This window comes from Bufo bufo, chromosome 3 (genome assembly GCF_905171765.1).
Source record: "Bufo bufo chromosome 3, aBufBuf1.1, whole genome shotgun sequence".
NCBI classification, from domain to species: Eukaryota; Metazoa; Chordata; class Amphibia; order Anura; family Bufonidae; genus Bufo; species Bufo bufo.
Window position 1 is genome coordinate 62846947 of NC_053391.1, and position 144179 is coordinate 62991125.

General features: G+C 45.3%; 2 protein-coding genes across 3 annotated transcripts; both read left to right on the plus strand.

Annotated features, from left to right (window-relative positions):
• The first annotated feature begins 1578 nt into the window (after window positions 1–1578).
• C3H21orf91 (chromosome 3 C21orf91 homolog) lies at window positions 1579–45043 on the plus strand. Of its 2 annotated transcripts, none has more exons than XM_040423220.1 (5): window positions 1579–1683; window positions 12279–12412; window positions 38189–38713; window positions 42146–42208; window positions 44229–45043. In XM_040423220.1, the coding sequence occupies exons 2-5, from the start codon at window positions 12286–12288 to the stop codon at window positions 44393–44395; spliced, it is 882 nt and encodes a 293-aa protein (XP_040279154.1). In that variant the 5' UTR covers window positions 1579–1683; window positions 12279–12285; the 3' UTR covers window positions 44396–45043. The 2 variants fall into 2 exon arrangements, with proteins under 2 accessions (XP_040279154.1, XP_040279153.1); XM_040423219.1 differs by lacking the exon at window positions 1579–1683 and adding an exon at window positions 1858–2160.
• Window positions 45044–93419: 48376 nt separating this feature from the next.
• BTG3 (BTG anti-proliferation factor 3) lies at window positions 93420–123135 on the plus strand. The gene is made up of 5 exons (XM_040421774.1): window positions 93420–93549; window positions 103771–104022; window positions 105654–105791; window positions 120463–120664; window positions 122482–123135. The coding sequence occupies exons 2-5, from the start codon at window positions 103850–103852 to the stop codon at window positions 122701–122703; spliced, it is 735 nt and encodes a 244-aa protein (XP_040277708.1). The 5' UTR covers window positions 93420–93549; window positions 103771–103849; the 3' UTR covers window positions 122704–123135.
• The last annotated feature ends 21044 nt before the right edge of the window (window positions 123136–144179 follow it).

Consider the following 144179-nt stretch of genomic DNA (forward strand, 5'->3'; position numbering starts at 1 on the left):
TGTTGTGTCGCAGCCGCAGCATGTCACAGTGCGACACCAGTGTTTCCCGAAGTGAATAAAATCCGTCTTCTGGTCCTGTTAAAGGGAACCTGTCACTGGGATTTTGTGTATAGAGCTGAGGACATGAGTTGCTAGATGGCCGCCAGCACATCCGCAATACCCAGCCCCATAGCTCTGTGTGCTTTTATTGTGTAAAAAAAACCGATTTGATACATATTGATATAGCCGTTTGCTCCTTTGTCTTGTTCTCACAACCGAAAACGACCGCCAGAAGTACAATCGGTAAATCCTTGGTGTAGTGTGCGTCGATGTGTGCGCAATTCCTCCAAATTAACGTCACAGAGACGTTCTCAAGTAGGATCCAATAATGTGCCTGCTTCCAACGGCTAGGCGAGGTTTATTTATACCAGAAGATGGAAGGCGGTCTTACAATCCTGACCAATTGGGAGACAGGTTATGGTATGAAGTGATTGGCTGGCGAAGATGTGAATGATCGCGCGAACACTTATTCGCACCCTTTTCGTTGCCGCACTTATCCTCGCGGATGAAGAAACCTTTGTTCAATGGTCCCCATTCCTCCCGCCTCAGCCGGCGCCATGACACTGGTATCCTGCAGTAATACCAGGCCGGGCACAAATCAGCTACAGGTCGGGACGACCAGACCATCGTGCAAAGGTTTCTGTGCAGATGCGAACGCGAACGAATCTGCGCATCTCCATAGGATAGATGGCGACCGTACGGCGAACAATTATTTTTCCACAACAATATGCAAATTAACCTGAGATGAGTCCTGTCTATGACCTATCTCAGGGACAGGACTCGTCTCAGGTTAATTTGAATATGTATCGAATCGGTTTTTTGACACAATAAAAGCACACAGACCGCCCGCTACGTCCATTTCAATGGCAATATGGGCAATGACAATACATTAGTAAGTGGCTTGTATTAACTTTGATACATGCCACTTGCTGAAGTGAGACAACCGCCTTTAATGGATGAAGCAGGTTGGCGTGTTTGGCCACACGCGCCTCTACCTGCCGCCATTTAACGGATGGAGGCGCCGTCCTAATTTGCACAGAAGGCTGGCCAAGGAGGTTCGTGGCTTGCTTCAACAATCTACCAAACAGGCGAAAGCGCCGCGTGATACATATTAGGACTCACACACATACACCTAAAATAAAGTGGCCAAGCCCTTTAAAATGAGTCCCTAAAACGAAATAAAAGAATCTAATTGGTTGCTATGGGTAACTGATGAACTTTCTTTGAAAATAGTTTTGATAAACCTTCCCCATAATGCCTATTTTTATGTTTTACTTCAGTTTTTTTTTGCTGATGTATTCTTGTATATTACTACTGTTCTGCTACCGTACATGAAATTCAAAGGACAAGTCAGGGCGGACGGGCGGCTCTGAAAAAAAAAAAAGAAAAAGCAGAAGGGCGGGCGTAGGACTCAGCATAAATGCGTTTGGAAAGGGGAGGGGCCGTGACGCAATTCTACTACGACCGCAGCTACCAATCAGCTTCTGGAGGCGTGGCCACGTGGGATCCCTGTTTTCATTGTCTCTTTCCGTTCTGCTTCACGACGTCTCATTCTATGACGTAAAGAACAGCGTGTACTTTCCTCGGGAATATACACAGGTGGACCGTACCACACACCGTGGACGATACGGAAAGCCAACCGAGGTAAACCACTCTCCCTGTTAAAGAACTACAGATTTATAGAAACGAGATATATTTACTTCCTGTTGGACGACCTTGTATTTCTTGAAATAACGGGAAATATCGCTCCCGACTCCCCTCTTTATAATGGTTTCGTCTTTCTAAGGGCATGAGAGTTATGTGATGCTGTTGCTTTGAGCAGAACCATAATTGTTACAGAGTAGGGGGGGAAGCTCGCGCGTGTTCTTACTTTTTTTTACTACAATTTCCATGCAGTTTTTGTTACTATTTATTAGTAATAGAAAGCCAGGAAATAACCGCTCGCGGCTCTATTGCGACTTTGTTGCGGTTAGTTTAGAACACCGTTTCCCCTCCTGATGTTGGTATGATCCAGTAGAGTGAGTGAGTGGGTGACTTGGTTGGGGATGTCCATGCTGCTTTAGTTCAGGGTAAGAAGGGGAGCTGGCATCTTCCTTGTTTCCTTCAAGAGTACAGCTTCAGGTAAGTACATGGCTTGTCAGTAAGTGCCCTTCCTGATGGCTGTCCAGTTCTCAATGGGTTTTCTTCTGTTATTGTGTCTTCTATGCAGAGCTTTTGTTATTGGCTAGCTGTGCTGAGACCTCCATGCACACTCTGGTGGGATTTCTAGGAGGACCTTATACTTGTGGTTATTATGTGATGTTGTTGTGTTTCTTATAGGATTGTTACATATATTGTGACCCGCCAAGTTTCCTCTTCGCTACATTGTTTCTTTATCTGCTTTGTTGTGATGTGACTGTACTGACACCATGGGGGGGGGTTAGAAAAAGCATTGCCCCGGGGGCTCTAAATCCCTCTCCTGTAATTACAATGCCTCATGGCTTGTCCTTCTGGCGTCCTGTTGGGTCCTATCTTAACGGGGTTGGTAAATGTTGCTTGAAATTTTCCTCCTTTTTATAGTTCACTCTTTTTATGGCGTGAGTTTACCAGACAAGAGTAAGCCTGTGTCTTTAAGACGTCTTAGAAGATGACCCGAAATTGTTCTTAGATTCACAAAGGACTTGATGAAAGCCCTGGCGAGGTTCTAGGACTTCCTGATTTTGTTTCAGCCGCACAATAGGTTGTGCTTGATGGTATCGTCAAGTACGAGGGGCTTTTTTTTTCTCAAGGAAATTACATGTAGTAAATAATAATATCGACTTCTTAGTAAAAAATAATAACAACCTGTAGGCACCAAGATCGTCCTTTGTAAGGTCAATAGATGTGCCATGGTTTCTGTGTAGGCCAGTCCTCTGGGTCATAAATGTAGCTATAGAGTATTGTAGAGAGGTACAGGAGCCAGATTATCGGACAGCCAGGGAGTATTTCAAAAGTATGGACTGCAACGGTGATACAATGTGATAAGCCTACACACAATGCTTCTTGTAGTCTGAGTTGTCTCCACTCGGTCTTCTGCTTCTGGTTAGGGATGAGCAAACTTGTGCTTTCAAGTTCGGGTTCTCTAAGAATCCCGTTATGGATTCTGCTACCACGGACCATAACTTCTGGTCCGTGGTAGAGGATTCCGTAATGGAATTCATAGATAACCCGAACCTTGTGCGCCGAACTTGAAAACACAAGTTCGCTCATCCCTACTAATGGTCTTGTCGCTAACCTAAAGTGGTAGATTACCGGCTGCTGGTTTAAAGGAATTTCACATTAGTCACAGAAGTCTGGAACCTGACAAATATCTGTAAAAACAAACATTGGAATGCATTGTGTAGTCGACTACGTAACCGTAATTACAAGAGCGTTTTTTTTGTCATGCATCTAAAGCGGTTTTAAAAAAAAGTGCACCTGAAACCCAAGCCTTAGGCCTCTTTCAGTATTTGTAAGGCTACTTTGAGATCTGGCAGAGGATCTCAAAACCGGGCCAAAACGGTTCAGTTTTGGGCCAATGCTGTCTGAATGGAGTATGCTCCGTTCAGGATGCCATTTTGAGACCGGACACAAAACCGCTGCAAGCTTCGGTTTTGTGTCCGGTCATCGACACGGAACAAACCAGATCCGTCACTAAAAACAATGCAAGTCAATGGTGACCCATTTTTTTAGGATCTTAAAAAAACGGATCCCATCACTAAATACACTGAAAGTCAATTGGTGATGATCTGTTTTGTACAGTTTCGATTTAACACAACCGCATCCTAAGGGAACGGCTGCATCCTGATGTGTAAATCAAAACGGAACCCTTCAGTTTTGAGATCCTCTGCCAGATCTCAAAACCAGGAGCGGGTCCAGGACCCAGAAGAGGCCTTATGGGTCATTGATGATCAGTGATCTAAAATGCACACGGGACGAGACGTGATCCCAGGAGTTCGGGTGGTGCAGAGGCTGGAATGGGACCTGGCAGAAGAGCCACGTAAGCACCACGGGACGTGAGGATTCCTTTTTCCCCAACTCGCCGCAGGTGAAATCCGAGAGCAAGCAAATGATTTTGTGCAGACTTCCCTGTGGATTCTTGTGGAATTTCTGTGGAAATTTTCTGCAGAATTTCGGCTGCATGCGCAGGTCGCCTGGACATGATGTAATCCGCTAATAGCACCGGATATTGGTGTTCTATGGTATAACCCCGGGAAGCACGGCTTCCTTAACTATTTCCCCATAGGCTGCACACGTTCAGCAGACCCCCATTCTCCAGGTAGACCCCATCTGTGGGACTCCAACCTATCCTGTGGATTTGCTGGACCGATCTGTAAGACTATGCAGCAGCCCCTAATCTATTCCATAACTAAACCTTGGAGGGCTCCAGGGCCCCCCATCTGTCGGCTATGTAAACTGCTGCATCCATAGAGTGCAAAATGGTGGAGGTGACGTCGCTTCCCGCGTGACCGCTTTCTGTGCTGTCCCCGGACCCATCCTCTTCTGCGCTTGTGCTGAACATGTTCATTTACTGTTCTGTGCAGAAGAGACTCGGTCCAGGGACAGCACAAAAAGCGTGAAATGCGTCACCGCCACCATCATGCGCCCAGTGGAAGCAGCTGAGGCTTGTAGCAGTTTACATGGTCCATAGATGGCGGCTTTAGCTGTTTGGCGCGGGTTACATATGATGCAGATGTATAGGACTCCAATCATGGGGTCTACTGCTAAATACTTTTACAAATTACCACCCCCTTTAAGATGCAGCCACACTTATAAGTGTTCTGTGTTTTATAAAGCCGCCATAGATGACATTATGTACAGAGTTATTGTGGTGACACATGTGACGGATCATCCAGTGTGACTTATGCCGCTGATTCCTGTTTAATTGGGCTCGTCAGGACTCTGCGCAGCTCGGGTCGTCTTGTTCCATCATGTCCTATCTGAGTCAAAGGCAAAGGCATGTGCCCTGAGTGTTCAGAACAATGTGTGATCGGCACGCATGGTATCGTTGTGGAACTACTACTCCCAGCAGGCATGAGATTTCCAGGTTGTATTGGGTGCTGTAGTTGCACAATCACCTGAGACTGGTCACGGGACTACTCCATGCCCCACGCTGACCTGTAAGACACTGGATTTGTCTGCCTTCACCCACTATAAAAGCTAGTGACCACCACCCCCACCATCCGCCGGGTCACGGTTCATTTCTGCAGACTTGTTGGAGGCGGTTTCAGCGCGGCTAGCGTGTTCCGCTTCATTATTTCTCCAATGAGCTGTTTGAACTTGCAAATTATACCCCACTGCTTTGATCGCAGGCCTGATCTTGACATGAGCCGTGGTGATCTGGGCCCGCAGCCAGGGATTCTCCCCTTATCATAAACGCTGTTTCACATCTACAGAGCAGATGGCCCCGCTTCAAGGTTTAACCAGTCCTTTCTGGGAAAGCTGAGTGATCAGTACGACAGACATTACATCTTCTCAGGACTTTTAGAAGACTCTCTGGGGGGTCATTTACTAATGCCGTGACATTCGACATGAAGGAGTGGCGGGAGGCCGGGACCTGGATTTTACGCCGACAAAAAGGCGTAAAAGTTTCTGTAAAGCATTCCAGAAGCGCAGGAACTACCAAAGATGCGTCTCATTTTTAATGAGGCGCAACCCCATCTTAAATTGGGCACATCTTCCAGCAGCAACGCTGATGTAAAAGATACTTAAAAAAAATAACGATCTTAATAAGTGATCCCCTCTTCATGCATTGCTAGATCTTAAAGGGGTTATCCAAAGTCTAAAACATGCCCCTCATATAGATTATACTTGCCCTGCTCCCGGCCCCCCGTGTCGCTCCTGATACCCGCACGCCACTGCTTCTCCTCTCTAGCGTCACCCACCATGCTGGGAGACTCGTCCCTGTCGCGGCTTGCTGTTGGCTGCTCCTACTGTCGCCGAATGTATTTATGCAGCAGCGGCCGTGCGGGGATCAGGAGCAACACTGGGAGAGGGACCCGGCTTCGCATGGGTATATCTAAAGGGGACCTGTCACCGGGATTTTGTGTATAGAGCTGAGGACATGGGTTGCTAGATGGCCGCTAGCACATCTGCAATACCCAGTCCCCATAGCTCTGTGTGCTTTTATTGTGTAAAAAAAACGATTTGATACATATGCAAATTAACCTGAGATGAGTCCTGTCCCGGAGTCCAGCGTGAAGGAGCCCAGCACTGCTCTGAATCTCCTCCTTGCTCCCCGACGTCGGAAAGCTAGAGCGCCGTAATCTCGCGATGCGCAGTTCGTTTCCTGAGGCTGATGCCAGCACAGGGAAGGAACACTATGACGACACTGTGCATGCGCTAGCTCATGCATCGCCAGATTACGGCGCTCTAGCTTTCTGATGTCGGGGAGCAAGGAGGAGATTCTGAGGATGGGGGGCGGTGCTGGGCTCCTTCACGCTGGACCCATCTCAGGTTAATTTGCATATATAAGCCCATCCCCTTAACTTTGACCTTCACAGCAGCCCGCCCCTTTAACAGTGAGTTTCACAGCACTGCACTCCCTTGACAGTGACCTCCACAGAAGTTGCCCTTTTTAGTAGTGGCCCCTGCCCCTTTAATGCTAGGGCTACACGATGACATGTGTTGCGCAACATTTTGTCTCAGCAATTTTTATAATGATAGTCTATGGTGTTGCACTCTGACATGCGACATGCTGCGACACGACAGTTGCAAAAAATCCATGTCGCAGTGCAACGCTATAGACTATCATTATAAAAATTGTCGCGCGACATTGGTATCAGTCGCGTGACACATGTAGTAGTGTAGTTGTGCCGTATGTGTTGTGCGACTTATTGTCATGTGACACATGTCGTCGTGTAGTTGTGCCGTATGTGTTGTGCGACTTATTGTCATGTGACACATGTCGTCGTGTAGCACTAGCCTAAAGCTGACCTACAGCAGTGAAGAAAAAATGGCTGGGTTGTTATGGAAACCTGGAGTAAAACGGTGTACAGAGGTCGCAATAATGCCTGTACAAGCGTCATGGACGCCTGTTCAGGCCATTTTACTCCTTGGAAAAAGTCTAAGGCGTACCGATACGCCTTAGACTTTTCCCTGCCATTCATCAGTGCAGTGAACGGCACAGGCAGCGCAGCGATGCTGCTGCCTGAAACAACCAATAACAAAGCTCCTTACAGTGAGGAGCTTTGTTATTGGTCAGTTTGAGCGGGCTGCCGGAGCTTATGGCACACCGCTCTGAAGGGAGGAAGGAGGTGCGCGATCCTCACTGGCGGGGTAAGTAGGGATCTGAGCGCCTTGTTTTTCCCCTATAGTGAAGAGTCTGAAGCGCTCAGCCGATCGCGGTCTCTCCTCCCTGCTGAGTGCGGTACTGAAGACGGCCTCAATAGAAGGTCTAGGGGACGCGCTCAGCAGTGAGGAAAAGTGTCCGCACGCTTCAGACTCCTGCTTATAGAAGTCAGCGAGGGTCTCAGCGCTGGATACGCCAACAGGAGACCTCCATAACGACAGACCCGTCACCTGTAGACCTCTACCTATGTCACCGGTCAGCTTTCTTATGAATCCATCAAGGATAATTCATTGCACCATGTTCCATCAGACGCTATAAGGATTTCTTGGCGGCACATGGTGCTACAAGGACTGCATGTGGCCATCTACAGCCTCCAGGACATACAGTCCCTCTGCCAAGCGCATGAAGTACTTCGCTGTAAAACGGTATAATCCAATAACCACAGCGGTGGTGGCAATTTTGTGGCATGAGATGGGGCAATGGGTCATGGAAGACGAACTCCCCTTTATAGTAAGATCAAGCAGAACACAAAATGACAGCCTCTAGATCAGGGATCAGAAACCTCCGGCACTCCAGCTGTCCTGAAACTACAACTCCCAGTATCCTCCTTTCACTTCTTTGGGAGTTACAAGAACAGCTGAGCAAGTGTGCATGCTGGGAGTTGTAGTTTCACAGCAGCGCTGGAGTGCCAAAGGTTGCTGCACCCTAGATCTACAGGAGAGCCTGGTGGTTATTGAGCGAACTTGTGTCTTAACCCGAACTTTAGACGCCGAACTTATCGAAGAATCGTGTTATGGTTTCTAAATTCCGTTATGGTCCGTGGTAGCGGAATCCATAACGCGATTCTTCGAGAACCCGAACTTTAGATGCTGAACTTAAAACACAAGTTCGCTCAACACTAGTGGTTATCACTGCGTGATGTCATCATCCAGATCCACAACATGTGACTGCGGCGGTGCGAGGTATGTGCCCGGGTCTTTCGCTTGTGCCCTTGGCACCAGCACGCACCACCATCCATTGTGCCTGTGTCCTGCTCCGCCAGTGCCTCAGGTCTCTTCAGAGTCTACCAACAGCCCCGGTGGCACCCACATACCCACCTGAGAGCTCCTCTACAAGGACGTAACTTTGGTGGACAGCAATGGCCACTTGATGAATGGCAAACCCCAGTGACCAGCGGCACAGAAACAGCAGCAAAAATTAAAGGGATTGTCCCAAGATCAACACTATTTACCTATCCATACTTGACCCAGAGAACACTAGAACATGGTAACCAAGGTGGGGCCCCCAGCGATCATGTACTCGAACGGGACATGTCTGTTTTAGTAACTACTTGCATTTACCATGCAATAACAATTCTGGGGAGTCAATTCTTGTGACTCTATATTGTACCATTCCTCTATTATTCCTACTAGAACTTATGAACAAATTGCTAGTAGTCTGCAATAAAGGTCCAGCTGGATGTTACCGGTTGACAGCACTGATAATAATATCAGGCTGTGCAGGGGCACCCACCATCTGGACCTTCACTGCAAACTACCAGCAAGTCATTCATAACTAATAACAGGAATAACAGAGGAATGGTGCAACATAAGGTTATAAGAATAGATGCTCCAGGATTGTTATTACATGGGGGGTACAAGTAGTTACCAAAACTGACAAATCAGGAGAGGTGAGGGGTCCTCTTTAACGATAGGTGATAAATATTGATCTTAGGACAAACCCTTTAAACCTCTTAAAATCACTGCAACAGTGGCCTCAGTGGTGCCGACCCCCCCCCCTCAGAGCCACAGTGGCCTCAGTGGTGCCGACCCCCCCCCTCAGAGCCACAGTGGCCTCAGTGGTGCCGACCCCCCCCCCCCTCAGAGCCACAGTGGCCTCAGCTAAATTTAAATTGTCTAAATTTGCTATTTATGTATGGAAGACAGTTCTAGAGTGCTAGTAATGGTTTCCCTGCATAAATAGTAACCCTTTAATGTTATGTAGGCCTTCGTATTAACATCGGCTAAAAATACTCCTCAAAAATGGTAAGAGGAGTATTTTTACTCTTTCAGAAAAAAATGTAGCGCGACCTCTGACTGTATGTGGGGACTAAGGACCTGCGAGCTTCTATTGGCTGATAAGGGACATGTGACCGTGTGTTTGGCAGTTGGGATATGAAGAGAGAGGCTTGTATTGGCTAATGTAGGTCTTTTTTTGTGTATATCTCAGGAACGGTACGTCCTAGAGAGCTGAGACCCCCACAAGATTTCTTTCCAGGTAGCAAGGGATGTGTACACCAAGTTTCGTTGAAATCGATGGTTTCGTTTTTGAGTGATCGCGAAACATCTATATATATATACACACATACATACACATACACTAATTGAGGTGTAGGCCAGGCGTGAGGCATGTGGTCTCTTGTGAGACCCCATATTTTGGAATTGTGCCTCCATAAAAAATTTTGGAGGTATCGCACTGGGATTTGTGGGACCCTGGTATTAAAGGAGTTGTCCATAATTAGAAAAACATGGTTGCTTTCTTCCGAAAATGGCACCACTCCTGTCCGCAGGTTCTGTACGGTATTACAACTCTGCCCCTTTGACTCCGTTGGAGTTGAGATGCAATACCAGACACAACCCACGGACAGAGGTGGTGCTGTTTTGGGATGAACACAGCCCTGATTTTCTAATCCAGGACAACCCCTTTAATTTTTGTGTTGTTGACGCCTTAGGACTCTGGGATATTTTTGCTTGCAGTGGTATATACATCGCCAAGGGGCACGCTGCAGTCTTAGAAACCCGATACACGGCAAGAGCTTTGTACTCATGGCCTGGATTGGGAGGTATTCGCGATTTAGGTTTCAGTTCTCAGGTTATGTGACCATGTGCCGTATTGAAAGAGGTTTTCACACCCAACGTGTCAAACAACTGTGGTCTGTGATGTGACGCCCCCCACAGAATTTGGATGCAGTTTCTGAAATCTCCTCCACTTTGCTGGCGCTGTGACTGCTGCGGTTTTTCCGCGCTCCGTTCTGCTGCAGAGCATCCACAGTATGTGTGGCCTGTCCCTTAGGCCTCTACAATTTGTGGCCGTCAAGTGGTATCACAGTGACACATTGGTGCACACAATTCCTAAATTTGGGCCCCGCGTCAGGACTGCCGCTGCGGGGGACGGATCGTTTATTTGCTTGCAGATTAGGATTCCTCCATGAAGGGTAATGTGAGCATCTGTGCAAATCAATGGCAGCGGGTGGTTTCCCAGCCTTGTGTCCGGTGCCGGCTAAACATATCCGCACACAGACCGTAGAGACCTCAGACTACCGGATACCATTGTAGCAAACTGCCTGCTGTGTATACCCTGCAGGGTATCTCCGAAAGGAGCAGAAGTCAGTTTACAGGGATTCAAAGGGTTATCCCATCTTGGAGTATTGGGGGCATATCATTAGGATATGCCCCCAGTGTCTGATAGGTGCGGGCACCACCACTGGGACCCGCACCTATTCTTAGAACAGAGCCCGCAGAGTGCTGGAGGGTGTACCGCGCGTGCGGCCGCTCTCTATTTCTATGGGACTGCCGGAAAATAGCCGAGCATTGGCCTGGCTATTTCCGTAAGCCCCATAGAAATGAATGGAGCGGTGGCCGCGCTTGCACGGTGCACTTTCCATTCATCTCAATTGGACTGCCGATAATAGCAGAGTGCGCCACTGGCTATTTTTGCCAGAGCTGTAGAAATGAATGGAGGGCGGCCATGGCTGCTAGCACTATGCCCCCAATGTGCCCCTTTAAAGAAGACTTGTAACCTCTCCTGACATGTCTGTTTTAGCACCTACTTGCAACCCCCTTGTAATACCAATTCTTGTGACTCTATGATGTACCATTTCTTTATTATTCCTGCTAGAAATTTATGATTGAATTACTAGCAGTTTGAAATAAAGATCCTGTCGGCGGTGTGTCCCTGCACAGTCTGACACTATCCAATCAGTGCTGCCAATGTCAGATTGTGCAGGGACACCCCCCCCCCCCCCCCTAACTTGTATCACCCAGCTGCACCTTCATTGTAAGTGCTCATGCACACGGCCATGCCCATATTGCGGTCTGCAGACAGTGGGGCATCCATATGCGGGCACCAGCCGTGTGCATACCATATCACGGATGTGAACCCATTCACTTAAATGGGTCCACAATCCGCAAGGAGCGGTGTGGAATGGAGGCACGGAAGCCCGCGGATGCACTACGGAGCACTTCTGTGAGGTTTCTCTCCATGCCTCCGCACCGCAGAAAAATAGAACATGTTCTATTTTTTTTTGAGGTACGGGCGGATCACGAACCCATTCAAGTTGAATGGGTCTTCATCCGTCTGCGGAAACCGCGCGGATGTTACCTGTGCACTGCGGACCACAAATTGCGGTTCTCAATGCACGGAACGGCCGTGTGCATGAGGCCTTATTCATTTATCACTTCTTGGAGGATTTGTTATATTGCATGGGGAATGCAAGTAGTTACTAAATCAGACATGTCAGGAGCGGTGACGGGTTCTCTTTAAGGCTAGGGCTACACGACGACATGTGTTGCGCAACGTTTTGTCGCGGGACAATTTTTTTTAATGATAGTCTATGATGTCGCACTGCGTCATGCGACATAACAGTAGCAAATAAATTCATCCAAGATGGATTTTTGAGCGACACCATAGACTATCATTATAAAAACTGTCACGCAACATTGGTGTGACCTCAAAGTTGCGCGACACATGTTGCAGTGTAGTTGTGCCCTATGTGTCGCGCTACTTATTGTCGTCGTGTAGCCCTAGCCTAAGGCGTATAAAAATAAGAAAAAAAAAGTTGATTTAATTTTAAAATGCAAATGCCGCTGAGCGTAAGATGTCCTTAAAATGTAAAACTTTATATATTATTCTGCATAACCTGGTAAAGGCCGCCATTGTTTTCTGTCTATTAATATCGTCTTTCTGGTCTCAGGGGCACCATGACTGAAGAGGAGCAGTTTGTGAACATTGACTTGAATGACGACAATATATGCAGCATCTGCAAGCTGGGCACTGACATTGAGACCCTGTCGTTCTGCCACATCTGCTTCGAGCTGAGCATCGAGGGTAAGGCTGACTTGTCTGATTTAGTTTGCATAATGTAACGTGATCTGGATGAGCTGCCGAGAGGTACGATGCGTTCCAGAGGGCATCGCCTTTTAGCGGGAGGGGGAACAGATGTTGATTGTTGCTGATTGTCGTTATTACGGTTGTTTATATATATATATATATATATATATATATATATAATTATAATTTTTATTCAGTTTGTTCGAAAGAGCACCAAATAAAAGGTTCTAAATGATCCAACGGTAAAACTATTCGTGCTTTATATAGAAAAAATTATCTCTCATATAATTTTTGTTCGTTACATGAATGAGACCGCCGAGGTTTCCTTTGATTTTTGGATGTATTAATAAGGACACCTTATTGCTATGCCATAAATCACAGCTTTCATTCTATTCTTTTTATGCCCTTCTAGATTTAAAAAGTATTTTTGTCATAGATACATAGATGATCTCTCCTTAGGATAGGCCTCCAGTGTACCAACTGTTCACCATCCAACCCTTGGGACACCGTCTGATCAGCTCATACCAAGCATAGCCACAGTGCCTGGGTGAGCGGTAATGAAGAGGCCGGGCGCTCCGGAAAGGATGTCGCCCCCTTTGTTCTGTTTTATCGTGGATGCTTACCAGTGACCATACACTATTGGGCTGGCCATACACATCCTACAGGGGTCAGCAAGCGTATGTACTCAATAGGATGAGAACAAAAGGCTTGCACATGTTGAAATCCCACTGCCTGATCCTTCTTTTCCACGACATCTGCCATGAGGTTAGATACGTACAAATTAGACGGTTGGCCGGTATCGTAGAAATCGGCAGGTCGACCCAAGGTTCATCTAATGTGTGTGATCGGCTATACTTTGTCAGCCGATATTGTGAATAGCAAAGAGGAGGTTTGTCATCAGTTTGCAAAAGTGTGCAAGCCGCTCATCAGACGGAGTCTGTCTTATGATACGTGACAATACCTTTCTAACAAAGCTAGAACCAACCCTGTACCTCACATGGATCCAGAGATCTCCACATGTATTCCTCTGTTAGGTTTATATCAAGGGGCGTGTCCTTACTGCTGCAACTCTCTCCCTATTGCAGCTCATGGGGTGTCCTTTCCGTTGCAGCTCTCTCCATATGAGAGCTCGGGGGGGTGTCCTTTCTGCTCCAGCTCACTCCCTGAAGCTGTCACAGTTTCTAACAGTAGATGTGATTGAGCATGTGCGACCACCTCAGTAGGTGGACGTGCACATTACTGTACAGATTAAACACTGAGGGCGCCATTAAATTGACTATGTATAGAATGTCTCTGAACTGGAGCATTTTTGTAACCGTAAATTACAAAAGTAACTACATTTTCACGCTGAATTATATAAAATTGACATTTAATGGTGGTACAACCCCTTTTTATTGTCCATCTATCTCTTTAATTGATTTCTAAAAGTCTTGAGCACAGATGTTTAATAACTTTTATACTTTGGGACTAAAACTTGCCTCTGTTTTCGTTGTGATCTCTGGGGACTCGCCTGTTACGTGCGAACATCCTGTCCTCCAAACATCATTCAGACCCAAACCTCCTGTCCGGATACGTCTGCCGCCTCCAGTTTTAGGTTCTTTGTTGATTTGCTTCAGTGCAGGATAATGTTTGATCTGTGACTTACTGTCACAGCAATAACTGCAGACTAAAGTCCCCCATACACATTATTGTGGGCCCAACCCCATGATATCGGCAGGACTGCTACCGATGGTGGCCATGACAGATGATGTCGGGGGAAATAAGGAATGTAGCGAGGTGAATTTGAGCGCCCAGATGTCTGGCAGTGGCCTTTTCCTCTCTTGCCATTAACACACACACTCATGCTCTGCCAAACCAAGAATGCAGGTGTATGGTGGAATCTGATGGAAGAGCTGTTGGTCTTTCCAAAAATCTGCAATTCTTCTGTCTCTGGAGTCGTCAACAAGCCTATCATTGGGAGAACCAAGAATCTGGTGATAAGCCCATATACATAAAATAAATGCCCGCAAAATTGCCAACTTTGACTGTTTTGACCAACAGTTGTTCAAAAATTCCAGTCATTTGCGATGGCCAGCTGTCGACTGTCGCACGAGCATCTCCTTTTAAGTCCTTTCTTTATGGTCCCTCCCTTTTACATGGATCGATGCACAGACAATTATCGGGAATGAACTGGAACATTCCCGATAATTGCCTGAATGTAAGTGGAGTTGAGAGCTGCATTTACATGCAGCAATCATTTCCTCTGTATGGGAAAGGGCAATCACTACTGCGCTCATTTGTCCCCATACAGATTCATTGTTTTTGGGCAGCGGATTGCGTTGGCTATTCATCGGGTGGTTAGTGGCACCTTTACACAGGGGAATTATCAGGAACTAGCGTAAATTAGTGGCACCATTTGTTCCCCTTATCCCCCTTCTCAATTAAAATATCACCTGCTTGTCCCCTTCTCAAGCCCCCTTTATTAGCCAGGTCAGACTGTTACCAAGAGTGCCCTTAGATCTGGAGGGCCGTTGCTACTATATGTTGTTACCATATCAGCAATGTCTCATTTCATATTAATTCATAGTAGGGCGGTAGTAATTACTAGCAGTACTATGTCTATATGTGAATGGCATTTTTAAAGGTGTATATTGCCCTACCTTATCTGTCTAAATTCAGAGAATGTTTCTCTCCTCTAGTTCTACACGTCTTGGGGCCACATTTACTTTCTGAGCTGTGAATTCCTTGGTAGAAAACCTGTTGTCAGGGCACTGAAGGGCACCGATAACCAGTTCAAATAAGGCAATCTAAGTAAATGTACGGGACTATGAGATTTCTGTCAATATTGGCCAGTGTGTGTGTAGCCTTTGAAAGCTTTCCCTAGACCATGGATAACCCAACTGAACTTTGTTGTTTATAAAGGCTATGGACATAGATTTGTTACCTAAGCTACCGGTAGTAGTTTCCTTGAGTGAAAAATAAAAAATGTGCAGTCTACAGTCGCCTTTATTTAATTCTCCCCCGATACTCAGTTTAAAACCTGCACCTGGTTTCAGACTTCTCATGTGGAAGTGTCCCTCCCAGTAATGAATGCTGGATGTGAGGTCTGTTCTCTTTCTCGTTCTTTCTCTTTCTCGTTCTTTCTCTTTCTCGTTCTTTCTCGTTCTTTCTCTTTCTCGTTCTTTCTCTTTCTCTTTCTCGTTCTTTCTCTTTCTCGTTCTTTCTCGTTCTTTCTCTTTCTCGTTCTTTCTCTTTCTCGTTCTTTCTCTTTCTCGTTCTTTCTCTTTCTCGTTCTTTCTCGTTCTTTCTCTTTCTCGTTCTTTCTCTTTCTCGTTCTTTCTCTTTCTCGTTCTTTCTCTTTCTCGTTCTTTCTCTTTCTCGTTCTTTCTCTTTCTCGTTCTTTCTCTTTCTCGTTCTTTCTCTTTCTCGTTCTTTCTCTTTCTCGTTCTTTCTCTTTCTCGTTCTTTCTCTTTTTCTCTTTTTTCAGATTGCTGTGTGTCCACTATTCATCTTCCTTTCACTCTCATACTGGCTGCCTGTGTGATTTTTCTCTCCCTGTAGACTTGGATGCTTTCCTCCCTCTCCACACTTTGATCTTCCATGTGCAACCTCACCCCCTTCCCCACTGATGTCTCCAAGGGTCTATTTAGATGGAGTGGTTATAATGTTCTTGCTGTGTGAGGAAAAACAACCAGTGGTTTTAAAGTTAAAGGGGTATCCGATCAGCCCTACCAGGCAGTATGTCTAGTTTAATAGGGTTGATCCTGGTGACAGAGCCGCTTTAAATATAGATAGTGACATGGAAAATGTTAAACATAAAAAACCTGATTTAAACAATAGGTTGTTTCTTGATTACCCCTTCCCTTTAAAGAGGACCTTTCACCGATTTTGACCCTATGAACTAACTATACAGACATGGAGAGCGGCGCCCGGGGATCTCACTGCACTTACTATTATCCCCGGGCGCCGCTCCGTTCTGCCGCTATGCCCTCTGGTATCTCCGCTCACTAAGTTATAGTAGGCGGAGATACCAGTCCCTAAGTTATGGTAGGCGGAGTCTGCCCTAGCGCTGGTCAATCGCAGCGCAGAGCTCACAGCCTGGGAGGTTATTTTCTCCCAGGCTGTGAGCTCTGCAATGCGATTGGCCAGCGTTAGGGCAGACTCCGCCTACCATAACTTAGGGAACGGAGATACCGGAGGACATAGCAGGAGAACGGAGCGGCGCCCGGGGATGATAGTAAGTGCAGTGAGATCCCCGGGTGCCGCTCCACATGTCTGTATAGTTAGTTCATAGGGTCAAAATCGGTGAAAGGTCCTCTTTAATTTTCGAGAACAAACAATTAAAAAATTCAATGAAGAGGTATCCATATGGCTTTTGAAGGGGCTTCCAGGAAAAAACATTGATGACCTAGATGTAAAATAAACCATTTGTGTATATTCGCACACCAGAAATTTGTTGCAGAAATTTTTATGGCTAAATAAATCATCTGCATGGGGTTGTATCTGCAGCATTGGATGGATTTCCACAAGCCCCATATGCACAGAACACCATGCCACCCAAAAATAGAAAATGTGAACGTAACCCAAGTTTATTCCTCTTTGACTGATCTGTTAATATTTTATAGTTGTGACATTTGTCATAGTCTCTTTGTACTGTAACAATGCAGCTTTGGATTTTATTCGGGCTCCGTTTTCAGCCTCCATAGCAGATCCGATTATATGTGATGGGAAGAATAGCTCTGCATACAGTGCTGTTTATCTCGCCAAGTCTACTTTGGCAGTACCCGATGGACCCAGTTATAGGTCTGTGAGGTCCGTCGGACGCTGTCGGATCGGGGAAGGTACCTTCAACAGAGCCCTAAGAATTTATTCGACTTAATTTTAGTGTGATACAGTTTTACAAACCATAGTATTCAACCAGTTGTTGCAAAACTCTATTTGCGAATGTTCCAGAGTGAACCACTTGTGATCATCACCAGGTCAGGACTGAGACATCTCCCAAGTACTGACCACATTTAGTAGTCTACGCAGAATAATCTTGTTATTTGGCCAGACGTAATTAGTCAAGTTGTTTACTATATAGCTTGTTAATGGAGGTGGTCCTCTGCAAAATGATAAACCCTGTAAAGTAAATAATGTAATGTGTCCGACCATCTTGAAGGGAGCCCGTCACGTTGAACATGGTGCTTGAGCTGCAGGCAGCTTGTTATAGAGCAGGAGGAGCTGAGCAGATTGATGTAGAGTTTTATGGGAAAAAGATTCAGTATAACTTGTATTACATTCACCTAAATTCCTGCTCATTCTTGGCTTTGAAGTCCAGGAGGCGGTCCTATCAGTGATTGACAGCTCTCTGTATACACAGTCATAGAGGGAAGGCCGTCAATCACTGATGGGACCACCTCCTGGATTTTAAAGCCCAGAATGAGCAGGAATTTAAATGAATGAAATACAGGTTTATTCTGAATACAAAATCAATCTGCTCAGCTCCTCCTGCTCTATAAAGTGCTGCCTGTAGCTTACATTGCATTTTCATGGTGCCAGGTTCCCTTTAAGCCTCATGCACACGTCTGTGGAACGCGGACCGTGAGATACCGGCCTGGATTCCTGCTGAGTGCAGGAGCGCACGGCGTCGTTGGTAGCTGACGCCGTGCGCTTCGTGCTGCTGCACAGTACAGCAGCGGTGGCACGAAGCGCATGACGTCATAGCAACCAGTGACTCTGTGCGCTCCTGCACTCAGCAGGAATCCAGGCCGGTATCTCACGGTCCGCGTTCCACGGACGTGTGCATGAGGCTTTAATCTGGACTGTAGGATGGAAGCCTCAGACACAGGACCTGCAGTAAAATGTCCTCCAGCGTCTAATGGTTTTTCCGCTGTTTATTAAAGGTCTCCTCCGGTGATAAGTTTCATTGTCTCCCACTGCTGGAACCCCCCAGTAATCGGCTAAAATCTGTAGAGGAATCTGACACCAAGTGATCAGTTTTCCTGCAGTGCCTCCACAGGAGAAATTGAAGTATTACACAGAGCCTATTGATGTCTATGGTCAGTCCATGTGTTAGAAATACTGAGTCCTCCAAAAAGCCATTGTAGCAATTTGCATTTTCTGTAGCAGGATTCTGATATTGCGCCCCCGGACCACTATAACCAGTGGGCAACATTGAAAGAAGCGTTGGTTGGTTCTGAAGAGTAAATGATTAAAAAAAATTGGGTAATTAAAAAAATATATTTTTTTTAAAATGAAGATTAATCCCGGAACAATTAAAAGTTCTACAACCTTCTAGAAATATCCTTTTTGTATTTCAATTTCTCATCGGTAGATAGACGTTCTTCTGCCATCTGTGAATGAGAACACTCTTGTTTCCATTCATCGGCTGTAATCCTGTCCATGGCTGGGAAGTACACAGAGTTGTATCCAGTCTAGACCATGCTCCGTGAGATAAACAGCCTGGTCTGCAGACTGATACATTGCAGCAAACTGCCAGATATGTGCAGCTGCTGATGATGTACTTCACTCACAGCAGAATTGCCTCAACAGGATTCAACTATTCCCACTTCCCATCTGAGAGCCGGACTAGCTGTATACAAGTGTTATAGTATTAAAGGGGGTTTCTGGAATTATTTAACTATCAGTCTCTGATCTGTGGGGGCCCAACACCGGGGACTCCCCTCAGCAGTTTAAGACGGCACCGGCACTATGAGTAGCTAACAGCTTTGCCTAGGCTGAGTGACAAGGTCATCGGTCACGTGGCCTAGGCGCAGCTCTGTCCCATTGAAGTGAATGGGGCTGATCTGCGATACCAAGAACAGCCACTGTACAATGTACGGCGCTGTGCTTGGTGGGGCTGAGAGAAGGCCGCAGCGCTACTGCGAGCGTCGAACAGCAGATTGGCGGAGTCCCGGCTGTCAGACCCCCGCCGATCAGATACTATATCTCTGAAAAAGATTTAAATAAACGACTCCCATTAGTAGCAAGAATGACACAAAATTCACCATTCACTTCCCAGGTAGTACTTTTTCGTATCCTTTCTTTAGTATAATTCAGTAAGTGGTTAGGCTACTTTCACACCTGCAGTAAAGCTATCCCAGGCTGTTCCTTTGGAGTTCACCGTATCCTAGTCGGATAGTCGTGCACTGATTATAATGGGATCCAGCTGGTTTCTGCCATGAGCGCACCAAGTTTCAGCCAGATGTAAACCAGTGCATTCACCAGTTTTTGTCTGGCCGACACCCAGCGCTCATGCTGGATCCCGGCAGTGCACGGTAGTATCAGACTAGGCTGTAGCTTTACTGCAGGTGTGAAATTAGCCTTGGTATATTCACAGTAAGGACTCATTCACATGACCATATGTATTTTGCGGTCCGCAAAACACGGATCCACAAAAAAAATACGGATGACGTCCGTGTGACCTCTGTATTGTACCCGTTTTTGCGGATCCATTTGTAACAAGGCCTATCCTTGTCCACAAAACGGACAAGAATAGGACCTGTTCTATCTTTTTTGCGGAACAGCCATGTGGACACACGGAAATGGAATGCACACAGAGTCCATTCCATTATTTTTTTATTTTTTATTTTTTTGCAGACGCATTGAAGTGAATGGTTCCACATACGGGCCGGAACGGACACAGAAGCAAAATACCTTTTGTGTGCGTCAGCCCTTACATGTATAGATGATGTAGGCCTTGCATATTGTTGTGGGTAGAGTGTGAGGACCATAGGTGCGGTATTCAGCGTTCATGCAGCTGCTTGATGGCATGCCATTTACCAGACCCTCGGCTTGGGAATATTAGGAACTGGGTTCACGCCCTATTACATTTAGGCCTCGTGACGTCTCCCGTTCTGTACCATGTGATAGGCAGAAAGGGACCTTGTAATGTGGAATGTCACCCTCCTGCCGCATGATCTCCGAATCTGTGTAATCAAGTTGTATAATGGGGAATTAGCAGAGAGAGGGAGGTTTCTCTGAGCAGACCTAATGAGCTGCGAGAAGTTCGCCCTGTGGAGATGAGAGCGCCTTTATCTGGTGACTGTACGGCAGCCTTGTCTTTCTGTTCCGGAGATAACATTTCACATAGCACATTAACCGCTCTAATGTTTCCACACTCGGGTCTTTTTGTTTCACTTGGCAGATGTTTGTTCTGCTTTTTTTTTCCCCATTTTGTGGGGGTATTTTTTCCGTGAGAGCCGTTTGCCTTCACCATTCGGTGTTCTTGTACTTTAATTCAAATCCTTTTAACAGGTAGCAGCCACTTTGTTCCTAGAAATAAAGGGATTTTCCAGGAACTTTGCATATTAAGGTGTTTTCCAGGATTATGCCCATTTTTATTAGCCCCAGTGGTTTCAGATTTTTAAACCATGCTTGCTTGCTCCGGCACCCCGACTCCATCCAGTGATCTTCTGGTCCCCGGCTTGTTTATGACGGGGTCATGTGCGGCACTGCAGACAATGACTGGCCTCAGTGGTAATGTGTCCACAACCAGCACGTGACCCAGCGGTGATATGCTGCTAGGAAACATGTCACTGCTGAGGCCGGTTATTGGCTGCAGCGGCGCATGTGACCCTATCCATAGGGGTATAAATACAGCCCTGCAGATTAGCATGGGGAACTTTGCGGCACATCTGGTGGCAGTATTGAGGACTACATATATTAATGATCCACCAACTTTCTCAGTCTCTTTGGTTGCAAATCTGAACAATTTGGGGAATGAGATGTTTTACAAGGCATTTATACATTTTAGGACTCTGCAAGCTCTGGCTGTATGTTACAGACACATTGTGCAACGCTCCAGTGCGTTCCTTGGTTTAGGACTCCATGGAGAGTGTTCATCGTTGGCTTTCCTATGTGTGATGAACATGTCAAATTATCGTCTGGGACTTTGAGACCTTGATTGTACTAATCAGTTATGTATCAGGATCAGAATTGACACCTTTCCCCCATAGTGTGCCCAAATTAATTTCATCTTCCTCGTCTGCCGGGGCAGGTTGACATGAGCACAAAGGGGTTCAGGCTTGAGGAGCTAAGCCTCTGCATCCTTCCTTGGGACTAGAGATGAGGGAAGTTTTATTTTATTGCATCGTAAGGGTTTTATGCTTTACTATTTGGCAGCTCCGCTCTGAACAGATGCCGGCTCCTCACCTGAGTGCTCATGCATCCCCGATGATGACAGCGCTCGGGCTGCTCATTTACAGCAAGTGACAAGAGACTCATCAAGACATGCACTAGATTTTAAGTGAAGCAACTGAAATCTTCATTGTGTATTCCATGTTCCTTTGTTGCCTATTCTGAAAATTCCAGGAATAGCAGCAAAACTGGACAAACACAGTGGACGATCCATCGATGGCATTTGCAACATTTCTTTCCTTTTATACAGATTATATTAATGTTTAATTTGGAACTAGTTAAAGGCTATGTACACCTTTTGGCGGCAAATTTGTTTTTATGATCGCATTTTACTCATTTGGGGCTAAATAATTGGTCTTTATTCAAAATATTGAGCCTTTCTGTTACAAAGGGTTAAAAGTTTTTCTAGCTGTGTGCATCCTCACTTTGGTTCATCTAATAACACTTATCTGTAAATTACTAAGAGGTCATAAACACTTATTTAAGCCACATTCTTATCAGTAAGATAAGGATTGAGCTTTGACGAAGTGGAGAGAAAATTCAGATCTTCCTAGTGGAGCGTCTCAGCTCTGTACGAAGAAAAGGACTATAAAGACCAATTGGAAAATTTATTTTTACCTAATAATGAGTACAATGCACAGTGTACATAGCCTTTACATTTCATTTAATAAGCCAAGGCAAGCAATTCACAGCTACGTAGATATTAGCTCACATTCACTAGTGTGCATTTTGAACAGTGGGCCCTGTAGTGAAGATAAATTGAGCCCTTTGGACAATACTCCAGGACCCCATGGTTAGGAGACCCCCATACCATTTTCATTACTCTGGTTCATCTTCCTTGTTTGCGATCATTGTAGCAACTATGGAGACCACATGACTGTGCAGGTTGTCACCACACATTAAATTGTGTTGGCAAGATCAACCTCTCCAGGGACCCTTAAGCAGCCACATGGTCTGCCTCTACATATGACGTTGCCTCCTTGTAGGACTTGAACTCTTGTATGCCTATTAGTCTCTCTTCACCTCACGTTTATACACTTGGCGAAAGCTTCCAGAGCATACACTGCAAATAACCATAGATCACCATTCACCTGAAGAATATCCTTTTGTCCTCCATATTGGTCAGCCATCGCAAAAAAATAAAAATAAGATACTACATGTTAGTTTTTAATACTGTGTCCAATCTGTTTTTATATCTGGAGGAAACCAGCCACTGCTCATCACCTGCACAATGCCATCCCTACAGTGAAGCATGGTGGTGGTAGCGTCATGCTGTAGAGGTGTTTTTCAGCGGCTTGGGCAAGGAGACTGGTCAGGGCTTAGGGAAAGCTGAATCGAGCAAAGTACAGAAATATTTTTTTATGAAAACCTGGCCAGAGTGCTCTGGACCTCATTCCCCATCCAACCTGACAGAGCCTGAGAGGATCTGCAGAGAAGAATGGCAGAAAATTCCCAAATCCATATTTGCAAACCTTGTGGCATCATCCCCAAGAAGACTGGAGGCTGTAATCCCTATCAAACGGGATTCAACTAAGTCCTGAATAAAGGGTCTGAATACCTATGTCAATTCAAGATTTTATTTAAAAAAATTTTCCTTTTCAGTAAATTTAAACAAAGATGTCATACATTCTGTTTTCCCTTATTATGGGGTATTGAGTGCAGAATGATGGGGGAAAAACTGATTTTTTTTTTATTATTTCATCACAAGGCCGCAACATGACAACACATTAAAGAAGTGAAAGGGTCTGAAGACTTTCCATACGAATTGTAGGACACTACGGGGCTTACCCAGTGGTACATGTTGTATTCCCAACTTGTACTTCTGATGTATAGCTCTGACATAATGTATTTAGAGACCCTGCAAAAATAAACTGAAAGAGGGGGGTTACCACAGGTAAGAAGTCACTCTCCTTCCTGAGAGGGCCAAGCAAGAGGATTGTGCAGGAACCTGGGCCTTGTCAATTAAGGAGAGGGAAGGGGCTGGCAGAGGAACCAGGAGAAGCCAGGTTGCACAGGGTGGCTTGGGTCTACCCCCAATAATAAAGCAAGGAATCGCATTCAGCTAGGTATATAGACATTTATCTGTATTCAGAAGTCTTTACCTCTTACATTCAGACCCATTGTGTCAGCCAACCAGTCAGATACACAGACGTATAATACAGAATAGCCCATCTTGGGGCTCTGGTGTTTTGTTTAGTTTATGGTCCCTTTCATGTCTTTTTAGGGAATGTTTAGCTGAATGCGGAGATCTCCGTTTGGGTCCCATTTTAGCCAAAGCAAACCGTTGTGTTGGAGTACCTGTTGGCACTGAAGGACCTAAAGTTCATCCCTGATTTGTCTTCAGGAGGAGGACGTGCAGTATAGGTCACTCATTATGAAATTTCTTTTTGATTGTGTTTTTTCCACCTTTTTTACCGGATACTCAGTTGACTCCTGATACTCTGTTCCTAAGTAGATTAAGGCCATGAGTGCTGGGTAGCTGTGGGTCCCTACGTGTGATTTTAAGGGTGCTGGCAGCTGCAGAGCCTCTGCTGAATAAATGTCACTTGACAGAGCGGAAAGACTAAACTCGCTGTTAACAGCTTACAATGTGAAATGCACAAACATAATAGAGGTTAAGCAAGCAGCCGACTGCTTGCTGATTCCTACTTGTTAAAGTGACATTTGTCGGTGTAAATGATGAAGAAGCCTTCACGCTCAAAAGCTCCCCCTCTGAGACCTCTGTTGATGGTGTGCGCGCCATGGAGTATGTGATGTTTTGTGCTGATTTCTGCACAAAAGGACCATTTGGGCAAACAAAAAGTGGAGTCTGCTTGTGTTTTACCCTAATTTCTTCTCTAATACTAGATTTCCAGGCAGTGAAAGAGATGGTCCTGCCAGGTCTTACTTCTAGGAGCCCCACAGTTGCATCATTTAAAAGCCACTATTTGGGTTCTACAGGATTAGAAAAACATGGCTGCGTTCTACCAAAATGTTTCACGCTTGTAGGCTATGTTTACATCAATAGAGCCTAGCTGCAATATCCTACACAACCTATGAACAGGTCTGCCACTGTTTCTCGAAGACAGGAGTCATGGCATCTATTCCTGGACAGCTCCTTTAAGAAAGCATTACCAGTACATGCTTCCCATTGAAAGCAGTGAAAACCATAGACTTAAAGGGGTTATCCAGGAATATATATTGATGACCTATCCTCAGGGTAGGTCATCAATATCTGATCGTTGAGAGTCCGAAACCTGCGACCCCTGCCAATCAGCTGTTAGAAGAGGCCGGCACTTCATGAGCACTGTGGCCTCTTCCTGGGCCATGTGGCATCACCGTACATCGGTCATTTTAAGGGTACTTTCACACTTGCGGCAGAGGAATCCGGGCAGGCAGTTCCGTTGCCGGAAATACCTGCTGGATCTGTCAAACCGCATACAAACGTATAGTTTTTCATCCACCGGATCCATTAGTCCGTTGCCGGAAATGCCTGACTGATCCGGCAAACCTTATGTAAACGGAGATAATTTTTTGCCGGATCCGTCTAACTGAATGACCCGGTATTGAAATTTTCAAAGATCAAAAAGAAACAATTTAGTATACAAACTTTACAGTGGCTATAAAAGGCAACCGAAGGTCACTTGCCCCTCAGATTCTCCCCCAGAAGCTAGCAAAGGTGATGCCGGACCACATTCGCTTTGGATTTCAGGCTCTAATCCTTGTTTCACACTGGCGAAGACGTCTTGGAGCCAGACGGCGCCGTCGCTATTGGGTGCATCCAATTACTTCTGAAAGAATAAGAAGGGGGAGCTTTTGAAGTTCTGTTTCCCGAATTGCGGAATTATCTGGACAAGTTTCAAAACTACTTACCGATGAGCGTAGAAAGTTTTGACGATCTGTTACGAAGGGTGTCAAGTCACATCGAAAGACAGGAGACCACTTTCCGTCGCAGTGTTTCCCCGACAGAATGCCGAATGCTAACCATAAGGTAATTTTTGTTATATATTTCATCTATAGCCATTTTATTTTGGTATAATTATTTAAAGTAGCTTTTCCTGGATCAAAGTTGAAACCAGACATGTTTCCCAACCCCAGGTTAGGAAAACTTAATTTTTTTAAACAGCACTCTAGTGAGCGCAGCTCTTGATTGCGCAGGACTATGTAGGCTCTGCATTAGTATTGTTTACTGTGACTTCAATGGCTTCAGTGGGCACGATATCTCGACCATTACCCTGGTTTCACACCTGAGCGTTCTGAAAGGAGCGCTCTGTATGCGTGATTGTACGGGCGTTTACAATTGCGCATACAGAGACAAGCGAACGCCCATTGTCGCGCTGTAAAACGCCCAGGTGAGAATCATTCCCATAGGGAAGCATTGGTTTCTCCTTGTTGAGCGTTTTACAGCGCGTAGGAACGCGCTGTAAAACGCTCAGGTGTGAACTTAGGGTTAGAGACGTTGACAGCACTGTGAGCAATTCTAGTCAGAAGCATACGCCTATCGTTCTCCATTGAGAGCCCGTTACATTACTGGATTCCCTAAAAATCTTTTGACCTGTAAAAATGACAACAGAAAAAATAAGAGCATTTAACGATGTTATGGCCTGTTTAAAGGGTTTCTGTCATCAGAAAAATCACTCACTGCGCCTAATATTAAAATGGACAGCGTGGGATTTGCGGGGCACGGAGGAGACGGAGGCTGTCAATCACATTTACAAGGGCGTGCCAGACGGTGAGAGGACGGAGCCTCTAGGTGCTGCAGCAACGCCCCACTAGCACCTAGAGGCTCATTTGCATATTATAAAAGTTATTATTTAGCGCGAACGGCAGCAGGCAGAAGATATGTCATACAGTTATGTTCTGCTGACTTTAGCACATCGCTAATGTCAGCCAGCTACATAACGATTTTTCTGATGACCGAAACCCTTTAAGGTCCCAAACAAGTCCGTCCAATTTAGCTTGTTTTGTTTGTGTTGGTATTGTTTTTTACATACTTGATTATTTTTATTTAACTTTTTTTTTTCTTCTGATAGATTTCTGGCAACAGGAGAAAGTTTTGCGTCCCGCCATTACCAGTTTTGCCATCCACAGTTTCCATTAATAAGGATAGGTGCCATGTTTTGTGGAAATTTATCCCACATCCAAGTAGGCAAAAGTGAAGCAAAATTGCTGAACAATTTTGGGAGGTGTGCCAGTTTCCAAACTGTATTGGGGCAGTAGACGGGAAACCTATCCATCCGTATTATCAAGCCCCAAGGCACTGGTTCAGATTTTTTATTTTTTTTGTACAAAAAATATTTTTCAATCATACTAATGGCCATCGCTGATGCCCAATACCGTTTTGTGGCCATAGATGTTGGGACTCACGGAAGAATAAATGATTCCATGGTATTTAAAAATTCGTAATTTCTCAACAACTACCAAGTACAGATGCTACTCATGCCGTTTGTGTTGGTAGCTGATGAGGTTTCAAATGTGTGGAAATTCTATTAAACCATATTCCAGCCGCGCATTAAATCAAACGAAATGCATATTTAACTACCGCCTGACCAGGGCTCGTCGAATGCTTGAATGTACTTTCGGCATTTTGGTTGCCAAATGGCGAATTTTCAGAAAACCAATTCAACTTAAAGTTGAAACAATTGATGAGGTAGTAAAGTCAGCTTGTGTGTTACACAACTACCTCCTCATTAAAGAACCCCAAAATGTCGAGCAGATCCCTGAAGACAGCGAGATGGCCAGTATTCAAAATTTTGGACCGCGGACAAGTGTGGCAGTTTCTAGGATGAGAGACTCCTTTGCTGAGTATTTCTGCTCCGATGCAGGAAGAGTGGAGTGTCAGGACCGAATGAGCGGATTTGTGTTTATATCTTTAGTAAAAATGTTATCATCTTTTTATTTAGGATTGATGCTGTTTAACTGTGTGGTTATGTGGGTGGATATTGTTTGTGGAATTTATCTAGAAATTTGTTTATTAAAGTTTTTATGAAAACATAAATTGAGTCTTGTGGCTTCTATTGATCTATCTACGCTGTAGGAGCGACAAGTACTTGTGTCACTCCACCACCCCTGGGAGATTGTGTCAGGCCTCTAAAAAACACACTACCCCTTGCCAACATGATCTCCCCACGACAAATACTTCTGTTGCTCCGCCAGTGTCGGGAAATTTTCAATGTTCCAAAAGAAGCCTTTTTGGATCCACTTGTTTAAAAAAAAAAACTTTGAAACTTTGAACTTGCCACAAGATGCAGTCCACCTGTCTTCTGGCCTCAAACAGCTGGTCGGGTGTGAATTGTTCCATCACAGGGAGCAACAATGTCAAATAGTGATGCACCGGACTCATTTGCGACATCAACGCCGCCCCCTCCTGCAGACGTTGCAAATTATCCTCCAAAGCAGCAACTCTATTTGTGAATCCCATCAAGGACTCGTAAACGAGCCTTGTGAGATCCTCGTAGTCCGCCTAACTGCTCCTACAGGACCTCTGGCGACTCATGAGGGCCTCAAAGTGGTGCTAATGTCGCCATTGTTGCATCGGCAGGGGGCACAGGTAGGCGAACATTGAGGTCCTGACCAGTTGTTTGAGCAGGATGAGAAGGAACCGCGGTGGCCGGCTCCTCAGGGACCGCTTCCGGAGGAACTTCAGGCACCCGAGTACTGCTTGCTGTGCTGTAAAGCAAAGAAAAGAAAAACACAATTGGCAATTATATTTCACTGGAGAACCTCTGGATAGAGGTGAGCAAAGCGACTTGGGATTCTACATAGGAAGTTGCATTACAAAAAAATTTCATAAAAATACTGTACATAGAACCCATACATTCTATTAGTGTATAGAGAAGTGTGTATGTACAGTATGACTTTTTAAAATGTTTATTTTTTTTAAAGCAACTTCAGATGCATAATCTGAAGCACGCTTAGCTCATCTCTACTACACAAAATACTATGTGGATATCCCAGACAGAGTGCCAAATGACAGTCTGCCAGGACCATACACATGCATTGTAGAATAGAATTCATAATCTGTATAAACCCCAAGGTGGCAGCGTACCGATATGGCCGCTTGCGGGTTCCTCCAGAACCACTCTGGCACCGAACTTCCTCATTGAAGTCCTTTTTGTAGCGGTCCCTGATTGACCGCCACCGAACAAGAATGGTCTCCCCTGGTACAAGAAAAGGCAAAAAAAGCATAAAAATTGATTAGTCTTTAAAATACAGAATTTGTTGACATCAAAAATGGTTTACTATTTAATTGAACCTGCCACAACAACCGTAAAATGGGTGGCAGTGACCCGCACCATATAGACGTTAAACCACTTTTGATCAATGAAACATGTGTATGCTATTTACAAATGAAATACTGTATACTTACGGCACTCGTCCCGTTCACTGTCTCTGAGGTCGTCCCAAATTGGCACAATGGCCTCACATATCTCGAGCCAGAGGAGCCGTGTTGCATGATGGTCTGCATGGTGGCGGTTGGTGTGGTCCCACAATGGTGGTCATTCCTCCACCATCTGGATGAGGAGATTGTTGTCAATGTAAAACCCGCTGACGTCCTCCTCCTCTGTCTAGAACCCTAAAAAAATTAAATTAACATAATGTTTTAAGTTTTAGCAATTAAAAAAAATAAACTTTTTTTTTTGAAAATACTCACACGACCGCCGTGCTCCACGATGTCCTCTGGCTGCGGTTTGACAACCTCTCTGAGAGGCAACAGGACGAGCTGGCTGTAAAAAATAAAAATAAAAATAATAATAATTTTAAGTACTTACTTACAATAACCTATCTCGGAGAGAAGAAGAAAAAAAAAGTTTGCTGTCCTCCACCTCCGACTTCCTCCTCTCTCGCACTTTCATGGCTGGGATGCATCTCCTCCACAGATGATGGCTGAGAGGAAAAAAACCTAAAAAACATTAGAATACTGACACAATATTTAAGTTGGGAATGCTACCCAAGTTTGCGCCGCCACCTCCTCCTATATCACGGCGCAGACTGAAAATCCAGATCCGTCAATGCGGCAATTTACGGAACACTTTGCAACGGATCCGGCATTAATACATGTCAATGGAAATTAATGCTGAATCCGTCATTCCGGCAAGTGTTACAGAATTTTGGACGGAGACAAAACTGCAGCATGTTGCGGTATTTTCTTCGTCCATAAACCGTACAGTGACTGAACTGAGGACATCTTGATGCATACTGAACAGGGTTTTCTCCATTCAGAATGCATTAGTATAAAACTGATCAGTTTTTTCCCCGGTATTGAGCCCCTAGGACGGAACTCTATGCCGAAAAGAATAACTCTAGTGTGAAAGTACCCTTAGTCAAAAGTAGCTGCAGTACCAAGCACTGCCACTATGGATTGTAATTTTATATATAGTTCTATTGGGAATAATTATTAATGGTGATTTCTGGGAGTATAATTCTGTTGAACCATCTTCAAGATAGACCATAGTTTTCTGTTTTGTGAGAGGTCCAACTCCCAGCGATCAGCTTTTTGAAGCTTTTGAAGCTTTTTTTGACTGTGGCCTCCCCACGGCATACCAACACAGAGCTGTGCACTGTATAGCGGCTCTGCTTGGTATTAGTTCAGCCTAATTTACTTGAAAGGGACTAAGCGGCTCTTAGGCCATGTGACCAATGAGCATGACATCACTGGCCTAGGAGGAGGCCGCGGCCTCTTAATACAGCTGACCTGCGGGGGTGCCGTCAGTCGAACCACCACCGATCAGATATTGATAATCTATTCTGAGGATAGGTCATCCGTAGTGTACTCCTGGAAAACCCCTTAATGATGGTGCAGACTGCAAAAGGTACAGGCATACTGGGTTCTAGGGCTGCAACGATTAATCGACTTTATCGATAATGTTCGATAACTGGATTCGTTGTCGACGAATGCAGTTATCGAATAATCGCCGATTTGTTGCTATGCGGACGGGCGGTTTGCTTTAAATCAGCACATCTTTATTTTACCTTACAATGAAGCTCTAGTAACAGGCAGAGCGGGCGGCAGCGTAACGTCACTTACTCACATGACGCGCCTGCTTCATTCATAAAGTGGACAGAGCAGGCGCGTCACGTGAGTAAGTGACGTTACGCCGCCGCCCGCTCTGCCTGTTACCGGAGCTTCATTGTAAGGTAATAAAGATGCGCTGAGTAAAAGTTACTGCCAGAATAGTCTGTTATGAGGAGGGGGATCTGTGGATGGCACTGTTGTGGGGCGGGGGATGTGTGCACTGTTGTGGGGCGGGGGATGTGTGCACTGTTGTGGGGAGGGGGGTGTGTGCACTGTTGTGGGGAGGGGGGTGTGTGCACTGTTGTGGGGAGGGGGGTGTGTGCACTGTTGTGGGGAGGGGGGTGTGTGCACTGTTGTGGGGGAGGGGGGTGTGTGCACTGTTGTGGGGGAGATCTGTGGGTGCCACATATAGCATAAGATGCTATATAGTGCCATCCACAGATCCCCCTCCCCCATAACAGTGCCATCCAAAGGATCCCCCTCCCCATAACAGTGCCATCCAAAGGATCCCCCCCCCATAACAGTGCCATCCAAAGGATCCCCCCCCGCCATAACAGTGCCATCCAAAGGATCCCCCCCCGCCATAACAGTGCCATCCAAAGGATCCCCCCCCCCCATAACAGTGCCATCCAAAGGATCCCCCCCCCCAATAACAGTGCCATCCACAATTTGTTTTAATATGGCCTTTGAACATAATTTTTCAAGTAAAATCATATAAACCCCTTTTTTTATCATTTTGGTGATTTTTCCTGATTAATCGATGAAATTATCGACAACTAATCGATTATTCAAATAATCGTTAGCTGCAGCCCTACTAGGTTCACCCTCATTTAAAGGGTTTTTCCAATCTTATAAAGTGGAGGTATATTGAGTGACTATGCCATCACCTTATGATCAGTGGGGGTCTGACCTCTGTTACCCCCACAGTCTGTTTTTTGGCCGACCCAAAGAAATGAATGGGCAGATCGGATACAAAATACGGCCGTGTGCATGAAGCCATAAACCTACTTATACCCCAGACAGGTTTTTACCATAATAAAAAAAAAAAATCTTGAAATGTGATGTATTTGTATTGTGATTTTTACGTGAAAAATTATTATAATATTTATTTATTTTTGTCCTGTACATGAGATACTTGTCACTGCCATGATTATTTCTCCCTGTAAACCAGGTGATGAACAGGACTCATTTTGCTGGGCTGACTGATGCAAAGAGGTATCTCCCAGGGAAAGAGAACCACCTCGCTAGCGCCACCTTGTGAATGTGGCTCCTTATGAGTCAAAAAAGGACTTTTTAGCAAGCCTTGGGGCATGACCAGGGAAAATAGCCACGCCAGATATCCACCCGTAGACTGTTGTTTGGAGGTGCTCGCCCTTAACAGTACGGGGTGGGATTCTACCTGGCTGATCAGTCACCAAGCAGCGTCTGTACTATGGAGACACTGGATCCATCCGTCCATGATGATTCATTAGGCCAATCGTGAATGACGACATTTCACATAGCTGTAGGTTATACAGAAATGGTGCGGTGCTGATGCATTCACTTCATTATGTCCTGGCCGACAGATTATATAACGCTGCTATTTGCTTTCCTGTAATAGGAGGCACCATAACCATGTAATGTGGTTGCCTAAAGGCTACGTATATATCCATTTCACAGTTCCTATATAGAATTAAATAGTGTATTAACTGTTCAGGTAGTACATTAGATTACTTAGCTGGTACTAATCCTGATTTACAGCCTGTATTGTAGCCCAGAGCTGTATTTACAAACTTTTGGGCTATAGAGGTGAAATCCTCCAACGTTGGTGTTTTCCAGGAGTAAAATATCGATGGCCTGTCTTCAGGATATGTCATCAGTACCTGATCTGTTGGGGGTCTGTCTTCTGGCACTGCTGTCTATCAGCTGTTTGAAGAGGCCGCAGCATACCAAGCACTGTGCTGTACAGTGGCTCTTCTAGGTGTTGCAGTCCAGGCCCATTCACTTCAATGGGACTGAGCGTCACTTAGGCCATGGGACCGATGAACGTAACTTCCCTGACCTAGAAAGAGGCTGCAGCACTCCCCGGAGCACCAACACCTGATCGGCGTGGCTGCTGGGAGTCGGACCCCCAACAGTGATATTGATGACCTATCTTGAAGATAGGCCACCAATATCAGAACTCCATGAAAACTCCTTTAATATGATTAAAGAGTAGTCTTCATACCAGGCAACACATAGTAATCTGTTATCGGAGAAACCTTGTGTCTATTTTTATTATTGGAACTCGGCTAAGATGTTAGAGGTGTGTCTGACGACAGGCTTGTCGACAGTTTCCAGTAACTACCAGCTGAACACTGAATTCAGCTCTGAACTGTACAGAATGTAGGTCAAGATGAGGATGATAGCAGTGGATTTGTGAATATTCCGTGGAATTTGACATTAATGTCTCCTTGTTATTGCCTGGCCTATCGAGAGAATGGGGGTCCACTAAGAAATATTTGGCAGGCTGGGGCAGGCAGTGGAGGCTGTGTGTAGACGGGGACAGGTAACTCGACACAAAACAAAATCCTCGTGGCCCGGGGGAAGCAGGAAAGCATTCTTTAAATTTGTTTTTTCTTATTAGAGTACTCAATCGTTGGCTTAATCGGTAGAATACTTGATTACAAAAATAATCGATAGGGATGCAGCTATGTGTCACCTATGCTATTTTAATGGAAGGTGTCCCATCCCACAGTCTGCACTGTCCAGGGGGTGAGCACTGTGCGCTTGATGTTTTCTATAGAGAAGGCGACTTTGCTTGAGTTTTACGTTCTAAAGAATCTGTGAAGGGGGTGGAGGCCGGAGCCCAGCTGGCGGCTGCTCGGCAGCATTTGTCCGCTATCCACATAAGGATAAACTGAGCCTCCAGATTTATACTTTAGCAATATGCTCTGAGCTGGAGATGCACATTCCAAGCCCAGGGCTTACATCTACACTCAGGCGAAAACTCTCCTTCAATGTACAATTACAGCATTTCTCCCTGAAATGTCTGGACATATAAATATCAGTTGTTTGATGTTTATTGGTTCCTTCAGAAGCTAAACATCCAAATGTGGCAGCCGTTAATGAGTCCATTGAGGTTGTTTCCCGGTCTTTTCTACATTCTGTGTAAGCAGCACAGTACTTAACATAGTTTTGATATTCTTGCATGAGGTCCATGAACCAGGATGGACAGTGCTATAGATGTGCCTCCTACATAGTGGGAGTTCTGGCCCTCACTGTGGACAGAACTAAACTTTCAGATGTGTTGGCAGTGTCTCTCCAGAAGGCAAAAACACTAGAGAGGTTCTCCACAAAAATATAAATGTGCCCCTTCTCTCATAACTCTGTTCCGTTTTCCATTAAACTAATAACCTGAGTTTTCTGGTGGACAGACCCGTTGCTAGAGGTCTGTTTCCTGACAAAAAAGCTTGTTGGTCGGCAGTTTGTCCATAGCAGCAGGTTTCAAATGATTGACTAAAAGTTTCCACCATGCTGATTCTTAAAGAAATATTAAGTAGAGAACCCTCCTTAAAGGGGGAACCAGTCACCTGGCTTGGGGCCATGGCATTCTGGTGGTGTAGTTTTCCCAAACCAGGTGACAGGTTCCTTTTTAAAATATTTGCTTTTTAAAGGGGTTCTCTCATCAGAGGAAGCCTGTTCCATTTTGTTGCCCTCACCCACAGCTTACTTGCTCCTTTGGCAAACAATAGATTGTCAAAGGGATCCGGGGTCATTCAGACCTGCATAGGCTGGCTATTCTGCCTCATAGAGGGGGTCCCCCGTTTGTACTCTCCTCTACAATGTCATTGTTTGGCGTCTGTCTCAGCGCCAGAAGAATTCACTTTCCTTCACTTTAAAGGGGTTGTTCATCCTCCAGAGTCTTTCAGGCGTGATGCCGGGCATGGCCGGATCTGCGAAAGGAATCCTACTTGCCTGATCCCTGCCGCTGGGTTTTGCCTCCTTTGCTCCCCTCGTGCCGCTGCTGCTGCTCTCCATTGTCCCCTCGTCAACGTCATTGGCTGCATCGACCACATGTCCCACATCAAACAGGATGTTGACATTGGGACACCAAAGAGCAGCGGGGATTGAACGAGCTGGAACCCAGTGGTGGGAATCGGGTAAGAATGATTCCCTGTGCAGGTCCAGCAATGCTGGGAGTGGCTTTCCAAAAGGCCCCCAGAGGTGAACAGCCCCCTTTTGAAGAAGGGACGCAGAGAATCCTGTTAGAGCGATGAGTTTAGTACACAGCTGAGCTCATTCGTAGTGACCTAATTTTCACTCTGTCTTCCTTTCCGTCAGACGTTTCATGTCCATAGTCCCTCTCAAGAATTTCTGCTCCTTTGCAGAATCCGCTAATAGGCATGAAATTAAAACCTCCTCTATCCTATCTCGGCTCTGCAGTCCTACCTGCTTTCAGAATAAGCCAGTTGTTCAGGGAAAAGTCTTTTCAAGATTTTCAAATATTCTCACTTGAAGTCCCAAAACTGGAGCTTTTCATTTGCGAGCGGGCGATGGGCGGCCGGAGCTCTCCGATGTTGTTTGTATAAGAGCCATTAATCTTCCTCTCAGAATGAGGTTTGATGTTAAACTTCAAAAGTTTAGCCATTTTATATAAATGTATAACGTCGAATGGCTGGTGTCCTCGGCGGTCACTTCAGTGGTTTGTTTGTGCACATAGCAGGAACACACAAGGAGGAACGTCACATCTCCTAGCTAAGACTCGGGCGTGGACAGGAAGATTTTCCTCTGGCTGATGAAAGGAGAACAAAGTAATCCTAATAGAACGTTAATTCATCATCTTGGTAGAAAAGCGGTCACAAATTTCAAATAATGGCAGCTAGTGTGCAGCTTCCTAAATCATCGATCACTACAGTGATCCCTGTTATGTGCTCATGGCCGAATGTGCCTGTCTGTTATTGGGGAGAGCGGAGAACGCCGATGCTGGACACTTCTGGCGGCAGTCTATTTCCCTGGAGAACAATATTGATTTCACGCAATACTGACGTCCGAACCCGCCGTTCTCCACAGTACACTAATATGTATGGGGGCCTTTAGTCTGTACTTGGGAAGAAAAAAGCCCCCCTTACCTCGCGCATACATACCTGCTCCTCCCCACCACTCGATTCCGGCTCCTTCAGTCCTCCTCTGACGCGCTCCAGTCCATCCAGTTTGACACCGATCACATGGGCTTCTGCAGCCAATCACTGTTCTTAACAGTGATGTGTTCCTCCATGCCTCATGTGTCGGACAGTAATTGACTGCAGCAGGACATGTGGCCATTTGGTCAAACCGGATGTTGACCCACGGGACCAGAGTGCGTCAGTAGCAGCAGGGGAGCTGGAACTCAGTAAGTATGCTTCCCTCTGAAGGTCTGGGGGGGGGGGGGGGGAGAGTCCAATCCCAATCCCCTCAAACGTGGACAACCCCTTTTACACTGCGTGCAGAATTATTAGGCAAATGAGTATTTTGACCACATCATCCTCTTTATGCATGTTGTCTTACTCCAAGCTGTATAGGCTCGAAAGCCTACTACCAATTAAGCATATTAAGTGATGTGCATCTCTGTAATGAGAAGGGGTGTGGTCTATTGACATCAACACCCTATATCAGGTGTGCATAATTATTAGGCAACTTCCTTTCCTTTGGCAAAATGGGTCAAAAGAAGGACTTGACAGGCTCAGAAAAGTCAAAAATGGTGAGATATCTTGCAGAGGGATGCAGCACTCTTAAAATTGCAAAGCTTCTGAAGCGTGATCATCGAACAATCAAGCGTTTCATTCAAAATAGTCAACAGGGTCGCAAGAAGCGTGTGGAAAAACCAAGGCGCAAAACAACTGCCCATGAACTGAGAAAAGTCAAGCGTGCAGCTGCCAAGATGCCACTTGCCACCAGTTTGGCCATATTTCAGAGCTGCAACATCACTTGAGTGCCCAAAAGCACAAGGTGTGCAATACTCAGAGACATGGCCAAGGTAAGAAAGGCTGAAAGACGACCACCACTGAACAAGACACACAAGCTGAAACGTCAAGACTGGGCCAAGAAATATCTCAAGACTGATTTTTCTAAGGTTTCATGGACTGATGAAATGAGAGTGAGTCTTGATGGGCCAGATGGATGGGCCCGTGGCTGGATTGGTAAAAGGGCAGAGAGCTCCAATCCGACTCAGACGCCAGCAAGGTGGAGGTGGAGTACTGGTTTGGGCTGGTATCATCAAAGATGAGCTTGTGGGGCCTTTTCGGGTTGAGGATGGAGTCAAGCTCAACTCCCAGTCCTACTGACAGTTTCTGGAAGACACCTTCTTCAAGCAGTGGTACAGGAAGAAGTCTGCATCCTTCAAGAAAAACATGATTTTCATGCAGGACAATGCTCCATCACACGCGTCCAAGTACTCCACAGCGTGGCTGGCAAGAAAGGGTATAAAAGAAGAAAATCTAATGACATGGCCTCCTTGTTCACCTGATCTTAACCCCATTGAGAACCTGTGGTCCATCATCAAATGTGAGATTTACAAGGAGGGAAAACAGTACACCTCTCTGAACAGTGTCTGGGAGGCTGTGGTTGCTGCTGCACGCAATGTTGATGAACAGATCAAAACACTGACAGAATCCATGGATGGCAGGCTTTTGAGTGTCCTTGCAAAGAAAGGTGGCTATATTGGTCACTGATTTGTTTTTGTTTTTGAATGTCAGAAATGTATATTTGTGAATGTTGAGATGTTATATTGGTTTCACTGGTAAAAATAAATAATTGAAATGGGTATATATTTGTTTTTTGTTAAGTTGCCTAATAATTATGCACAGTAATAGTCACCTGCACACACAGATATCCCCCTAAAATAGCTAAAACTAAAAACTACTTCCAAAAATATTCAGCTTTGATATTAATGAGTTTTTTGGGTTCATTGAGAACATGGTTGTTGTTCAATAATAAAATTAATCCTCAAAAATACAACTTGCCTAATAATTCTGCACTCCCTGTAATGAAGTGTACATGTGAAGTGATAATTGAGCTAAAACATTATCGCCCTAATTAATGTCTCCTTCATGACTGGTGAACATATTGGGAGATGTACAAACAACAGTTTGGTAATATTATGTGAATCTTTCCTATTAGCAGCTTGAGGGTTATTATACTGTTCATGGCAGCCTGTAGTCTGTTATTTCCATGATAGTAGGTTACAGGCTCTTGTGCAATTAAGGCTACGTTCACATGGCCGTTATTGAACTCCGGTAGTCTGTTCCAGCAGAGGAACAGACTACTGTTTTACCCTATCCAGTATAGCCTGACACGGCCACGCACGTCTTAATCCACATTGACTGTAATGGGACCCGACGGGAATCTGGTGGGTTGCCGGCATAAATGCATACATGACTTTTTGACCAGCCAGAAGCCAGCATTTATGCCGAATCATTGTCTGATCCTATTATAGTCAATGGGGATCCGGCGGTGCGTGGCTGTATTTGACTTTGCCAGATCCGGTAACTCCAGTAGTCTGTTCTGGCAGAGGAACAGACTACTGGAATTCAAAAACGGTGATGTAAACTTAGAATTCAACTCTACCCACTTCCTGTATGTTCTGTTAGATTTGCAGGAAACCTTAATCTGATTTATATGCAACTGAACAATTTTATTGTGTTTTTTTTATTTTATTTTATTTTATTTTTTAAATTTTTTAGGAGTAGCAAAGTCGGATCTTCTGCACACCAGATCGTTACGAGGTCACAAGGACTGTTTTGAGAAATATCACCAAATTGCAAACCAAGACTGTTCCCGGTCCAAGCTTACCAAGAGCCCCTACGAAGAAGTAAAAACTATTCTTGGCAAAAAAATAAACTGGATCGTCCAATATGCACAAAATAAGGATTTATATTCCGATTCGGAGTGTTCCAAACCTGCTCAACATAAGCTTTACAAATTCAGACATCTGAATGACAGGAGCCTGATTCCCCAGCACGACTCGCAGGTTCCCAAGTATTCTGAAAAGTGGTTGGACGCTGGAGCTGGAGCTATAGCCTCGTGTGGAAAAGAGGTTTTAGAGCGGGACGGCAGGGGTTTGAACGTGAGCGAGCTACAGAATTCCAACTCCACTTTCTGCCGTAATCAGCTGTGGCTGAATCCCTGCAAGGAACAAAAGCTTGATAACTCTAACCAGCCTGGACCCAACGTTCGGAGAAGACACCAGCATTACAACAAAGAAGAACGTATGTATTTACGACTATACGTCCTATATTTATTGCAGCGGATCTGGGGCAGACAGTTTTGTACATGGTCTGTACAGTACAAGAGACCCTGTATGTGCGACCCTAGGTTTAATGGAGGGTCAGGTGGAGATGTATACAATCATTATATTTATCCCCTATTTGTACCTATGACACTGGCTGACCTGTTACATGGGCACTTGGCAGCTGAAGGCATCTGTGTTGGTCCCATGTTCATATCTGCCCGCACAGGTGAAAAAAATGATGTTCTAATATATGCAAATGTACCTCTAGGAGCAACGGGGGCATTGCCGTTACACCTAGAGGCTTGGCTCTCTGCTACTGCCACGTTTTTTAATTTTAATTTTTTTTACCACTACATAGTCCCACAAGAGGACTATAACAGACAATATTCTTTGTATTTTAAAATACAATGCACTTTCCCTATAGTGCATTGCATTTTAATGTCAGTGCTATACTGACATTGACCAGCAGGCTGCGCCAGAGAGGCACAGCCTGCTGGAAAATGCTGAAGACAGGCTTGGGGCCTATACCAGGCCCCAGTCAACCTTTACACACATTGCGGGGTGCCGATGGGAGACAGAGGGAATCTGCTCCCTCTGTCAATGCTTACATGTGGCAGGTGCCCTTTCCGCGGCATGTGAGGGGTCCAGGCTGTTAGAGCAGGAGCGCGGCTCTCATGTCAGTCCCCGCTGCACGGGGGAACTGTGACTTAGACCGGGCCGCCCCAGCCTAAGGCCCTTTAGGGACCGCTGTAAAAAGGCGTATTGTTGGTCACTAAGGGGTTAAAAGTTCAGATGCAACACGACATCCAGTTTCATAGGTACAAATCTGCTAACAGATGCCCTCTAATGAAGTGGTGGTCTTACATGTACACCCATTAGAGCAACGCCACACAAAACACACAAACAAGTGTGATATTTGACAAAGAAAGCAGCCATGTTTTCTAAGGCCAGATTTGGGGGGGGTGTACTATTTCTACTTGTGGAGAGCACCAAGTGGATGTAAGAAATCTTATAGGGCAGGCAGTGCTTCCTGGGAAAAAAGTATGCAAATTAGCCCTCTTCCAGAAAGAAAAGAAAGCTGAGTCTCTAATGCCACCAGGTGGAAGGTTTCTGTCAAGTTTCAACCTTGAGACATAATTTAGGATTATAGCTAAGCCAGTACCTCATCTGCAGACAGCTATTTTGGAGTGTTCGCCCCTCATCAGTGCAGAGCAGAGTGAACTTACTTAATTTATTTCTAAGGCCAGATTCACACATTTGTGTTCTTGAATTCTTATACTTCCAGATTACTCGTGTCATGGCCCGACCACGGGTTTAACTGACTCGATCTGTGATTCTGTGAGGTTGGAGTTAGTTAAACCTGTGGTTTGACAGTGAGAAAATGTAGTGACAACCACTTTGTGCACAAAACAATTGATACAGAGGTTTTTTTTTTTACCTCTAGGAGGTCTCCTGGGTCCTATCTACTCTATAGTTTCTAGACCTGTTCTTGGTGTTGGTTGCATTGTGGTCTACAAGATACTTTATTCCACAGGGTTACAAAGTGAGGTTACTGTCGAGTCGGGGGCATTGTCATTCCTGCTCTGTGTCTGCCCTCTGCAAAGAACAACCCAAGGTCACGTCTTCTGTAAAGCCTTGCCTCCATAATAGCCGCCTAGGGATGTTTGCTATAGAAAATGTGATTGACAGGAAGACAAATAGAGAGTGACTTGTAGAACTGAGCAAATGGAGATAATTCTCCAGCACACATTTGTGGATTAATGCTTGAAGATTGGTTTCTTTTTTTAAATACAGATTATTTTTATGCACATTTTAATGTTTTGGATTCTCCTGAATGGCATCTGAGTGGGTGTGAGTCTAGTTGTAGCCATGGATTACCTAACGGAGAACGTGGTGGTGGTGGCGGCGGCGTGTACTGATTTTGACACCAACAGACAACCATATAATATATATCTGGTGTCCCAACTCTTCCCCTAGTGACAGATGTTGGAGGGAAGCAGGATCAGGCATGTTGGATTTCAGTATACCCAATCTTTTGTTTTCTCAGGAGATAAGCCACTGCTAGGAGTCTCTGTCAGTGGCTTGTTCCCTTGTCTCCATTGAGGAGACCTGCTTTACAAAGCATGCATTTGTACAGGGGAAGGGGGGGTCCGGAGGCAGCCAGACGAGCATTTGGCTGACCGCTGGGTAAGGGTACAATCACAGGGAGCAGTCTGCGATTGCAGCGTGGCCAACCTGCGTTTGAGTATAGTGTGGCCATACAGACCACAGCTGGCTCTTGTTAAACTAATGATCGCCCTATTGGTTATCATTAGTTAAGAGCCAGCTGCGGCCTGTATAACCGCACAGTACTTGACTGCAGCGGGGCAGCGTTGCAGACATGAGATTATCGGGGACCGGACCCTGCACAAGGTGATTTAAAAACCACTACAGCTGCTCCCTTGTTACTACTACTTCCATCATCCCTTGACAGCAGCAGATTTGGGCTAAAAGAGTTGTACTCTTTCTGAAATCCTTTTTGTTTGTTTTTTGTTTATATAATATATAAGTTCCTAAATGATGAGCTGATCACAGGTTGTTAAGCCATTGGGACCCCCAGCCATCGACTGTAATTTAATGGGGGAACCTGACAGTAAGTGTTCAATTTCCCTGCAGCGGCACGGAGGAGAAATAAAGTATTACTCAATCGGTAATCCATGGGTTTTCTGGGATTTTCACATCGACGGCCTCTCCTTAGATAGGTCAGCAATATGAGATTGGCGGGGGTCCGATTCCTGGCACCCCCCCAATTCATCTATTGGAGGAAGTTGTGGTGCCTACGAGAGCTCTGGTAATCAACGCAGCCTCTTCGCAGCTTACCAGGCATAGCACCGTCCATTGGTATCGCAGCTCAGCTCCATTAACTTGAATGGGACTGAGCTGCGCTTGGTCATGTGACCGATTTAAACGTGACATCGCAAGGCCAAATCTATCAGTGGGGGTTGAACCCCTGCCGATGTCATATTGATGACCTGTCCCGAGGATAGGCCATCACTATGAAAATCTCGGAAAACCCCTTTAAGGCCATGCCTGGTCTCCAGTGTGCCGTACACTTTCAGCTGCTCTTGGCCCCCTAATGGGTTATCTGAAAATGGGTTTTCTAAACCAGACAACCCCTTTAATGGGTCCACAACATTAGTAAAAACATTAGTAGTTGTACTATTAGCTGCCACAGTAAATGAATCCTTCCAGTCCTTCTAGCGAATCCGTTTTTCTTTCCTGCCACACTATGTCCTGGCTGTAGCTGTACACTACTGTGAGCGGATCCTAACCAGAGGCTTTATTATTAACTTTATGTTGGTTGTTTTCAATTACTTGGATTACTGTGGTGACGCTAATTGATTTTTGTATGTTTCTCTTCTGCTTCCAGTGAGCTCGATGAGCAGAGAAGAACTGGGACGCTTAAATGATCATCTCCGCCGGCAACTCCAGGGTAAGCCTCAATATCAAATGACTTGGGCGTCCTCTGGAGACCTGGAGGCTTTGCGCTGTGTAACATTGCCTCTACCCATGTGTCTCCACGTTCCAGAGAACATGAATCTAGTAGAAATACGTGAGTTTATTGTAATAGCACTGTCTCCCCTTACTATTGCTTTAGAACAATGCTTGGCATAAAATCAATATGTCAACCAGTGCGGCCCTACACGTCCGTGGCAGCTGCAGATGTGCTGTAATCTAAGCTGCCAGCTAAGTATAGGTTACAGTAAAGCTCATCAGCGCTTGATGGTATTAGAGCCCTATTTTTAGACGCCATTTTACAAGCTAGAATAGATTTACAACGGCATTAAGTGGCATAGTTTACTCAGCCTACCCATTTCGCCCAAAAAAGAGACATTGATTCACAAAAATGCTTTTCATCACTGAGCTCATGAAATAGCCTCGTCTTTTGGTCCAGATCCAATGAGGGAGATTTATTAAAGAGTTTGCACTACAATTGTGATGTAAAAAAGTTGCAAATTATGGCACACACCATATGTACGCCATCATTTGCAAATTTTAATGCTTATTTTCTGAAGTGGTAAAAAAGGAGGTATTGCTTAGTGGGAGGGATGGAGCTTCACAAGGCCCGCCTGATTTAGGGCTCATGCACACGACTGTATGTATTTTGCCGTCCGCAAAAAATACGGACGAGGTTCGTGTGCATTTCGTATTTTGTGGAACGGAGCAACTGGCCCCTAATAGAATAGCCCTATCCTTGTCCATAATGTGGACAATAATAGGACATGTTCTATCTGTTTTTGTTTTGTGTGTAACGGCCATACAAAAACGGAATGCACATGGAGTAAAATGACTGGTTCTGTATACGGTCTGCAAAAAAAAATGGAACAGACGCGGAAAGAAAATACGTTTGTGTGCATGAGCCCTTACAATAACTTTTGCAAGAAACTGACAAAAGTTATAGCTGAAATATGTGCAAGCTGCTGGCTGCGTAGACTCCAGTCTCAGTCTAATTTATTAAAAGCCATCTGCCTCTTAAAGGGGTTGTCTGGGCTTTTTCTATTTATGACATATCCTCAGGGTAGGTCATCAATATCAATATGGTAAAGAACAAGAGGAATCCTTATATGAATGTGGCAGAAAATAAGTGTAGCTTCAAAACAAGAAGCACATTGCATGCATATGTAAGATGTCTTCTACAGTTATTCCCTAAATGGTCCCTGCACACTATATTATAGTAAAGCATGTTTTATGCCATGTCTCCCATAACAGCATTCATGTGCCACCTAATGTCCAGAGTCTTGGAGCCATAACCTATGCATACTATGTCTTTATAGAGTTTCACAGTTCCCAAATAGACATATGATGCTCAACCGTGCCTAGAGGCCTTGTTGTGCCCACAGTCATCCAGTGCCTGCCTTGTGACTTGCAAAACATCTTTCCATCTGTGTCTGTACTGAGCAGGAGTACACTAGAGAAGAAGCTGCTGAGTCCAAATGCTGGATCTCCATAGCAAGTGCAGGTTTTTGGTTGTTTTCAAATAGGCCTCATTGTGATGCAGGTTTGTTACCCATGTAGGTCCATGCAGAGTCCTGAAGATATCTCATGAAGATGGTCTCTGTGTTACATCAGCCTAAGGTTGGCTATGCATATAGCTGATTTTGGTGGGACCTGCCAACTGTGTAATGTGTATGGGGACCTCCTGAATCTCTCAACATATGTTAGAGGGGAAGTAAGCATTGTGTAGTTGGATTTCAGGATCCCTTTACAGGCAGCCAAGGCAAGTTGACATGTGTATGAGGGTCAGGAGAGATGGGTGTCAGTCAAACTCATCTATCTACTGTGCATTATTTTTGCATTGGGCTTCTAATTACTTTGGTACAAACAAGCCTAGTTGTTTAGAAAGTTTAGGGCATTTGACTGATTTGAGCCTTCAGACATTTAATGATCTTTGCACCATTTGCGTAACAAATTCACAATAAATGCAGAACTTTGCTTATTCTTTTTTTTTCTAGATGTATTTGAAGACCTCAGTTGCGTTCTACAGGAAAAAGATGCACTCTCCTCAGAACTCCATGTTCGTCACGTCTCCATTGAACAGCTGCTAAAAAACTGCTCAAAACTGCCATGTCTCCAGATGGGACGGGCAGGAATGAAAGTTAACATGACAATCAATAACTAGGTGATGGGACACAAACCTGCACAAGGAACACCCAGCTGGCCTCAAGTAGATCTCATGCAACTATCTTTTTACATTACTTCTGTCCAGTGATAAACTCAGACTCTCTTTGGTTGGTGTTTCCACTCTTCCTTTGGTATTTAAAAAAGAAAAAAAGCCATTCCTATGGGTTTAAATGAAATTTGGTTTGTCTTTTGGCCTGCGATAACTTGAAATGATGGCTCCATATGTGGTATGAGGAAGACCAATAAGTAGCAACACCGAGGTATATTTACTTAAGAAGGGCTGTGCCCGTCTCTCCACCAGCTAGTGTTGTCAACAGAGGTTCTCTTTTGGGTACACCATCTAAATAGACCACTTGTCTTACCAAATCCTACAAATCGAGGCAATAACTCCAACTTTTGCTCCTTGAAGAATTAAAAACCTTCAGATGTTATTTTTTTTCTTCTTTAAACTGGTCAGTATTGTGACAAATCATGAAGCTATTGTGCCTGTTTGGACTAAGGCAGATGAGATGATGCGTTCTTTCTATCGGCATTTATACTTGTATATTGTTCTTCCAAGAAGCAGCTGCCGTCTGTGTACTTTTAAGACAAGAGTCTTGTAACTTGCAGAAGATGAATTGTTTCCTTCTAAGAAAAAAGAAAAAAAGAAAAAGAAACCAAAAGGCACCATTGTTTGAAATGCTTAAATTGTATTGCTAGAAACTTTTTCAAATGTTTACAAGAAAACTTTTTATGACCTACTGTTTTTTACAAAGAAATATTTTGGGTACTTTTTAATAGTTCTAGAAGTTTGCTTCATGTATGTATACCGCTTTGCACATGTGATATTACGATGTCTGACAGTGAGGGAGACATTGTTACATTGTTCTTTTTGGGGGGTTTAGGCATTGTTAAATGGGGGCGTCTTTTATACTTTGAGAATTGAAAGGATCTCAAATTAAAATAGTTTTCTGGGGTGATGACATTGATAGCTTATGGTAAAGCTAGGCCATTAAAGGAGTTTCCCACATATGCTCGTGGGATGCGCTTACTACCTTTTGGTGGGCGGGCTGTCAGGCAATTGCCCAACAGTTCCTATGTGCAAAGCTCCATGCATCAGCCAGGTTACAACAGTGCCCATTTGACCCTCCACACTGCAAGCATGCGCATGCAAAAGCGACCGATGCGACCCGGAAGTGTGGTCCTAGCTTCCCAGAATGGAGAGCAGGCATGGCTGACATAGCGAATCGGCAGTTGGACAACTGTTTGTGTGACCACCAAACTTGATTGCTATTGCTGGATGTTGCCAGCGGCACACATGGAGGAGTAGCAAAGTATAACATTCACACAGTCCAATTTTGAAAATAGGACTTTATTACAGGATGTTTATCTTTTGATCCTACCTTTTGTAACTTGCCTTTTAAAGGTAACGAACCCCTTTGGAGCAATTTTTGATTCTTGCATTTTACACATTTTGGGCTAAAAATAATTTCTTTCTTAAAAATGTTTAGCAGTTTGTCATAAAGGGTTAACCCTTTGCCTAGCTGTGAGCATGTTACTTTTACCTTACTTTGAGCTGTTATCCTCCGGCTATGTATAGCTCATATCTTAGATCTACTAACACCCTCATAAACACTTGTTTAAGCCGTATTCTTATCAGTAAGATTGAAGTATAATCCGTGTTTATGAGGTCAGGAGATCAGAGATAAGGAGCCGTCAGCTGAGCTGCCTGACAAGAAATTGTATAAACACAGAGCCTGGTGCTAGAGAATCTCAATGCTGTACAGAATAAGAGGCTTCAAAGTTGTAATAAATTATGAGTATTTTATTTTATTTTTTTCTCAAAATGAGTACAATGCAATAATTTAAAAAGAAAAATGCCCCCAAAGGTTTCCATAGCCTTTAAATGTAGTAGCTCAAAGATTCCTTTTAAGTGGCCTCTTCTGATGATTGGGCAGATGGGAATGGAAAGATCTCTCTTCGAATGTTTCCAATGAAACCTCTACCCATGGCTTGAGCTACACAGATGATTTCTAGTAGGTCAATCACTCTTAAAAAAATCACCAATGACTGGTTATTTTCTTGGGATCTGTAGAGTCCCAGAGTCCATTTCGAATGTTGGCACAATATATGCCATTACAAGCGTCCGTCATAGGAGGTATTTTAAATAAATGAGAATTAATCGTGGGTGATTTTGGTAGAATGATCACAGTACTAGGAATCCATACAAGGCAAATACAATAGGTGTCCAAAAGCGAATCCTCGCATCCAATTTTCCCAAATTAGGGAGTCAATATAACTGAATCTTGGCCTACAATTAAATAAAGGAATGCACAGAGATGCTTTACTAATGTCTTGGTGCTTCACATATGAATTGTGATGACATCATCATGATATATTCTATTTATGATAAAAAAACAGTTGCTATGCAATATCTGATTGATCACAATGTAGACTGTCTGATGCAGCGTTAACAGAGTATTACAATTTTTTTTTTGTTTTTGTTACCTTTTTGCTATTTAATAAGCAAGTTGATGGTGGTATGTTCTAGTACAAGCAGTATATATAAAATAATTCTCAGCCACAGGGTAGCAATATGATTTACACTGAAGATGTCTCGTCAGCATAGTAAAATTTTAATTAAACTATAATTTCATTTATTTCTCAATATTTTCATCACTGCCAAAGGAAAATAATTATTTTCAATGTAGTTGCGACTTTGTATTAATTTTTTTTTATTGTTTTTTATTCTTTTCTCGTGTGAATTTTATAGTAGTTTTTGTATGTTTGCTTGTTTTTTTGTCGTTTTCGTTTTTCTTTTTTAAGAATTTAACCATATTTATTTTGAGAACAATGTATATGTGGAGCTAATTAGAGAAACCACAATTTGATATGTTTTGCCAGCCAGGCTTTTTATATTTGTCTATTCAACATGTAGACCATGGTATGACCGGACAGTGTGGCCCTCGTTTATGAAAAGTCGAGGTGTTGACTTCTGTAACCAATCAAACAACAGCTTTCATGTTGCTGTAATTGTATTGGTTGCCTCAGACCCCGCCTTTTCTTTTACGCTTTTACTCTGCACTAGTAAGTGAGGCCATGTGTGTTTTCTTATGTATATATTGTCCTTGTCAGATCTTTACACTGGTTAAAAGCTGTGCTTTTTTATATACACTGCTCAAAAAAATAAAGGGAACACAAAAATAACACATCCTAGATCTGAATTAATTAAATCTTCTTCTGAAATATTGTGCTCAGTGTGAACCTGCTTTCATCTGTGAAGAGCACAGGGCGCCAGTGGCGAATTTGCCAATCTTGGTGTTCTCTGGCAAATGCCAAACGTCCTGCACGGTGTTGGGCTGTAAGCACAACCCCCACCTGTGGACGTCGGGCCCTCATATCACCCTCATGGAGTCTGTTTCTGACCGTTTGAGCAGACACATGCACATTTGTGGCCTGCTGGAGGTCATTTAGCAGGGCTCTGGCAGTGCTCCTCCTGTTCCTCCTTGCACAAAGGCGGAGGTAGCGGTCCTGCTGCTGGGTTGTTGCCCTCCTACGGCCTCCTCCACGTCTCCTGATGTACTGGCCTGTCTCCTGGTAGCGCCTCCATGCTCTGGACACTACGCTGACAGACATAACAAACCTTTTTGCCACAGCTCGCATTGATGTGCCATCCTGGATAAGCTGCACTACCTGAGCCACTTGTGTGGGTTGTAGACTCCGTCTCATGCTACCACTAGAGTGAAAGCACCGCCAGCATTCAAAAGTGACCAAAACATCAGCCAGGAAGCATAGGAACTGAGAAGTGGTCGGTTGTCACCACCTGCAGAACCACTCCTTTATTGGGGGTGTCTTGCTAATTGCCTATAATTTCCACCTGTTGTCTATCCCATTTGCACAACAGCATGTGAAATTGATTGTCACTCAGTGTTGCTTCCTAAGTGGACAGTTTGATTTCACAGAAGTGTGATTGACTTGGAGTTACATTGTGTTGTTTAAGTGTTCCCTTTATTTTTTTGAGCAGTGTGTATATGTATATAATATATATATATATATATACATACAGCAGTGCTGGCAAATATTAGGAGACTGATTTCACTTTAAGAAAGTGAAGCTTTATTAACTTGCTTTTTTTTTTCTGCTTTGGAATGTATTTAAGTTTATTTTGCTTTGTGTTGCAATGTATGCTTTTCAGTTTTTTTCAGTTTTGGAATAAAAAAAATTAAATATTGATGTACAAGTGTCTGAATTACTTTTTTTCAAATTAATATTCTCTTGTGGTTTTACCACCTGTAATTCTGATGGAGGAATGTGTCATCATAAAATGGCAGGCAGGCTCTCCATAACAACTAATGTGCAGCAGCCCTGTACCAATCCTGAGTACAGGAGCTGCCGGGGAGCCAGAGCACGGCCAGGAGCGTGCGCTCCTGGTCTTTAACTTCCCAGCTGCCGTTGTCCCATTTGACCATGGCATCTGAAGGGTTAAATGTGTGTAATCTACGTTATCGTCGATCATTTACATTAGTCCCAGTGTCACTCTCTCTAGTGTGTGAGGAAAACCCCACACCGAACATAGGAGGCAAAGGGAAAAGGAAATAAGGCCTGAAAACTAGGGAAGGAAGATGGACACCTCCTAGTGAAAGCCCTGACTGACTGACTACCAGTATGAACAGACCCCAGAGGTAGGTTAGTTCATACACAGGAATGCCTAAAGTCCTATCTAACCATAAAGGACCCTGGTACTAATGACAGGAATGAGACGGCATGTTCCTCCAAAAGGAAGGATGAACGGGAGTCTCCCTAAGGCCTAGTACAAAACAACAAAGAAATGCAACAGACAGAAAATCCAGAGGGAAAGGTAACACCTAACTTCCAAGAAGCTATGGCAGCACCAGGAACTCAGCCGAGATCCAAACACCAGCTATCCACAGGTCCAACTGAAGCTATAAACCGCACAGCATCGTGGGAGAAACAACTGTAAATAGGGAAAGTTAAATGATAACAATAGCAACACCTGGAGGTTAAGGGCGAGGCCAGTACCAGAAACAACACAGACGCCTATTGATCCACAAGGTAAACATGTCAAATCAAACAACGTGTTGCCAGTCTCAAAGATCTCCTTCCACTCCTTCGGACGTCCATATGTCTCTATACGTCCGTGACACCAAGGTGCCTGCTGTTTAAAATAGCAAGCACCCGGCGGCTCGCAAGCAGGCACCATTTTTAAATGCCTGTCCACTGGCGTAAATTTACGTGGGGTGGTTGGGAAGGGGTTAAAACAAAGTTTCATCACACCTATACGCAATATAGAATGGAGCCATTAAAAAACAAGCCCTCATAGTACTAATGTGAATGGAAAAATATAAAGCTATGGCTCAGGGTGAGTAAAAATGAAAACACAAAAACTGCCCTGAGGCATTATGGGACAGCAGTCGCATGACAAACCAGGAAGTAGGAGGGAGCGGTTACGTCCTGCATTGGAGCCTTATATATGTAGGACGCACAAGCTTCATGGGTAAGAACAAGGGGCGTGGCTAGTGTCACATGTCCTGCTGATGTCCGGACACATCTCTCCGCCCTAAGGCATGATTGCACAGCAAGCACATGAGCGAGAAAAGAAAACGGCAAATGAGGGAAAAAAATAATTCAAGGAGGAATGGTTGCTTAGAATAATTGATGGAAATTAACTTTAGAGAGAAAAGTAGTTTCCGACACAACCCCTTTAACTGGCAGATAAAAAAAAAAAGGACAGGTGATACATTTCCATTTAAAGGGGTATTTTGGCTAGAATACGTTATTCCCTACCCACTAGTCGATAACTGTTTGACTGCTGGGACCCCATCGATCACAAGAACTATATGGAACTGCCAGAGGTGCGCATGCTCAGCCATCAGTCCATTGAAACGGGGAGCACAGGCCTCATTCTCATGATCAGTGGCGGTCCCAGTGGATAGGGGTCAGGGTTAACCTATAATACGGTATTTCCTGGATTTTGAATACGGCCAAATGCATGGACCTTTTAAAGGAATTTTCTGCGGATGGAAATAAAATTCACACTTCCTAAAATGCTAAAAATAATACTATTGTGGCCTGCCTCAGGGACCTAGTGAAGTGCAACCTGGATGCAGTGCTGACCTCGTTTCACTGTTTCACAATGCCAGCTTTTTTTTTTTGGGGAGGGGGAGGGGTATTCTGTTTTGAAGGCAACCATTAGGGCTCATGTGCCGGCCATGCCTGTATTGCAGCCCACAATATACAGGCATTACTGTATTCACTGTGTGCGCACTGCATCATGGAATTCAACTTGAATGGGTCTGCAATCTGGAAAATACGGAGTGGAAGGCCACAGAACGTTTCCGTGGCATTTCGGCCCCTGCCTCTGCATCACAAAAAAAAATAGAACATGCTCTATTTTTTTGCGGTGCGGACCCATTCAAGTTGAATGGGTCTGCATCCATCAGCGCTGAGCAATTTGCGGTCCCCAATGCGCGGCTCACGTTCATGTGCATGAGCCCCTATTTATATGCCCCATTAAACCTTATGGACATCACTGGAACTTGAACTTGAGTCAGCTATGTGTTTCATAACAGGGGTACTGTTATGCTATGGGGCTTCCGAAAATAGCTATTTTCCGAAGTCCCATAGCAGTGAATAAAGCTGCGTATGCATCCCCCCCCCCCCCCCCCCCATTCCTTAATTGTTATGGGAATTCTAATAATGGCAAAGCCAGCACTTACCTATATTCATATTCCGTTATCAGTGACTGTAGGGTGGCCATGCATGCACAGCTTGCTCTCCATTTACTTCTGGGCCCCATTCTTCAGATAGTTGCCGATCCCACAGTTGGGACTTGCACCTATTGGACATTCATGGCATATATAGTATCAATATGCCATAAATCCAGAAGGGCATACCCCTTTAATGGCTGCCATGTAATGTATTACTACATATCCCCAATGTTGGCCAAAGCTGCACCTACACCCCATACAGACTGTAATAGCATGTTAATCTACTGACCCTGAAGTTACTGTAGCTTTGCAATAAAAGCAAGTACCTGTATTTTTTGCCCCATAAGGCTAACTTTTTCCCCCCAAAGTGTCCGTGTCTTATGGGGTGCATACTAATGAGCGCTTCCATTATGGAAGCACTCATTAGTACTGGAGGAACGGGAAGCGGTAAATGCTGTGCTCCCTCGGCTCTGTACTCTCCTCTTCCTGGTCCACTGCCGTCGGCTGTGCTATGACTGCGCACAGTGTGAGGACGCTCTGTACCCTCACGCTGTGCGCATCAGGTCACAGCACAGCCGATGGCTTGAAGAAGAAGAGAGCTGAAAGAGCTGAAGGTGAGGAGCGGCAATGTCCAGAGCAGGAGAGGTAAGTTGATATATATATTTTTTATATATATATATATATAAAATATATCAAACAAAAAAAAGTAGCAGCACACCACTATAGGCGCTGAGACTAAGTGAACAGGTAAATGTGTGAACAGGGTCAAATACATGACGCCATATAGTTACTGCAAAGCAGTGGAGAAGCTCTTAGCGCATATTATTGATCAAAAATATGTCGGGCCCACCTACCAGATGGCAAGGTCGCTTCTCATCAGGTGGGACCTACTCTAACACGGAATGTCCAGCTCCATTGTTTCTCTGATTAAAAGCACCAAGGGGTGGGGGATGGGCTAAGTTCCACAGAGGATGCCTAGTCCTCTATACTATATATATATATATCAAAAAACGGAACAGCACCTGTATCACCGTACTCAGGAGAAGTTGGGCAATGTGTTTTGGGGTGTCTTTTTTCATATACCCATGCTGGGTGAGAGAAATATCTTGGCAAAAGACAACTTTTCCCATTTTTTTTTATACAAAGTTGGCATTTGACCAAGATATTTATCTCACCCAGCATGGGTATATGTAAAATGACACGCCAAAACACATTGCCCAACTTCTCCTGAGTACGGAGATACCACATGTGTGACACTTTTTTGTAGCCTAGGTGGTCAAAGGGGCCCACATTCCAAAGAGCACCTTTCGGATTTCACTGGCCATTTTTTACAGATTTTGATTTTCAAACTACTTCTCACGCATTCGGGCCCTTAAAATGCCAGGGCAGTATAACTACCCCACAAGTGACCCCATTTTGGAAAGAAGACACCCCCAGGTATTTCGTGATGGACATAGTGAGTTCATGGAAGTTTTTATTTTTTGTCACAAGTTAGTGGAATATGAGACTTTGTAAGAAAAAAAGAAAAAAATCATCATTTTCCGCTAACTTGTGACAAAAAATAAAAAGTTCTATGAACTCACTATGCCCATCAGCGAATACCTTAGGGTGTCTACTTTCCGAAATGGGGGTCATTTGTGGGGTGTTTGTACTGTCTGGCCATTGTAGAACCTCAGGAAACATGACAGGTGCTCAGAAAGTCAGAGCTGCTTCAAAAAGCGGAAATTCACATTTTTGTACCATAGTTTGTAAACGCTATAACTTTTACCCAAACCATTTTTTTTTTACCCAAACATTTTTTTTTTATCAAAGACATGTAGAACAATAAATTTAGAGAAAAATTTATATATGGATGTCGTTTTTTTTGCAAAATTTTACACCTGAAAAATGTCATTGTTTTGCAAAAAAATCGTTAAATTTCGATTAATAACAAAAAAAGTAAAAATGTCAGCAGCAATGAAATACCACCAAATGAAAGCTCTATTAGTGAGAAGAAAAGGAGGTAAAATTCATTTGGGTGGTAAGTTGCATGACCGAGCAATAAACGGTGAAAGTAGTGTAGGTCAGAAGTGTAAAAAGTGGCCTGGTCATTAAGGGTGTTTTAAGCTAGGGGGGCTGAAGTGGTTAAAGGCGTTATGTCACAAAACATATTCTTCAGTTTTCAAACCAGCAGCTGGATCTGAATAGTTTTGTAATTGCATGTAATTAAACCTTTTTTAGAGCCTGTGAGCTATTCAATAAAATGTATCTGTATAGCGCCACCTGCTGTTTGTTTGTTTCCTTATTTATTTTTGTCCACCTCACTGAGCTGGTCGCGCGCGCTCAGTTTAAATCTTCCACTGCCACCAGCCATATGTTCTGTTAGAAGTTGTGGCGGTTACAGGGAGAGATCTGCAGCAGAAAGGACACAAGATGAAGATAATCTAGCAGAACAATTGGAGCAATGAATGAGGAGATCGCTGGATCCATGGGAGGTACAGGGCTGAGGTTGTCTTGTACTATATGATGTCTGATTTAAATTTTTTACATCAGTCATGGCAAAACCCCTTCAAGGAGATTCTGTGCCCCGCCTAAGCCAAGTAAAAGCAAGAAAAGTGTATATGGGTCTTGGAGTATATGGCAACGCATAAATCAAGATTTAAGCCCATCATATATCTGCTGACTTACATTAGTCACTTCTGAAGCTTTTCTCCATGCCAGCTCCAGATTTATGCCGCTCTACCCAAGGCCTTTTATCTATATGATAATTAGCTAATGCAGCCTGTGCTAATCTGTGATGGGTTTAACACGTAATTAGGGCTGCGCCGTCCTGTTCCTGCCAGTCCCTTTACTCCTTTCTTCCTGTCGTCTCATACCAAATAATTAGCAGTTTCCACATTTGAGCTGTTTTTCTCTGAATTTCAGCTTTATTATATTGATCAAGTTAAAAGAATTTTGGAGCCTGTTCTTAACATGACTCAGATTATAGCGTCTGTGGTCTGACGAGGCTCGGATTAGGCTTCTTTCTGAAGATCATCTTGCAGAAAAGAGTCAGGATTTCATGATGCGTGACAAAATATGCCTTCTGATGGTTACAGCGCAGAATGCTGGGTATGAGTAATGGAAGATTATACTAGATAAAGAACTCTTGTTGGAAATATATTTAAAGGGATTCTGTCACCTCGTTTTATCCTATAGAGCTGTGGACATGCACGGCTAGATCGCCGCTAGCATGTCCGCAATATACCTGTCCCATAGTGCTGTGTGCTTTTATTGTGTTTTAAAAAATGATTTTATAGATATGTAAATGAGCCTGGTAAGGAGCCCAAGGGGCTGTACTAACCTCCTTGGTGCCCAGCCTCGCCCCCCTGTGAAGGAGCCCAGCACCGCCTGCGTCCTCCGAATCGCCTCCTTGCTCACAAAATTAGAGTGCCGTAATCTCGCGATGCGCAGTTCCTTCCCTGAGGCTGGTGCCAGCAGAGGGAAGGAACACATGCGCGAGCTCGCGGCGATCTAACTGTGAGCAAGGAGGAGATTCGGAGGACGCAGGCGGTGCTGGGCTCCTTCACAGGGGGGCGAGGCTGGGCACCAAGGAGGTTAGTACAGCCCCTTGGGCTCCTTACCAGGCTCATTTACATATCTATAAAATTATTTTTTAAACACAATAAAAGCACACAGCACTATGGGACAGGTATATTGCGGACATGCTAGCGGCGATCTAGCTGTGCATGTCCACAGCTCTATAGGATAAAACGAGTTGACAGAATCCCTTAAAAGGGAGCCTGTCGCCGGATCGTCAAATACTGACAGGCTTCCTCATTACAAATAACTATGGGGGTCATTTATTAACCTGAAATACGCCTATGCTAGGTGTATTTCAGGAGCAGATTGAAGTTAGGGCCACAATCTATGACTTTTTCCCACTCACGGCAGCTCTAAAAAAAAAATGGGCTTGCCGTGGCTGGGGAAGTGGACGGGCCCGTCTCATTCATCATTTTCTACGCGTGTTTTAGGTGTAGAAAATGGTCTAATTGTAAGCCACCTGCCTGGGAACCTGTCTTACATTTAGACTGGCACTGGATGCGCCAAAGTTATGTAGAGGCGGGTGCCTCTACATAACTTTAATGGATTCATCACCAGATATAGGGGTTATTAACACGCCAGTCTTAATAAATGACCCCCTATATATTGAGGATGATATATGCACATTGAGAAAGATCTGTCAATCAAGCTCAGCCGGGAGGGGAGCTCTCCAGTAGACCCTTCTCCCCATCGTCAGTAAATTCCAAAAATATGTTTTCTCTGACCTGCCACAGTGCTGGTGGTCACACATGCTCAGTCACTCTACCCAGGGCGAGGTTGATCCTCAGTTCACTGCAGGGTAGCCAGTAGAGAGCCTCTGCGGTAGCATGGCAGTATGGCTGAGAAGATTCCTTCTGCAGGGAAAGTAAGAAAGGGCTATACGGTTTGCTGCCAGAAGAGGAAGGAGAGTAATCCTCTCCAGAGCACACTTTAGCAGCAGCACCAAGGGGAACAAATGGAAAGATTATTCAGCAATATTTTAAGCAATGCACCTGTAGCCGTAATTTCCCAGATCCTGATGGAATGACTCTCCAGTGCATGGATGACGGTTCAGCCTTGATTACGCTGTCTACATTACTTTCATTGACTCGTTAGTAAGTAATAGTTTACTTGCCCGTTTAGATTGGGATTGACTTGGAGCTTTCCCTGTGCTCATCTCCTTTCCTCACAAGTCACTATGTGATTCATAAACAGTGACAGGAATCATAGTAATTTGATGGAAGGTCAGAGTCCTCAAATCCCTGCCAGACATTTCGAGATCGATTACCTGTGAAGAATTCTTCTCCCTGGGTCGTGCAGCAGCGACCGACAATCATCTGTGAATCCAGATCAACACAGATGGAAGTATGAAAGTGACAGATGATTTTTACGTATATTCAAGTTCCTTGTCAGAAAAAATTAAAGTGAACCTGTCACCAGAAAACACTAAACAGCAGGGAGACGAAGCATACAAATACATAGTTGCCAACAGTCCAGTATTTGCAGGAAAAGTCCTTAATTTTCAGAGACAGTTCCTGCAAATGTGGGCTTCCCTGAGCAGAAAATAGGAGGTCGTGTGGGGGAATTCTTATATAAGCCATGCTCATAAATGGGTGTTCCCATACTGTCTTGGTCTATTTGTCCAACTGTAATGTTGGTAAGTATTCAAATAGGACAATGGTGATTGGAAACACACAACATAGAACACACAATTTTAATATATGTAGTACTCACCAGAGAGAAATGTAAAAAGGTCCTGTAAAGAGAACCTGTCACCAGATTTGCAGTGCAATCTGCAGTGAGCATGTTATACAGTAGGATGAGCTGAGCAGATTGATATACAGTTTAATGGAAAAAGATTCAATATAACTTGTGTTTTAAACATTTATATGTATGCCCTTTCAAAACTTAGGACTGTCTCCATGCACAACTATCAGTGATGGACAGCTATCTCTTTATACACACTTACACAGGGAATGCTATCAATCACTGATAACACCTCCTCTTGTACAGCCATCAGTGACTGACAGCTATCTATATATACACACTTACACAGAGAATGCTATCAATCACTGATAACATCTCCCCTGTGTACAACTATCAGTGACTAACAGCTATGTCTGTATATACACTTACACAGAGAATGCTATCAATTACTGACAACACTCCCCCATGTACAACTATCAGTGACTAACAGCTATGTCTGTATACACACTTACACAGAGAATGCTATGAATCCCTGACACCTCCCCATGTACAACTCTGTGACTAACAGCTATCTCTGTATACAGACTTACACAGAGAATGCTATCAATGACTGATCACACATCCCCTGTGTACAGTTATCAGTGCCTGACTGCTATCCCTGTATACACACTTACACAGAGAATACTATCAATCACTGATAACACCTCCCCTGTGTACAGCTATCAGTAAGTGACAGCTGTCTCTGTATACACACCTAAACAGAGAATGCTGTCAATTACTGATAACACCCCCCTGTGTACAACCATCAGTGACTGACAGCTATGTCTGTATACACACTTACACAGAGAATACTATCAATCACTGATAACACCTACCTTGTGTACAGCTATCAGTAAGTGACAGCTGTCTCTGTATACACACCTAAACAGAGAATGCTGTCAATTACTGATAACACCCCCCTGTGTACAACCATCAGTGACTGACAGCTATGTCTGTATACACACTTACACAGAGAATACTATCAATCACTGATAACACCTACCCCGTGTACAGCTATCAGTAAATGCCAGCTGTCTCTGTATATACACCTAAACAGAGAATTCTTTCAATCCCTAATAAGACCCCCCCCCCCCCCCCTTGTGTACAACTATCAGTGACTGACAGCTATGTCTGTATACACACTTAAACTGAGAATACTATTAATCACTGATAACACCTCCCCCGTGTACATTTGAAGTCAGAAATGGCAGGGGAAAAAAATACCCTCTTCAGGACACTTTGCAGCTTATGGACCAAGAGTAATTTTGCAAATCTGACATGCATCACTTTTTTGTGGTGATAAATTTAAAATGCTTTTACTTATCCAACCAATTCTGAGATTATTTTCTCGTTACGCATCGTGCTTCATGGAAGTGCTGAATTTTGGTCCATATATTTTTTTTCTTTATTTATAAAAGAAATTGATATTTACAGAACATTTTGACAAATTTACAATTTTCTACATTTGAATTTCTCTGCTTTTAAAGGGATTCTGTCATCAGAAATGAGCCCTATAAGCTAAACATATGGCGATGTCCCTTGTAAAACACAGAATCCTAAAGTGAGTTTATCAAATGCCCCTGTGGCTCTATATTCCTAAAAAAGCGGTTTATATCACCTGTCAATCACTTAAAAATGTGTCCATGGGGACGTCTCATTGTGAAAGGTGCCCGGCTGCAGCCATGTCGTTTAGGTGCCCAGGGCCGCCTTCTCAGCTGAAATCTCCGCCCTCCCTTTCATGCGATCCGCCTACCTCACGTCATCACTGCCTCTCTAACCACCGCTCGCATCATCCAGATTCCGCGCGTGCGCACTAGGTATATCCTGATGCGCCCGCGCGGACTACTGGCAGCGGCCTCGTATAGCGAAGTGCGCATGCGCCGGCCGGCGCACTTCGCTCGAACCTCCACTGACTGCCCTATTACAGCCCATCCCAGCCATCCAACCTCCTACAGCCTGGTTCAAAGCTCGCGGGATCTGGACGAAGTGAGCAGTGGTTAGAGAGGCAGTGATGACGTGAGGTAGGCGGATCGCATGAAAGGGAGGCCGGCGATTTCAGCTGAGAAGGCGGCGCTGGGCACCTAAACGTGCAAGTAGGTAGGGACACTGCTGCAGGTGGAATACAGGGCTGAACTGTTCCCTACCTATGGTGACAATCCGGTCTCTGTGCTCTACAGGCAGTTCTTTCCAACTCATGGCCTGGGTTTTGCTCTGACATGCATTGTCAGCTGTGAGATCTTATATAGCATGGATCAGCAACCTTCGGCACTCCAGCTGCTGTGAAGCTACAACTCCCAGAGCATGCAAACCTACTTGGCTGTTCTTCTAACTCACACAGAAATGAATGAGCACTCTATGAGTTGTAGTTTCAGAACAGCTGAGGTGCCGAAGGTTGAAGATCCCTGTTATATAGACAGGGGTGTGTCTTTCCAAATCATGTCCAGTCAACTGAATTTATCACAAGTGAACATTGTAACATAGTATGTAAGGCTGAAATCAGACATCTATCCATCTAGTTCAGCTTGTTATCCTGCAAGTTGATCCAGAGGAAAGCAAAAAACCCACATGTGGTAGAAGCCAATTCTCCTCATTTATGGGGAAACAATTCCTTCCCGACTCCAATCAGGCAATCAGAAAAACTCCCTGGATCAACGACCCCTCTCTAGTAGCATAACCTGTGTAAGAAGGTCCCTGGAATCATCGTGGATGGAAGGTATGTGTCACTGAGGTTCCTGGCCTTGATGAAATAAGAGCAGGTATTTTATGTGTCAGCAGCAGCTATTGCTAATTGACACCTAAAGATTTAGCATGGCTGTTATAGCTGATCCGGGACTGCTCTTACTGGGAGTAGTGAAAGTGCTGGGTGGGTAACTACTCCCCATGTTCCAGGCCAGGTTTTGCCAGGCATAAAAACCAGCCAGCACTGCCAGGTGTGTGGAGTTACCTCCCTCTGACAGTGGAGCTCAGGAGTCTGTGTGCTGTGAACTGAGGGCTGTGCTGGGATTTGAGGTTTGAGCCGGGCTGGAGGACTCAGGCCCCTCTAAAGGTGAACAGGCCGCCTATGGACTTGATGAGGTTGAACAGCTAACAGGGTGTGAATTAACACCCAGGAGAAAAGGTGACTTTTATTATTTATGGACTTTCCTTGTGTGTGAACAAACACCAAGCCACCTGCGTTTTGTGATACACCTTATCTGCATTTTGTTATACACCAATGTGTAAATAAACACTGCTGTTTGATTCAAGAACTGTGTACTTTGCCTCTATAATGCATCCGCTAGTCCTAACTACCAGAGCGAATCACCACAATTGGTGGAGGATGCGGGCAAGCGCAGTGAGGCTGGTGTGAACGCCGATATATTTTTGGGTTTGCATTTGTGGGCACAGTTGTATGTTGTACATAAAACCAGCTGTATTTCAACCCGTGTCTCACGACAAAATGGAGGCTGTTGTGAAGGCCCTCATGGACACTAATTTTCCCCAGCGAGAGACCAACCTGCACCAACGGGAGGCTAATAAGCTGCAGCAAGAAACCAACCAGTTGCTGCTACAACACGTGATGGCTTTGCAGACAGCAGGAGCAACACCAAGCATCCACGATGCCTGGAAAGCAGTCCGTGCAGCCATCCCTAAGATGACACCCGCAGACGACATCGAAACCTACCTGGCGATGTACGAGAAAGTGGCCACCAGGGAAAAGCTGCCCCGAGACCAGTGGGCTGAGGTCGTCGCTGGCATCAGAGCCCCAGTGGGTGTATTTCGACTTGCCGGACGATCAAGCGGCCGACTACTTGAAGGTAAAGGGTGAGATTTTGGCAAGACTGGGGGTGAATGTGTTGGTCAGGACCCAGCGGGTACATCAGTGGGGGTTTTAGCCGGCTGAGACCGCGAGACCCCAGTATTATGACTTACTCCACCTTTGCAAAAATGGCTACAGCCTGATGTGCTGAGTCACACGGCTATTATGGATAGACTATTGGCTGACCTATTCTGAAGGGCGCTGCCACCCCCTCTCCAGCACTGGATCGGCCAGGTATCTCCTGGAAATGGTGGACCTGGTGGAACGCTATGAGGCCACCGAGAATCTCTAGGGTTCTTTTGGGAGGAGGGCAGGCAAACTCTAGAACTCCCCAGGCGCTGCTGGACTCAGGGAGCTTGGTGACCCTCGTAAGCGCTACCCTGGTGTGGTCTGCTGAGTATACTGGCCGGAAAGTTGGGGTAATGTGCATTCATGGAGATTTGAAAGACTACCTCACCGCGCTGGTGTCTCTAACCACAGTGGCCGGCAGGTGGACCCACGAAGTGGCAGTTGCCACAAATCTCCACTATGAACTCATAATAGGGAAAGACTTTTCAGGTTTCCCTGCCCTATGGCCGGTTGTGAGAGTTAAGGATACCCCTGAGACAGGAATAGGCCCAGGAGATTGGCCTTGTTCAGGGGGAAGACCAGAACCCTGGGAACCTTAGGTGGAAGGGCCACCACTTCGGTGGAAGAGGGGGAGACAACCCTGCATAGGATAATGGTGGGAGACATGGAGAAGTTGCCACCGGGTCCTGGGTTGGCAGACCTCAACATCTCTGGGGAGAATTTCGGTACAGCCCAACGCTGAGACCCAGCCCTATCCCGGGCCTGGGAGAATGTGGTAATACTTGATGGTGTACCCCAACAACCTGGGGCCGAGTCGATGTTTCCCCCGTTTTTTGGTCCACCAGAATATGCTATATCGGGCAAACCAGGTGCGGGGTGAACCTGTTGAACAGTTGGTGGTGCCTGGGGCCTATTGAAACCTTGTGTTCGAGTTAGCACACCAACATGTTCTCGGGGGTTATCTGGGACTGTGGAAGACACAGGACCGGATATTACAATGGTTTTACTGGCCCAGACACAGGACCGGATATTACAATGGTTTTACTGGCCCAGTGTTTTTAGAGAGGTGGATGACTTTTGTAAGTCTTGCCCGACCTGCCAAACCACTAGCCCCCAGCACCTGTTCCGCAGTCCCTTAGTGCCCCTCCCGATTATCCATTTGGTGCCCCTCCCAGGTACCATTTGAGAGAATTGCGATGGATCTCGTAGGCCCAGTACCGAAGTCCGCTAGGGGGCACCAACACATCTTGGTCATCCTGGACTACGCCACTCGGTACCCGGAGGCGGTGCCCCTGCGATATACATTGGCCAAACTCCTGAGTTAAAGGAGATGTTTCCCGAGTGGGGATACCCAAAGAAGTTCTGACTGACCAGGGAACTCCTTTTATGTCCAAAGTCATGCGGGAGCTCTGCAAGTTGCTGAATATAAAACAGATACAGGCATCCGTCTATCACCCGTAAACTGACGGCCTAGTAGCAAGGTTTAATCAAATGTTAAAAACTATATTAAAACAAGTAGTAGCTAAGGATGGAAAGGACTGGGACCTTCTTTTGTCCTATCTTATATTGTCGCCCTTCGAACTACTATATGGCAGACATCCACGTGGTCTGTTGGATATATCCAAAGAGGCGTGGGAGCAACAACCAGCACCATATAAAAGTGTTGTTGAATATGTCACCCAGATTCAGGAACGTATGGAAACCGTGTTGCCGCTGTAAAGGAACATATGGAGGCAGCACAGCGAGCTCAAAGTCGGGTGTATAATCGGCAGGCTCGGGTCAGGATCTTTAACCCGGAAGATCGGTTTTGGTTCTGGTACCAACAGTGGACAGTAAGTTACTGGCTAGGTGGCAGGGACCCTACGAGGTACTCAAAAAGGTTGTACACGTAAACTACAAGGTACACCAGCCAGGGCGCCGGAAGCCGGAGCAGGTGTACCATGTGAATTTACTCAAACCGTGGAAGGATAGGGAGACCAGTACTGACGATAGGCCGCAGCTGATTTTTCTAGGGGGGAGAGGTTCTGGCCCCTAAGTCTGATATAAGGGAAGGGGTTGCCACAGTGAAGATTGCTGACAGCCTCTCCTCTAAACAGACTCAGGAGGCCAGGGAGTTCGTTAGCAGGAACACAGATGTGTTCTCAGACCTCCCTGGACGCAGTTCTATAATCCAGCATGACATTGTCACTGAGCCTCAGGCCAAAATCCGGTTGAAGCCATACCGCGTACCCGAGGCTCGGCGACAGGCCATCTCTGAGGAAGTACAACTAATGCTGCAACTAGACGTCATCGAGGAGTCTAGAAGTGAGTGGGCCAGCCCTATAGTACTGATACCAAAACTGGACGGGACGTTGTGGTTTTGTAACGATTTTCGAAAATTAAACGAGGTATCTAAGTTTGAAGTGTATCCCATGCCCCGGGTAGACGAGCTGATTGAGAGGTTAGGACAAGCCCGGTATTTTTCTGTTTTGGACCTCACCAAAGGGTACTGGCAGGTACCCTTAACGGAGGCTGACAAAGAGAAAACGGCCTTCATCTCACCAGAGAGGCTGTACCAGTATAAGGTGTTACCCTGTGGTCTGCATGGCGCCCCCGCTACTTTCCAAAGGCTAATGGACATTGTGCTGCGACCACATTGTCGTTACGATTCGGTTTACCTGGACGATATTGTCATCCACAGTACCGAACTGGGAAAGTCACCTGCTCAAAGTGCAGGCTGTAGTAGACTCCCTTCGAAAGCTGGACTAACCGCTAACCCCAAAAAATGCGGATAGGTTTAGAGGAGACAAAATACCTGGGGTTTGTCATTAGGTGCGGAGTGATCAAACCCCAAGTAAACAAAATAGAGGCGATAAGAAATTGGCCCGACCTGTCACCACTAAACAAGCAAAGTCGTTCCTAGGAATGATAGGCTATCACATGAGATTTGTTCCCCAGTTTGCCACTATAGCCGCGCCCTTGACAGAGCTCTTGAAGGAACGAAAATCAGTGATGGTTCGCTGGGATGATCGGGCGGAAGAGGCTTTTTCCACTTTGAAGTCGGCCCTGTGCGGGTCACCGGTTTTGGTGACGCCCAACTTCAATAGGGAGTTTGTGGTACAAACAGATGCCTTCGAAGTAGGCCACTGTGCTGTACTATCTCAGGAAGTCAATGGGGAGGAGCATCCCATTGTCTTTTTAAGCCACAAGCTCACCCCAGCCAAAACCAGGTATAGCATAGTAGAGAGAGATTGCCTGACTATCAAGTTGGCACTCGAGTCTCTCCGCTACTATTTGTTGGGGAGAAAGTTCCGCCTGGTGACTGACCACTCCCCTCTCAAGTGGATGAGCCAGGCCAAGGAGAGAAATGCCCGAGTCACCAGTTGGTTCCTGTCCTTACAGAACTTTAAGTTCTCTGTGGAACACAGGACGGTTGCAGGCAAAAGCAGGTGCCCTGTCCCGGGTATACTGTATGGCAGGTGTTCACCCCCTCAGGATTGAACAAAGGGGGGGGGGGTTTGTAAGAAGGTACCTGGAATCATCATGGATGTAAGGTATGTGTCACCGAAGTTCCTGGCCTCGGTGAAGTAAGAGCCGGTATTTTATATGAAGCAGCAGCTATTGCTAATTGACTCCTAAAGATTTAGCATGGCTGTTATAGCTGATCAGGGACGGCTCTTACTGGGAGTAGTCAAAGTGCTGGGTGGGTAACTACTCCCCATGTTTCAGGCCAGGTTTTGCCAGGCATAAAAACCAGCCAGCACTGCCAGGTGTGTGGAGTTACCTCCCTCTGACAGTGGAGCTCAGGAGTCTGTGTGCTGTGAACTGAGGGCTGTGCTGGGTTTTGAGGTTTGAGCCGGGCTGGAGGACTCATGCCCCTCTAAAGGTGATTAGGCCGCCTATGGACTTGATGAGGCTGAACGGCTAACAGGGTGTGAATTAACACCCAGGAGAAAAGGTGACTTTTATTGTTTATGGACTTTCCTTGTGTGTGAAAAAACACCAAGCCACCTGCGTTTTGTGATACACCTTATCTGCAGTTTGTTATACACTAGTGTTCGGCGCGAATATTCGAATCGCGAATATTAATCTCAAATATCGGCACTTCGAGAATTTGTAAATATTTAGAATATAGTGATATATATTCGGAATTTCGAATATTCTAGATTTTTCTTTTATCAGTAACCTCCCTTCTTGCTTGTGGGCCAATGAGAAGGCTGCAATGTCTTTGTCTGAGATTAGCAACATCCCTAGCAACGAATTGGAAAGTTGCCTACCCCTTACTATATAATAACCTCCCCAGCAGCCATTTTCTACAGTTTTCAAAGTTCTCAGAGAGAGAGAGCAGTGTCATTGCTGTGCTCTGTGCTTTCCACGCTACATTAGATAGATAGTTAGATGGCTTATATATATAATACAGATAGTTAGTAGGAGATAGTCAGTGTAGGTTATATCCTGATATAGTGTAGCTGTTGCAGTGCAGTGTGATAGGTTGTGCTGTCCATACATACATGCAGACCTGCTAAAATGTGAAGTTTCACGTATTGCGCCAAAATATTCACATCATTAGTGCTGATTAGTGCAATCGCGAATATATTGGAGCACTCTAACTGCATATAAAGCCATTTTTAATGTTCTGCCGTGCCAACCATTTTCTCCAGTCTCAGGAAACTTCTAGCAGCTTGGAAAATGTAGCAAAAGTGACCCACGCCTGCATTTCGCGCGCATTATGCGGATATTACATTACCGATTTTTTGCAATCAAGAAAATAATTCGAATATAGCCCCTGCCGCTTATCACTATTATACACCAAATGTGTGAATAAACACCGCTGTTTGATTTAAGAACTGTGTACTTTGCCTCTATACTGCATCCGCTAGTTCTAACTACCAGAGCGAATCCCCACACCTTTAATATTATTACACTCCAGAAATACAGGCAGGCACCTCTTGAACTCTTTTAGTGAATTCACCATCACCACCTCCTCTGGCAGAGTGTTCGAGTCTCACTACTCTTACCGTAAAGAATCCTCTTCTATGTTTGTGTACAAACCTTCTTTCATCCAGACGCAGAGGATGTCCCCTCGTCACAGTCCTGGGGATAAATAGATGATGGGAGAGATCTCTGTACTGACCCCTGATATATTTATACATAGTAATTAGATCTCCCCTCAGTCGTCTTTTTTCTAAAGTGATTAACCCTAATTTTGATACTCTTTCGGGGTACTGTAGTCCACCCATTCCAGTTATTACTTTAGTTGCCCTTCTCTGAACCTTTTCCAGCTCTGCTATTTCTGCCTTGTTCACAGGAGCCCAGAACTGTACACAGTCCTCCATGTGTGGTCTGACTAGTGATTTGTAAAGTGTCAGGACGGACTATGTTCTCATCACGGGCATCTATGCCCCTTTTGATGCAACCCATTATCTTATTGGCCTTGGCAGCAGCTGCTTTTGCTGTTCACTAAAATGCCTAAGTCTTTTTCCATGTCAGTGTTACCCAGTGTTTCACCATTTAGTATGTACGGGTAACTTGCATTATTCCTTCCCATGTGCATAACCTTACATTTGTCAGTGTTAAACCTCATCTGCCACTTCTCTGCCCAAGCCTTTAATCTATCCAGATCCATCTGTAGCAGTATACTGTCTTCTTTTGTGTTAATTACTTTGCACAGTTTAGTGTCATCTGCAAAAATTTATATTTTACTGTGCAAGCCTTCTACAAGATCATTAATAAATATATTGAAGAGGATAGGGCCCAGTACTGACCCCTGAGGTACTCCACTAGTGACAGTGACCCAATCTGAGTGTGCACCATTAATAACCACCCTCTGTTTTCTATCACTGAGCCAGTTACTTACCCACATACAGACAGTTTCTCCCAGTTCAAGCATTCTCATTTTATATACTAACCTTTTATGTGGTAGAGTGTCAAATGCTTTGGAGAAGTCAAGATATACAACATCCATTGACTCGCCGCGGTCAAGTCTAGAACTTAAATCCTCATAGAAACTGATTAAATTAGTTTGACGTGATGAATTCCTCATGAAGCCATGCTGATTTTCATTGAGGTACTCCAAGATGGCATCTCTTAGAAAACTTTTAAACAGTTTACCCACGAAAGATGTTAAACTTACCAGCCTATAGTTTCCGGGCTCTGTTTTTGACCCCTTTTTGAATACTGGCACCACATTTGCTAAGCGCCAATCCTCTGGAACACTCCCTGTCAATATAGAGTCCTTAAATATCAGAAATAAGGGTCTGTCTATGACATTACTTAATTCTCTTAGGATACGGGGCTGTATGCCATCTGGTCCCAGCGATTTGTCTATTTTAATCTTTTTAAGATGCTGTTGCAATTCTTCCTGGGTCAGACAGGGCACTTTTAATTTGGAGTTTATTTTAACACTCTGCATTTCATCTCACAGTAAAAAAAAATTCAGGGAAAGCAGTGGACAAAAAAGTATTTAAAGTAGAACTCCCACAAAAATGTTTCTTCTCTGACCTTTTAGAAAGGTACATGATATAAACTGTAGTGAAGATAATATTCTTACTAGTGACTGTATTTGTGAGTTATCCCCTCTCTTTTGATCCTCAGCTGTGTCATGTAACCAACACGCTGACTCTCCAAATAACACAGCATCTTATGTGTGGACAGGAAGCCAGTTTATCTATGTATTCCTGTGGCAGCCTCGATATCAGTCTCATAAGAATAAATGAATAGAGAACTACCTGAATTCCTGTCCTGTGTAAGTTAGAGAGGCAGACTATTGGTCACACGACACAGCTGAGCATCCGAAGGGAGGCTATAACTCACAAATACAGTCACTGGTAAGAAGATTGCCTTCACTATAGTTTACATCATGTACCTTTCTAATGGGCCAGAGAATAAAACATATTGAGTGCTTCTTTAATACATTCACTTTTTCCTCATCTCTCTCTCTATAACTCCTTCCTTATCACTCCATAAAGGGACAACACTTTAAGCTTTTTACCATTTATATAATTGAAGAACATTTTAGGGTTAGTTTTACTCTCTTTAACAATGAGCCTATCTGTCTCCAGCTTGACTACCTTTATCTGTCTTTTACATATTCTATTTGTTTTTTGTCATTTTTAAGCTCTTATTCGTCACCTTCTTGTTTTAGTAATTTAAAAGGTTTCTTTTTGTCAATTATTGCCCCTATATATTTCTATTTATCAACATATGCTTTTTTCGTGTTCCTGTGTTTGTCAGGAGTGTATACAGCAGTGATGTGTGTATATATGTTAAAGCTGTGCAGCAAGGTTGTGTTTGTCAAGTGTGTATGTGGCAGGGCTGTGTGTTTATTTATATGTCAGTTGTGTGACAGAGCTATATTTGTCAGGTGTGTATGCAACAGAGCTTTCTGTGTGTGCGTATATACAGTACAGACCAAAAGTTTGGACACACCTCATTCAAAGAGTTTTCTTTATTTTCATGACTATGAAGGCATCAAAACTATGAATTAACACATGTGGAATTATATACATAACAAACAAGTGTGAAACAACTGAAAATATGTCATATTCTAGGTTCTTCAAAATAGCCACCTTTTGCTTTGATTATCTTGGCATTCTCTTGATGAGCTTCAAGAGGTAGTCCCCTGAAATGGTCTTCCAACCGTCTTGAAGGAGTTTCATGCAGAGATGCTTAGCACTTGTTGGCCCTTTTGCCTTCACTCTGCGGTCCAGCTCACCCCAAACCATCTCGATTGGGTTCAGGTCCGGTGACTGTGGAGGCCAGGTCATCTGGCGCAGCACCCCATCACTCTCCTTCATGGTCAAATAGCCCTTACTTTCAAAGTTTTCCCAATTTTTCGGCTGACTGACTGACCTTCATTTCTTAAAGTAATGATGGCCACTCGTTTTTCTTTACTTAGCTGCTTTTTTCTTGCCATAATACAAATTCTAACAGTCTATTCAGTAGGACTATCAGCTGTGTATCCACCTGACTTCTCCTCAACGCAACTGATGGTCCCAACCCCATTTATAAGGCAAGAAATCCTACTTATTAAACCTGACAGGGCGCACCTGTGAAGTGAATGAAAACCATTTCAGGGGACTACCTCTTGAAGCTCATCAAGAGAATGCCAAGAGTGTGCAAAGCAGTAATCAAAGCAAAAGGTGGCTACTTTGAAGAACCTAGAATATGACATATTTTCAGTTGTTTCAAACTTGTTTGTTATGTATTTAATTCCACATGTATTAATTCATAGTTTTGATGCCTTCAGTGTGAATCTACAATTTTCATAGTCATGAAAATAAAGAAAACTCTTTGAATGAGAAGGTGTGTCCAAACTTTTGGTCTGTACTGTATGTATATACCGTATATATATATATATATATATATACACTCACCTAAAGAATTATTAGGAACGCCATACTAATACGGTGTTGGACCCCCTTTTGCCTTCAGAACTGCCTTAATTCTACGTGGCATTGATACAACAAGGTGCTGATAGCATTCTTTAGAAATGTTGGGCCATATTGATAGGATAGCATCTTGCAGTTGATGGAGATTTGAGGGATGCACATCCAGGGCACGAAGCTCCCGTTCCACCACATCCCAAAGATGCTCTATTGGGTTGAGATCTGGTGACTGTGGGGGCCATTTTAGTACAGTGAACTCATTGTCATGTTCAAGAAACCAATTTGAAATGATTCGAGCTTTGTGACATGGTGCATTATCCTGCTGGAAGTAGCCATCAGAGGATGGGTACATGGTGGTCATGAAGGGATGGACATGGTCAGAAACATTTCTTAGGTAGCCCGTGGCATTTAAACGATGCCCAATTGGCACTAAGGGGCCTAAAGTGTGACAAGAAAACATCCCCCACACCATTACACCACCACCACCAGCCTTCACAGTGGTAACAAGGCATGATGGATACATGTTCTCATTCTGTTTACGCCAAATTCAGACTCTACCATTTGAATGTTTCAACAGAAATCGAGACTCATCAGACCAGGCAACATTTTTCCAGTGTTCAACAGTCCAATTTTGGTGAGCTTGTGCAAATTGTAGCCTCTTTTTCCTATTTGTAGTGGAGATGAGTGGTACCCGGTGGGGTCTTCTGCTTTTGTAGCCCATCCGCCTCAAGGTTGTGCCTGTTGTGGCTTCACAAATGCTTTGCTGCATACCTCGGTTGTAACGAGTGGTTATTTCAGTCAATGTTGCTCTTCTATCAGCTTGAATCAGTCGGCCCATTCTCCTCTGACCTCTAGCATCAACAAGGCATTTTCGCCCACAGGACTGCCGCATACTGGATGTTTTTCCCTTTTCACACCATTCTTTGTAAACCCTAGAAATGGTTGTGCGTGAAAATCCCAGTAACTGAGCAGATTGTGAAATACTCAGACCGGCCCGTCTGGCACCAACAACCATGCCACGCTCAAAATTGCTTAAATCACCTTTCTTTCCCATTCTGACATTCAGTTTGGAGTTCAGGAGATTGTCTTGACCAGGACCACCCCCCTAAATGCATTGAAGCAACTGCCATGTGATTGGTTGACTAGATAATTGCATTAATGAGAAATAGAACAGGTGTTCCTAATAATTCTTTAGGTTAATGTATATATATGCACACTGAGCAAAAATATAAACGCAACACTTTCAGTTTTGCTCCCATTTTGCATGCGCTAAACTCAAAGATCTAAATATTGTTCACAAATCTGTCTAAATCTGTGTTAGTGAGCACTTCTCCTTTGCCGAGATAATCCATCCCACCTCACAGGTGTGGCATATCAAAGTGCTGATTAGACAGCATGAATATTGCACAGGTGTGCCTTAGACTGCCCACAATAAAAGACCACTCTGAAATGTGCACAGTTTTACTGGGGGAAGGGGGGTCAGAAAACCAATCAGTATCTGGTGTGACCGCCATTTGCCTCACGCAGTGCAACACATCTCCGTCGCATAGAGTTGATCAGGTTGTTGATTGTGGCCTGTGGATTGTTGGTCCACTCCTCTTCAATAGCTGTGCGAAGTTGCAGAATATTGGCAGTAACTGGAACACGCTGTCGTATACGCTGATCCAGAGCATCCCAAACATGTTCAATGGGTGACATGTCCGGTGAGTATGCTGGCCATGCAAGAACTGGGATGTTTTCAGCTTCCAGGAATTGTGTACAGATCCTCGCAATATGGGGCCGTGCATTATCATGCTGCAACATGAGGTGATGGCCGTGGATGAATGGCACAACAATGGGCCTCAGGATCTCATCACGGTATCTCTGTGCATTCAAAATGCCATCAATAAAATGCACCTGTGTTCCTTGTCCATAACATACGCCTGCCCATACCATAACCCCACCGCCACCATGGGCCACTCGATCCACAACGTTGACGTCAGAAAACCGCTCACCCACACGGCGCCACACACGCTGCTCTGCCATCTGCCCTGAACAGTGAAAATCAGAACTCATCCGTAAACAGAATGCATCTCCAACATGCCAGACGCCATCGATTGTGAGCATTTGCCCACTCAAGTCGGTTCTGTGCAGGGGAGCATGCGGATGAGCTTCCCTGAGACAGTTTCTGACAGTTTGTGCAGAAATTCTTTGGTTATACAAACCGATTGTTGCTGCAGCTGTCCGGGTGGCTGGTCTCAGCCGATCATGGAGGTGAACATGCTGGATGTGGAGGTCCTGGGCTGGTGTGGTTACAAGTGGTCTGCGGTTGTGATTTACTGCCAAATTGTCTGAAACGCCTTTGTAGACGGCTTATGGTAGAGAAATGAACATTCATTGCATGAGCAACAGCTCTGGTAGACATTCCTGCAGCCAACATGCCAATTGCACGCTCCCTCAAACGTTGCGACATCTGTGGCATTGTGCTGTGTGATCAAACTGCACATTTCAGAGTGGCCTTTTATTGTGGGCAGTCTAAGGCACACCTGTGCAATATTCATTCTGTCTAATCAGCACCTTGATATGCCACACCTGTGAGGTGGGATGGATTATCTCGGCAAAGGAGAAGTGCTCACTAACACAGATTTAGACAGATTTGTGAACAATATTTGAGAGTAATGGGTCTTTTGTGTATGTAGAAAATGTTTCAGATCTTTGAGTTCAGCTCATGCAAAATGGGAGCAAAACCGAAAGTGTTGCGTTTATATTTTTGCTTAGTGTGTATATATATATCAGCTGTATATCAGAGCTGTGTTTGTCAAGTGTGTATGCAGCAGAGCTGTGTGTGCACATATATATCATGTCAACTGTGCATGTAGTAGAGCTCTATCCTACCTAATAAAAGCCCTATGTGCCTGCGCTGTCTCCGTGCGTGTGTCCCGATAATGGAAGCGCGCATGCGCGGTTCGCCGCCCAATAGAATCATAGCACACCACACACCCCCCGGACCGCCCATCTCAGCCATCAGTGATTGCCACCAGTCACAGTGCCAACAGTTTCAGCACCAGCAGTCACAGTGCCCGCAGTCTCAGCCACCAGTCAGTGCAAGTCGTATCAGCCATCAGTCAGTGCCACCAGCCACCAGTCACAGTGCCAGCAGTCTTAGCACCATCAGTCAGTGCCAGCAGTCAGTGCCAGCCGTCTCAGCCATCAGTCACAGTGCCAGCCGTCTCAGCCACAAGTCAGTGCCAGTCATCTTAGCCACCAGTCACAGTGCCCGCAGTCTCAGCCACCAGTCCGTGTCAGTCCTCAGCCATCAGTCAGTGCCACCAGTCACAGTGCCAGCAGTCTCAGCACCACCAGTCAGTGCCAGCCATCTCAGCAATGAGCCACAGTCAACAGTCTCAGCCACAGTCTCAGCACCACCAGTCAGTAACAGCAGTCTCAGCCACCAGTCAGTGCCAGTCATCAAAGCCATCAGTCACAGTGCCAGCAGTCTCAGCCATCAGCCAGTGCCACCAGCCACCAGTCACAGTGCCAGCAGTCTCAGCACCATCAGTCAGTGCCCACAGTCTCAGCCACAGCCACAGTCTCAGCACCACCAGTCAGTAACAGCAGTCTCAGCCACCAGTGACAGTGCCCGGAGTCTCAGCCACCAGTCAGTGTCAGTCGTCCTAGCCATCAGTCAGTGCCACCAGCCACAGCGCCAGCAGTCTCAGCACCACCAGTCAGTGCCAGCCGTCTCCGCAATTAACCACAGTCAACAACCACAGCCTCAGTCTCAGCACCACCAGTCAGTGCCAGCCGTCTCAGCCACCAGTCACAGTGCCCGCAGTCTTAGCCACCAGTCAGTGCCAGTCATTTCAGCCACCAGTCACAGTGCCCGCAGTCTCAGCCACCAGTAGGTGTCCGTTGTCTTAGCAATCAGTCAGTGCCACCAGCCACAGCAATCAGTCACAGTGCCAGCAGTCTCAGCACCATCAGTCAGTGCCAGTCGTCTCAGCCATTAGCCGCAATCAACAGTCTCAGCCACAGCGGCAGTCTCAGCACCACCAGTCAGTGCCAGCCGTCTCAGCCACCAATCACAGTTCCCGCAGTCTCAGCCGCCAGTCAGTGCCAGCCGTCTCAGCCATCAGTCAGTGCCAGCCGTCTCAGCCATCAGTCAGTGCCAGTCGTCTCAGCCACCAGTCAGTGCCACAAGCCACAGCCACCAGTCAGTGCCAGTCGTCTCAGCCAGCAGTCAGTGCCACCAGTCACAGTGCCAGCAGTCTCAGCACCAGCAGTCAGTGCCACCAGCCACCAGTCACAGTGCCAGCAGTCTCAGCACCAGCAGTCAGTGCCACCAGCCACAGTGCCAGCAGTCTCAGCACCAGCAGTCAGTGCATACTAATGTTTATGCACTACTGTTCTAGCGCCCGGTATTGTAACGGACTTAATATCTAGTGCATATATAATGTGTTTGTGGTTATGTAATGTGTGTGCTGCAGAGCGATGTGTGTGTGTGATATGTGCACTGCAGAGCAATGTGTGTGTGTGATATGTGTGCTGCAGAGTGATGTGTGTGTGTGATATGTGGGATGCAGAGCGATGTGTGTGTGATATGTGTGCTGCGGAGCGATGTGTGTGTGATATGTGTGCTGCAGAGTGATGTGTGTGTGTGATATGTGTGCTGCAGAGTGATGTGTGTGTGTGATATGTGCGCTGCAGAGCGATGTGTGTGTGTGATATGTGTTCTGCAGAGCGATGTGTGTGTGATATGTGTGCTGGAAAGTGATGTGTGTGTGTGATATGTGTGCTGCAGAGCGATGTGTGTGTGTGATATGTGTGCTGCAGAGCGATATGTGTGTGTGATATGTGTGCTGGAAAGTGATGTGTGTGTGATATGTGTGCTGCAGAGCGATGTGTGTGTGTGATATGTGCACTGCAGAGTGATGTGTGTGTGTGATATGTGTGCTGCAGAGCGATGTGTGTGTGATATGTGTGCTGCAGAGCGATGTGTGTGTGATATGTGTGCTGCAGAGCGATGTGTGTGTGTGATATGTGTGCTGCAGAGCGATGTGTGTGTGTGATATGTGTGCTGCAGAGCGATGTGTGTGTGTGATATGTGTGCTGCAGAGCGATGTGTGTGTGTGATATGTGCGCTGCAGAGCGATGTGTGTGTGTGATATGTGCGATGCAGAGCGATGTGTGTGTGATATGTGTGCTGCAGAGCGATGTGTGTGTGTGATATGTGTTCTGCAGAGCGATGTGTGTGTGATATGTGTGCTGGAAAGTGATGTGTGTGTGTGATATGTGTGCTGCAGAGCGATGTGTGTGTGATATGTGCACTGCAGAGCGATGTGTGTGTGATATGTGCACTGCAGAGCGATGTGTGTGTGATATGTGTGCTGCAGAGCGATGTGTGTGTGATATGTGTGCTGCAGAGCGATGTGTGTGTGTGATATGTGTGCTGCAGAGCGATGTGTGTGTGTGATATGTGCGCTGCAGAGCGATGTGTGTGTGATATGTGTGCTGCAGAGCGATGTGTGTGTGTGATATGTGCACTGCAGAGCGATGTGTGTGTGATATGTGTGCTGCAGAGCGATGTGTGTGTGATATGTGTGCTGCAGAGTGATGTAAAATAAAAATAATGCCGGATCCGGCATTCCGTCAAGTGTTCCGGAATTTTGGATGGAGACAAAACTGCAGCATGCTGCGGTATTTTCTCCGTCCAAAAACCGTTCAGTGACTGAACTGAAGACATCTTGATGTATACTGAACGGATTTCTCTCCATTTAGAATGCATTAGGATAAAACTGATCAGTTTTTTTCCGGTATTGAGCCCCTAGGACGGAACTCAATACCGGAAAAGAAAAACGCTAGTGTGAAAGTACCCTTGGTTGTAGAAACCACTACATGTCCCATGATGCCTTCTCTGGGCATCACATAGAAACTGTCATCATATAAATATCCAGGAGTTATCACTGTGTTATCAGTAGTGTTACATAGGACTACTACATTATTTGTACTCAGAGATTTATCACTGTGTTATTTGCGGTGTTACATAGGACTGCAGGTAATATCTACTACATTATCTATAGTCAGAGAGTTATTACTGTGTTATGTGGTGTGTTACAAAGGACTACAGGTACTGCAGGCGATCGAGTCCCAGTCTTTAGGAATGCCAAGTGGTGATGAATAGTTTGTGTCCCGGTGCTCCCATCTGGATACTGTTGCTCCCAGGGTTAGGTTCCGTGGCAACAAAGGAGTTGTAGATGGTGTGTATGATATGTGTGCTGCAGAGCGATGTGTGTGTGTGATATGTGTGCTGCAGAGCGATGTGTGTGTATGATATGTGTGCTGCAGAGCGATGTGTGTGTGTGATATGTGTGCTGCAGAGCGATGTGTGTGTGATATGTGTGCTGCAGAGCGATGTGTGTGTGTGATATGTGTGCTGCAGAGCGATGTGTGTGTGTGATATGTGTGCTGCAGAGCGATGTGTGTGTGTGATATGTGTGCTGCAGAGCGATGTGTGTGTGATATGTGTGCTGCAGAGTGATGTGTGTGTGATATGTGTGCTGCAGAGCGATGTGTGTGTGTGATATGTGTGCTGCAGAGCGATGTGTGTGTGTGATATGTGCGCTGCAGAGCGATGTGTGTGTGATATGTGTGCTGCAGAGCGATGTGTGTGTGTGTGATATGTGCACTGCAGAGCGATGTGTGTGTGATATGTGCACTGCAGAGCGATGTGTGTGTGATATGTGTGCTGCAGAGCGATGTGTGTGTGATATGTGTGCTGCAGAGCGATGTGTGTGTGTGATATGTGTGCTGCAGAGCGATGTGTGTGTGTGATATGTGCGCTGCAGAGCGATGTGTGTGTGATATGTGTGCTGCAGAGCGATGTGTGTGTGATATGTGCACTGCAGAGCGATGTGTGTGTGTGATATGTGTGCTGCAGAGCGATGTGTGTGTGATATGTGTGCTGCAGAGTGATGTGTGTGTGATATGTGTGCTGCAGAGTGATGTGTGTGTGTGATATGTGCGCTGCAGAGCGATGTGTGTGTGATATGTGTGCTGCAGAGTGATGTGTGTGTGATATGTGTGCTGCAGAGCGATGTGTGTGTGTGATATGTGTGCTGCAGAGTGATGTGTGTGTGATATGTGTGCTGCAGAGCGATGTGTGTGTGTGATATGTGCGCTGCAGAGCGATGTGTGTGTGTGATATGTGCACTGCAGAGCGATGTGTGTGTGTGATATGTGCACTGCAGAGCGATGTGTGTGTGTGATATGTGTGCTGCAGAGCGATGTGTGTGTGTGATATGTGTGCTGCAGAGCGATGTGTGTGTGTAATATGTGTGCTGCAGAGCGATGTGTGTGTGTGATATGTGTGCTGCAGAGTGATGTGTGTGTGATATGTGTGCTGCAGAGCGATGTGTGTGTGTGATATGTGTGCTGCAGAGTGATGTGTGTGTGATATGTGTGCTGCAGAGTGATGTGTGTGTGTGATATGTGCGCTGCAGAGCGATGTGTGTGTGATATGTGTGCTGCAGAGTGATGTGTGTGTGATATGTGTGCTGCAGAGCGATGTGTGTGTGTGATATGTGTGCTGCAGAGCGATGTGTGTGTGTGATATGTGTGCTGCAGGGCGATGTGTGTGTGTGATATGTGTGCTGCAGAGCGATGTGTGTGTGATATGTGTGCTGCAGAGCGATGTGTGTGTGATATGTGTGCTGCAGAGTGATGTGTGTGTGATATGTGTGCTGCAGAGCGATGTGTGTGTGTGTGTGTGATGTGTGCTGCAGAGCGATGTGTGTGTGTGATATGTGCGCTGCAGAGCGATGTGTGTGTGATATGTGTGCTGCAGAGCGATGTGTGTGTGTGTGATATGTGCACTGCAGAGCGATGTGTGTGTGATATGTGCACTGCAGAGCGATTTGTGTGTGGTATGTGTGCTGCAGAGCGATGTGTGTGTGATATGTGTGCTGCAGAGCGATGTGTGTGTGTGATATGTGTGCTGCAGAGCGATGTGTGTGTGATATGTGTGCTGCAGAGCGATGTGTGTGTGATATGTGTGCTGCAGAGTGATGTGTGTGTGATATATGTGCTGCAGAGCGATGTGTGTGTGTGTGATATGTGCGCTGCAGAGCGATGTGTGTGTGTGATATGTGCACTGCAGAGCGATGTGTGTGTGTGATATGTGTGCTGCAGAGTGATGTGTGTGTGTGATATGTGTGCTGCAGAGCGATGTGTGTGTGGTATGTGTGCTGCAGAGCGATGTGTGTGTGATATGTGTGCTGCAGAGTGATGTGTGTGTGATATGTGTGCTGCAGAGCGATGTGTGTGTGTGATATGTGTGCTGCAGAGCGATGTGTGTGTGTGTGATGTGTGCTGCAGAGCGATGTGTGTGTGATATGTGTGCTGCAGAGCGATGTGTGTGTGATATGTGCACTGCAGAGCGATTTGTGTGTGATATGTGTGCTGCAGAGCGATGTGTGTGTGTGATATGTGTGCTGCAGAGCGATGTGTGTGTGTGATATGTGCGCTGCAGAGCGATGTGTGTGTGATATGTGTGCTGCAGAGCGATGTGTGTGTGTGATATGTGCACTGCAGAGCGATGTGTGTGTGATATGTGTGCTGCAGAGTGATGTGTGTGTGATATATGCGCTGCAGAGCGATGTGTGTGTGTGATATGTGCACTGCAGAGCGATGTGTGTGTGTGATATGTGTGCTGCAGAGCGATGTGTGTGTGTGATATGTGTGCTGCAGAGTGATGTGTGTGTGATATGTGTGCTGCAGAGCGATGTGTGTGTGTGATATGTGTGCTGCAGAGCGATGTGTGTGTGTGATATGTGTGCTGCAGAGCGATGTGTGTGTGATATGTGTGCTGCAGAGCGATGTGTGTGTGTGATATGTGTGCTGCAGAGCGATGTGTGTGTGTGATATGTGTGCTGCAGAGCGATGTGTGTGTGTGATATGTGTGCTGCAGAGTGATGTGTGTGTGATATGTGCGCTGCAGAGTGATGTGTGTGTGATATGTGTGCTGCAGAGTGATGTGTGTGTGTGATATGTGTGCTGCAGAGCGATGTGTGTGTGATATGTGTGCTGCAGAGCGATGTGTGTGTGTGATATGTGTGCTGCAGAGTGATGTGTGTGTGATATGTGCACTGCAGAGTGATGTGTGTGTGATATGTGTGCTGCAGAGCGATGTGTGTGTGTGATATGTGTGCTGCAGAGTGATGTGTGTGTGTGATATGTGTGCTGCAGAGCGATGTGTGTGTGATATGTGTGCTGCAGAGCGATGTGTGTGTGTGATATGTGCGCTGCAGAGTGATGTGTGTGTGTGATATGTGTGCTGCAGAGCGATGTGTGTGTGTGATATGTGTGCTGCAGAGTGATGTGTGTGTGTGATATGTGCGCTGCAGAGCGATGTGTGTGTGTGATATGTGCGCTGCAGAGCGATGTGTGTGTGTGATATGTGTGCTGCAGAGCGGTGTGTGTGTGATATGTGTGCTGCAGAGCGATGTGTGTGTGTGATATGTGTGCTGCAGAGCGGTGTGTGTGTGATATGTGTGCTGCAGAGCGATGTGTGTGTGATATGTGTGCTGCAGAGCGATGTGTGTGTGTGATATGTGCGCTGCAGAGTGATGTGTGTGTGTGATATGTGTGCTGCAGAGCGATGTGTGTGTGTGATATGTGTGCTGCAGAGTGATGTGTGTGTGTGATATGTGCGCTGCAGAGCGATGTGTGTGTGTGATATGTGCGCTGCAGAGCGATGTGTGTGTGTGATATGTGTGCTGCAGAGCGGTGTGTGTGTGATATGTGTGCTGCAGAGTGATGTGTGTGTGTGATATGTGCGCTGCAGAGCGATGTGTGTGTGTGATATGTGCGCTGCAGAGCGATGTGTGTGTGATATGTGCGCTGCAGAGCGATGTGTGTGTGTGATATGTGCGCTGCAGAGCGATGTGTGTGTGTGATATGTGTGCTGCAGAGCTGGCCCGTACTATTAACCCCCTCTATGCTAGAGCCCAAAGTTAGTGACCTTGACCCCTCCACTTCTTTAAATCACAAGGGAAGGTTTAATATTTTTCTAATTTTCTGTTCTCTAATCCTGGAGTGCGTTTTATAGTCCAAAAAATACAGTAGCTTTAGTCGGCTGAACACAATGTTGCTGCTTTAATGAACTAAGGCTTTCTGTGCAGATGTCTGTGATAGAAATCCATGGAAATGCCGTCTTACAGCAGAAGACAGGCTGGTGGGAGATCACTAAGAGACCACAGTGGTCCCTAAGTTATAAACAAGAGGCGCACCATGTATAGGAATCGGAGGGAAAACAACATGGGAGACCATTAATAAGTCTTTTGATGGGACGATATAGCAGAACGGCTCATCGTAAGCGTTTATTACCCTCTTATCCGGCGGAGAAATGACAGATGGCAAATAAGATGCAAATCACCTTCAACAATGTCTTCTCCACTGGATGCTAATTTATTCTATTTCCAGACATTTTTTTTTGTCGTCTTTTACTGTAAATTCTATTCCTAACCCCTCCAGCCCTCACCATGAACATATGTCTTGCTCCCTCGCTACGTTAGTGTTAAAAACTAACACAAGTATCTGTAGGTGTCCTCAGAATGTTCCTTCAACTTTCTAGGTAAACTGTATGCAGTAGTTCAGTCACACTTCTCCATCTCAGGAGTTGTTCTTTAATTTTATTTTTTATTTCCTGCCCACACTGATACATTGTAACAAACTCTAGCATGTGTAAAAGAGGACAACAGAAGGTTCTTTTTATTGAGAGCAAGCAGAGATCTTGAAATGGTAAATAATCTGAAATAATCTGGGGAAAAAACTAAATACATGACAAAGTTTTATAACCTAGTTTTAAAGAAAAAACTCCAGCAGACACATAAAGTATCTCCCGCTGCCCTGAAACCTTAGTTACAATATAACAGTGTAGATAGTCCAGCGTCGCTGGATTCCGGAAATCTGTATGCAAACGGATACCATTTGTAGACGGATCCGGATGCGGATCCGTCTCACAAATGTATTGCAATACCGGATCCATCTCTCCGGTTGTCATCTGGAAAAATATTATTTATCTTTTTCACAGACCACAAAACCGGATCAATTTTTCCGGAACACTTAGGGCCGGATCCAGCATTCATTTCAATGTAAAATAATGCCGGATCCGGCATTCCGTCAAGTGTTCCGGAATTTTGGATGGAGACAAAACTGCAGCATGCTGCGGTATTTTCTCCGTCCAAAAACCGTTCAGTGACTGAACTGAAGACATCCTGATGCATCCTGAACGGATTGCTCTCCATTCAGAATGCATTAGGATAAAACTGATCAGTTTTTTTCCGGTATTGAGCCCCTAGGACGGAACTCAATACCGGAAAAGAAAAACGCTAGTGTGAAAGTACTCTTGGTTGTAGAAACCACTACACGTCCCATGATGCCTTCTCTGGGCATCACATAGAAACTGTCATCATATAAATATCCAGGAGTTATCACTGTGTTATCAGTAGTGTTACATAGGACTACTACATTATTTGTACTCAGAGATTTATCACTGTGTTATTTGCGGTGTTACATAGGACTGCAGGTAATATCTACTACATTATCTATAGTCAGAGAGTTATTACTGTGTTATGTGGTGTGTTACAAAGGACTACAGGTACTGCAGGCGATCGAGTCCCAGTCTTTAGGAATGCCAAGTGGTGATGAATAGTTTGTGTCCCGGTGCTCCCACCTGGATACTGTTGCTCCCAGGGTTAGGTTCCGTGGCAACAAAGGAGTTGTAGATGGTGGAGTAAGTAGAGTCCAGACTTAGTAAAGTGTAACAGTTTTTACTTGAATAAACTTGCCATAAACATCCAAACAATAATGATCTTTTTCTTGGCTCCAGCAGGCTAAGGGTAAACTGGCAGGTGAACTCAAATACTCTCTACTGCTGTGCTAATCTCTGGCTTTAGTCTGATTCCTATCAGGTTCAGTTACTGTTTCTTATTAAAGTGAGGTATCATGTGACCCGTTTTGCTTAGTAGGGTGTCTTTGGCACCATTTTCCCTCTCAGAGGTACTAGGTGCTTTTATATATCAGGAGTGGGCTGCTCTCTGAGCTACTTTCCCAAAGGTCCTGCAGCAGTGAGGGGAAAATGTTCCTTCACCACACCATGCTGCTTCACTCTCTCGCTCCAACTCTCAAATCAACTACAACTTCCTGCACCCTACTGCCCAAAAAGGTGGAGAATGGAATAATGGAATTGTAAGTTCTATTCTGACTAAAGATACACTCTGCCAGATACACTGCCACCTGCCAGTGAACCAGGCACATTACATGAACATAACAGTTTTTGCATATTTCAAAATGACCCTTTGCTGCTGGTGGTACAGTTGGTGGTGCAAACCAATACAATGGGCAAAAAAAACTAGCAATAGAAATGTAGGTGTGGTAGTGTCCCTCTGACTCCTGGCACCCCCACCAATCAACTTTCTCAAGAGACCACAGTGCTCCAGTGGGCATTATAGCCTCCCCGCAGCTCACCAAGCACAGCACTGTCCATTGTATAGTGGCTGTGCTTGGTATTGCAGCTCAGCCCTATTCACTTTAATGAGACTGAGCTGCTCCTAGTCCCCCTGACTGATGAATGTGACATCACATGGCCTAAGAAGAGGCATAAGTGCTCATGGAATGCTGCAGCCTCTTCAAACAGAAAAAAAAACTATTTGAGTGGCACATAAAAGGGGGGATGTCCGGAGGGGGGGGTCTAAATTGGGTAGACCGCCCCGAGCCTATGATGCACTAAATCCACCCCTGTTGGTAGTTGCCTATCTGTGAAACTCCCACCAATCCTGAGCACTGGCTGTACAAAGATTGCAGCCTTCCCCATTCATGTGGCTACGTTGTAGTTCCTTGCACAACTGCAGCTGGGAGTGCGAAGTACAGGGAAGAACAGTGAAGGGGATGCAGTACTAAATCAGTTCTTATGTCCCCTTCATTCTCAGGATCAGTGGGGGGGTTCCAAAAGTTGTACCCCCACAATCACAAAGTGATGGCATAGCCAAGCGACATAACACCCCTTTAATTTGGTGATACTAATGGGGCCACAAAATGTAAAAAAAAAAAAAATAACCCCTGATATTCTTTACATCTGGAGATTCTCAAACCGGCAAATATATGAGATACATGAGAGTCGTGATCATGGCCGAAGGAATTTTCTATCAGCCCCTCCCAAACTTCCTGTTATTCCCACTACGCCCATTCTCCAATGGGTTTTGACATTTATTCTTTAGGTGACATACTGAGCAATTCTCAAGGATTACACTAAGCCTAACGATATGCTGGCCCTAAGTATGGATATTTACTGCATCTGCATGTTCCATGGGCTTGTTGAGGGATAAGGAGGTGGGTGGATTCGTACCAGTGACAGATTATAATAATATTGTCAGCCAGTCTCCTGCCATCAATTCCCCACCGATAATAAAATGTGCGGCAGCATGATAGATGATATCCTTTTAACGCTGATGTTTGGCAATTAGCATCCAATTAATCAACAACCCCCTCTTGTGGCAAATTGTGCTAATGACAGATAACGCTGCAGTCTTATAATTAAGAATCATTTAATCAGCCAGATCCCGAATGGATTAGCTCTCTTGTTTCTACTGAGAAAGATTTTGTAATATGATTTTTCATATATTTGCTCATATCTCAGCTTTCGGAATAGTAGGAACTAAGGTGTCACCTGCAAATGCTGCACTGACCATACAAAAATATTTGGATAGTTTGGCTCAGTTAAAGCGGTTGGTTATTCTTAAGTAAGCAAAGTTGAATCATTGTATAATGAAAAGTTCTTCTACTTTCTAATATACCGTACTTTGAATTTACATTTCTATCTGTTTTCAAGATTTCTACTGTCAGTGAATTGAAATAGTGTTGTTTACGTTCAGGCGCTGTAGGCAGGTGGTTTCAAAGCTAATAAAACTATAGAAAAGTACCAATATGTGTGTGAATGCTCACCAAGTGATGCCATCATAGATTAGAAGTAATTCTTTTTTTTATTTTCATTACCTTGCCCAGTTTTGTGCTGCACCTTTGATTTGATGCTGCTAGGGCTTGCTGTTTGTAATATAAATTGTAAAGAATTGCAGTTTCCATGATTCTTCTCCATTCTCATAGACATTCCCTCCAATGACAGTTGCCTGAATGACCCTCTATTACTAGGTGTAAGGTAGTGCTATGTTTTTTGACTGTCTAAACACAAACTCTCTGCTTTTCTGTGCTACCAGATAAAGCTCTGCTGTTCTATTTCTCTACGCAATCTACTGCCCAACATGTAAGGCTACTTTCACACTAGCGTTTTCAATTCCTCTATTGAGATCCATCATAGGATCTCAATAGCGGAAGAAAACACTTCAGTTTTGTCCCCATTCTTTGTCAATGGGGACAAAACTGAACTGAACGAAACAGAATGCACCAAAATTCATTGTGTTCCATTTGGTTGCGTCCCCATCGCGGAGAGAATAACACTGCAAGCAGCATTTTTATGTCCGCGATGTGGTGCGGAGCAAGACGGATCCGTCCTGGCACACAATGTAAGTCAATGGGGACGGATTCGTTTTCTCTGACACAACAGAAAACTAATCTGTCCTCCATTGACTTTCAATGGTGTTCATGACAGATCCATCATGGCTATAGAAGACATAATACAACCAGATCCATTCATGATAGATGCATGTGGTTGTAATATTGTAACGGAAGAGTTTTTGCAGATCGATGACTGATCCGCAAAAAACGCTACTGTGAAAGTAGCCTAATACACACACCTTCCAGAGACAGGGAGGGAGAGGGAGAGCAAAGGAACAGTGAAGCTAAGAGACATGGATGTGTGACCTCCATACAAGAAAGTACTGGGACTGAAATGTATCCCTGGCACACTTAGCAAACCAGTCCACATATGTATACCACATATTTAAACTCATGTTTAAAATGTTCACTTCATGTCAGATGATATAAGTCAGGAGAACACACTTTTGGCAAAAGCCTATGAATAAGTTTGACGTATAGAGGAACTGACAGCTCACTTAAAGGGGTTGTGTCATCTCATACATTGGGGGATATTGCTAGGATATGCCCCCAATGTCTGATAGGTATGTGTCACGGCTGTGTCACGATCTTGTTGCTCTGTTCCGTGACACGTTTGCCGTGCATGCGGTTGCCAGGGGCAATGTGTTGTTTACTCTGCATGTGTGTGCACTTCTCCTTATATCTTCCTTCCCTGTCTTGTTCTGGAGGGGTTAACTCTCGGGCTGGGTGTGGCCACTTGGTTTATTTAACCTGTGGCTTAAAGGCTGGAGTTAGTTGTCCTCCAGCCTTTGTTGGTGCAGAAGCTTTGCTCATGTCCGGCTTATTCCATCTGCCCAGTGCTTGAGGGCCACCTTGTGGAACATCACGGTCTCAGCAATGTCTCTCCTATGTTTTCCCGGTGTCTCCTTCCCTTCGCTACCCTATTTTATGTGTGGTGTTGTTTGTATGGGTAGGTGTTATGTCTGGTTGTTGTTACATGTCTGGTGGTGTTTGTTTTCCATCATGTTTTCTAGACATCGTCCTGTCTATTGGTGTGTCCTTTGGAAGGGGGTAACAGGGTTCCCGGAGGGGGAACTAGAAGTCTTTATGCAGCTCTGCCTGGGGCTGCCATGCGTCCTGTTTGCATGGGGGTCCAGGCAGTAACTGGTGTGCTGGATACCTGGGTGTGGTTGTTTGTACTGTGTCCTGTATGGTGTGTGGGCACCAGTACTCATGCTCGGGTTCCAGTCGTTGTGGCTGTGGCAGGTAAGTGTATTGTTCTGTGAGCTTACCTGCCGATTCAGTAGCTGTATACGGTCTCTACTTTTTCCTGGCATCTAGGCCGGTTGAGACACCTGTGCTTCCGTGTAATGGAAGAACAGGTCGTCTCAGCCCTTTCCCTATTTTTGAGAGATTATCAGGGCGTTCTACCATTCAGCATGAGCTGCTGCCCTCCATTCATTTCTTTGGGACTGCTAAAAAAGGTCGGCTATTTCCATCAGCTCCATAAAAGTGAATAGAGCGGTGGCCGCAATTGCAACATGCGCTTCTCATTAATTTCTATGGGACTTCAGAAAATAGCACCGCTTAGCTATTTACTGCACTCCCATAGAAATGAATGAAGGGCAGCTGCGCATGCTTGGTCCACTCTCCTTCTCTTTGCATGCTCCATTTTAGAGATAGTGATATGTCCCCTTTATATGAGGTGACACAACCCCTTTAAAGTCCTCTTTACTACAAAACACAGGAGAGCTGACAGATCCTCTATACTACACCTCACCATGCGGGGCAAGACAGAGACCTCTTCCGGCTGGTTCTTGATCTGCTTGCCTCCTGGCTTAGGCGGCACGATGATTATGATGACACCATCTCGCCGCCTGTTGATGGTCATTCTTGTTGGACTACCAAAATAACTTTTGTGACCTTTTTTTATATAAAACGTGCCATTTTATTAATATTAATTTTTTTTATTTGGGGAAAACTGTGCAAAAAGTTTTTAAAAAGTTTTAAAAAGTCTCCTTTATTCTTTAAAAATCTATATTGACACCAAAATAAATTATGAAAATGGCTTCCCTATTTTGTGCCAGTCATGTTGATATATAATATGCATAGTTTTGTGTGAATGGTGAAGGTTTTGTTGGAGTGGGAATTTTTTCTCTTATTTTTTACAATATATTTTTGACACATGCGGTCAATAAAAAACCACTGAGGAACACTGAACACTGCTCTGTTGGGGCATTGTACACATACAGAGAGGGTCTTTTAAAGGGAATGTGTCATCAGAAAATGCCCTATTTTTTAAATGACGATTTTAAGTTAAATATTGAGACACTCTGCCCCCCGCAGATCTGATATTGATAACCTGTCCTGAGGATAGGTCGTCAATATAGGAAAGCGGACAGCCCCTTTAACATCTTATCACTAGAAGAATTGCTTTTGCTGTTAGGAGGTGTTCTGAGGTGAGAGCAAGGGTTAGTTTAGGGTCTCAAGACAAATTCATGCCTGATGCTCTTGGAGCCTCTTGGCAATCTAGAGACAAAATGTAGCTGTAGCCATGGGCAGCGGAATACAGACTGCCCTAAAACAGCTTGTAGCATATTGTTGACCTGAAGGGAAAGTCACGAAGAACTGTATGGACAACTCCCTATTCTCATTTTCCAGCACACCAAAGGCAAGCAGGAAAACCTACAAATTGTGCATTACATTGACTACTTTATTCCTGCCCGCTACGCAACCTAGGCTGAGCCTAAAGCTTGGCAGGTGCTGACTGACATTGGGCTCTCTGGGTACGTGATGAAGCCTAAGGGATTCATGTGGACAATCACTAAATCACAACTGTAATTCAGTAATATTAGGCTTACTGTTCCTTATTTTCCCTAGAAAAATCTGGAGGTTAGAGGGGTTTTCCGGGTGTAGAATATGGATGACCTCTCCGCCACCGCCACCGATCAGCTGTTTGAAGAGAATGCGGCCTCCTCGCAGCTTACCAATCATAGCGCCATACATTGCATAGTGGCCATGCTTGGTATTGCAGCCCAGGCCCATCACTTAAATGGGGCTGAACTGCGCTTATGTCATGTGACTGATGAACGTGACGTCACAGGCCTAGGGAAAGCCAGCGACACTCACATTGCTTACTTGAGGAAAAGTCGGACAACTCCTTTAAACTAATAACTTCCACATACATAGTTTATTAACCCCGGCTATGGTGTTTGTGATGATTCCACTATATCTATAATAGAAAATGGGGGAGATTTATTAAAACTGGTGTGAAGTAGAACTGGCTTAGTTTCCCATAGCAACCAATCAGATTCCATCTTTCATTTTTCAAAGCTCCTTTTGGAAATTAAAGGTGGAATCTCATTGGCTGCTATGGGCAACTCTCTCCTCCATCTTTTAGACAGGTCATCCCTGGTCTGTTCTTTCTAGCAGTGCTGCTGATGGCTTCTGTCAGGTTCTGCTGGCAGGCATGCTCCTCAGCATTCAGTTGTCAGGACAACTGGGCCAGGCTTCTCGGTGCAGGAAGCCCCAGCCAATCAGAGGCGGCACTTACACATCCAACGCACTGACATCATCGGTCATGTGACACTGGACGTGTCCCATGACCAGTAAGTGCGGCTCAGGTAGCCTGAGATCAGAGTCTTCTCCTATGATGTCCTCACTAGCCTTTTGCGTCTATCCTGGTATTCTGACCCTGCTTGCACCGTGACCTCTGATTCTTGGCTGATGATTTGGATCCTGACGCGCCCTCCTAGTTCTCATTTCTGGCTTGGCATCATTTCTGATTCTGGTTGGCTCTCATTGCTCCTCTGGTTTTGACTCCTGCTTCCAATTTTTTGACTCTTATCAGTTTTGATTAGGTTTATATTGGTCTCTCCTGGTTTGACCCGGTTAGTTGGTTCTGCTTATTACTGTGTGTGGCTGACGATCTGTCACTACATTCTTTCTTCCTAACAGGCCCCTACACTTATGTAGGAAGGGACTGTCGACCAGTTGTGGGCCACTGCTTAGGGCGGATCGTACAAGTAGGTAGGCACAGTGGGACGGGTAGTTCATTGGTTTATTGTTCCCTATTGTGACAGCTTCTTTCTGAAGAAGGAAAACCAACTGAGCTCCAAGACTTGGATGTCAGATGTAGAGAAACTGTTCAAAAAGTAGGATTCGGGATGGGGGCTGCTGTAGTCAATGACTGGCCTCAGCAGTGATGTCTCTCCAAGTGAGCAATGCACTTCAGACATGATTGGCATTTGTAGATGATATGTAAGACCTGTTTTATGAAATGAAGTGTATCTATTTTAATGCTGCCCTACAGGTCTACATACGGCATCAGTAGGTGGTCCTATATAGTGACTGACAGACCTCCCCTACATAAATATGCATGCAGTTAGCAGTCAATCACTGCTTCAGACCGCCTACTGGACTCCTGACTCCAGAATGAGCAGAGATTTCAATCACAGCTCACTAAGCATAATGCCGCACATTGTATAGTGGCTGTGCTTGATATTGCAGATCAGCCCAATTCACTTAAAGGGCACCCGGGCCGCATGGTAGGAAGTAAAGGCCTCCACCAGTCCAAAATCACTGTTAGAGATGGAGGTTAGAGGGGAGGTGCATAAGGTGCCATGTCCGCCACAACGCCCCCACATTGGCATCTGTGTTGCTGCACAGGGAGGACAATGTATTGATGTGGCACTCAGGGCCGGCCTTTTGGGTGTGCGACGGCACAAGACGCACAACCCTGGACTTCTCAAAGGGGGAGCCAGATTCTTGGCACCCAGTCACCTGAACTATTCACCCGGTTTCTGGGCGCCCCTGCACTCTATTGTATTTTCGTCTACACAGGATGTAGATACAGTTGAATGCCATAGTGAAGAATGGAGATGGGAATCGGCCTGTTCATTCTCCAGTTTAGCAGGGGCAATAATACATTGCGCCTGCTGCTGGAGAGTGCTGGATGCTGGCACTAAGAGGGCAACACTACCGGATGGGGCACTAAGGATTGGGGCTGCTAGGTAAGTATTAGATATTTTTATTTTATTAACACTAAGTGGGCAGCACTGCTGTATTGGGGGCATTAAAAGGGCAGCACTTCTGGATGGGGGCACTAAGAAGGCAGTGATACTGGATAGGGTCACTGGGCAGTACTACTGGAAGGGGGTGCTAAAAGGGCAGCACTACTAGACTTGGGACACTAAGAGGGCAGCACTAATGGATGGGGGCACTAAAAGAGTGGCACAATTGGATGGGGGGACTAAGAGAGCAGAGCTACTGAACTGAGAGCACTAATAGGGCAGCACTACTGGATGGGGGCACTAAGAGGGCAGCACTAATGGATGAGGGGCACTAAAAGAGTGGCACAATTGGATGGGGGGACTAAGAGAGCAGCGCTACTGAACTGAGAGCACTAAGAGGGCAGCACTACTGGATAAAGGGGGTACTAAAAGGTCAGCACTACTGGATAAGGGGGTACAAAGAGGGCAACACTACTGAAGTGTGGGCACTAAGAGGGCAGCGCTACTGGATGTGAGTATAAAGAAGGCATCACAACTGGATGGGGGCACTAAGAGATCAGTGCTACTGGATGGGGGCACTAAGAGGGCAGCACTACAGGATGTGGGCACTAAGAGATCAGTGCTACTGGATGTGGGCACTAAGAGATCAGTGCTACTGGATGTGGGCACTAAGAAGGCCTTTTACTGTTTACATATGCATTTATGTAGTAAGCTTGTTATGGCACCACCACTACTGTGCATGCATGGCGTCCTCTCCATTTATTTCTGTGGAACATCTGAAAATAGCCAGACTTTCGAAAGTCCCATAGCGGTAAATGGAGAGGTGGTCACGCATGGTTGTTGTGTATGTGTGTGTGTGGGGGGGGGCCCAAAAAGATTTCTTGCACACGGCGCCATGTAACCAAAGGCCAGACCTGGTGGCACAAACAGCAGCGATGAGTGTGTCAAGCTAAAAGAGAAAATAAGCTATGGCAAGCTGGCAGCACTGGTACGGGTGGGCAGATGACAGGAAGACAGACTGTAAGGAAGTGAACAGTCACTGTGTATAGGAAAGTGGAACAACGTCAAAACTGGAAACAGACTCCCTTCAAAGAGGGCATTTAGGAAATATTGTCACCCCCAATTCATAGAATTTCATTGTGCTGTTACTCTGTTATTCCTCCAGGAAATAAAAAAGCCTTTTCTGCCATCTCGTTCTAGTCTGGTTTCACTCACCTTACCCATATTCTCTTGCCATATATATATCCTCTTTGTCTTTATTTTCTGAAATCACAATGGATCTTCATTTTGTCACGTACATTCCACGTTTCACTGATCTGCAAATCTTCTCCTGATGAATCATTCCTGCCCTCGCTCCCACCATGGATAACTATCATTAATGAGCAATCGTTCACAGCAAGTGCTAAGCATACAGGCGGCACACTCTGCCCTCTGCGCGGAATAATAAAGATGGAGGAGAATTGTCAGCAGATTTGTGCTTAGAGCAGCCACTTATTGCGTTTTCAGCTTAGAAAAGTGAACAGTTCAGCCCCTTGCACACAATGTGGTCATATATATACCTCCATGGGTGTTACATTTCCAGTATACTGCTCTCATCCCCACTAATAAATTCTGTATATTGTGGAGGCGGATTATTTTTGTGTTGCCAAAAAAAATGTCACTGAACAAAGCTGCCATCTAGTGGCTGAAAATGATTTAACACCCCAGACAGAATCCAAAGTACAACTTTACCCTTGACATTAATCTGTGAGCTCGGCTTAGAGCTGCCCATGCACATAAGATAAATGTTGTTCAAAATGACCATCAACAGATCATTCCCGATGGCTAACGGGAGATCTCTGCCTGAACTGTGATGTCAGGTTGGAAATATTTGGCCATGGTTGGCTTTAAGGCTATGGACACCTCAGGGGCATTTTTTATTATGAATGCATTTGACTAATTTTGGACTAAAAATATTTTTTTTCGATAGGTCTTTATTAAAAATGTTCAGCTGTTTCTCAGAAATAGGGTTAACAAATCAGTCTGTTTGGAAGCTGTCAGTTTCTGTTTTCTTTGAATCCCGTCATCTGACGGTTCATGTGTAGTTCTTATCTCTGATCTCCTGACCTCATAAACACTCATTATAGCTCAATCCTTATCAAACTGACAAGAATGTGGCTTAATTGTTTATGAGGTCAGGAGATCAGAGATAAGAGCTACACCTGAGTCGTCAGATGACGGGATTCAAAGAAACCAGCCTGCGAACCCTTGTATCTCAGAAATGGCTGAACATTTTCATAAAGACCTACAGAAAAAAAAAGATTATTAGCCCAAAATGAGTAAAATGCGATCATAAAAAAATGACGCCGAAGATGATGAGAGGCTGAATTTAGACAATGATTTGCCACTTTGTGCAAGCTCAAGGGATTACTCAAGAAACTGGCATTGGGGAGGGGGGGTGCTGTTTCAGTTTTCGCCTAAGGCAGCAGAAAGGCCAGGTGCACCCCTGCCACCATATGGCAGTGCCCAGAAGAGTCATAGATTGATGGCAGTAGTACCCATGGCCTACGAGACAGCCAGGTGCGTGTGCGTGCTCTGAAGACTCATCAGTGCCCGCCTGGTTCTCTCATAGGCCACAGACTGGTGTAAGCCTGAGGCTGCCTTAGCCCTGAGCCGACATTTGAGCAGTGCATGGCCTGCAATGGAGTGAATGTCATGGCCGCGCAAATCCTGCCATTGCCAATTAAAGGAGTTGTCCAAAAAAACATATTCTATATTTTTTAAACCAGCACCTGGATTAGAATATTTTTGTAATTGCATGTAATAAAAAAAATTTGCATAGCCACCGAGTTATTCGCTCATTGTGAATGATTTTTTCTTATTTCGTTGTCTGGCTCACTGAAATGCTCAGTTCCATCCTTCAACTGCCTCCTGAGCTGTTATAGGGAGAAAGCTGCAACAGAAAGAGCATAGCCCCTTCCCACCTGAGCTGTTATAGGGAGAAAGCTGCAACAGAAAGAGCATAGCCCCTTCCCACCTGAGCTGTTATAGGGAGAAAGCTGCAACAGAAAGAGCATAGCCCCTTCCCACCTGAGCTGTTATAGGGAGAAAGCTGCAACAGAAAGAGCATAGCCCCTTCCCACCTGAGCTGTTATAGGGAGAAAGCTGCAACAGAAAGAACATAGCCCCTTCCCACCTGAGCTGTTATAGGGAGAAAGCTGCAACAGAAAGAACATAGCCGCCCGCCCCCCTGAGCTGTTAAAGGGAAAAAACAGCAACAGAAAGAACATGCCCGAGTTGTGATAGGGAGAAAGCTGCAGGAGAAAGGGCATGACCGTTAGGCCTATTGCACATGACCGTAGGTGTCCCGTGCTGCGGACCGCACATGCGGATCCACAACACACGGGCGCCGTTCCGTGGGCATTCCGCATCACTGATGCGGACCCATTCACTTCAATGGGTCCGCAAATCCGGAGATGCGGAATGGTGCGGAACGGAAGTAGGGAACGGAACCCTACGGGAGCACTACGGAGTGCTTCCGCGGGGTTTCGTCCCGTACTTCCATTCCGCAAAAAGATAGAACATGTACTATCTTTTTGCGGAACGGGCGGATCACGGACCCATTAAAGTGAATGGGTCTGCGATCCGCTGTGGCTGCCCCACGGTGGGTGTTCGTGCATTGTGCAGGAGGCCTTAGCTGCAGAAGAAAGGACACGCCCCCTGAGAAAGGACAGGTCTCCTATGTTGTCAGCTTGATATAAATCTAGCAGAACAATTGGAGCAATGAACGGGGAGACCTTTGGATCCATGTGAGGTTCAGGGCTGGTTCTAGGTTTGTTAGAAAGAGGTTGTCATTTATTATATGATGGCGGATTTTAATTTTTTACATTAATCATGGGATAGCCCCTTTAATAATTCAATGAATGGCGGTGGCGGGATTCGCGTAGTGAATTGCATTGTTAGGTCAGTGCCCTCGCACGGCGCCCCCTAGCAGTTTACCAGATACAGGGCGACCACCCTTCTGTTCCCCCATGCTAGGCCACTGGATACATTTCCCCCAATGTTTTTAGGGCGTAATTCACACACCAGATTTACTACTGTGTCTGTGGCTCGATATCTAAAAAGTGGCGCAATTTGGTGCATCTAGGGTTTCTCCAATGTTTTCTGACTTGTCCAAAAGGGGTGGGGCTTACACCGAAGGGGAGTGGCCTAATAGGTGACCTTTATGCCAAAAATGTGTCACCATTTTGGCGCAAAATATTAAAGCAAGGCTACTTTCACACTTGCGCTATCCCTTTCCGCTGTTGAGATCCGTCATAGGATCTCAACAGCGGGCGAAAACGCTTCCGTTTTGTCTCCATTTATTGTCAATGGGGACAAAACTGAACTGAACGAAACGGAGTGCACCAGAATGAATTCCGTTCCGTTTGGTTGCGTCCCCGTCGCGGACAGAATAAGCGTTTTTCTGTCCGCGATGTTGGCGGAGCAAGACGGATCCATCATGACTCACAATGTAAGTCAATGGGGACGGATCCGTTTTCTCTGACACAATAGAAAACAGATCCGTCCTCCATTGACTTTCAATGGAGTTCATGACGGATCCGTCTTGGCAATGTTAAAGATAACACAACCGGATCTGTTCATAACGGACGCAGGCGGTTGTATTACCAGTAACGGAAGCGTTTTTGCTGATCCCTGCCGGATCCAGCAAAACCGCTGGTGTGAAAGTAGCCTAAGCTACAACCAGTAGTTGATATGCCGTAAAAAAGTATCCAGTCATGCGTTCACCCGATGAACGATTTATTGTGTGATCGGTGGCAGCTTTACATAGAGCAATTATCAGGAACAAGCGGGATCCGTATAAAGAGATCTTTACTTACAATCTTTATCATTCATTATGGTTTTCCAATTCGTCAGTAAATCTGTCACTGCTTTCATCACTCCTGGTGCTGAGGAAGAAAGCAGCCATGTTTTTCTAATACTCGACAACCCCTTTAAGTGGTGCAAAAAATAAAATAAAAAATGAAGCTGGAAACTGTGTGGTTTGCATCACTTCCAAGAAGCTCTAGTTCCCGCCTAATACACTGACATCAAGTAGGGATCATCTTACAAATGAAGAAAGTATACTTAAAAAGTATTAGAACCTACACCTTCTATAGGCTTTGCCCACATTAAACATGGCGGCGGCGGCGGCGGCGTCGCTCAGTTCTTCAGCCAGCTGATTGGAGGAACGTTTCTCGCGCCACAGCGGCATCTGGTGGTGGGAAAGTAAAACCACAGTGGAATGTAGCCCGGATGGCGGCTGACGTCAGAGAGCGGCAGAGCAGGCGGGAGTTTCTCCCTGAGAGCATCACCACCTCGTCCCGGGTCACAGCGGCGGCAGAGCCGGGCGTCCATGAAGTCTCCCTCCGGTAAGAGAAGCTTCATGTGTGTCATCAGCCTAGGGGGAGCTTACCGACCATGACCGGGGCCAGCTCCATAGTAACAGGTTGTGGGGGTCATCTTCTAAACAGACAGAACTGTCACCTAGGATATCCAGTCTGTAGTTACCAGTGTAACTGGTGGTATAGGACTTACAAACTGGTTATACTGGTTGCGCGTTCATCGGTCGCGCTGTAGCGTCTGACGGTCGTCCGATGGGAATATCCCATATGGAGAATTGTACATTGTATTGATTTGGGTAGAAATCCGCCTGATGGGGGAGGGGAGATGTTTGCTCCATTATTTAAAGGCAGCGTATGTTTTTGAGCTTTATCCACGATGGGGGTTGTAATATTGGCGCACAGTACGAGCGGACGCGTCATGGCGTCGCTTTCCTAGCAGAAAAGTGTGATTTGGTTGTAATACCTCAAAACGGGTCATGTCCGAGTAACCTAATGGTGTCCACGCGTTTTGGGTCACTTAAAGGGGTTGTCCAGTTTAGAAACCCCGTTTTTCATATACTGCATTAGGGAATTCTGAGTGAGGACCGGGTCCAGAGCGGAGGGTGACCGCGATCCTCGTCTCTCGCTCGGCCCCGTCCTGCGTTACACCCAAATCCCATTGATTTTATAAACGAGCACGGTGTAATGCTTGGTGTCGCCTGTGGGGGAGCTGCAGGGAAATTGAACAGTTACCGCCACTTGTCGTTACAGATTATAGCTCATCGTTTGGGTTCTAGAAGGGGGTGGGGAACGAGTAGAGATCGCCTTTAAAGGGGTTTTCTGAGTGATTAATACTGATGCCCTATTCTCCCGTTAGGTCATCAGTATCTGACCGTTGGGGGTCCGACACCTAGGACCCCCGCCAATCAGCTGTATGAAGAGCTCCGCCTCCTCTCAGCTCACCTAGACTGGGCTGTGTCTAGGCCATGTGACCGATGAGTGTGACATCACATCGCCTAGGAAGAGGCTCCGCCTCTGGACACAGCTGATTGGCCGGGCGTCGCCCCACCACCGATCAGATATTGATGACCTAGTTCATCAGTATTAAACACTCGGAAAACCCCTTAAAGGAGTAATCCCATCGCATACAATGGGGGCATATCGCTAGGATATGCCCCCATTGTCTGATAGGTGCAGGTCCCACCTACAACGAGAACAGAGCAGGGAAATGAATGGAGCAGGGGCCGCGCGGTGCGCTCCCATTCACTTGTATTGGAGCAGCTCTTGGTGGTGGACGGACCGCGGGAAACCCGGGGTCCTCCAGCCACCACTCTCCCCGCTCCGTTCTCCTTGTAGGTGCAGGTCCCAGAGGCGGGACCCGCACCTATCAGACAATGGGGGCATATCCCAGCGATATACCCCCATTGTATGTGATGGGAAAACCCCTTTAACTTTAAGTCCTCCTAGAGGACTTGTGATCGTCTGATCGATTTAAAGGGGTTTTCCAGGCTTTTAATATTGATGACCTATCCTCAGCCAAGGGGTACTTGGCGGATAATGGGGATAATTTTCGGAAGCCTGACGTCAGGAGCAGAACCTGGGGCGTCCACATGTCCTCCTCATCTTTCTTGACCAGGTTCTGCTTCCTCCGGGGTTTTTCACGTAGTGGCTGATTGTGTGATATTTGCATACAGACTACACGTGACGATGTCCAATATATCCGGAAAAGTAGAATTCTACCAGCACTAGGAGAAGATTCTGGTGCCGGCCGACCAGAACATGGCCCAGAAAGTCCATCGATAATAATAAATGTCATCCGGGCAGCTCGCTAAAGAAACGGGTCCTTTAATTGCGCCAAATAGGACGTTTCAGCCCTGTATAAGATTGAGAGGGGCTCGTACAGCGCTGAGCACAATAAGGAGCCTGTGTCTTTGGATTCTATATCTATACATAATGTACTGGTAAGGTTAGTGTCCCCGGATCGGCCCTGTCAACGTCTGTGTACAGATCGATAATTTACCTTTGTCATACCGCTCAGCCCGTCCATAGACAAGCCATTTCCAGGAGGAATAATAGAGGAACAGCTCAGCTTAGCATTCCAAGGAAAATGAAGAAAAGAATTGTGATATTATGGCAGGAGAGGTGACCAGTCCTCAGAAGCAGGGATGCCTGAACTACAACTCCCAGCATGCCCTAATCGCTGTAGGCTGCCCAAGCATGCTGGGAGCTGCAGGTTGAGCTTCAGTGATGATTTCCCGTCTCCTCCAGTAATATCCTGGATGATGGACGCGTCTTCCTGGAGTTGTTTTTGAAGTGTCCGCCATGATGCTGATCTCTGCAAGATGTCTCGGTACTTGTCCGCACACGTACTAACCCTCTACATGTCGGGAGCAGCCGGGTGGAGAATAGACATGGGGGATCATCCGAGACCTGGACCTGCTGGAACCAGCAGAACGTGGACGTCCCATCAAGTGCTTCACAGATGAGACCTCTGTATTGTTATGGTCTCGAACCCATCATTTCCAGCGGCACAGTCGGTAATCTGACCTGCGGCTTCTACTCCTGCGCGGCTCCAGCTTTACTACAAGGTAGGGCCGGCTCCTAGGCCTGGCTTAGAAATGAACACCGTTCTCCATACAAGTGTCATCGGATTCCAGTTGCTGATCTTGTAGCAGGCGCTACTAACACACGTGTGACGCACTGCTGTGTGCAAATCTGACCAGGCGTCTATTGGTGACCTGTTCCAGGGTGGGATCTTTCCATCACATAGAAATCCCCTTCTGTGAACAGTCGGACACGAGGCTTTATAACATCGCTGAAAATAGTAAAGGAAATGTCTGCAGAAAGCGGCCCATTGTTTAAAGGTTTGATGTCATTTTCCATCTCAATAGTTACCGTTTAGTTAAAAAAAAAACTAAAATCCTGCAGTTTTCACTCTCTCCACTAAGCCTTATAATAGATGCCACTTGGTCTCTACAGATCACTTTACTACATCTACTCATCACAAGCAAGATTAGAATGACCGATATCACCTATATATAGATAAGACAGGATATGGGATATGACCGCTTATCAGTGCTGTCGGTGCGGTGTAGTGCCGATGCCAACTTCCGAGGGCGGAGTTACACCCTAACAGCTGATCGGGGAGGTAGGGTGTCGGTGGTCTATACTGAAGAGCCTGCCACCCAGGAATAACGTGACCCTGCCTCACCATATTCCCTACTGCACAACCCAAACTAAAGGGGGGCACCGCCCTGGTTGTCTGATCGTTGAACAAGCACCACTTTATATGTTAGTCGCCGATCCTGCATTCCCCTGAGATAACATGATAGTCATTTCTTGTATTGGGAAACGTTGGATGGCAAAGAGTTGCTTCCATTACAGCTCCCCTCCCCCATTGGGATCGTCACATCTCCAAACCCTTGAATGCACTAAGTAATGCAGCGATACAGTCCCTGCTGCGTGCCGAGACATCCTGGACCTGGGAAAGCTGGGTGATAACCCATGATAGTCCTTGGGGCACGCCTCCTTCATTTTTTTACAGTTTTTTTTAGATTTTGTATATTCTAAGGAAAATGGCCCCTTCTGGAGGCGGACATCTCTGCTCCGCACACTGGGATGTCTAACAATGGGTGAAAAAGGTATTTCTGACTAATAACGTTTTATCATGTACTTGTTTATAATGTGCCTGTAAATGGCTGGGAGGAGGGGAGCGGTGACCCCTGGCTGGGATTTTGAGTGTGCTCTCATGGTGCGACCATATTCCTGTTCTTGAAGCTAGAGGACAGTACAGGTCCAGCCTGGTGGTTCTTTGTCTTAAAGGGGTTTTTCAAGTGTTTTGTTTTTTTGACCACTGATTAACACCCAGTGACCCAGGACCCCCGCCAATCTCCTGTTTGAGAAGGCACCAGCACTTTCCTAGTCCATGTGAAGTCACGTTCATCGGTCACATGGCCTAGGAGCAGCTCAGCCTCATAGAAGTGAATGGGGCTGAGCTGCAATACCAAGCACAGCCACTATACAATGTACGGCGCTGTGCTTGGTGAGCTGAGGGAAGGCTGCAGCTCTCACAGGAGCACCGGTACCTTCTCAAACAGCTGATCGGCGGGGGTCCTGGGTGTCGGACCCCCACCGATCATATACTGATGACGTATCCAGAGGATAGGTCAACAGTAAAAAAAAAACACTTGGAAATCCCCTTTAAGCTGGGCACTGATATAAATTAGGCCACATGCCCACAATCATATTTTCAGTTCACATCTGATCTACATTTTTTGCGGACAGCCACGTGCTGTCTGCACCCTTGCTGCAAATTATAAAACAGTCCTAATTAGGGTTGTTGCAGGTATTGAAATATCGATGGGGCGGGCGCACTGCGCCACCAATGAAAGTTAACGTTTAATACAAATACAGGTGCCGGCAGCAGAATCGCATAGCTGCGATCAGTGGCAGTTAACCCCTCCGGTGCGGCACCTAAGGGGTTAACTGCCGCTGATCACAGCTCCCAACTATGTGATTCTGCTGCCGACACCCGCTTCCTGTATTAAAGGTTAATTATCATTGGTGGTGCAGTGTGCCCCCCCCCCCCCCCCCCCCCCAAGTATTAAAAACAACTCCCCCAGTGTTAAAGTAATTGGTGGCAGTGGCCACAGGATCCCCTCGCCTCCCCCTCATTGGTGGTGGCTTCTGATCCGATCGGTTACCATGGCAGCCAGGACGCTACTGAAGCCCTGGCTGCCATGGTGATCTCCCTGCTGCTGTGTGTACTATGCATCGGGCAGCAGGGAGAGTGTGACGTCCTATTCACCCTAATAGATAGAGCTCTATCAGGGTGAATAGAACAAGGCATGAAAAGATCGCTGGTTCTCGCCCCTAAGTTTAAAAAAAACCACCAAATTATTAAGTATAAATCCCCCTTTTCCCAATTTTACATATAAAATATATAAACAATAAATAAATAAACATATCGCCATGTCCGAAAAGTCCAAACTATTAAAATATAAAAAAAATCTATGCCGTGAACGCTGTAAAAAAAATTATTAAAAATTAAAACTGCGTGATTCGCCATTTTTTTAAATAGGAAAAGCACGCTGCTTTCTTTTTTTTTTTTTTTCATAATACTTTTTTATGGTATCGAAATTGAATCAAAATTTTTGTATCAACCCTAGTCCTAATCCTGTCTGTTTTGTGGACACGAATAGGTATTTTTAATAATGTGGGCCACAGAAAGTGCGGGGTGCACACAGACGGTATCTGCAGTCTGCAAAAACGGATAAGTCCGTGTGAATGTAGCCTTAGATTTTAGTTTTATAGGGGAGGGGGTGTCCCGAGACCCCTCCGATGGCAGATGCCAGTGAAGTGAAGGATCAGACAGTTGGATTTCAACATGCTCAATCAATTTGGTCTTGAGGAGAAAGGCTCCCTATTCACAGCACATCCGTGCTTGGGTGAGCCAAGAGTGCACGGGGTGTCAGGAGAGAGACCTGTCAGCCGGACGAGCTTTCTAAAATGTATTTCCAGCTTTAGGCGGCCGTCACATACCCTGGTGAAAGCTTCCAGCATGTAGGTCGGACATATTTATAGGCCCCATTCTCCCCGAGTGGTGTATTTGACCTCCGTCAGGCTGGTGTACATTGGTATGCTTTCCTATTTCCTACAGAAGCATCCTGCAGAAAACATGCCTGGTGTGGACGATGTGTGCCCATATACAACTCTCCGACGTACAGTCAGGTCCATAAATATTGGGACATTGACACAATTATAACATTTTTGGCTCTATACACCACCACAATGGATTTCAAATGAAACGAACAAGATGTGCTTTAACTGCAGACTGTCAGCTTTAATTTGAGGGGATTTACATCCAAATCAGGTGAACGGTGTAGGAATTACAACAGTTTACATATGTGCCTCCCACTTGTTAAGAAACCAAAAGTAATGAGACAGAATAATAATCATAAATCAAACTTTCACTTTTTAATACTTGGTTGCAAATCCTTTGCAGTCAATTACAGCCTGAAGTCTGGAACGCATAGACATCACCAGACGCTGGGTTTCATCCCTGGTGATGCTCTGCCAGGCCTCTACTGCAACTGTCTTCAGTTCCTGTTTGTTCTTGGGGCATTTTCCCTTCAGGTTTGTCTTCAGCAAGTGAAATGCATGCTCAATCGGATTCAGGTCAGGGGATTGACTTGGCCATTGCAGAACATTCCACTTCTTTCCCTTAAACTCTTTGGTTGCTTTTGCAGTATGCTTTGGGTCATTGTCCATCTGCACTGTGAAGCGCCGTCCAATGAGTTCTGAAGCATTTGGCTGAATATGAGCAGATAATATTGCCAGAAACACTTCAGAATTCATCCTGATACTTTTGTCAGCAGTCACATCATCAATAAATACAAGAGAACCAGTTCCATTGACAGCCATACATGCCCACGCCATGACACTACCACCACCATGCTTCACTGATGAGGTGGTATGCTTAGGATCATGAGCAGTTCCTTTCCTTCTCCATACTTCTCTCTTCCCATCACTCTGGTACAAGTTGATCTTGGTCTCATCTGTCCATAGGATGTTGTTCCAGAACTGTGAAGGCTTTTTTAGATGTCGTTTGGCAAACTCTAATCTGGCCTTCCTGTTTTTGAGGCTCACCAATGGTTTACATCTTGTGGTGAACCCTCTGTATTCACTCTGGTGAAGTCTTCTCTTGATTGTTGACTTTGACACACATACACCTACCTCCTGGAGAGTGTTCTTGTTGTAAAGGGTGTTTTCTTCACCAGGGAAATAATTTTTCGGTCATCCACCACAGTTGTTTTCCGTGGTCTTCCGGGTCTTTTGGTGTTGCTGAGCTCACCGGTCCGTTCCTTCTTTTTAAGGCTACTTTCACACCTGCGTTTAGGTCGGATCCGTCTGGTATGTGCCCAGACGGATCCGCACCTATAATGCAAACGCTTAGATCCATTCAGAACGGATCCGTTTGCATTACCATGAACAAAAAAAAATTAAAAAAAAATTATTATTTATTTTTTTTTTTTTTTCATGATAATGCAAACGGATCCGTTTTGACTTTACATTGAAAGTCAATGGGAGACGGATCCGTTTGAAAATTGAGCCATACTGTGTCAACTTCAAACGGATCCGTCCCCATTGACTTACATTGTAAGTCTGGACGGATCCGTTTGCCTCCGCACGGCCAGGCGGACACCTGAACGCTGCAAGCTGCGTTCAGGTGTCCGCCTGCTGAGCGGAGCGGAGGACAAACGGAGCCAGACTGATGCATTCTGAGCGGATCCGCATCCATTCAGAATGCATTAGGGCTGGACGGATCCGTTCGGGGCCGCTTGTGAGAGCCTTCAAACGGAACTCACAAGCGGAGCCCCGAACGCTAGTGTGAAAGTAGCCTTAGAATGTTGCAAACAGTTGTTTTGGCCACGCCTAATGTTTTTTCTATCTCTCTGATGGGTTTGTTTTGTTTTTTCAGCCTAATGATGGCTTGCTTCACTGATAGTGACAGCTCTTTGGATCTCATCTTGAGAGTTGACAGCAACAGATTCCAAATACAAATGGCAGACGTGAAATGAACTCTGGACCTTTTATCTGCTCATTGTAATTGGGATAATGAGGGAATAACACACACCTGGCCATGGAACAGCGGAGAAGCCAAATGTCCCATTACTTTTGGTCCCTTAACAAGTGGGAGGCACATATGCAAACTGTTGTAATTCCTACACCGTTCACCTGATTTGGATGTAAATACCCTCAAATTTAAGCTGACAGTCTGCAGGTAAAGCACATCTTGTTCGTTTCATTTCAAATCCATTGTGGGGGTGTATAGAGCCAAAAATGTTAGAATTTTGTTGAGGTCCCAATATTTATGGACCTGACTGTATATGGCGCCATGCACCTCTAGTTATACACGTCTGCAGGGAGTCTGCCCATGACCCGTGCATGTCTTATTTTTTTCTAGTTTCAGTAACGCATTCCAGTTTTGGGCTCCTCTGAACCTTAACCTCCGGGAAGCCCGCAACAATTGATGAGGCAGTTTTGCGGATGGTTTACTCGTAGTGGTAAAGATGGATGTGATTACAGAGGACGCCTCATGTCACCCCGGCGGGCTTTCCTGTGCTGAGTGCAGGATATTTTTCCATCGTCTCGCTCTTTGATCAGCATCCATGATACGTCATGTCTGGGCGTCGCTGTAATTCAGGCTGCAGATGATTGTCACTCCCGTCAGGCGTTGGACCGTGAACAGAATCGGGTGAATGGGGGTCCTGACCTGCCGGCTCATCCAGGTGGACGGTGACTGGACACCGGGTGGCCCCCATGGACTGGGAGGGCTTTATCCTCCACCCTAGTAATACAGTACCGCTAGGACTATATCCTCCCGTCCAAGTCCTTGCCAGTAATAACATATTCTGTAAAATGATTGAGCTCCAATATAACCCGAGAAGTCAATTTAAAAGGCGTACGTGATGTAAGATTATAGTGATTGTGAGCTGAGCGCGTCTCGTTATAATGGAGGGCCTGCCGGTGAAGTAAGGACAGGAACGCGTCAGCACAGTGATGGACTGAAACGTGCTCATATCCCGGAGAAATCCCTCGACTCTGTGGATAATTAAATGTCTGTTCCCAGCGTCCGTTTCCAGGAGAGATTTGTAATAGTAGGTCTGAGGGGGCAACGAACGGCAGCAGAAAGTGATGACAAGCATCAAGAGCGGGGGGCCGTGCCTACAAAAATCTGCATGCCGTGAAAGCTATGCCTACACAGTCTGCATACAGATGAGACTTAAAGGGGTCATCCAATGCTACAAATGGCCCCCACAATGCCCAGGTCCCTCCTATAGATCTCATTTACCCTGGCACCCGTGTCGGTCTGGATCCCTGACGGGGGGAGCAGCCAATAGCAGGATAACCCCTTTAACGTCAGGTACTTGAATGTTTCCTCAAGTGTGCACGTGAGCCAGGATAAAAAGAATCCGCAGCTTAAAGGGGATGTTGAGAGTGATGGCTTATGGATAGGGAGGGGTCTGAGACCCCCGTCGCCCGGACTGCACAGCTCCATCTATTGTGTAGTGCCGGGATCAGCAACCTTCGGCACTCCAGCTGTTGTGAAACTACAACTCCCAGCAGGCAAACTTGCTCAGCGATATTTGTAACTCCCATAGAAGTGAAAGGAGCCTTCTGGGAGTTGTAGTTTCAGAACAGCTGGAGTGCTGGAAGTTGCTGATCCCCGGTGTAGAGATTGGAGGTAGTAACAAAAAAAAATAAAAATTTTATGACGTTCATCGTGCCGCATAACCAGCATGTTACATTTATTCTGCTAAAAAATAGAAATTGGTCCCCACATTCCTGTGGCCGTATGATGTGGGGTTTAGTCCCACTAGGGGACGTCACAGTGCGGTCCTGTGATGGCTTTTATAATGTATTGATATGCCTGGTGTGCCGATGCTGTATAACCTGGCACTGACGTCCGTGGCACAGCCTAATAAGCATATAGTCATGGCAGCCCTGGGGGAAGGGGGGCTTTTTTAGGCCAAAGCTGCCATGACAGCTCATCATCATCCTGCAATTTCATTCATGGGGGCGAATGGGGACAGAGGGAGCCCCTCCCTCTGTTTAACTGCCTTGGTGCTGCAGTTGCATTTAGGGGGCTGGGATTTATCTCTGATTGCGGCCATTACATCGGAGCCCAGCTTCAGTCAGTGCCGGGCCCCTGTGTTGGTGAGAATTGATATTCATTCACAAAGCAAGTCATCAAATGAATCGCTCGGCCCTCGTCTTAAGAAACAGGATGCGATGTCTAAGGACAATATGCTGTGTCCAGAACGCGTCAGCGTCTCCCTGGAAGATTTGCTCTGTCTGATCCTAACTGATCCAGTTTTCTCTGGTTGGAGCTGCAGTTTGTGCTTCAGTGCTGCTTTTCCTACTGTAACAGAATAGAAAAAGCCAGGGACGGCCATTTTGAAGGCTATGGGCAGCCGTCTTTTGTCACCCGGTCACAGTATATGTTGCGATCTTTTTTTTGTTGCTCCTTGTGTCCTCTGTACCTGTTTTGTTTAGCACATAAGGGGAGGATACTATTATGTTGAGGTATTAACCCCTTCAGTGAGGTAGGAATCCATAGGGGTGAAGCAGGATCCAGTCTGTATTGCTGTAAAAAGGCTCAGGGCTCCTGCTTTTTGTAGGCTCAGTCTTGACCCAGATGTTCAGCTGCTTCTCCTCACATACATCTTCAGTATATCAGTAACGTCTCTTTTCTTTTTCTTGCAGATCCTTAGAACCGTCCTCCGTCCAACGTTTATTATTATTTTTTTTAATATTTTTTTTTTTACTTTGTGTGTGGTAGAAGATGAAGAACGAAATTTCCGCAGTTGTATTTTTTCTCTCGAGGCTTCTGAAAAATAATAAAAAGTTACACAAGGAAGAGATTGAGATGTTTTCTGAAGAACTAGGCAGAATCCTGCGCAACAAGTACATCGATCACTGGTACCCGGAAACGCCAACGAAAGGACAAGCGTACAGGTAATGTCAGAGGGGACCCCAGACTGACCTGGAGCCCTATTGTGGTTTATCTAGGGGAAGATGGACATTGACGGGGGGTTTCTGCTTCCGATGACCCCTGTCCTTGTGCATGTCATAACCTGTGTGGTGTTGAAAAATAATTCCTGTGAACAGTCGGTCTCTGACAGCTTCTACAAGGCCCATGTCTCATTGCCGGTCAGACTACTCCTGCCCGGAGGACTATAGGGGGCTCTCAGACAATGCTCCTCAGGCGTAGAGCCTCGTGCCGATAGCTACATGCAGTGACTTCCGTGTCCCTTCCCGGCAGCTGGAGGTGAGTTCACAGAGGAGCGATCTCTGACTGAAGCTCCTAGACCTGGGTAAAGCCGGCCATACACATATGTGGCTGGAATGTGGCCAGTCAGTCGCACATCGGGTCACCATTAGGCCTCCTGCACATAAGCATATCCGTTTTGCAGTCTGGAAATCGCAGATCTGCAAAATATGGATGTGATCCATGTCCATCCCGCAATTTTCGCGGGGCCAACTATAAGGGTGCATTCACACAACAGTATGGATTTTGCGGTCCACAAAAAATAAGGAAGATGTCCGTGTTGCATCCTTTTTATTTTTTTTTTGTTTGTTTTTTTACGGACCCATTGTAACAGTGCCTGTTCTTGTCCACAAACGGGCAAGAATTGGACATGATCCATATTTTTTTTTTTTATGGGACTGCTGAGCAGACATACGGATGTGGATAGCACACAGTCAGCAAAAAATTGGGATTGGATGCGGACCAAAAATACGGTCCTCTCAATGGGGGCTTAAAAGAGCCTATTCTTGTCCGCAAAGTGGACAAGAATAGGACAGGTTCTGTAATTGGCGGCACAGCCGCGCGGATGCGGACAGCACACAGAGGACACGGCTGTCCGTTTTATTTGCAGAACCATAGAAATGAATGGGTCTGTGTGCGATCTGCAAAAGATGCTGATCGGACATGGACCAAAATTACACTTATGTGCATGAGGCCATGGGGTGCATTCACACGACCGTATGTTTTTTGCGGACCTGTTGTAACAATGCCTTGTCCGCAAACGAACAAGAATATGGCATATTTTATCTATTTTGCGGGACTGAGGAACGGACATCCAGATGTGGACAGCACACGGTGTGCTGTCCATTTTTTTTTTTTTTTTTTTTTGTCCCCATTGGCAAAAAATGTGGCTCGTATGTGGACCAAAAATACGACCGTGTAAATGTGGCCTTAGAGATTTCTGCCAGTTAGGGTTATCTAGACCTGGATAAAGCTTATCCTGTGAAAGACTGCATTAGGCTAGATTCACACGACCGTATATGTTTTGCAGTCTGCAAATTGCGGATCTGCAAAAAAAGATAGCGTCCGTTTTTTTTTCGGATCCATTGTAACAATGCCTATCCTTGTCCGCAAAACGGACAAGAATAGGACATGTTCTATATTAATTTATTTATTTTTTCGCGGCTACGGAGCGGACATATGGATAGCACATGGTGTGCTGTCCGCGTTTTTTGTTTTTTTTTGTGGACCCATTGAAATGAATGGGTCCTCAATGGACACGGAAACAAAATACGTTTGTGTGAATGTAGCCTTATGCATATGGCGATTCCCTTTTCAGATGCATCCGTGTAAACCGATGTCAGGGTGTGGATCCAGATCTCCAGAAAGCTTGTTTCAGCAGTGGACTTCTGTATGAAGATTTAGGATTGCCTCTGGAGATGACCTTGTGGGTAGACCCCTGTGAAGTGTGTTGTAGGTAAGTGGCGACTAAATCTCAGAACTGTATAAAGATGGCTGATTGCGCTGAAGAAGGCCTGTCCTGCCCCCAGAGAACTCTTTTCCCCAAACATGGAGCCCACAAGAAATAGAAAAATGCCGGATCATAGAAGATGTGGCTGCAAAAGTATACAACCGGTAGGCGATCTATGAGGGCAGGACAGGTCCTCTTAACCTTTTAATGACCAGACACTTTTTGGTGCATGTGGTGGTTTAATGGTTGTAACTTTATTTCTTAGACTATCAAAATAATTTTTGCTATTTTTTTTTTTTAATGTAACACCTGGGGCTTTTTATTAATTACTAGCAGAAGGAACCGGCTTTGCATGGTATATTTCATCTATTTCATTCAATGTTTGTGCGTGTCGTTAAAAGACATCGACAGTATCCCCCATAACAGTGACCTCCACAGCCCCCCACCCCTTAACACTAACCCGCCACAGTGCCCCGCCTCCTTAAAATGTAACCTCCACAACACCCCACCCGCCCCCCTAACAAAGACCTCCACAGAGGGGCTTTATTGTCTTTAATTGACAGTATATAAAACCGCACAGAACTAGTATACACTTAAGGTCATGTGAGTTACATCAGCCTCTACAACATTGGTTAAGCGTTGCAAAAACATATTAACTCACACATAAGCTTCTTATACTAAGAATGTCCTTCATTGCCTATAACAACCAATCAGAGCTCATATTAATGACCTGTAGCAAAATAGAAGCTGAGCTGTGATTGGTTGATGCTATATGCAACCTGATGAATATCCAGGCTAACTGCCACAACAGCCAACAGACAACGGCTCCTGGAGTTTGGCGGTTAGGTTACTAAGCATATTTTTTGGCAAATAATTGGAAAGCGCAGGGTGAAAATTTCCACTCAAAACATAGTCTATGACATTCCCCGAGTCACGGGAGATGGCTGTGAAAATTGTTGTGATAGTAAATGCGACGGTGCGGATTCCAGTACTGGACCTACCTACATACATACATATACATACATACATACATATACATACATACATACATATACATACATACATACATACATATACATACATACATATACACACACACACACATACATATACACATACATGTATACATACACACACATACATACATACATACATACATACATATATATATATATATATATATATATATATATATATATATATATAGTACAGACCAAAAGTTTGGACACACCTTCTCATTCAAAGAGTTTTCTTTATTTTCATGACTATGAAGGCATCAAAACTATGAATTAACACATGTGGAATTATATACATAACAAACAAGTGTGAAACAACTGAAAATATGTCATATTCTAGGTTCTTCAAAGTAGCCACCTTTTGCTTTGATTACTGCTTTGCACACTCTTGGCATTCTCTTGATGAGCTTCAAGAGGTAGTCCCCTGAAATGGTTTTCACTTCACAGGTGTGCCCTGTCAGGTTTACTAAGTGGGATTTCTTGCCTTATAAATGGGGTTGGGACCATCAGTTGCGTTGAGGAGAAGTCATGTGGATACACAGCTGATAGTCCTACTGAATAGACTCTTAGAATTTGTATTATGGCAAGAAAAAAGCAGCTAAGTAAAGAAAAACGAGTGGCCATCATTACTTTAAGAAATGAAGGTCAGTCAGTCAGCCGAAAAATTGGGAAAGCTTTGAAAGTAAGGGCTATTTGACCATGAAGGAGAGTGATGGGGTGCTGCGCCAGATGACCTGGCCTCCACAGTCACCGGACCTGAACCCAATCGAGATGGTTTGGGGTGAGCTGGACCGCAGAGTGAAGGCAAAAGGGCCAACAAGTGCTAAGCATCTCTGGGAACTCCTTCAAGACTGTTGGAAGACCATTTCAGGGGACTACCTCTTGAAGCTCATCAAGAGAATGCCAAGAGTGTGCAAAGCAGTAATCAAAGCAAAAGGTGGCTACTTTGAAGAACCTAGAATATGACATATTTTCAGTTGTTTCACACTTGTTTGTTATGTATATAATTCCACATGTGTTAATTCATAGTTTTGATCCCTTCAGTGTGAATCTACAACATAGTCATGAAAATAAAGAAAACCCTTTGAATGAGATGTGTCCAAACTTTTGGTCTGTACTGTACATATACATACACATATACATACATGCACACATACACACACACACATACATATATATATATATATATATATATATATATATATATATATATATATATTTATATTTTATACCAGAAGAAAATCCACAGCACTCCTTGAAGTAAAAAATGTGCAATTTATTCACACATGTCAGCAAAGACAACGTTTCGGTCCTCTCACAGGGCCTTTCTCAAGTCAAGTGAATATAAAAGTGCATAGTGCAACAATAAATACATCTCTACATCATGACCCTTTACATTGTTAACCAATAGGGTACTAGTGCACTCCCATTCGTGGGTGTGTTACAATTCATATAATTAACTCCACATGTTAACATATACACCAACGAAAGTCAAAGCGTACCAGTGATACATTTGATAGTGTTCAATCTTCATGAGTGTATACAAGTGCATACAGTAAAGTGAACAGTGCAATTTAAAAAGGCATAGACTATAATACCTTGCCAATCGCCTGACCGTGGATCAAAGAGCATGAGGAGAAGGCGTCTTTACTTGTCTTGGGAGCGCGCCACTCATCCGCGTCCACTGCTCCTTACTGCGCATGTATCTCTCCCACTTCCTCTATGACGCAGCATATAACCATCATGCGTCGCCTCTGGGGTGGACGCCAGCGTGGTGACGCCAGATCGACCGCGTCCGAGCGCAGCACACACTGAAAGTGTGCGTCAGCACGCAGCTCAATCGTCCGCGCCTCACCACGAATCCTCGTCCACCATCTTAATTCAGGGCACCCGTTTGGGCAATATCATTACGTCTCCATACCACCTCATGTCTCCTTGTCCCCATCTAGTACCCGGCACAGGCAATAGTCAATGCATACAAATATATATGTTAGTATAGACATATCACTCTAGCTTCTAATCAATTCACCTTATACAGCGAGCAGACAACATCAGGTCATAGGTCATGTAGACTGGGTAATTAGCTAACCATTCCTCCTGTCACCCTAAATTCCACATTTAACCTATGGGAGTGCACTAGTACCCTATTGGTTAACAATGTAAAGGGTCATGATGTAGAGATGTATTTATTGTTGCACTATGCACTTTTATATTCACTTGACTTGAGAAAGGCCCTGTGAGAGGACCGAAACGTTGTCTTTGCTGACATGTGTGAATAAATTGCACATTTTTTTACTTCAAGGAGTGCTGTGGATTTTCTTCTGGTATTGATCCCGTCCCATATCGAGGGACCACCGTGGGCACCCATACCATTACAGCAGTAGCTGAAGGAGTGCTGCCTGACCCTTTTCCATGTGTATGTATGTATATATATATATATATATATATATATACACATGCACACACACACTCAGCTTTATATATTAGATGTCTTTAAATGTTTTCGTTTTTACATTTATTTTGAGAAAACTGCCCAAAAAGGTTTTTTTTCTGCAGCTCCTTATTCTTTAAATATGCAAACTGACATCAAAAAAAAATTAAAATGAGTTCCCTAATTTGTCAGCCTTTTTGATTAAAAATTATTTTTTTATAGTTTCATGCAAACGGAGCGTCTATGGTGACAGTTTCCGTAGGCGGCTTAATTTTATTTTATTTTTTGTCCATAATCTTTATTTTTTATTTTTTTTGTATTTTATTTCTGCTTATTATATATTTTTTTTTTTTTGTGACACATATCTCCCCAGAGAAGATATAAGACCTCTGGGGGACATTGACACTTTTTTTTTTTTTTTTCTTTCAAAAATGTGCACTTTTTCCACTGTAACTGGAGCATCCAAAGCCTGCTAAGACCCTGCAGCTCTTCTATACCCGAGACATCTGGCGATCATGTGATCTCAGGGTACAATAGAGAAGGCAGCCTGGCCTCTTCCTCTATTCCCTGGCGCCCATGGACAGCTGGCGACTGGACTTGCCTCTGCTAGATTGCAGGAGCTTTAATCCGGCACCGCACAAGTACAACGCTTGGTTGTTCTAGTGTTAGGGGAGTGTCCAGTCCTGTTGCCCACACGCATGCATGGCTCATCATCATTGGCGGGTTGTTGTTTTTTTGTTTTTTAGTTAAGCTCTAGTAGGATTTTCAGTGCGAGATTGCTGATTTCTATGGTTCCCTTTATCCCTTCCTGACTTTTTTTTTTTTTTTTTTCCCCTTCTTTTTCCTTCATCTTTCTTCACTCTTTCTTCCTTTTCCTCCCCTTCCCATCTTTACATTCTCATATTAATTATCAAAGGGGAAAATGGCATCAAATAGTTTGTTTAACAAATTGCCATACAAAGCGAAACTCCGAAGAGCAAACACAGGAAGAGCGAGGAGCATACAGATGGAAACAGGAGGGAGGACGGGCCGAGGGAACAAACCAGGAAGGACACGGGGGAGCGTCTACTCAGACCCCAATACCTGGACCACCAGGAGGCAAAGGAGCAACCAGCCAGAGACGGGGGTTCTCCACGAAGCTCCAAATAGAAACAGCCAGCAAGGTAGAGCGAGGGAGATCTGAAAGGTCCAGGTGAAAGCCAGGATTCAGCCGCAGTTAGGTGGCGAGGCCCTCGGATCTTTAGGGACGGCAGATAGGTTGCATGCTGTGGAGGGGGAGAAGGGAGGCGCAGCGTAGCGTGTCTACGTCATCGCATCCAACCTGGGATCTTCATTAATCATCCCTTCCTGACATTTGATATACATGGAGGTCATAATGGCGGAAGTGGGAGTATGAAGTGAGTCTGCTCCATACGCAGTGGCTGACACCAGTCTGCAATGACCAGGCTCTGAGATGACTCTGACTCTGATTATGAGAATTTAACATATCAGATGTCATAGTTAGTAACTACTGCGCCATCTGGGCGATTATAGGTAGGGAGGGGGGTCTCTCTCTGTTGTCCTTGCAGCATATGGTATGAACGATCCATATTTAAGTCCCCTAGGGGAACTAAAAAAAAGTGTGTTGGGGGGGTAGTAAAAAAAAAAAAATTATATATATAAGTAGTGAAGCGTATGCATGATAGATTTGGTGTCGTAGCAGAACGCAGCAGAAATGAAACCTGAAAAGCAGTAGCCGAATTGAATTTTTTTCCCTCAATTTCACCCTGCAGATTTATTGAATATTTAATTATGGCAAATGAATATACAACTTTTCCCACAAAAAATAAGCCGTCATATGGTTATGTGAACATAAAAGTAGAAGTGTGTTTGTTCATGGAAGGTGGGGTGTATATAGTCCTCAGCCCTTACTAATGGAGGATCTGGAGCTGTAGAGGATTTCATTCTTCTTTACACCTGGAAGACACATTGATCAGCGGCACTCGGCAGCCAGACGCTGATGAACACCGCGGTGCGGAGATATTCCAGAGAGCGCAGCCTTCCCCACAAGATACATGAGGTAACTTCAGACAAAACCTGCAGAAAATGACATTGGAACAAGATTTCTCTCTAAATGAGATGATGCGCTCTTACCGGTTGTTCATTCTCTGCGGGTCATTATTTGGTTAAGCGCCCTTTGCCATCCAGAACATTGTAAGATATGGCGCAGGCTCCCGTCTGTAATCCCCTTCCTTGGCATCCCCTTCTACGGAAAATTCTGTCATCTGGCAGTGTCTAATAATTGCAGGATTAGCGCAGGGCGAGCATGGAAAACCAACAAGGAACACATTTGGCAGCTGGGTACCAAATACCCACCGGAGTCCATACTGCGCGGGCCAAAGGAAGGAGGGACCAGGGAAAAATTAGGTTTTGCTGTTTAACTAGTTAATGACCCTGTTTCCTAAAATGACTGAGCGCCTTTGTGGAAAGGAAAGAGCCATTTTTCTTTTTTTATTGTGTATCGGATACTTCACTGCACTGTACAGATTGGCATCATTCCCTATTGGGGCTCACAGTCCACTTTCCCTGACTCCAGCTTAGATTAGATTCCAACCCTGCACTGTGTATAGAAAATAAGCACCTTCCTGGAGATCATTTGATAGGTAGGTGGGCTTTATAGCGGACCCCAATCACCTGAGATTATGGGAGATGTAAGGCCATGTACAGTACAGGTCTAGTCGGTCAGTCTAAACTATCTCATAATCTTATCAAATTACATCTTTCCCTATACTACTGCTACTGATGGAGCTGTTCATCCTGAGCCTCCTGATTCATTATTAAAACAGTCGAATTGTAGGAAGAAGGAAATGAAGAGAAATAAGAAATGCTGAAATTGCTAACATTTGCAGATACAGTAATTGTACCATCCAAAGTGTCGTTTTTCAGGTTTTAGGATATGACTTTAACCTGCAAAAAAAAAGACATGGAGGGCACATCCCCATGTTATACATTGATTTATTGCTGCCGCCTCAAAACTGTCCCTATTATTACATGTTTTAATCACAATGTATATGCCACTTGCCCATTTCACAGCAACCTTTTTGTAAGTGTGCCCCTACCAATGGACGGTCCCAGTGCTGCACTCCTTTTCCAGTCTAAGCCCCCGCAGATCTAGGTGAAATCACCCCATGGGCACAGCAACAGCGCCATGCAGCCCCCCAGCACGTGAACAGAGGCTCATCTTTCCATGTGGTCTCCGACACCTGGTAGTGTAGGTACATACTTGGGTGGTGTAGCTATCCTCCGGATAGGTCATCAGTATAAGATCGGTGAGAATCTGATGCCCTGCACCCCCACTGGTCAGCAGTTTGAAGTGGTAGTGGCGCTGGTTCCTCTTCCAAATTACCTGCGCCTCGTCTCGCTTGTAGAGGTGGCATAGTGTAATTACAACTACTCCTGTCCCATTCAAGTGAATGTAATGTAATTATACTGCACCGCCTCTGCAAGCGAGACCGCTCACGGAGTGGAAGCAGCACTCGCGCAATATTGTAGTGCTGCACAACCCCTTTAAGTGGGGAAATGGGTTTTATGCAATTTCATAAAAACCTAAACAGAGCCTCATGTCTGTAAATGATGTTCTGCAGACATAGTGCATTGAAGCTTGTGAATGTGCAGCCCGGTGTAGTGTCCGCTTGTCGCCCAGCTTCAATTACCTATGTAGAAGATTGAAACGCCTCACCTGGGTGGATGACTGCCACTCGTACCTCTTGGTCTGTGAAATGTTCTTTCAGAATCTACATGGTTTCCTATTGTGTGACCACAGAGATCTTTGGAATTAAGGTTTGTGCAGTACTGTCTGGTGATCAGCAGATGGCACTGTTTACTGAAAAAATACAATTAAAATAAGATTTATTATTAACCCCTTCAGGACCCGGCCATTTTTTGCAAATCTGACGTGTCACTTTAAGTGGTGCTAACTTTAAAACGCTTTTACTTATCCAGGCCATTCTGAGATTTTCTTGTCACATGTTGTACTTCATGACAGTGGTAAAATTAAGTCAAACAATGAAATTTTTATTTATAAAAAATAAATACCGAATTTTACCAAATATTTTGAAAAAGTAGCAAATTTCAATTTCTCTACTTTTATAATAGATAGTAATACCTCCTAAAATAGTTATTACTTTACATTCCCCATATGTCCACTTCATGTTTGGATCATTTTGTGAATGCCATTTTATTTTTTCCAAAACCCACTTTTTGAGGACCAGTTCAGGTCTGAAGTCACTTTGTGAGGCTTACATAATAGAAACCACCCAAAAATGACCCTATTTTAGAAACTACACCCTCAAGGTATTCAAAACTGATTTTACAAATTTTGTTATCCCTTTAGGTGTTCCACAAGAATTAATGGAAAATAGAGATGAAATTTCAGAATTTCACTTTTTTGGCAGCTTTTCCATTTTTTTTCCAGTTACAAAGCAAGGGTTAACAGCCAAAACAAAACTCAATATTTATGGCTCTGATTCTGTAGTTTACAGAAACACCCCATATGTGGTCCTAAACTGCACGGCAGAGCGCAGAAGGAAAGGAACGACATACGGTTTTTGGATGGCAGATTTCACTGGAATGATTTTAAGTTGCCATGTCACTTTGAAGCCCCCCTGATGCACCCCTAGACTAGAAACTCCAAAAAAAGACTCCATTTTGGAAACTATGGATAAAGTGGCAGTTTTGTTGGTACTATTTTAGGGTACATATGATTTTTGGTTGCTCTATATTACATTTTTTGTTAGGCCAAATAACAAGAAATAGCTGTTTTGGCACCGTTTTTTTTATTTTTTGTTATTTACAGTGTTCATCTAACAGGTTAGACCATGTGGTATTTTTATAGAGCAGGTTGTTACGGATGTGAAAATACCAAATATGACAACTTTTTTTGGTTGTTTCAGTTTTACATAAAGCATTTCTGAAAAAGAATTTTTTGTTTTTAGTGTCTCCATATTCTGAAAGCCATAGTTTTTTTTTATTTTGGGCGACTGCCTTATGTAGGGGCTCATTTTTTTTCAGTATGAGAGGACGGTTTGATTGGTACTATTTTTTATGGTGCATATGACTTTTTGATCGCTTGGTATTACACTTTTTGTGATGTAAGGTGACAAAAAAGTCTTTTTTGACACACTTTAAAAAAAAATAATTTGTGTCCACCTGAGGGGTTAGGTCATGTGATATTTTTATACAGCAGGTTCTTACGGATGCGCGATACCTAATATGTATACTTTTTTTTATTTATTTAAGTTTTACACAATAATATCATTTTTGAAACAAAAAAATAATAATCATGTTTTAGTGTCTCCATAGTCTGAGAGCGCTATAGGGGTGGGCGATATGGCCTAAAATCTATATTGCAATATAATTTTAAGCATGTGCGATATATATTGCGATATATTGTTTTCTATATTTGGGGGGGGTTTAAACTTTTTTTTTTTTTTTTACTTTTTATTTAATAACTATTAGCCTCCTTAAGGGCTAGAACCCTTGTCATATTCACCCTAATAGAGCTCTCCCTGCTGCCCTGTGCTTTGTGCACACAACAGCAGGGAGCTGACCATGGCAGCCAGCCTCTGATGTGCCCCCCCCCCCCCCCCCCCAGCCTCTGATGTGCCCCCCCCCCCCCCCCAGCCTCTGATGCATTTTTTGCAGGATGAGATGACTAAGTTGCACTATTTTGGGGTGCATTGATCGCTTGCTATTAGGCTAGGTCTACACAACGACATTTGTCGCGCGACAGGGCACAACTACACTGCCACATTTGTCATGCGACATGTTGTCGCACGACAATTTTTATAGTGATAGTCTATGGTGTCGCACTGCAACATGCGACTTACTGCGATGCGACAGTCGCAGAAAAATCCATCTCGAATGTCGCATGTTGCAGTGTGACACCATAGACTATCATTATAAAAATTTTCGCGTGAAAAATGTCGTCGTGTAGACCTAGCCTTACACTTCAGTGCTCCAGACTAAAAAAAATACCTAGTAGCCATTGGCTCCTGAACTTAGGAGCCAAATTAAATTTTTAGTCGCCAAATCGAAACCGAATCAAAATTTTGGTATCGTGACAACGCTACGCCGATCATATCGGCGTAGGGTTGTTTTGATACCAAAATTTTGATTCGGTTTTGTCACCATAAAAAAGTATTGCGATACTCAATACCACGCAGAAAGAAAAAAAAAAAAAAAAAAAAAGCTGCGTGCATTTCGCATTTTATGAAATGTTCGGCCCATAATAGAACAGTCCTATCCTATTTTTTGGGGTGACTAAAAAATGGCGAATCGCATGGTTTTTATTTATTTCTGTTACGGCGCTCACCACATAGGAGATTTTTTTTTGTAATTTAATAGTTTGGACTTTTCGGACGCAGCGCTATGTAATCTGTTTATTTATTGTTTATATATTTTATATGTAAAATTGGGAAAGTGGGGATTTAATCTTAATATGTTAGGGTACTTTCACACTAGTGTTTTTCATTTCCGGCATAGAGTTCCGTCACAGGCGCTCTATACCGGAAAATAACTGATCAGTTTTATCCCCATGCATTCTGAATGGAGAGTAATCTGTTAGGGATGCATCAGGATGTCTTCAGTTCAGTCATTTTGACTGATCAGGCAAAAGAGAAAACCGCAGCATGCTACGGTTTTATCTCCGGCGAAAAAAACTAAAGACTTGCCTGAATGCAGGATCCGGCATTTTTCCCATAGGAATGTATTAGTGCCGGATCCGTCCTTCCGGTCTGCGCATGCGGCAGACCGGTAAAAATGTGTAAGAAGATACAAGACGGATCCGTCTGTCCGCATGACAAGCGCAGAGATGGATTCGTTCTTGCAATGTTTTTGTGAGATGGATCCGCATCCGGGTGAGTCTCTCAAATGTTTCACATCCAGATCGGCGGATCCGGTGGACAGTTCCGACTACGGAACTGCCTGCCGGATCACACTGCCGCAAGTGTGAAAGTAGCCTTAGTGTTTTTTTTTTTTTTTTTATACTTACTATTAGCCCCCTTAGGGGCTGGAACCCTTGTCCTATTCACCCTTAGGCTCCTTTCACACGGGCGAGATTTCTGCGCGGGTGCAATGCTTGAGGGGAAAGCATTGCACCCGCACTGAATCCAGACCCATTCACTTCTATGGGGCTGTGCGTATGAGCGGTGATTTTCACGCATCACTTGTGCGTTGTGTAAAAATCACAGCAAGCAAGTGCGGATGCGGTGCGATTTTCACGCACGGTTGCTAGGATGAAAGTCTATTCACTGTATTATTTTCCCTTATAACATGGTTATAAGGGAAAATAATAGCAATCTTTAATACAGAATGCATAGTAGAAGGTCAATTGAGGGTTAAAAAAAATAATGAACTCGTCTCCTCCAATTGGTCGTGTAGCTGCCGGTCTCCTGTTCTTTCTTCAGGACCTGTGGTGACATCACTGTGCTCATCACATGATACATCACCATGGTAATGGACCATGTGATGAGCTCAGTGATGTCACCACAGGTCCTGAAGAAAGAACAGGAGACCGGCAGCTACGCGATCAATTGGAGGAGGTGAGTTAATTTTTATTTTTTAACCCTCATTGGCACTGCACCACCAATGTTTATTATACTGGGGGGGGGGGGGGGTGCACTGCGCCACCAATGTTTATTATACTGGGGGGGGCGCACTGCACCACCAATGTTTATATGTTTACTATACTGGGGGGGGGGGGCGCACTGCACCACCAATGTTTATATGTTTATTAAATAATGGGAGAAAAGAAGAAATGAATCGCACATCCACTGCTATGATCTCATTTCTGCAGGAGACAGCACTAAATAGCGCATGTGTACTACCTCCATGCTAAATGAGGCATTAGTGTACATTTTGATCAAAAGGCATAAGCCCACTCACCACGCCAAGGTTGCCTCTATGAGTGGGTCCTAACCTAAAATTGGCGCGGCGCTGCACAGCGACCACCAGTGCTGTGGCGCCATCCCAACCAGCCAGAAAAACAGCACAGTGGCCCCCGTGCAGCACCGCACCATGTGAACAGTTGTCAAAGCTCACCTGCTCTGAAGCTCACAGGAACTCCAACTGAGAGCATGATAGGCTAATTTAACCCCTACTGCAGAATACTAGGCTAATTAAAATCACCTGGTGTATGGAAGGAGTGCTGATCCAGGGACAGAATTTTAGGTTAAGACCCACTCATAGAGGCAACCTTGGCGTGGTGAGTGGGCTTATGCCTTTTGATAAAAATGTACACTAATGCCTCATTTAGCATGTAGCATGGAGGTAGTACACATGCGCTATTTAGTGCTGTCTCCTGCAGAAATGCAGGGATGAGATCATAGCATTAGCAGTGGATGTGCGATTCATTTCTTCTTTTCTCCCATTTTTTATATGTTTATTATACTGGGGGGGGCGCACTGCGCCACCAATGAAGATAACTGACCTGTTAATACAAATACAGGAGGCGGGTGCTGGAATCAAATAGCCGACACCCGACCTCTGACGGGGAGCTGCGATCCCCTGCAGTTAACCCCTCAGGTGCCGCTCCCTGTCATAGAGGTCGGGTGCCGGCTATTTGATTCCGGCACCCGCCTCCTGTATTTGTATTAACAGGTCAGTTATCTTCATTGGTGGCGCAGTGGCCACAGCCCCTCCCCTCCTCCTCCCGTGTCTCTTCTTATTGGCGGTGGCGGCAGTAGCACAGGGGGGAGGGAGACTCCTCCACTGCGCCGCTGAGAAGAACATCGGCGGCGGGGCAGAGAACTATAATCTCCTGTGCCCGCCGCTGTATTCAACGGCAGAGCTGCGGCGGCGGGTCTAGTCGCAAATGGCGACAAGACTAAAAAGTCTTGTTGCCATTTGTAAATTCTAAGTCGCATTGGCGACCATTTTGGTCGCCATCTGGAGCCCTGCACTTTGTGGTGTAAGGTGACAAAAAATGCATTTTTTAGCACCGTTTTTATTATATTTTTTAGATAGGGTTCACCTGAGGGGTTAGGTCATGATATTTTTATAGAGCTGGTAGATATGGATGCGGCAATACCTAATGTCTACTTTTCATTTTTTTTTTTTTTTTTTACTTCAACATTACAGGGTCTGATCCCTGTTTCAATGCAGCACAATGCATTTGTATTGTGCTGTATTGAACTGTTAGTGTCTTACACTGTAAGACCCTAACAGTTGCCTAGGCCTGCGTACATGCCGAACCCCAAGCCTTGGAATGGCTTGGGGCTGCCATGGCAACTATCGAGTCCCCCCCACAGCAGCATGGGGACCCAATGGATAAGGTGAGGGAGCGCAAACCTCCCATATGCCGCATTCAGCGCTGACCACTGCATAGAGGGGTTAATCCACCGACCTGGTGGATGCAGCAGGGATCTGGCTGTCACTAACAGCCGGATCTCTGCCGCTGATCGCGGCACCGCACGTGGGGGGTAGGAAGGACCGCAGGACGAGAATGCTTGTCCTGGGCCACTAAGTACCGGCCCTTTAGGACGAGCATTCTCATCCTCCATTCATTCCATAGCGCTGCACATATGAAAAGGGGTATACATACATATATAATACAGACAATTGCACTAATCATAAACAAGACGAGTTACAAACTGGTACAGAAGGAGAGAGGGCCCTGCCCGCGAGGGCTTACAATCTACATGGAATGGGAGAAGGACACAGTAGGTGAGGGTGAAGTTGGTCATGGCGGTATAGAGGCAGCAGGGTCACTGGTTGTAGGCTTGTCTGAAGAGGTGGGTTTGTAGGTTTCTTTTGAAGGATTCCACTGTAGGTGAGAGTCTGATATGTTGGGGTAGCGAGTTTCAGAGTGTGGGGGATGCACGGGAGAAGTCCTGGAGGCGATTGTGGGAAGAGGCGATAAGAGGAGAGGAGAGAAGGGGGTCTTGTGAGGATCGGAGAGTGCGTGTGGGGGTGTATCTGGAAAGTAGCTCAGAGATGTAGGGAGGGGACAGGTTATGGACGGCCTTGTATGTATTTGTAAGTGTTTTGAACTGAATTCGCTGGGCAATGGGGAGCCAGTGAAGGGATTGGCAGAGGAGAGACGCAGAGGAGTAATGGGGTTGGAGGTGGATTAGTCGGGCAGCAGAGTTTAGGATAGATTAGAGGGGTGCGAGAGTGCTATATGGAAGGCCACAGAGGAGAGTGTTGCAGTAGTCTAGGCGGGAGATGATGAGGGCATGTACAAGCATTTTCACAGATTCAAAGTTAAGGAAAGCGCAGATGCGGGAGATGTTTTTGAGTTGGAGGCGGCAGGTGGTGGAAAGGGCTTGGATGTGCGGTTGGAAGGAGAGGGCAGAATCCAAGGTCACTCAAAGGCACCGGACTTGGTTGACCGGGGAGAGTGTGCAGCCTTTGATTGTGATAGATAGGTCTGTTGGGGGGGTTGAGCAAGATGGGGGAAAGATGATAAATTCTGTTTTTATCCATGTTAAGTTTTAGAAAGCGAGAGGAGAAGTAGGATATAGAAGATAGACATTGTGGGATTCCGGATAGTAAGGTGGTGATGTCTGGACCAGAGAGGTAGATTTGTGTGTTAGCATAAAAGTGATACTGAAAGCCATGGGACTCTGAGATGTCCCAGGCCAAAAGTGTAGATAGAGAAGAGCAGGGGGACACAGAGAGGGAATGAGACGACGAGGAGGTGGTGGGAGACGCTAAACGTCCGTTCTGTGAGGTATGATGTGATCCAGGAGAGGGCCAGGTAAGTGATGCTAAGAGATGAGTTTGTAACAGAAGGGAGTGGTCAACAGTGTCAAAGGCAGAGGACAGGTCAAGGAGGAGGACAGAGTAATGTTTTTTGGCTGTTAGTAGGTCATTGGTGACTTTGGTAAGGGCAGTCTGTCGAGTGGTGGGGTCTGAAACCAGATTGTAGCCCGTCAAAGAGGGATCTGGAGGAGAGGTCAGAGGACAGTTCAGAATGGACATGTTGTTCAAGTAGCTTTGAGGCATATGGTTTTAAAACGGATAAGAGGTCGTTCCAACAGGGGGCGTCTTGTGTTATGTACAACATATATAGTAGTGTTCACAAGATGGGAAAAACGGCATAATATCCAGGTAGTATCACCGCAGTGTAAATTAGTAAAACTTATAGTAGTTGGTAACGAGAGAGGGGGTGGGGGCAAGATGAGAAATGAATGAAAGAAGACGTAAACTTGATTATGGTCTATTAACTTGATTGTAACTCTTACATTAGGTATGGAGAGAAGAACCCTTCATTTGTGGTGGCAAGCTTCGAAAGTAAAGAAGATAAGACAGAGATCTCTCAGAAAGTGAACCACGCCATGGAGAAAGTTACTTCAGATTACCACTCGGGCTCCTCCTCAGATGATGAAGTCTATGTGAATAAGATGATTTATAACCCTCCACCCATGCTCCGTACCGGCGCGTATCATCAGGTATTTGCATTGATATTAATTATTCACACTAGGGATCGACCGATTATCGGTTTTACCGATATTATCGGCCGATATTGAGGATTTTGAACGTTATCGGCATCTATTTTGCCGATATACCGATAACATATTGGGAACACAGAACGCGCTGCTCTCAGCGCGTTCTGTGTTCCCTCCGCAGCACAGGGGAGAAGGAAGCGGTGTCTCCTCCCCCTGTGCTTCTGCTGCCGCTGCCGCCAATGGCAGGAGAGGAGACAAGAGGAGGGGAGGGGCTGTGGCCGCTGCGCCACCAATGAAGATGAGTCTTTCATTAATTCATATACAGGAGGCGGGAGCTGGCTGCAGAATCACATAGCCGGCCTCTATGAACGGCAGCTGCGGTCCGCGGTAGTTAACTCCTTAGGTGCCGCAGATCGCAGCTACCGCTCATAGAGGTCGGGAGCCGGCTATGTGACTCTGCAGCCAGCTCCCGCCTCCTGTATGTGAATGAGAGAGGTATCTTCATTGGTGGCGCAGTGCGCCTCCCCTCAAGCCCCCTAGTATTAATCATTGGTGGCGCAGTGCGCCCCCCACCCCCATCGTAAAAACATTGGTGGCGCAGTGCGCCCCCCCCCCCCCACCCAGTATTAATCGTTGGTGGCAGTGGCCACAGGATCCCCTCTCCCCTGCTCCTCCGATCGGAGCCCCAGCAGTGTAAGCCTGGGGCTCCGATCGGTTACCATGGCAGCCAGGATGCTATTGAAGCCCTGGCTGCCATGTTCATCTCCATGCTGCTGTGTGCACTATGCACAGAGCAGCAGGGACAGTGTGAGCTCCTATTCACCCTGATAGAGGTCTATCAGGGTGAATAGGACAAGGGTTCTAGCCCCTGGGGGCTAAAAGTTAGTAAAAAAAAAAAACACAAAAATATTAAGTATAAATGAAAAAGATTTACAAAAAAAATAAAATAATACACGTTAACAATAAACATTAATTTTCAGCAGATTTGTGTAGGAAATTTTTTTTTTTCCTCAAAAAAAAAATACCCAGAATATCGGTATAAATTATCGGCTATCGGCCTGAAAGTTGACAAATTATCGGTATCGGCCCTAAAAAATCAATATCGGTCGATCCCTAATACACACAATGAAAAAAAAAAAAAGCTCTTTCAAGATGTTAATAGAGAGTGGGTCTCAGGGGGTCCGAATGATGCAAGTCTCACCTCTGGGTCCTGCATCTATCTCAAGAACGGGATTCCTTGCTGGCTATATACTGCAGAGGTGGCCACGCACACATGGCTTTCTACATTCACTTATTTGGAAGTTCCAAGGCCAGCCGAGCAACTGCACTATTAAAGGCAAAACCCCTTTAATTTTTACAATTTTCCCACCATACCTCATACATTTTTGGGGTATTCCATATACGTCTTATATCCCTTAAAAACAAAAGAGAAATGATGCAATTAGAAGTGAAACCTTTTGATTAAAGCGGATAACCTCTTTAAATCTACGCCACCAAGAGGGCCTGCCGGACTAAGCGCCAAACTTATGTAGAGTCTTGCTCCTCTACATAACTTTGGCGCTTCCTCTGCAGGAAGACCGGCATGGAAAACATCTGTCTTAATAAATGTCCCCCACTGAGGTTTTAAAGTCCGTCACCACATGACAATTTACCGGCAGATAGTTTTTTGCAATATGTGGGTGAGATTTACTACTGTACCATGCTGTGGATTTACTGTCTGCAGATCCAGACAGAAAATCCGCATTGTATCTGCTACGTGTGGACGCAGCCTTAACGATCTGAGCACGGCACTTACTCTGCCTCCTTTCTCTGCTTCTTAGGTGCCAGAATTCAGACCTCAACCAATTCCTCCCTGGAACAAGAACCCAAAGAAAAGGCAAAGTGCCCATTACCACTACCAGCAGCGCTTTGCCCCCAGCTACCAGCAGGGAAGAAACAAGGCTTACGGTCACGCGCCATGGTTGCAGCCAGTCATGCAGACCGAGCGGAACCACTGGCCCAGCGTGCATATGTTGGGGGCCGGGCACCAGTGCTTAGTCTAAGTGATCAGTATCTCTAAACTTCTACGTCCAAAACTAATGCTGGACCAAATCATAGGAGCCTCTCTTTTCTATTAGATTTTTTTTTTTTTATGGTTATTTAACTCAAACTTTGTTGCACTTTTTGTACATTTTCCTAGTAATTTCGGAAACACTTTTTTGAGGATAGGGTTAATAGTTAAGTGCCTAAGTATTTTTTAATATTTATATATTACGACTTGCACAAAATCATGTTAATCATTTGCTATTCTGAACTTTTCAGTACCAAATGTATTTATTTGCAAATCTCAATTTGATATTTTATGTATTAAACTAATAAATGATCTTTTATTAATATAATAATGTATTACAGCAGAGGAACAGCTTCCATTGTAATGATGATGGACCGATGTTACTTGTAATAATGCAATGAAAATGTTACTAAAATAATAATAATAATGATGCACATTCTGGTCCTCGTTATTTATATAGCTCCGATGTATACCTCAGCGCAGTACAGAACGTACTTGCAGCAGCAGAGCTTGGTCTAAACACCCCAGGTAAAGGGCACACCAGTTTCATAGTAGGCTGCTTGGATTGTGGAGAAAATCGGAGAGGATAGGCTCTTTTGGATATGGCACCTATGAAAGAAATCTCCTGACCAATGCCATGCAGTTCATAAATTGGCCATGGAAGGCCCACGTGGTAAATGGTTTTTGTGGGACCCCTTTCTATTGTAGTGGTTAGTTCACCCCGCTTTTTAGTACTGTGGTGGTGCATATCACCCACATGGACACTATTTGGCATACAGTAGGGCAGTTAAAGTCTACCTGTTTTCTAATATGTAGCAATGACGTGTTGAGTTTGTGGTGACTAGACCCCATTGATCAATGAAAGGAGAAATTGGCGTTCTGGAGAAAGCAGTAATTGGGATCATAGAAGGTCCATGAGCCTATACCTGGATTGCTTGGATGTCTGCGGAGAGTGGAAATGTCAGTTTGGCATCAGGTTGTCCATAAGGCCTCATGCACACAACTATCAGTTTTTGCACTCTGCAAAGCACAGATACCAGTCTTGTACATCCTAGGGTTGGGCGATATACCGGTATCACGATATACCGCGGTATAAAAAAAAAAAAGGCGATATCGCTGTTTCCGAATTATCACGGTATTTTGTGACGTCATAGAAGCGGTCATGTGCGCTGACCGCTTCTATCTGCGTCCGCCCGCCCCAGCATGAACCGATACTGGACATTTGCAGAGTACTTGTACTTGTGCAAATGTCCCCGATACCTGCTGGCCGCTTGCAGCGGCGCTCTCAGCAGTTCGGCGTGGAGGAAGGAACACTGTGACTCGCATTCCCGGCACCCGACCTCTGAGAGGACGCTGTGATCCGCGCAATTAGCCCCTCAGGTGCGTTAATTGCGCGGATCACAGCGTCCTCTCAGAGGTCGGGTGCCGGGAATGTTCTTCAGTCTCTGACTCTTCATTGGTGGCAGTGCGCCCCCCCCCTCCCCAGTATTAATCATTGGTGGCAGTGGCCACAGGGTCCCCCTCCCCCTCCTCTTTCCCCCATCATTGGTGGCAGTTCCGATCGAAGTCCCAGCAGTGTAAGCATTAGCAATGCGCCGCACAGACCTATGAGAAGGAGCACCCGGCGGCCGCGAGTATAATGCTGCTCACTAACATACCATTGCAGCCAGGACTTCAGTAGCGTCTTGGCTGCCATGGTAACCGATCGGAGCCCCAGCATTACACTGCTGGGACTCCGATCGGAACTGCCACTGCCACCAATGATGAGGGGGAGGGGGACCCTGTGGCCACTGCCACCAATGATTAATACTGGGGTGGTGGGGGTTGATAAGAGGGAGAGGCTGGAGGGCTGATCAGAGGCTGGGGGCTGTTTTTTGGACTTTTGGTTGGTCAGTGGTCACAAAATAAATGTGTTATTTATTTAATTGGTATCGGTAATTAACGTCTCCTTGTGGCTGCCTCCATACAGTGTAATGTCTCCTTGTGGCCCCAAGTGTTTTTTTCTTCTAAATGGGCATTTATCGCGATATATATCGTTATCGCAATAAATTTCTTAATATCGTTATCGTGGGAATATTTTTGCTATCGTCCAACCCTAGTACATCCCGTGTTTTCCCCTTCTGCAGGTCCCACACTATGTTACAAATGCTTATTCTTGTCTGCAAAACGGACAAGAATAAGAAATGTGTTTTTTTTTTGTTTTTTTTGTTTTTTTTTCTTGTGGGGCTGCAGAACGGACATATGGATGCGGACAGCTCATTCTCTGGTGTCTGCAATCTTTGCAACCCCCATTAAAATGAATGCGTTGACATCCAATATGCAAAAAATGCAAATTGGTTGCGGACTGAAAACACGGTTGTATGCATGAGGTACCGATGTAGTAGAATTAACACTCATGCTTTCTGAGAGGTGTTCTCTAAACTAAGCAAACACCTTTAATTGCTTTTCAATGGCTTTTGTTTCAAGATAACACGATGATTTAAGAGATTTGAGTTGTTTGAGTGCTAACCCTGCTCCATCTGTAAGACTTTACATCAAATAACTGATTTGAAATGCTGTCGGACCCACCCAATTTCAGTTGAGCAGAGAACCAGAAAGCGCTCCACAGTCGGGGGCGGACTGGCCATAGACTACCAGGATGATTCCTAATGCAGCTGAGCCCCCAGCACGACCACCAGCTGGCTACATAACACTCTGCCGCTTCCGGCATTAATTAAGTGAACCCGGCCGGTGGCAGCAGGTGCCCTCCTGAATTCAACTGTATTGCCATCTTCAAGACAATAATACTGCGGCGGGGCACAGGAGCCAATAGTTTCCCCACAGCCCTGCCATTCACTTCATAGGCTTCAGGTCACTAGGCCTCAAGCCTATGTGGCAGAAGAACTGCACAAGTGGTCACAAAGTGATAGCATCATCACCAAGATGCAGGCTTCTTGGCTGACACCTGCATAGCAGAAGGCGGTGGGGAGGAGGACTCGGGTATTAGATATTTTTTTTATTTTATTTTTTAAACCTGGGTGCAGTGGTGAAATCACGTCGACCACATGTGACTGCTGCAGCCAATCACTAGGCTGTTTGGGCTCGGTGATGAGGTCGGTGATGGCTGCAGTCGGAGAACCAGAGCGGCGGTCTGGCATCTGGAAGTACTAAACCGTTCTTCATTACAGCTTGATCCAAAAGGTTGTCTACTTTCATTGTGAAACCAAACAACTCCTTTTAACCACTTAAGGACCACAGGTTTATACCCCCCTAGTGACCAGGCCCTTTTTTACAAATCGGCACTCCACAACTTTAGCGGTTTATTGCTCGGTCATGCAACTTACCACCCAAATGAATTTTATCTCCTTTTCTTCTCACTAATAGAGCTTTCATTTGGTGGTATTTCATTGCTGCTGACATTTTTACTTTTTTTGTTATTAATCGAAATTTAACGATTTTTTTGCAAAAAAATGACTTTTCCCTTTCAGTTGTAAAATTTTGTAAAAAAAACGACATCCATATATAAATTTTGCTCTAAATTTATTGTTCTACATGTCTTTGATAAAAAAAAAATGTTTGGATAAAAAAAAAATGGTTTGGGTAAAAGTTATAGCGTTTACAAACTATGGTACAAAAATGTGAATTTCCGCTTTTTGAAGCAGCTCTAACTTTCTGAGCACCTGTCATGTTTCCTGAGGTTCTACAATGGCCAGACAGTACAAACACCCCACAAATGACCCCATTTCGGAAAGTACACACCCTAAGGTATTCGCTGATGGGCATAGTGAGTTCATAGAACTTTTTATTTTTTGTCACAAGTTAGCGGAAAATGATTTTTTTTTTTTTTCTTACAAAGTCTCATATTCCACTAACTTGTGACAGAAAATAAAAACTTTCATGAACTCACTATGCCCATCAGCGAATACCTTGGGGTGTCTTCTTTCCAAAATGGGGTCACTTGTGGGGTAGTTATACTGCCCTGGCATTCTAGGGGCCCAAATGTGTGGTAAGGAGTTTGAAATCAAATTCTGTAAAAAATGACCAGTGAAATCCGAAAGGTGCTCTTTGGAATATGGGCCCCTTTGCCCACCTAGGCTGCAAAAAAGTGTCACACATCTGGTATCTCCGTACTCAGGAGAAGTTGGGGAATGTGTTTTGGGGTGTCATTTTACATATACCCATGCTGGGTGAGAGAAATATCTTGGCAAAAGACAACTTTTCCCATTTTTTTTATACAAAGTTGGCATTTGACCAAGATATTTATCTCACCCAGCATGGGTATATGTAAAATGACACCCCAAAACACATTCCCCAACTTCTCCTGAATACGGAGATACCAGATGTGTGACACTTTTTTGCAGCCTAGGTGGGCAAAGGGGCCCATATTCCAAAGAGCTAGAGTTGTTGCGATACCAAATTTTTGATTCGGTTTCGATACCATGAAAAAGTATTGCGATACTCGATACCATTCGATACCACGCGAAAAAAATAAACAAAAAAACCCACGTGCATTCCTCATTTTTAAAAATGGCGAATCGCGCACCTAGATTTTTTTTTTTAGATTTTAATAGTTTGGACTTTTCTGACGTGGCGATGTAATATGTTTATTTATATATTTTATATGTGAAATTGGGAAAAGGGGGGTGATTTATACTTCATATTTTAGTGGGTTTTTTTTTTCACTTTTTATTTAATAACTATTTCCCCCCTTAGGGGCTAGAACCTGGGATCTTTCATCCCTTTTCCTATTCACCCTGATAGATCTCTATCAGGGTGAATAGGACTCCACACTGTCCCTGCTGCTCTGTGCTTTGTGCACACAGCATCAGGGATGTTACCATGGCAACCAGGGCTTCTGTAGCGTCCTGGCTGCCATGGTAACCGATCGGAGCCCCAGGCTTACACAGCTGGGGCTCCGATCAGAAGCTGCCACTGCACCACCAATGAGGGGGAGTGGAGAGGTCCCTGTGGCCACTGCCACCAATGATTGTAATACTGGAGGGTTGAGAGGGGCCGGCGCACTGTGCCACCAATGATTTTAATGGGATGGGGGGATTGGGGGGGGGGCACACTGCACCACCAATGATTTTACCCCTTTATACAGGAGGCGGGTACTAGCAGATCAGCAGCTCCCTGTCAGGGGCAGGGTGCCGGCAATGCGATTCTGCTGCCGGCACCCGCCTCCTGTATGTGTTAAAGACTGACTACTGTATATGAGTCCAGACTTTCACTATTAGGCCACACAGAGCGGCGCCCAGCGATGTCTCAGCACTCACCATTTAGTCCTGGGCGCCGCTCCGTTCGCCCGCAGTGCCCCATTACTGTCTCCTCTCCTGCTCCACATGCTGCTGATTACTATCGGAGCGATGGGAGGAGACATCAGCTTCACTAGTGGGCGTTCCTTCTCCCTGGCTGTAGCGCTGTCCAATCGCAGCGCAGGGAAAAGGAACGCCCACTAGTGAAGCTGATGTCTCCTCCCATCGCTCCGATAGTAATCCTATCATTGGTGGCGCAGTGCGCCCGCCCCTCCTCCGCCCCTCTCTTCTCATTGCCGCCCCTCCTCCACCCCCTCTCTTCTCATTGCCGCCCCTCCTCCGCCCCTCTCTTCTCATTGGTGGCAGCGGCAGCAGCACAGGGGGAGGGAGGACAGCTTCCTTCTCCCCGTGCTGCTGAGAGAGAACATGAGCGCGCCGATAGCAGCGCGCTCATGTTCAGAGATACTAGACTGCGCAGAAGCGCAGCCCAGTATCGAAAAAACGGAAATCCCGGTATCGTATCGATACCGGGACAAAAGTATCGATTGGGTATCGAAATTTCGATACCCCCAACAACCCTACAAAGAGCACCTTTCGGATTTCACTGGTCATTTTTTACAGAATTTGATTTCAAACTCCTTACCACACATTTGGGCCCCTAGAATGCCAGGGCAGTATAACTACCCCACAAGTGACCCCATTTTAGAAAGACACCCCAAGGTATTCCGTGAGGGGCATGGCGAGTTCCTAGAATTTTTTATTTTCCCCTCACCCATGACGGCACCCAGTGCGACTCAGGACCTCCCATCAGGACAGGAAACCTGAGAAGATAAAAAGGACACACCTCCACCCAACACCAGTTCAGGTTTCCTGTCCTCCGGATGGGAGTTCCTGAGAAGCAGCAGTATTTCTGCGGGACATACCTCAAGAAGAAGCCAGCGCTGGGGAAGGTCTGTGGCGTTGCCGTGGGAAGACCTATCCCTGGGGAGCGGTAGTTCTGTGGCCGTGCCGGAAGCCGCTCCCCACAAGTCTGCCTGCGCCCGCACTCGCTGCCGGTCCTGCGGGGAGCCGCTGTGGCCGTGTTCAGGCGGCTCCCCACGCCGGCTTGCCCGGTTTGAGAATGGCGCCCGCGCGTCTGAGCGCTTATGCGCGGGGCCATCTTTCGGAGGGCTGGCCGATGACGTCAGGGGGGCGGGGCTTCTCCCTCGACGCGCAGGACCCGGAAGTGAGGGCCGAGGCGCGTCTTTTAAATCTATAAATGCGGCCGCAGGTGCAGGCAGCCAGCGGAGGCACACTGTGTGTTTGTGCTGAAGTAGGATCCAGCTAGCAAGCATGTCGGAGCCTACAGATGGACGCGCTGAACCCCTGGACCCCTTGAGGCCTGCAAGTCCGGTACTGGTCCTAAGGATGGGGAAGGAAAAATTCACATGGTGAGAACGTTCCTTTTTTTTTACTAATAAGGTGTTTCTGTCTTAGATCCCAAAGCCTCCAAAAAAGTCGTCTTCCAAGTCAAAACACAAAGAGTGTGCAGATTGTAAGACGACTCTATCTGCATCCTATCAGAAACCTCTGTGTACGGCATGTATAGACAAACTGGTAGCGGAACAGTCCCAGACCCTTACAAGATCTATGAGGTCCTTAATCAAAGCATCCTTCAAGACATTCAGTAAAGGCCGTGCCAGATCCCCGGATAAAGCCACAGAATGTGATAGTATGGAAATGGACTCGTCCGATAGTGAAGCCAGAGAATCCGGGCAGCTAGATTCCAGTAATTCAGATTCCTCGGACGAGGAATATTCAGGGAAGTCCTTCTTTTCTAGTGAACGGGTAGCTTTATAATATTTAAAACATAACATTTAATGATGTACGTAGATAAAATAATGGGCCCTACTATGCTTGACAAAGATGAATAGTTGCCACTAGTAACACTTATCTCCTGAAAAAATGGGCGGAGATATGGAGGGACCAATAAGGGATAGTAATAAAGTAGGGAGATAGGATGAAGGGTAGCCAGGTACCAAGGCAGAGAGACACAGTGCTGGGTCACTTTCCCTAGATCACCCTGTCTCTCTATATCCTCCTCCTATCTAACACAATATCCCTATTGCAACCCTTCCTTAAGATGGACTGCCCAGCTTTGCCCGATAGCCAGAAATGGTCCTTAGGTGGTTACCCTAGCACCAGGGGAGGGGGCAAAAAAGATGGCAAAGATAAATGTGATGAATCAAGAGCAAGCGAATCCACAACTGGTGTGAAATCGCCTACAGTACCAGACACGTTCATACACAAAATAAGATATGTTATCCAAAATAATTAACACTTAATGATGGTGGTATAGTCCCGACGCGTTTCCTCAGTGTTACCTGATTCGTCAGGGGACAGAATTATATCTAGAGAGCCCTTAGGCTGGGCTCAGTTATCCAACAAAATAGGGTCACAGGGGGCACACTGATAAATCAAGCCCACAAAGCTTTTACAGTCTCCCTAGTGGTGGAGAACTGTACAGCAAATGAGGTATGAAGATGAACAATTGTGTGACCTCCAATCGGTCAACCGTTGTAAAGTTAGAGACCGAGACACCCTCTATTTTGTAAGGCCTGTGGTGATTCCTGGTATTTAATCCTCTATCCGTGTGGACAAAGAGATCTCAGGTGCTCAATGTTTAATGCACACCAATGTCCAGGTATAGGTGTCCAGACCTGGAGGATAAACCAGGAGTAACCAGAGGTCAATAGTCTTAACCAAACCTAGTTATATTGTTTGGTAAGACTTCAATCCAAACCTAGTAAACCGGTGATCATATATTCATAAATGCTTCTCATTAACTGAAAGTATCTATTCAATACACTTCCAATAAGAAAAGCATTCTGTCAGTTGATAGTATCAGTTTAACACACATTGTAACCGATCCCCCACCAGTGATGTCACTAGCGGACGTTTAAGAGACGGTACAACATAACTTATCTCATGCTAGTAACAGTCTGGTATAAAAGCATAAGGTAATGAGCAGCTTATCTGTCCAGTCGTTGGTAATGACCGTTCCCAGATATGGATGGATGGAGGGTATTCCCTGGCGTCCCGCGTGTAGCAGTGGCAGTGAGGCCAGGTTCGCGGGTCATTTAAAAAGCCGAGAGGCCCTGCCTCCAAACAACGCCCCCTCATCGTCGAGACGCGTCATCGTCACGTGGTCCTGCCGCTGTTCCGCCTATGGTCACATGATACTCTGTTTTCCTATGACGTCTAGCGTGGAGGCGGATTCCTGTTACCAGGCAACCATGACAACGCTATGCTCTAATAATAGAGCCGAGGTCAGTATATGCCAGGTAGCCTGTCGGAACGCCGCCTTCCCTAGTTAGGTTACAGGCGGCTTAAAGTCTCCACTACACTTACTTGAGGTGGTTGTTATAGTGAGATGCAGGGATGAAATCAAAGGGCAAGTAAGTTCAACCTCTGCTCCCACCACAATCTAACATGATTTCCATTGGTCCGTCAGGTCTGCGGTTCTCCTAATGGAATATTTAAGTTTATAAGCTGGTTCTTCAGGTGACTGTCGTTGGCACTTGATTGCTACAACGCAACCATGTTTCAATATGCCTCTACTGATCCGATCCCCAAAAGGGGAGGGTTTTGGTGACCTAGTTCGAGATGTCACTCCAACAGAAATTTTTGTTGTTGTCCAATTTGTTCTCACAGTAATGCAACCAATTACTGGGGGAAGCTAGGGGGGGGGGGGGGACGGACAACCGGATGGTTTCGCTCTTAGGGTACAATATAGCAGCCAAACGACAATTGCTCGTTTAGACCATTAGGGGCTACGGTTTGAAGATGGAATATCCACCAAGTCTCCCTCTGCAATATTTTCCGGTCCCAATCCCCACCCCTTTTGGGTCTTGCGACCAGTTCGATGCCCATAAACCTCAGTCCTGAGGCATCACCCCCATGCATCATGTTGATATGTTTAGCAATGGGTGTGTCTTTGTCATTTCTAATGTCCCCCAAATGTTCACCTATCCGGCGTCGCAACTCACGGGTGGTTTTCCCAATGTATTCAAGACCGCATATGCAGTTGGCCCTGTAGATCACTCCCCTGGTGCGACAATTAATGAAATGTCTGATTTGGTGACACTTGCCGGTGACATTGGCCTGGAATGACCGTCCCTTTTGAATGTGTCCACATGCCACACAACCACTACAGCGAAAACAGCCGATTGGACGTTGGAGCCATGTCTCTTTAAAATCACGTGTGTCGCTGTAGTGGCTGTGTACAAGGCGATCCCTAAGGCTCAGGCCCCTACGGTAGGTGACCTGTGCTGTTTCCGGGATAACCACCTTGATGTCTGGGTCCATGAGGAGAACCTCCCAGTGGTTCTTCAATATCTGTTTAACCTCTGCAGAACAATCATCAAAAGTACCAATAAGGCGTATTAAACCAGTATCCGGTATTTTAGGTTTAGGATAGAGAAGTTCATCTCTTTTACTACCACACGCTCTTTTGAAGGCACTTTTTAGAACCGCATCTGGATATCCCCTTTCCCAGAAACGACTTCTAAGGTCGTCCGCCTGGGTTTTGAATGTTTCCCAGGTGGAACAGTTCCTCCTAATGCGCAGGTACTGTCCCACTGGTATTCCCCTTTTCAAAGGGAAAGGGTGGTGACTGCTCCAATGTAGGAGTGAATTTGTGGAGGTGGGTTTCCTAAAGATGTCAGTTTGAATCAAGTCATCCCTTCCCCTTGAGATGGAGATGTCCAAGAAAGGCAGAGTGTTCGTTTCAAAGACAGAGGTAAACTTCATGTTTATGTCATTTACATTAAGAGACTTAACAAAATTTAAGAATTCAGTTTCTCCCCCTTTCCAGACGACAAAGACATCGTCAATGAATCTTGCCCAAGTGACGATACAGGAAATGTGTCTATTGGGAGCGTCACCAAAGACCAGAGTCCTCTCCCACCAGCCCAGGAACAAATTGGCATACGACGGGGCACATGAACTCCCCATCGCGGTGCCCCTGAGCTGGTGGTAGAGGACTCCGTCAAAGGGAAAGTAATTCCTTGTAAGGACGAAATTAAGTAGTTGCAGGACGAAAACATTATGTGGAAAAAACTGTTGGCCCCTAGTATACAGGAATGATTCCACTGCCCTCATCCCGAGGTGATGAGGTATGGACGAGTAGAGGGCCTCAACATCAATAGAGGCTAGGGAGGTCCCCTCCTCCAAGCTGATGCCCTCCAGGCGACCAAGAAGGTCACTCGTATCCCTCAGGTATGAGGGCAGTGTTTTCACAAATGGTGCCAATATATGATCTAGGTAGATCCCCAAGTTTTGGGTCAAGCTGTTCACGCCCGAAACAATCGGGCGTCCCTTAACAGGGAAACCACCCTTATGCACCTTGGGTAGGCTATAAAAGGTGGCTAGTGTAGGATGTTTCTTATACAGGTATTCAAATTCATCACCAGAAATCAGGTCATTGGTTTTTGCCAGTCGTAACATGTCAATTAACTCACTCTGATATTTCTCAGTGGGATCACACTTCAGTTTTTCATAAGTGTTCCTGTCGTCAAGTAAGGCATGACACATGTTGGCATAGTCAATGGTGTTCATCAAGACGATGTTCCCCCCCTTGTCCGAGGGTTTGATGATAAGATTTTTCTTTTTCTCCAAATCCAGCAAGGCTTTATACTCGCTTTTGCTGCAATTGAAGCCACCATGACTAGATATCAGATTAGTAAGATCACGACACACCTGGTTCACAAAAACATCTATACAAGTTGGGTCCCCCAACGGAGGCATCTTTAGGCTTTTGTTTCTGAGTGAGGTAAACGGGCCTTTGCCCTCCTGGGGAATACTATCACTCAGGCTGTATAGAAGGCGAACATCTTGAAGGATGTCGGGTGAAATACCCATCTCCTTGCTCTCTCGCCTAGCCACAAGCGCAAAATGTTTGCGCCATTTAAGCTTTCTGGCAAAGAGATGGATATCTCTAACCCAGTTGAAGAGGCTGAAGCTAGAGGTGGGGACAAAGGACAGGCCCCTGCTAAGTAAACACATCTCTGGGTCCTGTAATTGTTGGTTAGAGAGGTTGATTATTTGGTTATGTTGCCCACTCCCTTGTTGGTCTGGGGTGGTGATCTTTGAGGCCCTCGGTTGCGTAGGGGGTAGGGTGTTTCTAAAAAATCGGACCCACCCTGATCCTGTCTTCCTCTCTGATTATTCCTTCCTCCTCTACCCCTGTTATTTTGAGTTTTCTTATAGCCCCTTCCCCTACCTCTGTGTGTCTGACCACTCTCCTTCTCGTTTTCTGAGACCTCTGTATCGCTAGATGAGGCGTCCACGTCTGGACGTCTGGTCTGCGATGTGTTGCGATCTAGTGTGGAATATACCTTATTATCCCGAAAGTCTTGTAGATCTCTATTAAATTGGCGATGTTTTCGCTCTTTGAGGTGAAACTGAAATTTGTCAATAGTGTTCTTCAGTTGTAGTTCCTTATTGGCAAAGTCAGCTTCCCCCCCAAATTTCTGTGTGAGTTCAATCTGTTCTTTCAAATTACTCTCTAATTTCACCAGATTAGTTCTTTCCTCCTCCAGCAAAAGATGCATAAATCTCAAGGAGCTTTTAGTCGCTTCCTCCTCCCATTTGCTCATAAGGGATGTAGATCTGCATCTATTAGCTGGGGTCAGGCTAATTCTTAAACCTCTGGGTACAATTTTATTTTTGAGATAGTTTTCTATTGATTGAATCTCCCACCATGAAGATATTTGTTCCTTGTATATTCTTGTGAGATCCTTAAAGGCAGCCTTAAATGATGGTGCGTATTTACTCTGAATCAAAGTCTTCTCAGAGAAAACCTCGTTTGCTTCAGAGAGCAATATATTTTTGTCAACGCCAGTGGAGAGGAAACCAGCCATACTCAAAAAAGAAAAATGATAATTTAACACAACCAATTAAAGTCGGTCAAACTATAATGAAGTAATGGGCTAAACCCTTGGTCAATATTAGAAATCACAGTGAACGGGTAGCTTTATAATATTTAAAACATAACATTTAATGATGTACGTAGATAAAATAATGGGCCCTACTATGCTTGACAAAGATGAATAGTTGCCACTAGTAACACTTATCTCCTGAAAAAATGGGCGGAGATATGGAGGGACCAATAAGGGATAGTAATAAAGTAGGGAGATAGGATGAAGGGTAGCCAGGTACCAAGGCAGAGAGACACAGTGCTGGGTCACTTTCCCTAGATCACCCTGTCTCTCTATATCCTCCTCCTATCTAACACAATATCCCTATTGCAACCCTTCCTTAAGATGGACTGCCCAGCTTTGCCCGATAGCCAGAAATGGTCCTTAGGTGGTTACCCTAGCACCAGGGGAGGGGGCAAAAAAGATGGCAAAGATAAATGTGATGAATCAAGAGCAAGCGAATCCACAACTGGTGTGAAATCGCCTACAGTACCAGACACGTTCATACACAAAATAAGATATGTTATCCAAAATAATTAACACTTAATGATGGTGGTATAGTCCCGACGCGTTTCCTCAGTGTTACCTGATTCGTCAGGGGACAGAATTATATCTAGAGAGCCCTTAGGCTGGGCTCAGTTATCCAACAAAATAGGGTCACAGGGGGCACACTGATAAATCAAGCCCACAAAGCTTTTACAGTCTCCCTAGTGGTGGAGAACTGTACAGCAAATGAGGTATGAAGATGAACAATTGTGTGACCTCCAATCGGTCAACCGTTGTAAAGTTAGAGACCGAGACACCCTCTATTTTGTAAGGCCTGTGGTGATTCCTGGTATTTAATCCTCTATCCGTGTGGACAAAGAGATCTCAGGTGCTCAATGTTTAATGCACACCAATGTCCAGGTATAGGTGTCCAGACCTGGAGGATAAACCAGGAGTAACCAGAGGTCAATAGTCTTAACCAAACCTAGTTATATTGTTTGGTAAGACTTCAATCCAAACCTAGTAAACCGGTGATCATATATTCATAAATGCTTCTCATTAACTGAAAGTATCTATTCAATACACTTCCAATAAGAAAAGCATTCTGTCAGTTGATAGTATCAGTTTAACACACATTGTAACCGATCCCCCACCAGTGATGTCACTAGCGGACGTTTAAGAGACGGTACAACATAACTTATCTCATGCTAGTAACAGTCTGGTATAAAAGCATAAGGTAATGAGCAGCTTATCTGTCCAGTCGTTGGTAATGACCGTTCCCAGATATGGATGGATGGAGGGTATTCCCTGGCGTCCCGCGTGTAGCAGTGGCAGTGAGGCCAGGTTCGCGGGTCATTTAAAAAGCCGAGAGGCCCTGCCTCCAAACAACGCCCCCTCATCGTCGAGACGCGTCATCGTCACGTGGTCCTGCCGCTATTTTGTTGGATAACTGAGCCCAGCCTAAGGGCTCTCTAGATATAATTCTGTCCCCTGACGAATCAGGTAACACTGAGGAAACGCGTCGGGACTATACCACCATCATTAAGTGTTAATTATTTTGGATAACATATCTTATTTTGTGTATGAACGTGTCTGGTACTGTAGGCGATTTCACACCAGTTGTGGATTCGCTTGCTCTTGATTCATCACATTTATCTTTGCCATCTTTTTTGCCCCCTCCCCTGGTGCTAGGGTAACCACCTAAGGACCATTTCTGGCTATCGGGCAAAGCTGGGCAGTCCATCTTAAGGAAGGGTTGCAATAGGGATATTGTGTTAGATAGGAGGAGGATATAGAGAGACAGGGTGATCTAGGGAAAGTGACCCAGCACTGTGTCTCTCTGCCTTGGTACCTGGCTACCCTTCATCCTATCTCCCTACTTTATTACTATCCCTTATTGGTCCCTCCATATCTCCGCCCATTTTTTCAGGAGATAAGTGTTACTAGTGGCAACTATTCATCTTTGTCAAGCATAGTAGGGCCCATTATTTTATCTACGTACATCATTAAATGTTATGTTTTAAATATTATAAAGCTACCCGTTCACTGTGATTTCTAATATTGACCAAGGGTTTAGCCCATTACTTCATTATAGTTTGACCGACTTTAATTGGTTGTGTTAAATTATCAAGTCCTTCTTTTCCCCTGAGGATACGCAGCCATTATTAAAAGCGGTCCGAGCAACTATGCAGCTGGATGACATTAAGCAGACCAGATCAGTTGCGGATCAGGCCTTCCAGGCATTAGGCCCTAAAAAGCATAGGGTTTTTTCTATGCATGAAAGCATGCAGGCGATTATTAAAAAGGAGTGGAAGAATCCTGACAGAAAGTTCTTCATACCTTCCTCTGTTAAAAGAAAATACCCTTATGAAGAAAAAGTGTCCTCAAGCTGGGATAGGGCCCCTATGGTGGATGCACCAGTCGCCAAAATTGCAAAAAAGTCTGCCCTCCCATTTGATGATTTAGGTTGTCTTTCTGACCCGTTAGATAAGAAAGCGGACATATATCTTAAACGGGCTTGGGAAACGTCGGCCGCCTGTCTCAGACCGGCAGTCGCAGCCACCTGGGTTTCCCGGTCGCTGAGACTATGGATTGACCAGCTAGAGTCACATCTTAAAGAAAAAAGACCTAGAGAAGAGCTCCTAGCCTCTCTCCCCACCTTCTCAAAAGCAGCTGATTTTTTAACGGATGCCTCCACTGATGTGATGCGCTTTTCCGCCAGAGCCTCTGCTATGACAAATGCGGCTAGAAGAGCTATTTGGCTTAGATCCTGGAAGGGTGACCAGGGATCTAAGGCCAGACTCTGTGCCCTTCCGTGTGAAGGCGACAGATTATTTGGGTCATCTTTAGATGACATCCTGGAGAAGGCCTCTGACAAAAAGAGGGGGTTTCCTGTCCCTCAGAAGCCCCCCTTTTTTCGTAGGCCCCAGCAGAGCTTTAGAAGGCAGAGGGGCAAGCCCTACGATAGGAAAGAGAGAGATCGATTTCAGAGGAAATCTAGCGGCTTTCTTTTCAAATCCCAAGATAATAAGAAAGATAAGCAGCAATGACGCCGGGCTCCAAGTTGGGAAGAGACTCTCTTCCTTTCTCCCTGCTTGGTCAAAGGTCACCCAAAACAAATGGGTTTTGGGAGGGATAGCAGAGGGAGTCAGATTGGAGTTTCTCTCCTACCCCCAAAATTTCTTCACCCACACTCCAACTCCGAAAGATCCCTTAAAATCCACAGTTTTAGAGGCAGAGGTTCAGTTGTTGTTGGACAAAGGAGTCGTTTGCCAAGTTCCCATAGAAGAGGAGGGCAGGGGGTATTACTCCCCACTCTTTCTAGTAAAGAAACCCAATGGGTCCTTTCGAATGATTCTAAATCTAAAACAACTAAACAAGTTCCTGAAATACAAAAGATTCCGGATGGAGACGATAAAGACAACTATAGATCTGCTATACAAGGATTGCTGGATGGCAAGTATAGACTTAGAGGATGCTTATTACCACATCCCTATTCATCCCTCCTCCCAAAAGTATTTGAGAACGGCAGTCCAAGTAAAGGGCCAGCTTCTGCACCTGCAATACAGGGCCCTCCCGTTTGGGGTCTCACAAGCCCCGAGAATTTTTACAAAGGTTGTGGCGGAGATGGTGGCATTCCTCCGATTGTCCAGGATAGTGTTAGTACCCTATCTGGACGATTTTTTGTTCATAGCCCAGACGAAGGTACAGTTACAGACGGATCTTGTCCTGGTGTGTTCTCTATTGAAAGATCTGGGATGGAAGGTCAATCGAGAAAAGTCTTGCCTAACCCCCTCTCAAAATTGCGTATTTTTAGGGATGCAGCTAGATTCCACGGCTCAGAAGACATTCCTTCCTCAGAAGAAAATAGTTTCAACAAAGGAACATGTTTGGATCCTTTTCCGCTCCTTCCGATGTTCCATCAGGAAGGCGATGGGGGGGCTCATTCAGATGGGAAATATTGGCAGGGAAGATGGGATTTAAGAACCCGAGCCTGCACATCAAATTACAAGGAACTCAGGGCAGTAGAAAGAGTTCTAAGGGTGGCAGTTCCAGATGTCTTGAACAAAAAACTGGTCTTTTACTCGGACAATTCAACAACAGTGGCCTATATAAATCACCAGGGCGGAACAAAAATACCATCCCTAATCTTCCTCTGCCAGGAAATTTTCAAAATAGCAGAAGACAGGAACCTGCTCCTATCTGCAATACATCTAAAGGGAAAAGAGAACACGGTGGCCGACTTTTTAAGCCGAGTGGAACTCAGCCAGGCAGAGTGGAGTCTGAACGAAGAAGTTTTTTCCCAGATTGTCTTAAGGTTTGGGATACCAACTATAGACCTCTTCGCTACCCGGAAGAACAGGAAGACAGAGAGGTTCTTCTCTTTAAATCACACAGAGAACCCCACGGCCGTGGACAGTCTGGCCCAGGATTGGAGCCGAGAACGCGGCTATGCCTTCCCACCTATTTCCCTGATTCCACACGTACTGAAGAAGGTACGGAGGGAGGGAGCCTCTATAATCCTGGTAGCCCCGAAATGGCCCAAAAGGATCTGGTACTCCACCCTGTTAAATCTAGCCAGAAGCCCCCCCTGGACGATTCCTCCAAGGGAGGACCTCCTTCTCCAGGGGCCTGTATGCCACCCCAATCCGGAGATTCTACAATTGGCAGTGTGGAGTTTGACAGGGGCATCTGGTTGAGTAGAGGGCTTTCTGACAAGGTTGTTTCCACCCTTTTAGGCAGTAGGAAAGCTACAACAGCCAGGAAATATAATAGAGTGTGGAATATCTTTGCTTCCTTTCTAGGGTCTAGCCCTGATCCATTTAAACCTCCAGAAATACCTAAAGTTTTAGACTTCTTGCAGGCAGGTTTAGACAAGGGACTCAAAGCCTCCACCCTAAAGGTACAGGTATCAGCCTTGAGCTATTTTTTCGACTATCAGTTAGCAATGCATCCTTGGGTCAGACGTTTTCTTTCTGCCGCGGCCAGAATCCATCCTTCTGTAAGGCCTCTTTCCCCTCCATGGGATTTAAACAGGGTCTTGACAGCCCTAACCGATAAGCCATTTGAGCCCTTGTTAGAGATCCCAATTGACATCCTGTCCATTAAAATGGCTTTTCTACTGGCAATCACCTCGGCTAGGAGGGTCTCGGAGATCCAGGCCTTCTCTGCACATCCACCATATACTGTCATTCAGGACAATCAAGTAGTAATTAGGCCCCTGCCTTCCTTCCCAAAGTTGTCTCGGATTTTCACAGGAGCCAGGACATTGTGTTGCCTTCCTTTTTTCCTAACCCCTCCAATAGCAGGGAAAAAAGTTTTCATTGCTTGGACGTTAAAAGATGCTTGTTAGTTTACCTGGATGTTACATCTTCATGGAGGGAAGACGAGAACCTTCTTGTCCAGTTTTTAGGGGGGAATAGGGGTAAAAAAGCATCCTGCGGGGTTATTGCCAGATGGGTGAAGAAGGCCATAACAAAGGCTTACATCTCCTTGGGTCTTTCCCCTCCTTCTGGGTTCGGGGCCCATTCTACTCGGGCAGTGTCTACTTCATGGGCTGAAAGAGCTGACGTGTCCTTAGCTCAGATTTGTAGGGCAGCTACATGGAGTTCCCCACATACCTTTCTCAAACATTATAGGTTGCAGCTCCATTCTGACGCCTCATTTGGGCAGAAGGTCCTGCAGGCTGTGGCCCCCCCCTAGACTCTACTTATAGTCTATCTCGCACTGGGTGCCGTCATGGGTGAGGGGAAAACAACATTACTTACCGGTAATAGTTTTTCTCGATACCCATGACGGCACCCGATAGTTCCCTCCCCATATATAGATACAGATACGGATACATTTATAAAAATATATAAAGTATCAGTCAGGTCTATATGAAGTAATATAGATTTAAAAAAAAAAAAAAAAAAGAATAAGAGGGTCTTTAATCCCTTATCACTTCTCTCCGGAGAACAATTTATTTCTTCCACTGGTGTTGGGTGGAGGTGTGTCCTTTTTATCTTCTCAGGTTTCCTGTCCTGATGGGAGGTCCTGAGTCGCACTGGGTGCCGTCATGGGTATCGAGAAAAACGATTACCGGTAAGTAATGTTGTTTTTTGTCACAAGTTAGTGGAAAACGATGATTTTTTTTTTTTTTTTTCTTACAAAGTCTCATATTCCACTAACTTGTGACAAAAAATAAAAACTTCCATGAACTCACTATGCCCATCAGCGAATACCTTGGGGTCTCTTCTTTCCAAAATGGGGTCACTTGTGGGGTAGTTATACTGCCCTGGCATTCTAGGGGCCCAAATGTGTGGTGGTGAGTTTGAAATCAAATTCTGTAAAAAATGACGAGTGAAATCCGAAAGGTGCTCTTTGGAATATGGGCCCCTTTGCCCACCTAGGCTGCAAAAAAGTGTCACACATCTGGTATCTCCGTTCTCAGGAGAAGTTGAGGAATGTGTTTTGGGGTGTCATTTTACATATACCCATGCTGGGTGAGAGAAATATCTTGGCAAAAGACAACTTTTCCCATTTTTTTTTATACAAAGTTGTCTTTTGCCAAGATATTTCTCTCACCCAGCATGGGTATATGTAAAATGACACCCCAAAACACATTCCCCAACTTCTCCTGAGAACGGAGATACCACATGTGTGACACTTTTTTGCAGCCTAGATGCGCAAAGGGGCCCACATTCCTTTTAGGAGGGCATTTTTAGACATTTGGATCCCAGACTTCTTCTCACGCTTTACGACCCCTAAAATGCCAGGGCAGTATAAATACCCCACATGTGACCCCATTTTGGAAAGAAGACACCCCAAGGTATTCAATGAGGGGCATGGCGAGTTCAAAGAATTTTTTTTTTTTTTTGGCACAAGTTAGCGGAAATTGATTTTTTTCGTTTTTTCCTCACAAAGTCTCCCTTTCCGCTAACTTGGGACAAAAATTTCAATCTTTCATGGACTCAATAAGCCCCTCAGCGAATACCTTGGGGTGTCTTCTTTCCAAAATGGTGTTATTTGTGGGGTGTTTGTACTGCCCTGGCATTTGAGGGTCTCCGCAATCATTACATGTATGCCCAGCATTAGGAGTTTCTGCTATTCTCCTTATATTGAGCATACGGGTAATGAGATTTTTTTTTTTTTTCCGTTCAGCCTCTGGGCTGAAAGAAAAAATGAACGGCACAGATTTCTTCATTCGCATCGATCAATGTGGATGAAAAAATCTCTGCCAAAAAAAGAAAAAGGAGGGGAAAGGCGTCTGCCAGGACATAGGAGCTCCGCCCAACATCCATACCCACTTAGCTCGTATGCCCTGGCAAACCAGATTTCTCCATTCACATCAATCGATGTGGATGAATAAATCATTGCCGGGATTTTTTAATTTTTTTTATATATACAAAGTGTTTGCCAAAGTATATGAACACCGCCACCTCCTCAGCTCATATGCCTCGGCAAACGTATCTTTTACTGCAGAGGAGAAATCTCGTCTTGCAGCGCCGCATACACCGACTTGTGTGTAATCTGACAGCAGCGCAATGCTTCTGTCAGAATGCACATCAGTGCTGCAGCTAGTCGATCGCTTGGTCCACCTGGAAGGTAAAAAAAAAACAGGCCGCAACGCAATAAATTTATTAACATTAACTTTAGAGAACATTAACTTTTATAAACTTTTGAAACAGAACAATAACTTTTTTGCTTACCGGTGATTTATTTTTATTTTTTTTACCTTTATAGGACAAACCTCTCCTTCCCCATGGGACAATGTGCAAAGCGCAAATTGCCCAGAGATGTGGCAAAGTACATTATGCACTTTGTCCCAGGTGAAAGGAGAGGTTTGTGGCAGCTCTGTGTGAAAGGGCCCTAATAGCCCTGTGTGCCTGTCCTGTGTCACGCGATCCCTACACTAATAGTGTACCTGAGTGTGGAACTTGCGGAAACACTCCCCTATGCATAGGGCAGGCTGGTCAGGACAAAAAACGGTGGTGTCACGCCTTATTCCAGCCCTGCTGCAGACACGACATCTTTTTCTTGGGGAACGTTGAGTTGGGGTACCAGGATAGACAGACGGGAAGTGTCTGCCATGTAGCCGGCTCACTACATCAGGGCCTTGGGGCACGGACCCTCCTGGATACAGGAGTTCCGAAATGATCTCTTCCTGGAATTTTAGGAAGGATCCTGTTCTCCCAGCCTTACTGTAGAGAACAAAACTATTATACATCGCCAATTGAATTAAATATACAGACACCTTTTTATACCAGCGTCTGGTGCGTCGGGAAACTAAATAGGGAGCCAACATCTGGTCATTCCCACCCCTCCCATGTGAAGGTTATAGTCATGGACAGAGAGGGGTTTCACAATGACTCCAGTTGCCCGTTCAATTTGGACAGTCGTGTCTGCGTGAATGGTGGACAGAAGGTAAACGTCCCTCTTGTCCCTCCACTTCACCGCGAGCAGTTCTTGGTCACACAAGGCAGCCCTCTCCCCCCGTGCAAGTCGGGTACTAACGAGCCGTTGGGGGAAGCCCCGGCGACTAGGTCGCGCGGTGCCACAGCATTGAATTCCGACTAGATGTAAATGCCGAAAGAGGGCCACGCTTGTGTAAAAATTGTCCACGTATAAGTGGTACCCCTTGTGGAGTAAGGGTGACACCAAGTCACAGACAATCTTGCCACTGCTCCCCAGGTAGTCAGGACATCCGACCGGCTCCAGTTTTGAGTCTTTTCCCTCATAGACCCTAAAACGATATGTATAGCCTGTGGCCCTTTCACAGAGCTTATACAGTTTGACCCCATAACGGGCGCGCTTGCTTGGGATGTACTGTTTTATGCCAAGGCGCCCGGTAAAATGTACTAGGGACTCGTCTATGCAGATGTTTTGATTAGGGGTATACGCATCTGCAAATCTGGATGACAAATGGTCTATGAGGGGCCGAATTTTGTGGAGCCGGTCATAAGCAGGGTGGCCTCTTGGATGACAGGTGCTATTGTCCGTAAAATGCATAAAGCACATGATGACCTCAAAACGTGCCCTGGACATTGCAGCAGAGAACATGGGCATGTAATGTATTGGGTCTTTAGACCAATATGACCGCAATACATTTTTTTTTAGTTAGACCCATGCTGAGGATAAGGCCCAAAAAAATTTTAAACTCTGAAACTGTGACTGGTTTCCACCGGTAAGGCTGGGCATAGAAGCTTTCCGGATTGGCGGTTATATACTGTGTGGCGTAGCGGTTGGTTTCTGCCACAACTAGGTCATAGAGATCCGCGGTGAAGAACAGCTCAAAAAACTGAAGGGCC

Coding starts and splice junctions, on each gene's coding strand:
- C3H21orf91 (XM_040423220.1), top strand. CDS start 12,286: ATGACTGAAGAGGAGCAGTTTGTGAACATTGACTTGAATGACGACAAT. Junction 12,413..38,188: donor CTTCGAGCTGAGCATCGAGG/GTAAGGCTGACT, acceptor TAAATTTTTTAG/GAGTAGCAAAGTCGGATCTT. Junction 38,714..42,145: donor GCATTACAACAAAGAAGAAC/GTATGTATTTAC, acceptor TTCTGCTTCCAG/TGAGCTCGATGAGCAGAGAA.
- BTG3 (XM_040421774.1), top strand. CDS start 103,850: ATGAAGAACGAAATTTCCGCAGTTGTATTTTTTCTCTCGAGGCTTCTG. Junction 104,023..105,653: donor ACGAAAGGACAAGCGTACAG/GTAATGTCAGAG, acceptor TTCCCTTTTCAG/ATGCATCCGTGTAAACCGAT. Junction 105,792..120,462: donor CCCTGTGAAGTGTGTTGTAG/GTAAGTGGCGAC, acceptor CTCTTACATTAG/GTATGGAGAGAAGAACCCTT.